This window comes from Pelophylax lessonae (genome assembly GCF_965119305.1).
Source record: "Pelophylax lessonae genome assembly, chromosome: 13".
In the NCBI taxonomy this organism is placed as follows: domain Eukaryota; kingdom Metazoa; phylum Chordata; class Amphibia; order Anura; family Ranidae; genus Pelophylax; species Pelophylax lessonae.
The window spans coordinates 44,476,860-44,621,038 of NC_138780.1; the positions used below are offsets into that span (position 1 = coordinate 44,476,860).

At 43.7% G+C, this 144,179-nt stretch overlaps 1 protein-coding gene across 1 annotated transcript; it reads left to right on the forward strand.

Moving 5' to 3' along the window:
* Positions 1 to 21,135: 21,135 nt before the first annotated feature.
* On the forward strand, positions 21,136 to 102,283 carry LOC309569162 (uncharacterized protein; the record flags this gene model as incomplete). Its single annotated transcript, XM_082274923.1, has 7 exons — positions 21,136 to 22,551; positions 46,255 to 46,346; positions 46,559 to 46,609; positions 99,928 to 100,107; positions 100,391 to 100,418; positions 101,901 to 101,992; positions 102,205 to 102,283. 7 exons carry the CDS (start codon positions 21,136 to 21,138, stop codon positions 102,281 to 102,283), a joined length of 1,938 nt encoding a protein of 645 aa, XP_082131049.1.
* Positions 102,284 to 144,179: the final 41,896 nt, after the last annotated feature.

Consider the following 144,179-nt stretch of genomic DNA (forward strand, 5'->3'; position numbering starts at 1 on the left):
TCTCTGACCACCCCCTGTACCATGTCCGCAGTCTCTGACCACCCCCTGTACCATGTCCGCAGTCTCTGACCACCCCCTGTACCATGTCCGCAGTCTCTGACCACCCCCTGTACCGTGTCCGCAGTCTCTGACCACCCCCTGTACCGTGTCCGCAGTCTCTGACCACCCCCTGTACCGTGTCCGCAGTCTCTGACCACCCCCTGTACCGTGTCCGCAGTCTCTGACCACCCCCTGTACTGTGTCCGCAGTCTCTGACCACCCCCTGTACCGTGTCCGCAGTCTCTGACCACCCCCTGTACCGTGTCCGCAGTCTCTGACCACCCCCTGTACCGTGTCCGCAGTCTCTGACCACCCCCTGTACCATGCCCGCAGTGTCTGCCCACCCCCTTCACCATGCCCGCAGTGTCTGCCCACCCCCTTCACCATGCCTGCAGTGTCTGCCCACCCCCTTCACCATGTCCGCAGTGTCTGCCCACCCCCTTCACCATGTCCGCAGTGTCTGCCCACCTCCTGTACCATGTCCGCAGTCTCTGACCACCCCCTGTACCATGTCCGCAGTCTCTGACCACCCCCTGTACCATGCCGCAGTCTCTGACCACCCCCTTCACCATGTCCGCAGTGTCTGCCCACCTCCTGTACCATGTCCGCAGTGTTTGCCCACCTCCTGTACCATGCCCACCCACCTCCTGTACCATGTCTGCCGTGTCTGCCCACCTCCTGTACCGTCTCTGACCACCCCCTGTACCATGTCTGACCAGAGTCTGCAGACTCTGATGTAAGGGGGAACTCTGTGCTGGCTGGGTTATGGTAACCCAACCTTCATGTAAATTTGAGAAATATGTTTTTTGACTTTTGTTTAACTTTAACACATTGCTAATAGCACTAGCTATATGTTTATAGTTAAAATATTGATATTTGCACGGTTTAGCACTGAAAATTGTTATTTTAGGTACTTTTTTCAGTGTCCGTAAAAAATTGGTGCTGTCCGTAAATTTTGGACGTTCTGCCAGTAAATTTCCCTCCGGGGGGTTGGCAACACTGGGTGACACTCGCTCTGAATGTTCCATTGAGCAACCTGGGACCACTAGATTTGCAAAAACATTTTGGTCAAAAAATGTTTGTAATATGACCACTTTAATTGTGGCACTACAGCTCCCAGTCACAGCAGGAAGGAGGGCCGCATACACCCCCGTAGACTCACCACACTGCACAGAGTGGGAACCAGCAGTGTCAGTCAGCCTGCTCCATTCCATTCTTAAAAGAAGTGGAAGGGCTGTGTCACCACTAGAGGCCCCCACTGCACACCGCTCCCGTGCCTACAAGAAAATGGCAGCCCATAAACTTCCATGGGAGCCTCAACAAACATGGCTGCCGAGTACAATGTATGAACTACAATAAAATGGCGGCACCACGCGCCGGAAGCGTGGCACACTAGACCCCAGGGCTAATTGCAGGTATTTAAAACATCAATGGAGGGCTTACCAGGGACCCCCTACCATGATCAAAACATGTGCTATTTGTAGCGGGAGCAGCTGCATTGTGCTCCCAGCCCCTGCCAGCCACAGCTCCCCATACGCATCTTACACCACCAAGACAGCACGGAAGACCTTCTTAGAAATGGGGTACCAGAGGGGTCGGGAGGTCACAGGAAGGACCGACCACCTCAGAATGGGCCGCTTAAATCTTGGAATGGGGGAGCTGTGGGCCAGGGGTATGCTGCGACTCAGGCCATTATCTGGTCATGTGCGTCCTTGTGAGGTGTTACACTCATCGCCCAGCCCCCTTCCAGTGGGGCTATATCATGGCCGACTGAGCGCAGAGCTACAATCTGCACACACTCGCTGGCCAGACTGGGAGGACCGTAAGGATCTAGCATATCCAGTGCGTCATCTAGTCCGGCACTTGATTCTAGTTCTCACAGGAACAACTTGATTGTAGAAGAAAAAAAACAAAAAAAGGAAAAAAGTTCCATTCAGTGGCGGCAGGCCGATAGGGGGCGCAGGGGCGCCACCCCCCCGACAAAAAGAAGAAAAAAAAAGTCAATTTTTAGCCCACTAGGGGCGCCTGACTTAGTGGTGGGTATAGGGGGGGTGTGGTTTTGCCTCCCACGTGAGGCAGACAGAGGGGCTGATTGGCAGCCTTCTGGGGGTCTTCGGGGCACAGAGCAATGCGCCCCGACACTCCCCTTTTTAATGGACCCCTGGCTGTGATTGGTCCAGACTCCAGATTGGAACAATCACAGGAGGACATCCCGGGACGGTCCTGTGGTCACGTGACATGTGGGAGCGGTGCACCGACCTGGCGTCACGTCCTTCCCACCCGCCGGCACAGAGTGAGAGCCTGAGAGCCGCATGGAGAACGGACGGAGTTGGACTATCGTACCGCCGTGGCTGCCGCTATCATCAGCAAGCATTCCATTGAAGTTCGCAGTCAGCATCGGCAAGAACTGTCTTGAAGCTGCTTGTGAGGTGAGGAGACGCTGGTGACGTGAGCGGAGTGTGTCGGACCATTGGAGGACCAGAACGTTCCATTCGTCTGATCGTCATTCGTCTCTCGGCCCAGACTTACCCGCCTCCTAATTTCTGGACTGGAGCCTATTCCTTCCTTAACAGGTAAGCAAATTCAATCCCCAGGCCTGCCCTGAGCTAGCTTGAACTAAAAAAACCAACAGACCAGTCATGACTCATGAGACCAAGACTACACTACAACAAACCCATGCTGGTCAGGTCACTGTGCATTGATGGGACATGCTTATCAGGTCACTGTGCATTGATGGGACATGCTTATAAGGTCACTGTGCATTGATGGGACATGCTGATCAGGTCACTGTGCATTGATGGGACATGCTTATCGGGTCACTGTGCATTGATGGGACATGCTGATCAGGTCACTGTGCATTGATGGGACATGCTGATCAGGTCACTGTGCATTGATGGGACATGCTTATCAGATCACTGTGCATTGATGGGACATGCTTAACAGGTCACTGTGCATGGATGGGACATGCTGGTCAGGTCACTGTGCATTGATGGGGCATGCTGGTCAGGTCACTGTGCATTGATGGGACATGCTTATCAGGTCACTGTGCATTGATGGGACATGCTGATCAGGTCACTGTGCATTGATGAGACATGCTGATCAGGTCATTGTGCATTGATGGGACATGCTGATCAGGTCACTGTGCATTGATGACACATGCTGATCAAGTCACTGTGCATCGATGGGACATGATGATCAGGTCACTGTGCATTGATGGGACATGCTTATCAGGTCGCTGTGCATTGATGGGACATGCTGGTCAGGTCACTGTGCATTGATGGGACATGCTGATCAGGTCACTGTGCATTGATGGGACATGCTGATCAGGTAACTGTGCTTTGATGGGACATGCCTATCAGGTCACTGTGCATTGATGGGACAAACTTATCAGGTCACTGTGAATTGATGGGGCATGCTGGTCAGGTCACTGTGCATTGATGGGACATGCTGATCAGGTAACTGTGCATTGATGGGACATGCCTATCAGGTCACTGTGCATTGATGGGACATACTTATCAGGTTACTGTGAATTGATGGGACATGCTTATCAGGTCACTGTGCATTGATGGGACATGCTTATCAGGTCACTGCGCATTGATTGGACATGCTGATCAGGTCACTGTGCATTGATGGGACATGCTTATCAAGTCACTGTGCATTGATGGGGCATGCTGGTCAGGTCACTGTGCATTGATGGGACATGCTTATCAGGTCACTGTGCATTGATGGGACATGCTGGTCATGTCACTGTGCATTGATGGGACATGCTTATCATGTCACTGTGCATTGATGGGACATGCTGGTCATGTCACTGTGCATTGATGGGACATGCTTATCATGTCACTGTGCATTGATGGGACATGCTTATCATGTCACTGTGCATTGATGGGACATGCTGGTCAGGTCACTGTGCATTAACGGGACATGCTGATCAGGACACTGTGCATTGATGGGACATGCTTATCAAGTCACTCTGCATTGATGGGACATGCTGATCAGGTCACTGTGCATTGATGGGACATGCTGATCAGGTCACTGTGCTTTGATGGGACATGCTTATCAGATCACTGTGCATTGATGGGACATGCTTAACAGGTCACTGTGCATGGATGGGACATGCTGGTCAGGTCACTGTGCATTGATGGGGCATGCTGGTCAGGTCACTGTGCATTGATGGGACATGCTGATCAGGTCACTGTGCATTGATGAGACATGCTGATCAGGTCATTGTGCATTGATGGGACATGCTGATCAGGTCACTGTGCATTGATGACACATGCTGATCAAGTCACTGTGCATCGATGGGACATGATGATCAGGTCACTGTGCATTGATGGGACATGCTTATCAGGTCGCTGTGCATTGATGGGACATGCTGGTCAGGTCACTGTGCATTGATGGGATATGCTGATCAGGTCACTGTGCATTGATGGGACATGCTGATCAGGTAACTGTGCTTTGATGGGACATGCCTATCAGGTCACTGTGCATTGATGGGACATACTTATCAGGTCACTGTGAATTGATGGGGCATGCTGGTCAGGTCACTGTGCATTGATGGGACATGCTGATCAGGTAACTGTGCATTGATGGGACATGCCTATCAGGTCACTGTGCATTGATGGGACATACTTATCAGGTTACTGTGAATTGATGGGACATGCTTATCAGGTCACTGTGCATTGATGGGACATGCTTATCAGGTCACTGCGCATTGATTGGACATGCTGATCAGGTCACTGTGCATTGATGGGACATGCTTATCAAGTCACTGTGCATTGATGGGGCATGCTGGTCAGGTCACTGTGCATTGATGGGACATGCTTATCAGGTCACTGTGCATTGATGGGACATGCTGGTCATGTCACTGTGCATTGATGGGACATGCTTATCATGTCACTGTGCATTGATGGGACATGCTGGTCATGTCACTGTGCATTGATGGGACATGCTTATCATGTCACTGTGCATTGATGGGACATGCTTATCATGTCACTGTGCATTGATGGGACATGCTGGTCAGGTCACTGTGCATTGACGGGACATGCTGATCAGGACACTGTGCATTGATGGGACATGCTTATCAAGTCACTCTGCATTGATGGGACATGCTTATCATGTCACTGTGCATTGATGGGACATGCTGATCAGGCCACTGTGCATTGATGGGATATGCTGATCAGGCCACTGTGCATTGATGGGACATGATGGTCAGGTCACTGTGCATTGATGGGACATGCTGATCAGGTCACTGTGCATTGATGGGACATGCTGATCAGGTCACTGTGCATTGATGGGACATGCTGATCAGGTCACTGTGCATTGATGGGACATGCTGATCAGGTCACTGTGCATTGATGGGACATGCTGATCAGGTCACTGTGCATTGATGGGACATGCTTATCATGTCACTGTGCATTGATGGGATATGCTGGTCGGGTCACTGTGCATTGGTGGGACATGCCTATCAGGTCACTGTGCATTGATTGGGACATGCTGATCAGGTCACTGTGCATTGATGGGACATGCTGATCAGGTCACTGTGCATTGATGCTGATCAGGTCACTGTGCATTGATGGGACATGCTGGTCAGGTCACTGTGCATTGATGGGACATGCTAGTCAGGTGACTGTGCATTGATGGGACATGCTTATCAGGTGACTGTGCATTGATGGGACATGCTGATCAGATCACTGTGCATTGATGGGACATGCTGTTCAGGTCACTGTGCATTGATGGGACATGCTTATAAGTCACTGTGCATTGATTGGACATGCTGATCAAATCACTGTGCATTGATGGGACATGCTGGCCAGGTCACAGTGCATTGATGGGACATGCTGATCAGGTCACTGTGCATTGATGGGACATGCTTATCGGGTCACTGTACATTGATGGGACATGCTGATCAGGTCACTATGCATTGATGGGACATGCTGATCAAGTCACTGTGCATGGATGGGACATGCTGGTCAGGTCACTGTGCATTGATGGGGCATGCTGATCAGGTCACTGTGCATTGATGGGACATGCTTATCAGATCACTGTGCATTGATGGGACATGCTTAACAGGTCACTGTGCATGGATGGGACATGCTGGTCAGGTCACTGTGCATTGATGGGGCATGCTGGTCAGGTCACTGTCCATTGATGGGACATGCTTATCAGGTCACTGTGCATTGATGGGACATGCTGATCAGGTCATTGTGCATTGATGGGACATGCAGATCAGGTCACTGTGCATTGATGAGACATGCTGATCAGGTCATTGTGCATTGATGGGACATGCTGATCAAGTCACTGTGCATCGATGGGACATGCTGATCAGGTCACTGTGCATTGATGACATATGCTGATCAAGTCACTGTGCTTCGATGGGACATGCTTATCAGGTCGCTGTGCATTGATGGGACATGCTGGTCAGGTCACTGTGCATTGATGGGACATGCTGATCAGGTCACTGTGCATTGATGGGACATGCTGATCAGGTAACTGTGCTTTGATGGGACATGCTTGTCAGGTCACTGTGAATTGATGGGACATGCTTATCAGGTCACTGTGCATTGATGGGACATGCTTATCATGTCACTGTGCATTGATTGGACATGCTGATCAGGTCACTGTGCATTGATGGGACATGCTTATCAAGTCACTGTGCATTGATGGGACATGCTTATCAGATCACTGTGCATTGATGGGACATGCTGGTCAGGTCACTGTGCATTGATGGGACATGCTGGTCAGGTCACTGTGCATTGATGGGACATGCTTATCAGGTCACTGTGCATTGATGGGACATGCTTATCAGGTCACTGTGCATTAATGGGACATGCTGATTAGGTCACTGTTTATTGATGGGACATGCTGATCAGGTCACTGTGCATTGATGGGACATGCTTATCAGGTCACTGTGCATTGATGGGACATACTTATCAGGTCACTGAGCATTGATGGGACATGCTTATCAGGTCACTGTGCATTGATGGGACATGCTTATCATGTCACTGTGCATTGATGGGACATGCAGGTCAGGTCACTGTGCATTGACGGGACATGCTGATCACGACACTGTGCATTGATGGGACATGCTTATCAAGTCACTGTGCATTGATGGGACATGCTTATCATGTCACTGTGCATTGATGGGACATGCTGATCAGGTCACTGTGCATTGATGGGACATGCTGGTCAGGTCACTGTGCATTGATGGGACATGCTGATCAGGTCACTGTGCATTGATGGGACATGCTGATCAGGTCACTGTGCATGGATGGGACATGCTGGTCAGGTCACTGTGCATTGATGGGGCATGCTGATCAGGTTACTGTGCATTGATGGGACATGCCTATCAGGTCACTGTGCATTGATGGGACATGCTGATCAGGTCACTGTGCATTGATGGGACATGCTGATCAGGTCACTGTGCATTGATGCTGATCAGGTCACTGTGCATTGATGGGACATGCTGGTCAGGTCACTGTGCATTGATGGGACATGCTAGTCAGGTCACTGTGCATTGATGGGACATGCTTATCAGGTCACTGTGCATTGATGGGACATGCTTATCAGGTCACTGTGCATTGATGGGACATGCTGATCAAGTCACTGTGCATTGATGGGACATGCTGGTCAGGTCACTGTGCATTGATGGGACATGCTGATCAGGTCACTGTGCATTGATAGGACATGCTTATGATGTCACTGTACATTGATGGGACATGCCTATCAGGTCACTGTGCATTGATGGGACATGCTTATCATGTCACTGTGCATTGATGGGACATACTTATCAGGTCACTGTGCATTGATGGGACATACTTATCAGGTCACTGGGCATTGATGGGACATGCTTATCAGGTCACTGTGCATTGATGGGACATGCTTATCAGGTCACTGTGCATTGATGGGACATACTTATCAGGTCACTGTGCATTGATGGGACATGCTTATCAGGTCACTGTGCATTGATGGGACATGCTTATCATGTCACTGTGCATTGATGGGACATGCTGGTCAGGTCACTGTGCATTGATGGGACATGCTGATCAGGTCACTGTGCATTGATGGGACATGCTGATCAGGTCACTGTGCATTAATGGGACATGCTGATCAGGTCACTGTGCATTGATGGGACATGCTTATTAAGTCACTGTGCATTGATGGGACATGCTTATTAAGTCACTGTGCATTGATGGGACATGCTGGTCAGGTCACTGTGCATTGATGGGACATGCTTATCAGGTCACTGTGCATTGATGGGACATGCTGGTCAGGTCACTGTGCATTGATGGGACATGCTGATCAGGTCACTGTGCATTGATGGGACATGCTGATCAGGTCACTGTGCATTGATGGGACATGCTTATCATGTCACTGTGCATTGATGGGATATGCTGGTCAGGTCACTGTGCATTGGTGGGACATGCCTATCAGGTCACTGTGCATTGATGGGACATGCTGATCAGGTCACTGTGCATTGATGGGACATGCTGATCAGGTCACTGTGCATTGATGCTGATCAGGTCACTGTGCATTGATGGGACATGCTGGTCAGGTCACTGTGCATTGATGGGACATGCTAGTCAGGTCACTGTGCATTGATGGGACATGCTTATCAGGTGACTGTGCATTGATGGGACATGCTGATCAGATCACTGTGCATTGATGGGACATGCTGATCAGGTCACTGTGCATTGATGGGACATGCTTATGAGTCACTGTGCATTGATTGGACATGCTGATCAAATCACTGTGCATTGATGGGACATGCTGGCCAGGTCACTGTGCATTGATGGGACATGCTGATCAGGTCACTGTGCATTGATGGGACATGCTTATCAGGTCACTGTACATTGATGGGACATGCTGATTAGTTCACTATGCATTGATGGGACATGCTGATCAAGTCACTGTCCATTGATGGGACATGCTTATCAGGTCACTGTGCATTGATGGGACATGCTGATCAGGTCATTGTGCATTGATGGGACATGCTGATCAGGTCACTGTGCATTGATGAGACATGCTGATCAGGTCATTGTGCATTGATGGGACATGCTGATCAAGTCACTGTGCATCGATGGGACATGCTGATCAGGTTACTGTGCATTGATGACACATGCTGATCAAGTCACTGTGCATCGATGGGACATGCTTATCAGGTCGCTGTGCATTGATGGGACATGCTGGTCAGGTCACTGTGCATTGATGGGACATGCTGATCAGGTCACTGTGCATTGATGGGACATGCTGATCAGGTAACTGTGCTTTGATGGGACATGCTTATCAGGTCACTGTGAATTGATGGGACATGCTTATCAGGTCACTGTGCATTGATGGGACATGCTTATCATGTCACTGTGCATTGATTGGACATGCTGATCAGGTCACTGTGCATTGATGGGACATGCTTATCAAGTCACTGTGCTTTGATGGGACATGCTGGTCAGGTCACTGTGCATTGATGGGACATGCTGGTCAGGTCACTGTGCATTGATGGGACATGCTTATCAGGTCACTGTGCATTGATGGGACATGCTTATCAAGTCACTGTGCATTGATGGGACATGCTGGTCAGGTCACTGTGCATTGATGGGACATGCTGGTCAGGTCACTGTGCATTGATGGGACATGCTTATCAGGTCACTGTGCATTGATGGGACATGCTTATCAAGTCACTGTGCATTAATGGGACATGCTGATTAGGTCACTGTTTATTGATGGGACATGCTGATCAGGTCACTGTGCATTGATGGGACATGCTTATCAGGTCACTGTGCATTGATGGGACATACTTATCAGGTCACTGAGCATTGATGGGACATGCTTATCAGGTCACTGTGCATTGATGGGACATGCAGGTCAGGTCACTGTGCATTGACGGGACATGCTGATCACGACACTGTGCATTGATGGGACATGCTTATCAAGTCACTGTGCATTGATGGGACATGCTTATCATGCCACTGTGCATTGATGGGACATGCTGATCAGGTCACTGTGCATTGATGGGACATGCTGGTCAGGTCACTGTGCATTGATGGGACATGCTGATCAGGTCACTGTGCATTGATGGGACATGCTGATCAGGTCACTGTGCATGGATGGGACATGCTGGTCAGGTCACTGTGCATTGATGGGGCATGCTGATCAGGTTACTGTGCATTGATGGGACATGCCTATCAGGTCACTGTGCATTGATGGGACATGCTGATCAGGTCACTGTGCATTGATGGGACATGCTGATCAGGTCACTGTGCATTGATGCTGATCAGGTCACTGTGCATTGATGGGACATGCTGGTCAGGTCACTGTGCATTGATGGGACATGCTAGTCAGGTCACTGTGCATTGATGGGACATGCTTATCAGGTCACTGTGCATTGATGGGACATGCTTATCAGGTCACTGTGCATTGATGGGACATGCTTATCAGGTCACTGTGCATTGATGGGACATGCTGATCAAGTCACTGTGCATTGATGGGACATGCTGATCAGGTCACTGTGCATTGATAGGACATGCTTATGATGTCACTGTACATTGATGGGACATGCCTATCAGGTCACTGTGCATTGATGGGACATGCTTATCATGTCACTGTGCATTGATGGGACATACTTATCAGGTCACTGTGCATTGATGGGACATGCTTATCAGGTCACTGTGCATTGATGGGACATGCTTATCATGTCACTGTGCATTGATGGGACATGCTTATCAGGTCACTGTGCATTGATTTGACATGCTGATCAGGTCACTGTGCATTGATGGGACATGCTTATCATGTCACTGTGCATTGATGGGACATGCTGATCAGGTCACTGTGCATTGATGGGACATGCTTATCAGGTCACTGTACATTGATCGGACATGCTTATCAGGTCACTGTGCATTGATGGGACATGCTTATCAGGTCACTGTGCATTGATGGGACATGCTTATCAGGTCACTGTGCATTGATGGGACATACTTATCAGGTCACTGTGCATTGATGGGACATGCTTATCAGGTCACTGTGCATTGATTTGACATGCTGATCAGGTCACTGTGCATTAATGGGACATGCTGATCAGGTCACTGTGCATTGATGGGACATGCTTATTAAGTCACTGTGCATTGATGGGACATGCTTATTAAGTCACTGTGCATTGATGGGACATGCTTATCAGGTCACTGTGCATTGATGGGACATGCTTATCAGGTCACTGTGCATTGATGGGACATGCTGGTCAGGTCACTGTGCATTGATGGGACATGCTGATCAGGTCACTGTGCATTGATGGGACATGCTTATCAGGTCACTGTGCATTGATGGGACATGCTGATCAGGTCACTCTGCATTGATGGGACATGCTTATCAAGTCACTGTGCATTGATAGGACATGCTTATCAGGTCACTGTGCATTGATGGGACATGCTGGTCAGGTCACTGTGCATCGATGAGGCATGCTTATCAGGTCACGGTGCATTGATGGGACATGCTGATCAGGTCACTGTGCATTGATGGGACATGCTTATCAGGTCACTTTGCATTGATGGGACATGCTGATCAGGTCACTGTGCATTGATGGGACATGCTGATCAGGTCACTGTGCATTAATGGGACATGCTGGTCAGGTCACTGTGCATTGATGGGACATGCTGATCAGGTCACTGTGCATTGATGGGACATGCTGGTCAGGTCACTGTGCATTGACGGGACATGCTTGCCAGGTCAATGTGCATTGATGGGACATGCTTATCAGGTCACTGTGCATTGATGGGACATGCTGGTCAGGTCACTGTGCATCGATGGTACATGCTTATCAGGTCACTATGCATTGATGGGGACATGCTGGTCAGGTCACTGTGCATTGATGGGACATGTTTATCAGGTCACTGTGCATTGATGGGACATGCTTATCAGGTCACTGTGCATTGATGGGATATGCTTATCAGGTCACTGTGCATTGATGGGACATTCTGATCAGGTCACTGTGCATTGATGGGACATGCTGGTCAGGTCACTGTGCATTGATGGGACATGCTTATCAGGTCACTGTACATTGATGGGACATGCTGGTCAGGTCACTGTACATTGATGCTGGTCAGGTGACTGTGCATCGATGGGACATGTTTATCAGGTCACTGTGCATTGATGGGGACGTGCTGGTCAGGTCACTGTGCATTGATGGGACATGCTGGTCAGGTCACTGCGCATTAATGGGGACATGCTGGTCAGGTCACTGTGCATTGATGTGGGACATTCTGGTCACTGTGCATTGAATAGGAACACGCTGGTCAATCTTGAACCAACCTAATGATTGTTTGTTAAGTCACGCGTTTTTTGCCGTGAAGCAATACCTAATTTTTTAGAGCACCCCAAAGATTTTGAGCACCAGCCGCCACTGGTTCCATTTAAATTTTGAAAAAAAAGCTAGGGCCAGCAAGGAGCTAGGTCCTTACTCCTGAACAGGGAGTGGGAGTATACCCCCTGGGATTGCCCATGGGCGTAGTCAAAGCCTCGTTAAATAATGTTAACCCTTTTTCCACATAGTGTCCTACTCCTAGGAAGAGCAGCATAACCCAACGGTCAATGAAGATATGAAGCTGTGTCCATCAATGAATGAATGAAAGAGAAATATTGCTTTTTTTCAAAATTGTTGCTCTTTTTTTGCTTATAGCGCAAAAAATAAAAATCGCACAGGTGATCAAATACCACCAAAAGAAATCTCTATTTGAATGAAAAAAAGGACATTAATTTTATTAGGGTAAAGCGTTGCACACAAGGAAGAGGGCCGCTCAGGTGCAAGTTCAGAACCTGGTGCAGGTCGGATCCGCAGTCCAAGCACAGAAACTTCCAAAAGATAAAGACCGCACTCAAGGTGTTTAATATGAAAACAATCGAACTCCTTTATTCTTCATAGATGAAGCAGACAGATAGTACAATGCACAAACAGACGTGTCGGGTTGACGCGTTTCACGATGTAGATCGCTTACTCATAACCAGTAGCAGCAATGTGAGCAGAGTTAAAGTGGTTAATTTCCTGAAGTCACAGGAAGCAGCTAACTGATTGGACGCTGATCCCCCTTGTGACTCGAGGCAAAGTTTATTAAGGCTCTGGCTTCCAGATTTGGCACACTGTATACGAGTGGCTAGTGTAGGGACAGGTTCCCTGTCTGACAGAGACAGTACATAGAGGTAGGGAGAGGTTCCAGAGGAGTGGGGATCGTGTGGGGACTAAATCTATCTTGCTTCAGGAAACCTCCTTTTTGAGTGTGGATCAGCCAGGCCCCATTCCGCTCCTTGTTGCAGACACGGACAGCATCTTTCAAGTCTACAGAGCACTGTTACAGTTTGTAAGTGGCTCCGCATGGTTGCACCTGCCCGCCGGGCCTAACTGTGCTGTTTGACCTTCCTTTAATGGATTGCTATTGCCTAACCTGGACTGAGGTTGATTTACTAAAACTGGAAAGTGCAAAATCTGGTGCAGCTCTGCATAGAAACCAATCAGCTTCCAGGTTTTATTGTCAAATCTTAATTGAACAAGCTGAAGTAAGAAGCTGATTGGATGCCATGCACAGCTACATCAGATTCTGAATGAACCAGTTTTAAAGAGGAAGAAGAGCTTAATACTTACTGCGCATGCGTAGCAGGTTTGCTTATGTGACAGAATACCTGCAGTCAGAAGGCGGCAGCAGACACGTTACTACACTCAGCAACGTCTTGAATTTCACAGTCATTTTAGCAATAAACTGAGTGGATATAAACATATATAGTATATTGACATTTGTGATGCTGTTTTGAATGTTACATTTTTAATGAAGCTGGATGCCAGAAGTAGGAAGGTGGCGGAGGCCATCTTGGTACACCCCACACTGGTCAGCGCTAAACCTTTAGGCTTAGAAAATGTAACATAAAAACAGCATGACAGATCTCAATATACTATACTGATTTATGTACGCTCACTTTATTCATTAAATGACTGTGAAATTCAAGACATAGATGGGTGTAGTAAGATGTCCGCTGGCGCCTTATGGCTGCAGGTGTTTTGTCAAATTAGCAAACCTGCGCATGCCTAGTAAGTATTCAGCTGATGGAACGTCACTTCTGTTAGCTAACCTGACGGGTCGCCTATTCTGACAGAACACCAATTATTGGCTTTCCTTGCCCCACACTGACAGAGTGTGAGGAGAGGAGAGACGATCAGTGGCATCTCCACACAGGGGAGACCTGTACAGATAATCAGTGCCCTGATTATCAGTGCAGCCCCAACAGTGCTCAGCAATGATGCCAGTCTGTGCCCATCAGTCAAGGAAGCAATAAAAGCTATTTCCTGCTAAAGGAAAAAAGAGAAGGAGAAAATATTGCTGTGACATGATCTACGGGGGAAGAGGGAGGTTTGGGGTTATATTGGTAATGCCTGGACATACACTTTACCCAGGGGGGGAGGGGGCAGAAACTCTTCAATTATGATCTACCATTTGATCATAGGCATGTTACAGGTATATAACAGACCCCTTTGTGCCATCCACTGCTATCTACAATGCAGGGGGAGGGGAAGAGGGGTAGACAGGGCAGTCCCTGACTGTCTCTAGGATGTCTCTTCACAAAGTTCTGCTGGCCACAGGATCAACTACTGCCACCGCAGAGCATCTAACCACAGTGGCTGCCGGCAAGTGGAGAAAAATCCAGACCTGATAGTCTGACACCACCAGTAACAACCAGTAAATAGGGCTACAGCTGGGACTGGGAAGACTGGATATTGGACATGTGTAGCACTGGAGTAGTGGCAAGCTGGATGAGCATGTTGAAGTATGAGCAGTTGATGCTGTTAGGTATGCTGGGATTTTTATTTTTCAGTCAGTGATTTAACTATTTGGGTATTGCTGCTGTGATTGCGTTCATTTTCTAAATTCCTAGTCTAAGTAAGCTGATCTATTGCCTATACTGGGGATCGGCAACCAGCAGATCGCACTGCCTTAACCTATTTCAGGACTACCTGGCACTGAGGATAACATCATACACAGTATACACCACAGCCTACAATTAGCAGCTGCCATAGATTTTCAAGCAATGTAAAAACATCCAAACACCCATGTTAGGGGTCAGGTAGAAGGGCATTTCTTTCCTGTGTTTGACATGTGATTGGAACGGATGTCAAACGCAGGCCAGCAAAATGCTACGGACTTTGAATAGTAGTCATGGCAGGTGAGAAGTTATGTTGAAGCATGTCTGGCCTCAGACAAAAGCAGAATAAATGGAGCCTTTTCTTGTCAAATGTCACTTCTGCCTTTCAAACACGTGTTTGCTTTGACTAGATGATGCAGCATTTGATAAGAACGTCCATTGACATGAGTCAGATGGACTGTGCACAGTATGAAATGATTCCAGAGGGAACTTACCTGTCTGGGGGCCACTAGTGACACCTGATATACCAGGAGAGGGGTTCACTCAGTACATACTGGAAGTCCTGTGGGAGATGGGGAGATATCAAATTCTATGTGTCCTCCATTTTGTATGTCCCTACCCCATTTTGTATGCATTAATGTCTTATAAGCTGTGTGTTTGTGTGTGTATGTGACCTTAGTTACACAAGATATGAAAAGTGCCTACGTACCATGGAAAATTTCTGCAGTTCGCGATAAGGCTGTGTCAGGTGATTCTAGTCACACGAGATATGTTTTATATGGTATTACTCCCCAAGGTGACCTTTTGTCTCCTGAAGCTGTTTAACCAATAAGAACGTAACAAGTGCCCTATACCTATGATTATATGCCTTTATCTTTACTATATAAGCCGCAACGAGCCTATAATAAACTGAGAGTTGGTTTCACCATACATCTGTGTCCGTCTGTGTTATTTCCAGAAACCATCCTCCCGGGCCTGTCAGACACAAAGCGAGCAAAAGAAGTTAATGATGGTCCGGGACTATCATTGGGATCAGGGGTCCCAGTAACTAACAGCTGGGGGCTCGTATGCCGGGATATGAAAGTCATCCCTCGCGGACAACCACGCTCATTCGGTAAGTAGAAAAATCCTTTTCTATACAGCCGATTGTAGTGTGGCTCCGGGGCGGGACACTGACTAAAATCATATCAAAGTGAACCAAGGGGGTTGGTGTGTTCCGGGAACACACGCAACAGACCCATAATTGAAATATTTCAGGGAAATATTTTTAGTCTCAGGGAGACTTAAGAAGTGTTAGAGAAATTGCTCGTTTTGTGTCTGAAAAATCTTTAAGCTTTCCTTCTCTGTCGCATAGAAGTATAAGATAATTTGTATTGTTTGTCTATAATGGTAGGAAAACTTTCTTGATAGCCACTGTACCCGGGAGGTATTGGTCAAGACTCGGAAAGGGTTTTTTTTTCTTTTTGTCCTAAAAGGGACACCCGAGTCCAAAAGTATATGGGTTTAATTTATATACATCAGTGGCTTGAAGGAGGGTTTTGAAACCATAAAGGGTTACCATGGTAACAAGTAATTATGTGAATGTGTAAATCATAGAGACATGTCTTATTGAGTGAGAGAATATTGGTATTTGTTTATTGTCTTGTTATGTAAATGGCCAGGAATATTTGGTGAGTAATATTCCTGGAAGTAAATTAAGGTAGAAGAACGGTCTACCTTAAGTTAGAGTATTAAGAATTAATATACATTGTTATGTGAAATGTATTAAAGGTTTTAGCCTAGAAGATATTAAGAGTCAGGTATATCACAGAAAAGAAAGCTTTATAATCTGTACGTATTCTCTGTCAGGGAGAGATATTTGTGATATCCTTGGGAATGGGGAAAAGTCAGTCTAAGAACATCCCCCCACCTGAACCGGGGGGAGACATGCAAAGCATGTGTCACCCGGGTATCGGGTGGATATACATATACAGACCCGTGGGTCGATAATTTAGCAATCTGGACAGAGATTAATAAAACAGACAAGAGGACAAAAAGGCCGAAAAGTAACCTGAAAGGCAAAGAAGCTCCAGGTCTCCACGCCGTGGAGAAACAGAGATTCTGCTCAAATACAGAAAAATCCCATCTGGGTCATTCGGGATGTCCACCCTCGTATGCCCCTGGTGCCCCCATTGCTAGTCTATATCCTTCACTTGCCACAGCAATCACCTGTAAGCAGAAGTCAAGTGAAACCGTCCTGGAATTTTGGACAAGGTTTAAAAATGTATGGAATCAGGAGGCCGGTTTAAGTGTCACCAAGGAACGGCACAGCCTCATGATTCAGACATTTATCAATAATTTAAAGTCCCAATACATGGTGATTGTGAAACAGCAAGTTTCAGACTGGACAAACAAAGACATGGATGGTTTCCAGAAAGCCTTAACAGAAAAGGATGCGGCGGGATGTTTTGATCTCCCCAGAGAGAAACAGCCCGTTGCTACATATTTTTAGACACCCTATCAGGGACGCTATCAAAGTGGAAGAGGCAAGGGGGGATTCAGGGGCAGAGCAGAGCATTCTCAGAATAGGCCCCCTTTTAATAATAGACCCCAGCAGAGGAATGGTTGTTTCAGCTGTGGGGATCAAAATCACTTCAAATCACTTCAAATGGGACTGCCATTCTGAGGAACGTTGTGTCGGTGATTCACCTGCAGCTGACCAGCCACAGCAACAGAAGCCTAGAGTTAAGTTTAACATTAACTAGCAGCCCCAATATCCGCAACAATGATGGTGCCCAGAAGGCGGGGACTCGGCATTTCCCCGTGTGTCTCTCAATTACCAACAACTGCCTATGATTTCACTTTGTGTAGATGGCATGAATCTTCTAGTTCTCGTGGATTGTGGAGTGATTAGCAGTTCCATATCACAAGAATTCTGGAATGGAGAGACATTAGAAGCCGAACCTTCAATGGGATCCCCACCAAGACATTTAGAAACCCCCCCCCCTTTACCAATTATAGAAGAGTCAGGAGAGTACTCAATCATTTGGCACTGTTTCAGAATAATACCTAGGTGTCCACTTAGTTTGTTAGGGAGTATGAAGTCGGGCATGCATTGGACGGACTCTTGGCCGGGGGTGCATTTGAAATAGTGTTACCTCACAGGATAACATGGCGCCCCTGTTTTTGTTGTTCTGAATGTTCATTTTCCGGGTTAGACATACATAATTGTTTGAAGCTACGACGTTGACCCTGACGTTGGTACATTTCTAGGGAGAGGCGGTTCCCACATTCCTAGGGAGGGGGTCAATTCTTGTGCGGAGCCTGATGGGACTACGTGTTCCAGCTCGTGGGACTATGGGTCCCAGCTTGTGGGACTATGCGTCCCAGCATTGCCAAACATATGCAATTATCTTTTTATGGGATTTTTGGAGTTTTGCCATTTATACATTTGTGCATAAAGCATAGGAACCTCTGGGAAGAGTAATAATAGTGAACGAATACAGTTTTTATCAGGCAAAACATAGTTCGCCGTAGTCGGCAAGATATTTTGAGGTTATTTTTTATAGAATTATAGATAATGAGAAATTACATTTTACAAATGGGTCCCTTGTGTCCCTAAATATAAAAGGGAGCTCTGGTGCAAAATTTTGAAAATTGGCTACTTGCCAAGAAAGGGTTCAAACTTAAATATTTTCATTCCTGTTATAGTTATGGAATTTATTTTGGGACAGAAAGGGTTACCGCAATTAGTGTGACCATTGGACCCTATTGGCACCGAGCCAAAAGTTTCAAATCAGATTAACTTTTTATCTGATTTCAGTTTTTGGGTAATATTTTAGGGGAGTCCTCTATTGAGGGAGGGGAACCTCTGGACAGGTTTTTGTTAGATTGGCAGAAGAAAAAAAATAAAAAAGTTTTTTTTAGTAAGATTGGCACAGAGCCAAAAAGTTTTAGTTTTATCTGACTGAAGTATGTAGTATGCAAGTGGTATCTGATGTGCCATCTCTACTGATAGCCATACCATCCGATGCTACCCACTTTACAGTGATTGGTTGAAGTAATGCGTTTTTTTACCGTCCTAGTGGACGAGGAGACACGGCCATCTTTGTTTCTTGTTTTGTTAATCAGTCCAGGTAACTGACCTGGTGTAGAAATGCCTCAGGGCTAAATAGACAGTTTTAGTTGTCTGCTCTATAGTTCTCCAGACCACGCAAGAGGGGATGGACACCTGCTCATGAGTCAGTCCCGCTACAATATGTGGATAACATATGTAGTCACTCTGTGGAGGCCAGTCAGAGCGAGTGAGTTCATTGAGAAATGTACATGTATGTGGACACAAAGTGTCACAGGAATAATGACAATGGTGTCAGGAAAGTGTTGTTTACCTTGGTTTTGTTCTCACAGAGGGGGAAAAGGAGAGTCAGTCACGTGGGTCTTGCCAGCCCACAGTGGGTCTTGCCCGCCCACAAAACCAGGATCATTGATTACAATGGATCCGACTGCTCCTATTTTATGACAAAATTTTGAGACAAGCCACAGGTCCAGAAATGTCACAAGTAATGTTGAATGCGTTTATGTATCTGAAAAATGCTATGGTTGTAGCGCCTGCACTGGGCCTCCCAAATTATGGAAAAATGTTTTGTGTTAATGCAAGGGACAATTGTAAGACCATGACAGGTGTACTTGCCCAGAGTATGGTGGTGGACTTTGCCCTATAGTTTTTGTCCAAAGATGGTCACAGTCCAGGTCTAAGGCATGCCTGAGGTGACTCCAAACATAGCATCTTGTGAGATGGTAATAGGGATGGCCACATCTTTTGCCCTAGGTAGGCCCCAGTTTTAAATGGGTTACTGGGATTAAAGGGTGTGTTACACAACAACATGATTGTATAGACATAATATATCTAGACAGCCATAGAGGGAGAAGAGGATGTTTTTGTAGATGGTTCCTGGTTGTAGAGCTGAAAGTCAGGCCAAAAGATCACACATTATTAGAGCTACAAACGCATGCTACAGAACAGGTTTAAGGAATTAGGTGATGGTTTAGAAAAAGTTGAGAGTGGCCTTTTTCTAAAAGAAGGGGAGATCTTGTATCCCCGCAGCTAGCGCCCCACTGTCTATTGCCTAGTATGATGGAATAGGACACAGGGGGTGGGAAAGAACATATGAAGTATTACTGAAGTTTTTTTTTGCATTTACAGGCCTAAATTAGTGAAAGCATATGTTGCTAGGTGCATCACCTGTATTAGGAACAACACAAACAAACACATAAGGCCAAACATGAACATCTAGAAATAGGTTTTTACATATAGGCCCAAAGCAGGGAAGAAATAAGAGTTCCTTTTAGTCAATAAGTAGATGGATTCAGCAGATGATATGGGCCAAGAACCACATGACTGCCTAGAAACTATTGAAAGTGTCACTTCACCCCGTGCAGACATGATGAAAGAGCTCATCACCAACCTTCTTCAGGCTATGTTGTTACCCTCAGAGTTAGCTATCATTCACTGTAGGGCACATACCAGAGGTATTGATGACATCTCCAAGGGCAACGCACTAGCAGACAAAATAGCAAAAGCAGCCGCACAACAGTTACCTTTAGGAGCCCTAAAACAAATGCCTGTCCTAACCCACATCCTCCCCGATGATGCCCAGTTGATCACAGATCTACAGGCCTCAGCCACTGCTGAGGAATTGGAGGACTGGTGTTATCCTGTTTTGCAAAGGAATCCTGAAACAGGATTGATTTGCAAAGAGGGGAAACCGTGTATACCCCGTAATAGTGCTCCTATTTGCATTGCCCAGAATTCAGGTACAGTGGAAAGGATAAATAGGACAATCAAAGACGAGTTAAGAAAAAGTAAATTGGAATTTTGAATCAAGTGGAACGAAAAAGTTGCTCGCACCTTTCTTTTCTTTTCACAGGTATCAACCCATCACTTGAGGGAAGGAGATGAAGTAGCATCACAAGACCAAGGCTGGATTTCGTTTTAGACCAAAAGACAAAGGTAGTCGCAGTGACCAGAATCGCTGTCCTTGTGGAGAACCAACAAGCCTGGATCCATGCTACTCGAGTGAAATTGGTGAAGGAGGCTCCACCCCCTGAAGCAAGTCCAGAACCAGAAGCAAGAGAGGTACTAACGGGGGCGGACGGCCCTGACCTCGAACAGGATAGTCAAGAAAAGGGGGATTCAGAGGCAGGCGGCCCTGACCCTGTAGAAGAATGACATTCCTGATAGCACCAGATTCTGGAAAACTGTGGTTACTTATAGGACTCGTATCATTTTCAGTCTTCTCTGTAGTATGGGTTACCACTAACTGTATTTATTATCCAGAAGACCTGGTAGGGCTACAGGCCATTTGCAGAGCTTCCAACACCCCAACACAGAGTAATGCACATAACAGACAAAAGAGAGATGAAAGCTCAAAAAGTCTTACAGATAAAATGTCATTGTTGCAATTTAAATATGCATATGCCCAGAAGTCCGGATATGAAAAATGTTGGATATGTAGTAAACTCCATCCTAGCACCGCTAGAATCCCCCTAATAGCGATACCTTTAAACTTCACCCCTTTCCTAAATGGTACACCTCCTGTTGTCCTCACCAATGTCACGAGAACACTCTCAAATGATACCCTCACTTTCCAAATTATTGGTAGGAGTCATTCCCCAGACTGGTGTTTTAGGTTGGGAAACTCCACCAAGGGAGCTGAAGTGTGCCGGCAAACTAAGATTAATTTCTCAATGACCTCGATGGACAGCTCCTTCTGGCACACCTCAGAACCAGCCCTAAACGCCACTCTAATGAACTTTCTTAACTCCAGTTCCACTTCCTCTTCCCCAATAGGACAGTTGTTGTCAAATTTAGCTTGGTCCAGTTATGATGATCAATTAATGGCACTACTTCACAAACGTCCCCTGGCTTTGGGAAACAGTACTTATATTTGTTGTGGAAAGATTTGTCACCCTTGGATCCCCATTGAACCCCAAGGGTGGTGTTACCTCGCATCCCTAGTTCCCATCATGGGTGTAGTGGGAGACAACAAAGGAGGACATCTCCTAGAAGCTAGTATGTATCCTAGGTACCCCCTCAAACACCGCAATAAAAGGGAATTATTCCTTGAGAAGGATATGGTATGGGCCTGGTTCCCCTCATGGACCGGATGGGGAATAGACATGATGAAAAGGTTGAATAATTACTCTAAAATTCTCGATGACATCCTAGATAAGAACTCAGGGGACATTACCAAATTAAATATAGAAGTGAGGGCAATTAAGAAACAACTTGAGCTCCATGACCTAGCCATAGAAAGCATGAGTGCTGCTCTTACTGGGTTATGTGAAGTTACGGAGGATTATGAATGTTGCACATGGATACACAATACATCTGTTGAGATACCCGATTATTATGATATTATTGCACAGCACCGGAAAGAAGTAGACAAGTTGCAACAGGAAGCTAGGAATATTGCTAAGACATGGAGTCCTTTTGGTAGTGGGAATTTTGAATTTGGAGGAATATCCTCATGGTTGAAAAATATCGCTATGACTGTTGTAATGGTTTTGCTTTTTTTATTATTCCTATATGCATGCTTCAAACTCGTAATGTGTATTATTGTTAGAGTTTCCCGACCAAAGGTGAAAAATGTCTCTATGCTATCCCACCAAGTCCCAGGCTACCAGACCTCCTCGACTAATAACCCTAAAGAATATACTGAGTACATTAAGAGGTATAAACAGAAAGAAAAAAAGAACCTTATTGTTTAAAGGATGATATATGATCTGGTCTTTCAAGCAGCAGGGATATAGAAAATTAATCTGCCAATCGTGGTACTATATTCCTAGGAGGTTTAGGACTCCTGATAATATCCCTAAGAATTATATATTCCAATGATATACAGGGTGACAAGGGAAAATCAATTAAGGGGTTAATGATTTTAAGAGGGGATTGTGGGAGATGGGGAGATATCAAATTCTATGTGTCCTCCATTTTGTATGTCCCTACCCCATTTTGTATGCATTAATGTCTTATAAGCTGTGTGTTTGTGTGTGTATGTGACCTTAGTTACACAAGATATGAAAAGTGCCTACGTACCATGGAAAATTTCTGCAGTTCGCGATAAGGCTGTGTCAGGTGATTCTAGTCACACGAGATATGTTTTATATGGTATTACTCCCCAAGGTGACCTTTTGTCTCCTGAAGCTGTTTAACCAATAAGAACGTAACAAGTGCCCTATACCTATGATTATATGCCTTTATCTTTACTATATAAGCCGCAACGAGCCTATAATAAACTGAGAGTTGGTTTCACCATACATCTGTGTCCGTCTGTGTTATTTCCAGAAACCATCCTCCCGGGCCTGTCAGACACAAAGCGAGCAAAAGAAGTTAATGATGGTCCGGGACTATCATTGGGATCAGGGGTCCCAGTAACTAACAAGTCCCCCAACCTTCTGATGGAACAGCAGTGCTGAAGAGTGAAAAAAAGAAAAAACAGGTAAAATGTATTTATAAAGTGTATGTAAACCCTAAAAATATCTGTCGATCCTACCGGAGTCAATTAAGCTCCTAATTTCCAATGCAATGTGCCTCTGCTGACTGTTATCAGTTACTCTATTTCCAGCTCTCTATGTGGACTACAAAAACAACCCCCACCTCCCTTATGTAATGGAGAAGAGGAGAGAGGGAGGTGTTCTGTAGTCATGTCTTAGGGTGGCAATGCTGCTTCTCCAGAGATACAATATGGTGAGCATTTTCTAAAAAGAGTCACTGGCAAATTCACAGGTAAAAATAAAAAGCCTAATAAATGAAAACGAATGCGGCCATTACATTGAAGAACTGGTATGATGCAATATATTAACATTGATGCTCAGGTGTGCCAAAGTTCGACCTGCTCTGGCAGATCTTTGATAGTGCTGAAGTATGCCCGCCCCTTTCCCATCATCTTTGAGTTCCTATTGGTGAATAGGGTTGCTTTTCATACTGATGAACCAATAAGAGTGTGGGGGAGTAAGCTTCAACACTGCTGAGAAATGTGAGATCTTCACCTGTCAGAAGGACCTGGTGCCATCCAGGAAGGTTTAAAAGGCTTTGGTAGGTATGAGCACCTCTAGGTACCGGCACTTCATGACAATGATCGTTTGCTCCCCTTTTCCCCCCTTTAACCACTTCCCTACAGGGGCAATTTTTACATTTTTCATACACGTAAAAAATCACCTTTTTTGTTAGAAAATGACTTTGAACCTCCATACATTTATTTTCTGAAAGCAGAATCCCCTATCTTCCCCCTCAAGCATCCTTCATGCACTTCTCCCTTACTCTCCTAACATCTCCAACCACCCCATCCCCCATCATTTCCTTTTCTTACATTCCCCCTTACCCTCTGAGTCCTATTGAATCTTCTTCCATTATGACTTCAATTATAGGGAGTTTGGAATGTCCCCAATACACTCCAGGCCCCACCTAGGCAACCACAAGAGCCTTGGATCAGGTTGCCACCCTGCCATCCTTTATCCAGAGGTGGCATGCTCCACCATCAGCAGTCCCAGATGGGTCCGATCTGTCAAACCCTAACATGACTTAGCTGTGTGCCCATCGTTTTCTATACCCGCTGGTAGGAGCCAACTACATGCAGCACAGCATCAATTATAAACCTATTCAAGATTCTGAACTTTTCCAGGGATCCCCACCTTTCCTCTGTTCATGTGTTTATAAGTTCATATGTCTGTAAGTATTCCTTACCAACAACTCTTCATCTACAGTGCCTTGGAAAACTATTCATACCCCTTGACATTTTACACATTTTGTCATGTTACAACCAAAAACATAAATTATTTTATTGGGATTTTATGTGATAGACCAACACAAAGTGACACATAATTGTGAAATGGAAGGAAAATGATAAATGGTTTTCATTTTTTTCATAAATATGTGAAAAGTGTGGCGTGCATTTGTATTCAGCCCCCTTTACTCGGATACCCCTAACTAAACTCTAGTGGAACCAATTGCCTTCAGAAGTCATCTAATTAGTAAATAGAGCCCACCTGTGTGTCATTTTAATCTCATTATAAATACAGCTGCTCTCTGAAGCCCTCAGAGGTTTGTTAGAGAAGCTTAGTGAATAAACAGCATCATGAAGGCCAAGAAACACACCCAACAGGTCAGGGATAAAGTTGTGGAGAAGTTAACCACTTCTGGACCGGAAGGATTTGCCCCCTTAATGACCAGGCCATTTTTTGCGATTCGGTACTGCGTTACCTTAACGGACAATTGCGTGATCGTGCGACGCTGTACCCAAATTATATGTCCTTTTTTCCCACAAATAGAGCTTTCTTTTGGTGGTATTTGATCACCTGTGCGATTTTTATTTTTTGCGCTATAAACAAAAAAAGAGCGACAATTCGGAAAAAAAACAATATTTTTCACTTTCTGCTATATAACATTCCCCAAAAAGAAATTTAAAAATCAAAATTTTATAACATTTTAGGCCAATTTGTTTTCTGCTATATATTATTGGTAAAAAAATCACAATAAGCGTATTTTGATTGGTTTGCACAAAAGTTATCGCGTCTACTAAATACGGGAAAGATTTGTCATATTTATTGTTTATTTTCTTTTTTTACTAGTAATGGTGGCGATCTGCGATTTTTAGCGGGGCTGCGACATTGCGGTAGACAGATCGGACCCCTAACTGACATTTTTGACACTTTTGGGGGACCAGTGACATTACTACAGTAATGTGTGCTAACAAATTTGCACTGTTACTGTAATAATGACACTGGCAGGGAAGGGGTTAACACTGTGGGTGATCAAAAGGTTAAATGTGAGCCTAGGGGAGTGATTCTAGCTGTATGGGGGGTGGGGATTATGGAATGATCATAGAGACATGTGATTCTATATTAAAGGATCACAGGCACTCTGTGATCATTCCAGAGAGAAGAAGTGTTTACAACAGCTGACCTTTCTTCTCTCTCAGTGGGGAGCGCTCGCCCCCTAGCTGCATGTGTATGACTGACGTAGCCCTACGTCGGTTCACGCAGGAGGACCAGCCTGCAGCAGTATATCTGTGGCGGGCAGTCCAGAAGTGGTTAAACAGGGTTAGGTTATATAAAAATATTCCAAGCTTTGAACATCTCATGGAGCTCTGTTCAATCCATCATCCGAAAATGGAAAGAGTATGGCACAACTGCAAACCTACCAAGACATGGCCGTCCACCTAAACTGACAGGATGGGCAAGGAGAGCATTCATCAGAGAAGCAGCCAAGAGGCCCCCCATGGTAACTCTGGAGGAGATTCAGAGATCCACAGTTCAGGTGAGAGAATCCTTCCCCAGGAGAACTATTAGTCGTGCTCTCCACAAATCTGTCCTTTATGGAAGAGTGGCAAGAAGAAAGCCATTGTTGAAAGAAAGCCATAAGAAGTCCCGTTTTCCATTTGCGAGAAGCCATGTGGGGGACACAGCAAACATGTGGAAGAAGGAGTAATATATATTGGGAATAAAGGAAAAAATGGGGAGGGAAAGGGGGCAATAGAAGGAGGGAAGGACAGGAAGATTGGACTTTATGTGGAAGAAGGTGTTCAGGTCAGATGAGACCAAAATTAAACTTTTTGGCCTAAAAGCTAAATGCTATGTGTGGCGGAAAACTAACACTGCAAATCTCCCTGGACACAACATCCACACCGTGAAACATGGTGGTGGCAGCATCATATTGTGGGGATGCTTTTCTTCAGCAGGGACAGTAAAGGTGGTCAGAGTTGATGGGAAGATGGATGGAGCCAAATACAGGGCAATCTATAAAGAAAACATGTTAAGAGTCTGCAAAAGACTTGAGAAGGGGCAGAGGTTTAACTTCCAACAGGACAACGACCCTAAACATACAGCCAGACCTACAATGGAATGGATTAGATCAAAGAATATGCATGTGTTAGAATGGCCTAGTCAAAGTCCAGACCTAAATACAATTGAGAGTCTGTGGCAAGACTTGAAAATTGCTGTTCACAGACGCTCTCCATCCAATCTGACAGAGCTTGAGATATTTCACAAAGAAGAATGGGCAAAAATGTCCCTCTCTAGATGTGCAAAGCTGGTAGAGATTGAATGACAATTGGGCGGTCATGCAATGCTGTACACAAATTACACACAAATAGAGCTTTCTTTTGGTGGTATTTTATCACTGCTGGGTTTTTTATTTTTTGCTAAAAAAAATATTGAAAATTAAAAAAAAAAAAAAGAGTTTCTGTCAGTAAATTTTATAAATAAATAATTTTTCTACTTCACTGATGTGCGCTGATCAGGTGGCACTGATAGGCTTCACTGATGGGCACTGATTAGACTACACTGATTAGGTGGCACTTATGAGGAGGCATTAACATGCCACACTGATGAGCACTGATAGGCAGCACTCATAGGTGGCACTGGTGGGCAATGATAGGCGGCACTGATGGGCAGGAACTGAAATGCAGCACTGACTGGCATCACTAATATGAACTAATTGGTGATACTGATGGGCACTGCTGGGGTTGTGCTAAAATCAGGGCACTGATGATCATCGTCAACAGAACAAGAGTGCTTTCCACCCGCCGTCCTTTTACTATAGAGCGGTTGGGAAGTGGTTAAAGTGACACTGATATAGTGTCTTCACTGTTAGGGCTCTTTTACACGAGCGCTCCGATCAGATCCGTCTGTCACTTTTTTAGGCGGATCTGATCGGATCCTCCATGCATCCCTATGGGGCAGCGGATGTCAGTGGTGACATGTCCGCTGACACCCGCTGCCATCCGCATCCGATCCTGTCCGTGAAATCCGGATGGATGGAAACCCTATTTTCCATCTGTCCAGGGGATCGGATCGGATCGGATCGGATGAGAGCGGACAGGCAGTCTGCTCTCATCTGATTCCCCCATAGAGATGCATGGGGCTCTGACTACTCCCTCTCCGCACACATTGCAGGGAGGGAGCTGTCACCTTCCTGCTCAGTGGGGATCTGTGTTTACGATCTCCCGCTGAGCAGCACGGATCCGCCTACGGAGGCGGACTGTGTGAAAGAGCCCTTATTCTTACATTGTGTTGTCTTTGTAAGAGGATTCACATATAGCACTGGGATTATTATTTTTATACTCCTCAGGGTGGCGCTGTACCGCTACAGTTTATTTACCATGGTTTCCTATGGGACACATTCCCATCTATGATTTTTTCAGGGACTTTTTAAAAATACAAAACGGTGCTTTTTTTTTGCGTTTTTGGTTCAATAGACTTCAATGGAGAAGCTGCAGAAAAGCATGTAGTGCGTCTTGCTGCGACTTGTGTTTTTTAATCTGCTCAACAACAAATTACCCCCAAAAAAAGCAATGAGAATGCAAAAATGCAAATCGCGGTAAAATCAAGTGTGCAAAAACGTACAACAAAAATCACTGCAGAAACTGATCAAACGCAAACTACATAGGGGTAAACCGAGCCACACCTATGCGTTTTTTGGTGCTTTTTGCAAAAATGCACTACAGTTCATTTAACATGGTTTCCTATGGGACACGTTCACATCTATGCTTTTTCCAGCCACTGTGTTTTTGGAAAGTGTCAGGGAATTTTTTAGCCACTTTGCCGCTGCTCACTAGAGCTCTATTGCGGCAAAGTGGCTCTTGTAGGTCTGACGACGTAGACCTACGTCGCCAGACACTCCCCCATCTCGGCGGCGCGTGCGCCCCGCCGGAGGCTCGCTCCCGCTGTATTCAGTCACAGTGGGAGTCGGGCCGGGGGAGGAGCAGCGGTGATCGCTGCTGCTCTTCCCCGATCGACGGGGAATCGAGTCTGGAGATCCGCCCGCTTGTGTAAACAGAGCGGGCGGATCTCCTAAGTGACAGGCAGGGTCAGATTGCAGGATTCAGCATAGCTGAACCTGCCATCTGTCCCTGTGTCACATAGTCCCCTCCCCCCACACACGTCAGTAAGCACCAGGCATACATTAACCCCTCCCGCTCCAATAAAATTAACCCCTTCCCTGCCAGTGTCATTTTTACAGTAACAGTGCATATATATAGCACTGATTACTGCATTAATGTCACTGGTACCCCCAAAAATGTCAAAAATGTCAGTCAAGGGTCCGATCTGTCCGCCGCAATGTCGCAGTCCTGCAAAAAAAATCGCAGATCGCCGCCATTACTCGTTAAAAAAAAAAAAAACACCAAAAACGACGGAAATCTTTCCCTTAGTAAACGCAATAACTTTTGCGCAAACCAATCAAAATACGCTTATTGCGATTTTTTTTTACCAAAAATATGTAGCAGAAAACAAATTGGCCTAAAATGATAAAAAATTTTGATTTTTACATTTTTTTGGGGGGAATTTCATATAAATAATGTGAAAAATATTGTTATTTTTTCAAAATTGTCACTCTTTTTTTGTTTATAGCGCAAAAAGTAAAAATCGCACAGGTGATCAAATACCACCAAAAGAAAGCTCTGTTGGTGTTGAAAAAAAATGACTTAAATTTCGTTTGGGTATGGCGTTGCATGACCGCGCAATTGTCAGTTAAAGTCGCACAGTGCCGAATCGCAAAAAGTGGCAGCAAAATCCTCCGGTGGTAAAGTGGTTAAATGTAAAACTGCGCTTTTTTGGTTCAATAGACTTCAATGGAGAAGCTGCAGAAAAGCATGTAGAGAGTTTTTCAACATGCAAATTTATTGTGATTTGCATTTTTTTTTTTAATCTGCCCAACAACAAATTGGCCAAAAAAAAAATGCAAAAAATGTAAAACACAAATCATGGTAAAATCACATGTGCAAAAATGTAAAACACACCGCAAAATTCACTGCAGAAACCAATCAAAAGCAAACTGCATAGATGGTAAACAAGCCTAACAGTTGCTTGCCCTCAGTCACTAAGGGGTTAACTAACTGTATACGTGTCATAGTGGCAGCTTGCAGCAAAAGCCATAAAAGGGGTGGAGCTTAGAAAGCCATGCAAGGGGCGGAGCTTAGAAAACAACAAAAGGGCGGAGCTTAGTCGGCAGTTAAATGGGTGGAGCTTAACCGGCAGTTAAAAGGGCGGAGCTTAGTTGGCAGTTAAAAGGGGCGGAGCCTATTAGACTATATAAGAAGGCAGCGCCAGGTCTCAGTGTGGGAGTTAGGAGTTGGATTTGAGAAGTAAACATCTTTGTTTCTTCTCTGTGATTATTCGTGTTGTCCATAGTGTGATTTAGAGATTTACTAGATTTCTGCGATCTGGTAATTTTCTCTACAATTACAGGATATCGAATTTAGCTTGCCAGGAATATTTACATCTTTTTCCAGGCAAAATGGTGAGATTAGATCGCACCGCCTACCAGCGTGTAGGAGAAAGCGGCCAACATCAACGCCGCAATACCAAAAAACATCAGGAGCAATATTGCCAGGAATCTTTACATCTCCTTCCAGGCAAAATGGTGAAATTCGATCACACCACCTACCAGCGTGTAGGAGAAAGCGGCCCATATCAACGCCGCAATAACAAAAAACATCAAGAAAAACAATGCCAGGCTCAGCCTTCTAGGAAGTAAGTATCTGATATTTCCGATCAATAACCAGTAGGGGGATCAATACAAACTGACAGCATATAAAACAGAATTTATTTATAAGTGATCAGCTAATCATTAGATTTTGTATTTCTCAGTAATGTGAAATACAGATCATACTATTGTCCATTTCATAGTCTGTTATATAACCGACCCGACGAGTCTGTAGCTAAAAATAGACCAACTGTCAAATAGATCAACTGCCTAGCTAACGGACACAATCTGATCAATGAGTTGGCTTTAATAACTGTGCAGACTAATAATGACAGATGTATAGTTTCTCTAGATTTTAGGACCTGCGTCACCTGGGGCTTTTATTCACTTCAGGCACATTTTACATTCTCATCATAGGAGTGCGCAGCCTATTGCTTTAGCGTGTGCACTCCATAGCCCAAACACACATGCGTGTGTATATATATATATATAGATTAATGATTGCAGAGTATTTTCTCTGTCATTGATCTTATTTTTTTGTACAACCCAATTTGCCGCTTATGATTATAGTATGAATTTAGTTACTAAATAGTAAGTTATGAACACAAATCAGAGATTTAATTTTGTCCCAAACAGCTCAGCAGGAAAAATAGATGAACTGGGGCTTTTTTTTCACAGTTGATCTATATTTACAAAGACCTTGACAATTGTCCATAATCACCTGTTTAGTGAATAAACCCCATTTGTGACAATCTAAAGAAGTGGTCACTAAACTGTGGCCTGAGGGCCAGATGTGGCCCTTTGCTTGCCTTTATCCGGCCCTCGGGGCACTTGTCCCACTGATAGAACACTATTCTCATACCTGCCAACTGTTCCGTTTTTCCCGGGACAATCCCGGCAAATAGGAGCCTGTCCTGGGTATTTTACATTGTCCCTGTTAATCTGGGACTATGTAAATCATTTAAATTTTTTTTTTTTTTTTTTTTATTTTGTGCCACACAGTGTCGCTCTCACCCCAGCTAGGAGTTGTAGTTGTGGCAGCAGGTTGTCTCTCTCTCTGTGCCCGCTCACTCTTCCCGCCTGTCGCAAATTTAACGTGTCACCGAAGGCAGGGTGTCAGCATGGTGCACTTTCCAAAATCCGCCAGCAGGGGGAGGCAGAGCACCTTCCGACAAGCTGGAGGCCTCACACTCCATTAATTACTACTATCAATAATGGTTTTTTTATAGATATAATTTATACACCTGTTAATTGATACATATATATAGTTTTCTAGCTCTAGATAAATGTGTGTACATATCCGTGTATGTGTATGTGTGTGTATATATATATATATATATATATATATATATATATATTGCTCAAAAAAATTAAAACAGACCTCAATCCTCAATGGGAAAAATCTCATGCTGGATATCTATACTGGTATGGACTTGGTATGTGTTAGGATAATATGGACTGGGTAATGTGTTAGGATCTATACTGGTATGGACTATACTGGTATGGACTCTGTAATGTGTTAGGATGGTATGGACTGGGTAATGTGTTAGGATCTATACTGGTATGGACTATACTGGTATGGACTCTGTAATGTGTTAGGATGGTATGGACTGGGTAATGTGTTAGGATCTATAGTGGTGTGAACTGGGTAATGTGTTAGGATCTATACTGGTGTGAACTGGGTAATGTGTTAGGATCTATACTGGTATGGACTGGGTAATGTGTTAGGATGATATGGACTGGGTAATGTGTTAGGATCTATCAATCTTTTGCTAAAAAAAAAAAATATATTGAACATTTAAAAAAAAAAAAGAGTTTCTGTCAGTAAATTTTATAAATAAATAATTTTTCTACTTCACTGATGTGCGCTGATCAGGTGGCACTGATAGGCTTCACTGATGGGCACTGATTAGACTACACTGATTAGGTGGCACTTATGAGGAGGCACTAACATGCCACACTGATGAGCACTGATAGGCGGCACTCATAGGTGGCACTGGTGGGCAATGATAGGCGGCACTGATGGGCAGGAACTGAAATGCAGCACTGACTGGCATCACTAATAGGCACTGATTGGTGATACTGATGGGCACTGCTGGGGCTGTGCTATAATCAGGGCACTGATGATCAGTGCCCCGATTACCTGTACAGGTCTCCCCTGCGAGGAGATGCCGCTGATCGGCTGTCATCGCCACGCGCAATGTCAGTGTGAGCCAAGGAGAGCCGATAAACGGCACTTCCTTGTTTACATGTAAACAGCTGTGATTGGACACAGCCGATCACATGGGTAAAGAGCCGCATCATCGGCTCTTTACTGAGATCAGGGGTTGCTCCATGTCCTAGGAACACGTTGTGACCAAGATCGCCACGCTGCATACCCCCGTGGGCACACAAGAGAGGCGGTTCCGAGGCGCCATCATATGACATCGTCCCAGAACAAGAGTGCTTTCCACCCGCCGTCCTTTTACTATAGAGCAGGAGGGAAGTGGTTAAAGTGACACTGATATAGTGTCTTCACTGTTATTCTTACATTGTGTTGTCTTTGTAAGAGGATTCACATATAGCACTGGGATTATTATTTTTATACTCCTCAGGGTGGCGCTGTACCGCTACAGTTTATTTACCATGGTTTCCTATGGGACACATTCCCATCTATGCTTTTTTCAGGGACTTTTTAAAAATACAAAACGGTGCTTTTTTTTTGTGTTTTTGGTTCAATAGACTTCAATGGAGAAGCTGCAGAAAAGCATGTAGTGCGTCTTGCTGCGACTTGTGTTTTTTAATCTGCTCAACAACAAATTACCCCCCAAAAAAGCAATGAGAATGCAAAAATGCAAATCGCTGTAAAATCAAGTGTGCAAAAACGTACAACAAAAATCACTGCAGAAACTGATCAAAAGCAAACTACATAGGGGTAAACCGAGCCACACCTATGCGTTTTCTGGTGCTTTTTGCAAAAATGCACTACAGTTCATTTAACATGGTTTCCTATGGGACACGTTCACATCTATGCTTTTTCCAGCCGCTGTGTTTTTGGAAAGTGTCAGGGACTTTCTTAGCCACTTTGCCGCTGCTCACTAGAGCTCTACTGCGGCAAAGTGGCTCTTGTAGGTCTGGTGACGTAGACCTACGTCGCTAGACACTACCCCTTCTCGGCGACGCGCGTGCGCCGCCGGAGGCTCGCTCCCGCTGTATTCAGTCACAGCGGGAGTCGGGCCAGGGGAGGAGCGGCGGTGATCACCGCTGCTCTTCCCCGATCGTCGGGGAATTGAGTCTGGAGATCCGCCCGCTTGTGTAAACAGAGCGGGCGGATCTCCTAAGTGACAGGCAGGGTCAGATTGCAGGGTTCAGCATAGCTGAACCTGCGATCTGTCCCTGTGTCACATAGTCCGCTCCCCCCACACATGTGAGTAAGCACCAGGCATACATCAACCCCTCCCTCTCCAATAAAATGAACCCCTTCCCTGCCAGTGTAATTTTTACAGTAACAGTGCATACATATATAGCACTGATTACTGTAGTAATGTCACTGGTACCCCCAAAAGTGTCAAAAATGTCAGTCAAGGGTCCGATCTGTCCGCCGCAATGTCGCAGTCCCGCAAAAAAAATCGCAGATCGCCGCCATTACTCGTTAAAAAAAACCCACCAAAAACGACAGAAATCTTTCCCTTAGTAAACACAATAACTTTTGCGCAAACCAATCAAAATACACTTATTGCGATTTTTTTATGAAAAATATGTAGCAGAAAACAAATTGGCCTAAAATGATAAAAAATTTTGATTTTTACATTTTTTGGGGGGAAATTTTATATAAAAAATGTGAAAAATAATGTTATTTTTTCAAAATTGTCACTCTTTTTTGTTTATAGCGCAAAAAGTAAAAATCGCACAGGTGATCAAATACCACCAAAAGAAAGCTCTGTTTGTGGGGAAAAAAAGGACTTAAATTTTGTTTGGGTACGGCGTTGTCTGACCACGCAATTGTCAGTTAAATTCGCACAGTGCCGAATCGCAAAAAGTGGCCTGGACGTAAGACAGCAAAATCCTCCGGTGGTAAAGTGGTTAAATGTAAAACTTTTTTGGTTCAATAGACTTCAATGGTGAAGCTGCAGAAAAGCATGTAGAGAGTTTTTCAACATGCAAATTTATTGCGATTTGAATTTTTTTTTAATCTGCCCAACAACAAATTGGCCAAAAAAAATGCAAAAAATGTAAAACACAAATCATGGTAAAATCACATGTGCAAAAATGCAAAACACACCACAAAAATCACTGCAGAAACCGATCAAAAGCAAACTGCATAGATGGTAAATGAGCCTAACAGTTGCTTGCCCTCAGTCACTAAGGGGTTAACTAACTGTATACGTGTCATAGTGGCAGCTTGCAGCAAAAGCCATAAAATGGGCGGAGCTTAGAAAGCCATGCAAGGGGCGGAGCTTAGAAAACAACGGAAGGGGTGGAGCTTAGCCGACAGTTAAAGGGGTGGGGCTTAACCGGCAGTTAAAGGGGTGGAGCTTAGTTGGCAGTTAAAAGGGGCGGAGCCTATTAGACTATATAAGAAGGCAGCGCCAGGGCTTAGTGTGGGAGTTAGGAGTTGGATTTGAGAAGTAAACATCTTTGTTTCTTCTCTGTGATTATTCGTGTTGTCCATAGTGTGATTTAGAGATTTACTAGATTTTTGCGATCTGGTAATTTTCTCTACAATTACAGGATATCGAATTTAGCTTGCCAGGAATATTTACATCTTTTTCCAGGCAAAATGGTGAGATTAGATCGCACCGCCTACCAGCGTGTAGGAGAAAGCGGCCAACATCAACGCCGCAATACCAAAAAACATCAGGAGCAATATTGCCAGGAATCTTTACATCTCCTTCCAGGCAAAATGGTGAAATTCGATCACACCACCTACCAGCGTGTAGGAGAAAGCGGCCAACATCAACGCCGCAATAACAAAAAACATCAAGAAAAACAATGCCAGGCTCAGCCTTCTAGGAAGTAAGTATCTGATATTTCCGATCAATAACCAGTAGGGGGATCAATACAAACTGACAGCATATAAAACAGAATTTATTTATAAGTGATCAGCTAATCATTAGATTTTGTATTTCTCAGTAATGTGAAATACAGATCATACTATTGTCCATTTCATAGTCTGTTATATAACCGACCCGACGAGTCTGTAGCTAAAAATAGACCAACTGTCAAATAGATCAACTGCCTAGCTAACGGACACAATCTGATCAATGAGTTGGCTTTAATAATTGTGCAGACTAATAATGACAGATGTATAGTTTCTCTAGATTTTAGGACCTGCGTCACCTGGGGCTTTTATTCACTTCAGGCACATTTTACATTCTCATCATAGGAGTGCGCAGCCTATTGCTTTAGCGTGTGCACTCCATAGCCCAAACACACATGCGTGTATGTATATATATATATATTAATGATTGCAGAGTGTTTTCTGTGTCATTGGTCTTATTTTTGTACAACCCAATTTGCCGCTTATGATTATAGTATGAATTTAGTTACTAAATAGTAAGTTATGAACACAAATCAGAGATTTAATTTTGGCCCAAACAGCTCAGCAGGAAAAATAGATGAACTGGGCTTTTTTTTCACAGTTGATCTATATTTACAAAGACCTTGACAATTGTCCATAATCACCTGTTTAGTGAATAAACCCCATTTGTGACAATCTAAAGAAGTGGTCACTAAACTGCGGCCTGAGGGCCAGATGCGGCCCTTTGCTTGCCTTTATCCGGCCCTCAGGGCACTTCTCCCACTGATAGAACACTATTCTCATACCTGCCAACTGTTCCGTTTTTCCCGGGACAATCCCGGCAAATAGGAGCCTGTCCTGGGTATTTTACATTGTCTCTGTTAATCAGGGACTATGTAAATCATTAAAAAAAAAATTAATTTTGTGCCACACAGTGTCGCTCTCACCCCAGCTAGGAGTTGTAGTTCTGGCAGCAGGTTGTCTCTCTCTCTCTGCCCGCTCGCTCTTCCCGCCTGTCGCAAATTTAACGTGTCACCGAAGGCAGGGTGTCAGCATGGTGCACTTTCCAAAATCCGCCAGCAGGGGGAGGCAGAGCACCTTCCGACAAGCTGGAGGCCTCACACTCCATTAATTACTACTATCAATAATGTTTTTTTTTATAGATATAATTTATACACCTGTTAATTGATAAATATATATAGTTTTCTAGCTCTAGAGATAAATGTGTGTACATATCCGTGTATGTGTATGTGTGTGCATACATATATATATATATATATATATATATATATATATATATATATATTGCTCCAAAAAATTAAAACAGACCTCAATGGGAAAAATCTCATGCTGGATATCTATACTGGTATGGACTTGGTATGTGTTAGGATAATATGGACTGGGTAATGTGTTAGGATCTATACTGGTATGGACTGTAGGGCTGAAACAACTAATCGACTAAATCGATAATAATCGATAATTACAATCGTTGTCAACGATTGTCATTATCGATTAGTTGCTCCGTCGATTAGTTGTGCTGCATTCTTGACATTCCCCGACAGTCAGCGAGCTCCGTCTGCTCTGTGAAGCAGCAGTGTGCCCTCTGTCTCTCTCACAGCTCGGCACTTCCGTGACCTCCCTCCTCCCTCCTCCTTTCCTCTCTGCCTTCTTGCTGAGTCAGTGAGGGAGTGAGTCATATCGAGCTGAGGGAGAAGCAGCAAAACGTGAGTGCCGAGCTTAGTACTAGTTGCAGTGTCCATTCCATGCAATGCAGCCCGCCAAAAAACAGAATAAAAGATTATCCAGATAAAAGAGTTAATATTCCTTATAAAGTGCAATATTATAATAGAAAAATAAGTGATTATAAACATCCATATAACACATATAGGTTGTCTTTCTTTGCTCCCTATTTCATATCTATGGCTGACATGGACGTTTTTATTCACGTATTTTTCTATTGTAATATTGCACCTTATAAGGAATATTAACTCTTTTATCTAGATAAGCATTTATTATATTATTTACAGTATATAGCAGCTTAATTAAAAAAAAAAAAAAGTTTTGGTATAAGTGCCGGTTCACACTTGTGCGGTTTGCGAGATTGCATGTAATTCGGAGCGCACTGCTCCTAAATTACATGCGATCTCATGTGCGGATGCGAGTTCAGCCATACATGAGGCTTTTTTTGAGCCGCCTCAGAATCGGATCGCACAGTGGTAAGTGGTTCACATTTGTGCGATCCGATTCTGTGCGAACTTGCAGATCGCACTGCAATATGCAATCGCAACTGGGGGTGTTGTTAACTTTTAATTTGCACCCCCTGCGTATCGCATATGGCAGTGTGAACTGCCAGATGTGCGGATGCGATGGCACTAGTGCCGGTTCACATTTGTGCGATGCGGGAACGCTGCGAATATGCAGCGTGTTCCCGCATCGCATCCGCACATCTGGCAGTTCACACTGCCATATGCGATACGCAGGGGGTGCAAATTAAAAGTTAACGACACCCCCAGTTGCGATTGCATATTGCAGTGCGATCTGCAAGTTCGCACAGAATCAGATCGCACAAGTGTGAACCACTTACCACTGTGCGATCCGATTCTGAGGCGGCTCAAAAAAAGCCTCATGTGCGAGTTTGCTGTGGTTGCGCTGCGAATTCAGCCATACAAAGTGTATGGATGAACTTGCATCCGCACATGAGATCGCATGTAATTTAGGAGCAGTGCGCTCCGAATTACATGCGATCTCGCAAACCGCACAAGTGTGAACCGGCACTAACACTCTGTTTGTTCATTATTATTTTAAATAAATGAAAAAAAAAAGGCACATTGAGTTTTTTTATGATTTTAATCCGATTAATCGATTAATCGAAAAAATAATCGGCAACTAATCGATTATTAAAATAATCGTTAGTTGCAGCCCTAATGGACTGGTTAATGTGTTAGGATCTATACTGGTATGGACTGGGTAATGTGTTAGGATCTATACTGGTATGGACTGGGTAATGTGTTAGGATCTATACTGCTATGGACTGGGTAATGTGTTAGGATCTATACTGGTATGGACTGGGTAATGTGTTAGGATCTATACTGGTATGGACTGGGTAATGTGTTAGAATCTATACTGGTATGGACTGGGTAATGTGTTAGGATCTATACTGGTATGGACTGGGTAATGTGTTAGGATCTATACTGGTATGGACTGGGTAATGTGTTAGAATCTATACTGGTATGGACTGGGTAATGTGTTAGGATCTATACTGGTATGGACTGGGTAATGTGTTAGGAAGGAAAGGATGCCACATGGTTTTATGTAAATGAAAATTATCCCCCTACAGAGGGCTGAATTCAAAGACAGGTGAATAAAGTGTGAAATGTGCTCAGGTGTGACCATAGAAAAAATGGAATATGTAAATCTAAATAAAGTGTTAGGTGTAAATAAGTACAATAAAACCTAATTATACCAGATAGTATAATCGTACTTATTTACACCTTGCACTTTATTTATATTTCCATATTACATTTTTTCTATGGTCACACCTGAGCACATTTCACATTTTAGAATTGCAGGGAATTGTGATGAGAATTTTAAACTTTAGGCAGAAGTGCAGCTGAATGGGAGAATTATTCCAACTCTGCTACTTTGGCCTTAAGTTTTCAATTCCCTTTTCAATTTCCTGTAATTTTCTCTTTATGAAGTAGACCCTATAATTTGATAAGTAGGCGGAGATTAATTATGCGGAGTGGGCGGACCTTCAGGGAAGTGGGTGTGGTAAGTAATTGATAGCTGTGCTGCAAAGTGTCCCTGGGAATTTTTTTCAAATGTTGGCAACTATGTATTCTGCCAACTGACAACAATGGGAAACCATTTCTCCCACTGGCACCAACAATGGGGCGCTATTCCTCCCCCTAATACCAAACATGGCGATGTTTATTCTCACTGATGCCAGGAAATATTCCAATCCCACTGGACACAGTCTGACCCCACTAATGTCTGAAGGATGATAAACTGGCCCTTTGTTTAGAAAGTTTGGAGACCCCTGATCTACAGACTAGGCAGGTAACAAAGGTCAGATGTTGCAGTGATAATACCGGCGCTGTATCTGCAGGAATTTGAATACAGGTTGGAACAACTTGGAAGGGAAAACTGGGGGTAAAGGATCGGGGATTCATACCCCATCATCATTTTCTTACCACTCTTTGCAGAAGTTCCATAAAACTGGCTTTCCAACCAATCAGGGAGCTTGGCGTATGGTCCCATTAGCTCCCGCCAGCTGTCCTGATTGGTTTTAAACCCTGTACCACTCTCCCTTGTGGCACATTGCCAGTCAGAAAGCAGATCTTTCCGATCTCTCTGCCAGCATATTATGTGCCTGCCTGCAGATTCAGAATAAAAGAGAAGTACTGCCTTCCACACTTCTCATATAAGCAGTTGCTCAGTGGGAGATCTTTCCCATCTTCCCGCTGCCACAGAGCAATAATGGTAATGCACAGGGGGTGTGCCCAGGCACATCTGGCACACCCCATGCGCACTCCTATGATTTTCATACATGTCTGTGGGAATGCAGGACCATCTTAAAGCAGGTCACCTGCAGATCCAATGCACCTGCTAATAATTTCTGAACGATCAGAGAAGTATCTCAAACTGATATCCATCTGATACCACTGAAAGAAGCCCAGAGCCCTACAACACAGGTCCTTACTTTGTCTCCAGCTGGTTCTCAGGGGTGGGAATCGTCATTCTTACTAAAAAAACATATTAACTTTTTTTTCCCCCTTTCAAACATGGGACCAATCTCCTGACCAGGGTCTCATGTTGGGGGAGGATTTTAGGATTAGGGATGTGATCCTCCTATTGAATGTGATCCATATTTTGATTTGTTATCTCTTGAAACTGAATAAATATTATTGAAAGACAATAATACACGACTTAAAGCTTTAAATAGTCCATGCTAACAAATATCTTCTTTGTTTTCAGCATCAGAAATGAGCCTGCCAAGGCCGCTACGCCTGCCAAGGCCACTAAGCCGGCCAAGGCCACTAAGCCGGCCACTGCACCGAAGACACCGACCGGCCAGCCACAACAACAGCAGCTGAGGAAAGAGTTGGTTTCCAGCTTTTCCGAAGCTACGGGAATGTACCCAAGATGGGCCAAACTGTAAGTTTTTTTCTTAACATTTTTTGGGGTTCTTTGATATTTACAATGGAAAGAATAGTCATAAAAACTAAAAAGTCCTCAAACCCAGATAACCTTGTGACTGGGTCAGTAAATAATATGAGGCTTCCTTCATAAAGCTTTATCACCAGGATTAGTATACGTCTTTTCAAAATGGAAGTTCATTTCAGATAAGGCCAAAGAGGTTTGAACATTACAGTCATATGGCTGAAAAAAGAGTTCAGATGTTAAAGCTTTGTGAAATGTCAATAAAAATGTAAATATAAAGGCAAGCCATTGCCAGAAGCGACATGTTAAAAAGCATTATATAAAAGATTTACAACCTTCATAAAGAAAATGAAAAATCTACGCAGTTCCTTATCACTGAATGAAGGTTTCCTGTCAGCTTTATCCCACAATGCAAAGTCTTAAGGCACTTATAGAAAATAAGGATGATTGGATCTTAATTAGAACATATATATTTAAAATATTGATGTTTCTGAAGCCAGTCTGAATTATGCAGGAAACATCATATGAAGACAATGTTTTCATTAACCACTTTACCACCGGAGGATTTTGCTGTCTTACGTCCAGGCCACTTTTTGCGATTCGGCGCTGTGCGACTTTAACGGACAATTGCGCGGTCGTGCGACGCTGTACCTAAACGAATTTGACATCCTTTTTTCCCACAAACAGAGCTTTCTTTTGGTGGTATTTGATCACCTGTGCGATTTTTTGATCACGCGCTATAAACAAAAAAAGTGCGACAATTTTGCAAAAATAACAATATTTTTCACATTTTTTTATATGAAATTCCCAAAAAAAAAAAAAATGTAAAAATCAAAATTTTTTAACATTTTCAGCCAATTTGTTTTATGTTACATATGTTTGGTAAAAAAAAATCGCAAAAAGCGTATTTTGATTGGTTTGCGCAAATGTTATCGCGTTTACTAACAAAGGGAAAGATTTTTGTCATTTTTGTTTTTTTTAACACGTAATTGCGGCGGATTTTTTTTGCAGTACTGCGACATTGCGGCGGACAGATCAGACCCTTGACTGACATTTTTGACACTTTTGGGGTTACCAGTGACATTTCTACAGTAATCAGTGCTATACATATGCACTGTTACTGTAAAATGACACTGGTAGTGAAGGGGTTAACTTTTTTTGAGAGAGAGGGGTGGTGTGTGTCCCTAGGGGCGTGATTCTAACTGTGATTGGCTGTGGCTTGAGCTGTAGGAACAGTGATCAACGGTCCTACATAGCAGAACCGTATTATCACTGTTTCTACACAGGGGAGAATGACAGGCGGCTTGTTTACACTAGCCGACTGCCTTTCTCCCTCTCCACCGACGATCGCCGAGTGACCGGCGGACATCGGGTCCGCCGGTCACAAGCGCGGGGGGGTCCGTGACCGCGCGGGAGCGGGAGCGTGCCTCCGGCGGCACGCGCTCGCTCCCCAGAGCCTCACAGGCTAGTGACGTACCTATACGTCACTTTGCCTGTGAGGGGCTGACCGCCGCAGTATATGTACTTGCTGTGGTCGGCAAGTGGTTAAAAAAAAACAATGTCTCCTAAGTTCAGAGTCGTCTTATAGTCTACTCCTGACCTGCAGGGTCCTGATTGGTTCTCTGGATTCCCCCGTCATGCACATCAATATAGCCACCATTTTGGAGTTTGGCCTCAGTTCTACAACATACAGTGGGTACGGAAAGTATTCAGACCCCCTTAAATTTTTCACTCTTTGTTATATTGCAGCCATTTGCTAAAATCATTTAAGTTCATTCTTCTTCCTCATGAATGTACACATAGCACCCCATACTGACAGAAAAACACAGAATTGTTGACATTGTTACAGATTTATTAAAAAAGAAAAACTGAAATATCACATGGTCCTAAGTATTCAGACCCTTTGCTGTGACACTCATATATTTAACTCAGGTGCTTTCCATTTCTTCTGATCATCCTTGAGATGGTTCTACACCTTCATTTGAGTCCAGCTGTGTTTGATTATACTGATTGGACTTGATTAGGAAAGCCACACACCTGTCTATATAAGACCTTCCAGATCACAATGCATGTCAGAGCAAATGAGAATCATGAGGTCAAAGGAACTGCCTGAAGAGCTCAGAGACAGAATTGTGGCAAGGCACAGATCTGGCCAAGGTTACAAAAAGATTTCTGCTGCACTTAAGGTTCCTAAGAGCACAGTGGCCTCCATAATCCTCAAATGGAAGACGTTTGGGACGACCAGAACCCTTCCTAGAGCTGGCCATCCGGCCAAACTGAGCTATCGGGGGAGAAGAGCCTTGGTGAGAGAGGTAAAGAAGAACCCAAAGATCACTATGGCTGAGCTCCAGAGATGCAGTCAGGAGATGGGAGAAAGTTGTAGAAAGTCAACCATCACTGCAGCCCTCCACCAGTCGGGGCTTTATGGCAGAGTGGCCCGACGGAAGCCTCTCCTCAGTGTAAGACACATGAAAGCCTGCATGGAGTTTGCTAAAAAACACCTGAAGGACTCCAAGATGGTGAGAAATAAGATTCTCTGGTCTGATGAGACCAAAATAGAACTTTTTGGCCTTAATTCTAAGCGGTATGTGTGGAGAAAACCAGGCACTGCTCATCACCTGTCCAATACAGTCCCAACAGTGAAGCATGGTGGTGGCAGCATCATGCTGTGGGGGTGTTTTTCAGCTGCAGGGACAGGACGACTGGTTGTAATCGAGGGAAAGATGAATGCGGCCAAGTACAGGGATATCCTGGACAAAAACCTTCTCCAGAGTGCTCTGGACCTCAGACTGGGCCGAAGGTTTACCTTCCAACAAGACAATGACCCCAAGCACACAGCTAAAATAACGAAGGAGTGGCTTCACAACAACTCCGTGACTGTTCTTGAATGGCCCAGCCAGAGCCCTGACTTAAACCCAATTGAGCATCTCTGGAGAGACCTAAAAATGTCTGTCCACCAACGTTTACCATCCAACCTGACAGAACTGGAGAGGATCTGCAAGGAGGAATGGCAGAGGATCCCCAAATCCAGGTGTGAAAGACTTGTTTCATCTTTCCCAAAAAGACTCCTGGCTGTATTAGAGCAAAAGGGGGCTTCTACTAAATACTGAGCAAAGGGTCTGAATACTTAGGACCATGTGATATTTCAGTTTTTCTTTTTTAATAAATCTGCAACAATGTCAACAATTCTGTGTTTTTCTGTCAGTATGGGGTGCTATGTGTACATTCATGAGGAAGAAGAATGAACTTAAATGATTTTAGCAAATGGCTGCAATATAACAAAGAGTGAAAAATTTAAGGGGGTCTGAATACTTTCCGTACCCACTGTATTCTGCCCCGTGTCATTTAGCCTTACTAGAGCAGAATTGAGAAGATGTAGCCTGGTTGAAGAAATTGGTCTGATCACTTTAGGGAAAGTCCATTACTATAATCTCTGTTGTAGCATGGACTTCTCTTTACAGCTGAATCCACCCAGAACTACATTTCTCTTTTGGTCTCTTATGGTTTAGATGGAACCTTTTATAAAATGTCAATGTCAATTCTTTGTGGATTTAACAGGGCTTCTGGCAATGAAAGGGAACCCATCAGATGGGAGGAATTTCACATTCCAGTACATATATTTGGAATGTGTTGGGTTTTTGAAACAATATAAATGACTTTCTTCTTTACGTGTCCTATTGTTATATTCTCTGCATCTTTTCTTACCAATATTTTTTTCTCTAGGTGTCTCAGCCAAAACAACGGTGACTACAATCAAGCCATGATCATCTTCCAGAAGATGAAGGCTAAAGATGAAATCCCCAGCAATTTCTTTTTCAACGGGGGAAAAGTGGAGTCTAACCATGACGAAATCCGGGACAAGTTCATTGAAGCCACCGGAATGTTTGAGGAATACGCAGACAAGTAAGTTTCTGTTAAATCCTTTGGAACTCTCAGTTTCTGGGGAATGGTTTTTACATACATTTTTGTTTTCCATTCTTTAACATCTAGGTCTGACAAGTTCTTATATGAGACTGTCAGTCCCATTTAGCTTCAACAATATGAACATGTGGAAACCCAGCAAATGGTTTACCTGTATTACTTATTTAAATGTGTCCATATGTCATTTATTTTTTACTTTCATCAAAATCAAATATTCTCTATTATGTCTTCTACAACCCGTCCTAACCTCCATTTTTCTTTACAGGTGTCTTCGGGAGAACAACTGGGACTGGGTCCAATCTTTGAATGATTTCAACTCCCTGAATTCAGGAGGCCAAATTCCACCACAATGCTTTTACAGGCATGAGGGACAGAACATCTTCCCAACAAAGAAAAACTTGATGGTCTTTGAATTTGCCAGCCTGAGCAACATGCGCCCTCAGTGGGCGGAAAAGTAAGTCTGGGTTTCTATTTCTATTTTATTGTTTTTTATTCTATTAAAGCCGGCCATACACTAGAAGATTTTCATCAGGAGCCAGCAGAAATGATCTCCATGTGTGGCCCCCCTCCCCCCTCCTGCCTGACATTCTTTGATTGAAAATGTTTGGACCAAAAACGACTGCATGCAGCTGCTGTTTGGGTATTCTGAAGGCCGTCACCAGCGGCAGTCAAAATACACAAGGAGCAGCAGGATGGATAGAGGAAGCTATTCAATTCTATTATTATTATTATTATTCCGCAGAATTACTCTAGTGATCTCCAAGTTTGCATTTTATGTTGAGGGGCTTTTGTTCACTTCAGGTGAATTCTGCATTCACAAACAAGTCAATAGGAATGCAAAAACAGTATGAAGCAGGTGAAATGCAGGTCAGAAGGAGTCCAAATGCAGGTCATATACACCTGTGAATTCATTCTGAATCATCTCCGAAATCTCTTCAACTAATATCAAACTGATGTCACAGCCACAAGCCCAAAATCCATCTACACAAGCACTTTGACACCAGATTTTCCTTTTCTATCGGCCTACTTTTTCTTGGTGGTACAAAACCTTTATTGTACTTGTCCATAGTGGAATTTTCACCTGCTCAGAGCAGAGTGTAGTCCTTTACTGCTCTTCTGTATGAAGTCTAGGCTGTTTATAATATCATCGCCCCTTACCAATGAGATATTCCATTCGCTGGATCTCTGACAAAATGGAGGTGACCCAGGAAGTCAGAGGGAAATTCTGTGCTTACCATTCTTCCCACTACATATACATGCTGCTTAGAAAATAAATGCCGAGTTTTGTGTATTAACCTTAAATATATGTATATATATGTCCTGTCATTGTATTGTCTGTTACTAATCTCACTGACACTTTTTTTTTCAGGTGCCTTTCTGATATGAAGTGGAGTTGGGAGGACGCAGAGGCCATCTTTACAAAGATGAAGGTAAGACTATCAGTATATAACTAAGGGGGGCATTTATAAAGTACAGCCATGGGGTTGTGAGAAATAAAAACTGGGGGACAGCCTGGTTATTTGACCGGAGGAACACAAATGACCAGCTCTCCTCCAATCATAGAGCAGCTCAATGAACTATCACAGAGTACAAACTGTGACCCCACATTGAAAGTTATCTATAAAATGTGGAGCACGGTGTGCATAGCCCTATGGAGTATAATGGGGAGCAGACAGCGACATCTGCCCTCTGCTATAAATAGGACCCTAAATTTACTTCTCTCCACAATAGCTTCTTTCCCAGTTTTTTAATCGTATTTCATTTTGATGTTTTGCAGATGGAAAACCAGATTCCGGAGGACTTCTTCTACAGCACCAATGGCTTTTATGACTTGGACGGCCCAAATGCAGCTGAAGCCTTTATTAAAAAGTTCTCAATGGGATCTGGACTTACAGAGGATTGGGCCAGAAAGTAAGTTTCCATTATTACTTCTCTTTCTATTCTGTTTCTTTTCTTTGGGGTTCAGAATCACATCAGCTATAAATGGATGGAGCTGCCTGGTCTGAACATCCTATAAAGTCTATTGCCAGATTTAGTTGTCTGTTCATTATGTTTATATGGTTTACTTCTTTATCTTTCAGATTCCTGGAGAATGCCCAGTGGAATTACATTCAGGCAAGACGTGACTTCGCGTATATGAAGGTAAGAACATTCGACTAGAACTAGATTTGATTTTTCCACAATACTTTTGCAATTTCATATGAGTTCCAGAACGCATAGAATCGCATGACAAGTGAAATTACACAACTTTCTATGGTGGCCATTCACAAATATGGAGTCCAAATGCAATGCATTATTAATAAGGGTCCTGTGTGTGTGGTGCGATTTACATCTCTATAGAGTCTAATGGAAACTGCATGGAAAACGCATAGGTGTTCACTGACTAAGCAATTCCAGTGCCCTTTCTAGCAGGCTATAATGTCTTTATGAGCTAATTTTCATAGAGAGAGATAAAGAGAGAATCGTAACTGTATCCAAATCGCATTGTAATCTCTCGTGAATTTGAAAGAAGTCACATTGGAAATTATCCTTGATATCACACTAAACATTGCACCGCATAAGTGTGAATCTAGGCTAAGGGTTTATTCACACAAGCAGTGTTGCCCAACACAGTTTAAATGCAAGCACAAGGAAAATAGTCTTGTTTTCTATTGTTTCAGATTACCCTAATACCCTCCATTGGTTTGCACTGAAAAAAAAAAGGACATAGTAAAAGAATACATTACAAAAAAAGAGAAAGGGTAATAAAATGCACTGGAACACCTGCAAAAAATGCATTATAGTGCAACTTAACCACTTAACGAGCAGCCACGTAGACCTACGTCAGCTGACTTTAGGTGGTTCTAGCTAGAGGCATCACCCCGGTACGTTTTTTTAGAGCCGGTGGTCGGCTTCCGGCGGTAACAACCGATGTGGCCAGGACAGGAGCCGCTCGATCATTACCCCAGTGAGCGGGAGGGGACACCCCCCCCTCCTGCGGCTCTGCTCGGGTCTCCCGTCCCACCGGGAGACCCATGCAACTGCCGGCTGGAATCCCAGTCAAAGCCGAATGCGGCTTCGATCGGGTCTCCGATGACGTAACCCGAAAGGCGGCGTTCATGACGTCACATCCGGGTTACTCGGCTTCTAAAGGCGCCGGATTTAAAAAGTGAATGTATTCAAAAATGCAGTTTTTGGCGCTTTGAATACATGGAAGTGTATTGGAGGGGTCTGGGGTCTTTTAGACCCCGATCTCTCCATAAAGAGTACCTGTCACTGCCTATTGCTGTCACAAGGGATGTTTACATTACTTGTGACAGCAATAAAAGTGATCCGATTTTTTTTTTTTTTTAAAAACCTGTGGTAAAATGTAAAAAAAAAATAAAATAAATAGGAAAAAAATATATATATTTTTAGCCGCCCCCGTCGCCGTGAGCATATACGGAAGTCGCGTTGCAAATGAAATTGCTGTTTAAACCACACATGTGAGGTATCGCCACGATCACCAGAACGAGAGCAATAATTTAGAAAGAAGAGCTACACTCTAACTCTAAACTGGTAACTGTTAAAAATTCTCAAAAACGTCGCCTATGGAGATTTTTATTGACTGTAGTTTGTCGCCATTCCGCAGGTGTGTGCAATTTTTAAACCATAACATGTTGGGTATCTATTTACTCGGCGTGACATCATCTTTCACAATATATAAAAAGAAATGGGCTAACTTTACTGTTTAAGAAAAAATGAAGGATGGCGCTCAAGTGTATTAATAACTGGTGATTACCCCAAAAGAGACATAGATAAATGGTCCAATAAAAGTTTATTCTGTGAATCCAAAGATAAAGAAGCAATATGTATATAAAAGAAGTAATTCCTCCTACCAGTCCATGAAGCCTCTGTGTGTCACTGCTGCCTCAGCACGATTTCCTGATGTCAATCCCAAGGAAGGGAGAAAGCTGACAGATGGAAATGGAATGTGGCGCTCACAGCGGGCGTCAGCGTAGTACAGCGTGGGCTCCGGTCCAGGAAGCGGCCGCACACCGGACCGTGTGAGCCCCCACCTCCGCTGGGCCCCGCTCCTCTTTTCCACTGACTTATGCCACATTCCATTTCCATCTGTCAGCTTTCTCCCTTCCTTGGGATTGACATCAGGAAATCGTGCTGAGGCAGCAGTGACACACAGAGGCTTCATGGACTGGTAGGAGGAATTACTTCTTTTATATACATATTGCTTCTTTATCTTTGGATTCACAGAATAAACTTTTATTGGACCATTTATCTATGTCTCTTTTGGGGTAATCACCAGTTATTAATACACTTGAGCGCCATCCTTCATTCATTCATTCATTTTTTCTTCATCACGTTTACAAGCTATCCAATATATAGGATTGGGCGAACAGTGTTCTCATGGACATTCGTGTTCCACATACTCGTATGTATTCTCCAGGAGACTACCTTTGGGAGTAGCGCCAGAACTTCTCTTTTGAGCTATAACTTTACTGTTTAGTTTTTTCAAATGCAGTGAAATGTAATTTTTTGGAATTTTCCCCAAAAAATGGCATTTGAAAGACCGCCGCGCAAATACAGCGTGACAAAAAATATTGCAATGACCGCCATTTTATTCTCCAGAGTCTTTGCTAAAAAAATTAAAAAAAAAAATATATATATATATAATGTTTGGGGGTTCTAAGTAGTTTTCTAGCAAAAAAATACTGATTTTAACTTGTGAACAAAATGTGTCAAAAATGGGCTTGGGGCTAAAGTGGTTACAAACACATGCCAGCATGCACGGCAACCATAACTTACACACTTTCTTTTTTATATTTTGCAGGCACAAAAGGACATTCCAGCAGATGCCTTCATTCCTTAGTTCCATAGGAGCATTCAAGATTTGGACCCTGTTCTACAGAGACTTTTAATGGAAACAGCCAAGAGTGTTACCCTGTTCTACAGAGACTTTTAATGGAAACAGCCAAGAGTGTTACCCTGTTCTACAGAGACTTTTAATGGAAACAGCCAAGAGTGTTACCCTGTTCTACAGAGACTTTTAATGGAAACAGCCAAGGGTATTACCCTGTTCTACAGACTTTTAATGGAAACAGCCAAGAGTATTACCCTGTTCTACAGACTTTTAATGGAAACAGCCAAGCGTCGTACCCTGTTCTACAGAGACTTTTAATGGAAACAGTCAAGCGTCTTACCCTGTTCTACAGAGACTTTTGATAGAAATCAGCAAAGCATATTGGACGTTGTTCTAAGAAGAAACCACCAAGCTCGGCAATCCAAATATATAAACCAACATATCTGGCTAAATCGAACATTTATGGAAGACTGCCCCAGCCAGATTTTGCTTATTCCATGCCTGCTGCCCATTTAGACAATGCTGATTCCCTGCCTGCTACCCAGCTGGATTCCGGTACGAAGGTTAAGCCCCCGTCTGCTGATGGGTCTGACACTTCCAAGTTTCCATTACGGTCACATTCCTTACATGGGTTGCCTGTCTAGCCTAAGATTCTTCCAATATTTGCATTATTCAAGTCCCTTTTGGAGCGTATTTCTCCTGTTGTTTCAAAGCCTGGTGGTCCAGACATTTCAACTGTAACCAGTAGCTGTATTTGCCATAACAACCCCAATAATAGCGCTATTCTGGGTAGTGGTCGAGTACCAAATGGGCTTTGTCACGACCCAGATGAAATTGCTGTGCATTTGCCATAACAGCCTAGAAAGTAGCAATCTTTTGGGGGGTGGTCGAGTACCATATGTACCTTGTCACATTCCAGATGCTCTTGCTGAAACTTCAAGTGGACTTGGGGACCTTTGCTGGGTAACCAGAGCCTTGGAAAGACCTAGGTGGCAGTTGAAATGCCGAACAATTTTTTGGGGACCAGGCAAGCTACTTGGTTATAACAAGACACCCTGATGTCAGGGCACCGATACTGTCAAATGACTCCAGTGCTAAGTCTTCAGATAACCCATGGCATCTGAGCTTTGGGGTATCTACTGTGTTGAGGCACTGAAATTTTGCAATTTTGTATCTCTTAGGAAATCCAGATAACAGGACACCCAACCAGTTGCCAGACCCCAGCAGTTGAGCATCTAGCCTCATAACTGATTCTGAAGGCAGGGCATCTTGCTGGTTACCAGACTTCAGAAGAAGGGAATCTGGTACGTCTTTCGAGTATGAAAGATTCTTTCTTTCAACTTATTTAGCAAGTGGATATCTCATATGGACTTGTTTAATAAAGTCTGGTTGGAGCATCAGGAGGCCACTCTTTAGAGGTGGGAACTGTCAGGCAGAGCTGCCATCGGGAGGGGGGGGTGGAATGGGGGGGTTGACCAATACACAAATGAGGGGCCTGGGGCGTCTCCAGGGGCCCAACTGCCGAGCAGGGCCGGGAGGAGCCTGGTTGCCCTGCTGTCTTTCTCTATGTTCATTCCCAAAAGAGTCGGCAGCTGCTGCTCTGTTGCTTTTCTTATATCTGGCTCTTTACTGTCACCTGTGGCTGTTTCCTGCATGTGCAGTCCTCATGTGAGTACTGCTTGTATGTGTTATGGATTGTGATTGGCTGTAGCTCTTCTCTGAGTCCCAGGGACATGTGTCAACTTTGTGAAAACGAGCTGGGACTAGGAAGACCTAATTTATATGTATGATCTGTGTGTATAAGTGAGGGGATGGGTTGTTTCTGTACTGGGGGGGGGGGGGGGGTGGGGGCTAGATTGCTGTATGTGTGCTGTGTGTGTGGTGTGTGTGGTGTGTGTGGTGTGTGTGGTGTGTGTGTGTGTGCTGTGTGTGTGTGTGTGTGTGTATATTTAGATAGATAGATTAGTATAGTGTATGGACTGGCCAGAGAGGGATTCCTTTGACGCAGCTGGCCAGCTTAAAGATGTATTGCAATGCATGTGAACCAAAAAAAGTTTGCAAGAAATGTATAAAAATGTTTTTTTTTAAAGAAATCACCAAACTTATGTATTCTGTTCTACAGAGAATGTATGTTATCTAATGAAAAATCTGCTTTATTCAATAAAAATTTTTTGGAAAAAAAAAAAAAATAAGTTTCTATTTCTGTACAAAACTGATTGTACCATTTGATGTTGCAACTCTTTCATTTTGCTGTATGACTTTGATTCTTTATTCTATAAAATTATTTTGGAAAAAAAAAAAAATCTGTTTGACCATGTGAGAGACAGTCTGATTATTTTACTTGTCAAACACCCATGACCTCCTCCAATAACAGGGACACCCTGTGAACTACAATGTAACTTTCCACATGTAGCCACACACCGAGTGTTGACCTGTGGATGTCCGAGCTGGACACGGCTATATGGGAATAGCTGAGGCCGTTGTCAGCCTTTCATTAGTTTAAAGAGGCTGACCGCCCGCTGCTGTTCATATTATTAGGTTATTAACCCTTTCCCAGCCAGTGTCATTAGTAAAGTGACAGTGCATATTTTTTAGCACTGATCACCGTAATAATGTCACTGGTCCCCAAAAGGTGTCAAAAGTGTCAGAAAGTGTTCAAATTGTCTGCCACAATATCGCAGTGCCGCAATAAGTCGCTGAGCGCCGCGATTACCAGTAAATAAATAAAAATATCCCATTTTGTAGACACTATAACTTGCGCAAAGCAATCAATATACACTTATTGGGATTTTTTTTTTACCAAGGATATGTAGCTCAATACATTGGCATGAATTAGTAAAGAATTTTGATTTTTTACATTTATTTATTTATTGGATGTTTTATAGCAGAAAAAAAAAATATGTTTTTTTTTCAAAATTTTCGGTTTTATAGAGGAAAAAAAAAAACGCAGTGGTGATCAAATATCTCTGTGATCTGTGGGTGTCTGGGGCAATGCAGAGGCTCCCACAGACTATTCCTTTAGCCCCAGGTCTGTATAAAAGGTAAAAACCTTTGGTTATGGGACTGCAGGAAATAATCAATGGACTACGAGTGCAGCAATGTCACCACACTTGTACTCCATTGAATAAATGGTGGCATATGGAACTTGTAGTCTTTCCTAACACAGACCTGAGTGAATGGATGATATGACTTAGGACAGAGGGGGGCATATAGAGGGTAGGGGTCTGGAGAATGGCCCCATGATTTATGTTACACTACAGGTATCAGTGTAACATTGGTATGGTCAGAAAGGTGGAAATAGCTTTTAAGAGAAGCTACAGGTGATATTATCTAAACTATAGCAAAGAAGGATGGCGCACTGTGGTGTGCATATTAAAAATGCTGTATAGATTACTGACAAGAGAGTGTCAAGATGAACCATGGAAGTTTAATAAAGTCAAGTTATAAAAAACAAATATAATATAAATAGTCAGCCAAACCGGTCCTGGAGTATCCGGGTCTCCCTGGGGTGCTGTGGTAATCCCAAGTTGTAAAGGCATATAAAAGGGGGGAGAAGGGCAGGACTTTAAATGAAACGCAACGGTGGGAATGGCCGTGCGCCTCCATCCCTAATATCAATTGAGAAAATACAAAAAGGTTGGGACTTTGAATGAGAGACATGACTTGGTAAAAAATGATATCACATTTATTGATACATATAAGGGTAATCATGATGTAATACGCGTATAGGCTGAGATGATATGATATTAAATAAATAGTAAAGTACATAGTTATACACCCCAACAAAGGCAATCTCAAAAGAACCAGCATAACAATGAGACAGTAGTAACAGAGTAATAAAATGACATCATAACATCCATAGACTGACGCGTTTCGTGGACTACATTCGCCACTTCTTCAGAGTCGGTGTATGATCATATCTATAAAAGTAAATAAGTATATGCGTATAGGTACATTGTATTAGATGGTAATTTGGAAATTGGGGGAGAAGGGGAGAAAGGGGGGATAGGAAACAGAGTCCCCATGATCCCAAAACTCACACGGTAGTTCCAACAGTAACTGGTATTGGAGGTGGGGGCATCGACCCAGATGTCTCCCCCGGGAGCTGAGGGCACGTGGGGCCCACGGGTGAGGCGAAGGTGTCACATACAGAAAAGGATATGAGTACGTTTTGTTGAAATGTTGCAGGGTAAGCAGAGTATATCTAAATAGAGTAAATAATAATAATGATAATGGTAAATAGTTGTATTGTATACAGAAGACGTAGTATTACTCAACTGATATGTATGGTGAGGGGAAAGTGACAAGGTGATGTGGGCATAAGGGATGAGTTGGGTGGAGTGGGGGGGTGTGATAAGGAAGTGAACTGTTGAGGAATAATAAGTTGATCGTAAATATGGTAAGAGTATTACTGAGTAGCCAGAGTGTGTCTATATAGAATGAGTAAAAATATTGGCAGTCGTAAGTAAGTATGTACTATATAGAGGTCGTAATGCTACTTAAATAGTATGTATAGTAATTATATACCTGCATGATTATATACTATGTAGAGGTCATGATGCTACTTAATGATATGTATGGTAAGGGAAATTGACAAGGTAATGTGAACCTGAGAAATTAATGAATGAATTGAAGTGGGGGTGAATATATGGTAAAGTGGGCTAATTAAGCAAAAAGAGGGTGATGTGAAAGTGGACTGGTGAGGGTTGTGAGTGAGATGAAGGGAATTAGATGAAGTCGGATGCAACTGACTAACAACTGTGCCTGAATTATAGGAAGTGTAGTGGTGACTGAGTGGAAGAAGGGGGTAATGGGGGAAAGGAAAATATATAGAAAATATAAAAGATATTGAAGGTAAGTTGAAGTAACCTGTAGAAGAATGAATCCAGAAGAAGGAAGAGAACGTGACACAATAACGCCAAAACCCGCCGGCCATCAAACGCCCAGCGTCACGAGGTGCATAGACATGGAGCCGCAGAGCGGAGGCAGACGCCATGCCGCCCTGCTGGCCTCCTCTTATGCACCAGATGGAACAGCATCCGTCGGCGTGCGGCGCCAAAATGACATCACACGTCGGCGCAGAGCGTGACGCCGATGTGCGTCGGGACCGCCCACCCGATCCGCCATGCTCCAGAGAGCCTGGGGGGAAGGGGAGGGCACCTGTCACACATCGCAGCTCCCGAGGAAAGCAAGGGGGGAAAAGCCATCACCGCCAGCCAGCAAAGTGGGAGCAAGCTGGAAAGCAAATTGTATAGCCACATATCAGCCAATAAAAGTCAAAAGAAGGAAGAGAACGTGACACAATAACGCCAAAACCCACTGGCCATCAAGCGCCCAGCGTCACGAGGTGCATAGAAATGTAGCCGCAGAGCAGAGGCAGACGCCACGAAACGCGTCAGTCTATGGATGTTATGATGTCATTTTATTACTCTGTTACTACTGTCTCATTGTTATGCTGGTTCTTTTGAGATTGCCTTTGTTGGGGTGTATAACTATGTACTTTACTATTTATTTAATACCATATCATCTCAGCCTATATGTGTATTACATCATGATTACCCTTATATGTATCAATAAATGTGATATCATTTTTTACCAAGTCATGTCTCTCATTCAAAGTCCCAACCTTTTTGGATTGTCTCTATTGATATTAGGGATGGAGGCGCACGGCCATTCCCACCGTGCGTTTCATTTAAAGTCCTGCCCTTCTCCCCCCTTTTATATCCGAATCAGGGATGGAGAGACATGACAGGTTGATACATTTTTGTTTCACTGTGCATTGACTGCACATATTGGCTTACATTTTTTTGAGCCTAATGTGCTGTGTCAATATAGATTCCCCCCGTATGAGTTGGGGGTTTCTTTGCACTTTAGTTACATGTATAAACCCGCGCTATATATCTATATTTTTTTTTTTTTATACATACTCCACATACTGGATACATAATTGACTTTTATTGGCTGATATGTGGCTATACAATTTGCTTTCCAGCTTGCTCCCACTTTGCTGGCTGGCGGCGATGGCTTTTCCCCCCTTGCTTTCCTCGGGAGCTGCGATGTGTGACAGGTGCCCTCCCCTTCCCCCCAGGCTCTCTTGAGCACGGCGGATCGGGTGGGCGGTCCCGACGCACATCGGCGTCACGCTCTGCGCCGACGTGTGACGTCATTTTGGAGCCGCACACCGACGGCTGCTGTTCCATCTGGTGCATAAGAGGAAGCCAGCAGGGCGGCATGGCGTCTGCCTCCGCTCTGCGGCTCCATGTCTTTGCACCTCGTAACGCTGGGCGCTTGATGGCCGGCGGGTTTTGGCGTTATTGTGTCACGTTCTCTTCCTTCTTCTGGATTCATTCTTCTACAGGTTACTTCAACTTACCTTCAATATCTTTTATATTTTCTATATATTTTCCTTTCCCCCATTACCCCCTTCTTCCACTCAGTCACCACTACACTTCCTATAATTCAGGCACAGTTGTTAGTCGGTTGCATCCGACTTCATCTAATTCCCTTCATCTCACTCACAACCCTCACCAGTCCACTTTCACATCACCCTCTTTTTGCTTAATTAGCCCACTTTACCATATATTCACCCCCACTTCAATTCATTCATTAATTTCTCAGGTTCACATTACCTTGTCAATTTCCCTTACCATACATATCATTAAGTAGCATCATGACCTCTACATAGTATATAATCATGCAGGTATATAATTACTATACATACTATTTAAGTAGCATTACGACCTCTATATAGTACATACTTACTTACGACTGCCAATATTTTTACTCATTCTATATAGACACACTCTGGCTACTCAGTAATACTCTTACCATATTTACGATCAACTTATTATTCCTCAACAGTTCACTTCCTTATCACACCCCCCCACTCCACCCAACTCATCCCTTATGCCCACATCACCTTGTCACTTTCCCTTCACCATACATATCAGTTCAGTAATACTACGTCTTCTGTATACAATACAACTATTTACCATTATCATTATTATTATTTACTCTATTTAGATATACTCTGCTTACCCTGCAACATTTCAACAAAACTTACTCATATCCTTTTCTGTATGTGACACCTTCGCCTCACCCGTGGGCCCCACGTGCCCTCAGCTCCCGGGGGAGACATCTGGGTCGATGCCCCCACCTCCAGGACCAGTTACTGTTGGAACTACCGTGTAAGTTTTGGGATCATGGGGACTCTGTTTCCTATCCCCCCATTCTCCCCTTCTCCCCCAATTTCCAAATTACCATCTAATACAATGTACCTATACACATATACTTATTTACTTTTATAGATATGATCATACACCGACTCTGAAGAAGTGGCGAATGTAGTCCACGAAACGCGTCAGTCTATGGATGTTATGATGTCATTTTATTACTCTGTTACTACTGTCTCATTGTTATGCTGGTTCTTTTGAGATTGCCTTTGTTGGGGTGTATAACTATGTACTTTACTATTTATTTAATACCATATCATCTCAGCCTATACGTGTATTACATCATGATTACCCTTATATGTATCAATAAATGTGATATCATTTTTTACCAAGTCCTGTCTCTCATTCAAAGTCCCAACCTTCAAGTTGTAAAGGCAGGGCAATCCGATCACAATGGATAGTACCAAGCAGGGAGAGGTAATCCAGTGTGCCAAAGGACATCGCTGCGGTAGTAGGAGACAGGATGGGTACTGTGTGCGGCCGCTACACAGACCCAGAGCCGGATCTTCCGCAATCGCCGCATCCTATGCAATCGCCAAAAGTGGCAAGCAGGTGACGTCACCGGAAGTGACGGCCGGAAGCTCAGTAGGACGCCGGGCTGGATGTTGGCGGTGACACGCAAGCTTCTGGTTGCCGCAACTACATGTTTCGCGCGCATGCGCTTTGTCAAGTTGCTTCAACTGGCAACCAGAAGACATATAAAGCCGGAATAGTGGGCGGAATTGAAACAAGCGGCCAATAGAGACCAAAAAAAGAAAAATTGGGGGAGGAGAAAACAAGAAAAAAACGATGAAAAAACAGGAATCCCAAAGCAACCCTGGAGATATGGGATATACTCCATTGGTTAATGAATTAAATAAATAACAATATTAAAAGATTAAAAAAGAATACGGCATAGATCTATAAATGTATATTATACATAATTACAAAGTACATCATCATTCAGTCTCTTGTGGTATAAAACTACAATTATTGATAAAAAATGTTTAAATATATTAAGAGATCTATAAGAAATACATAAATGAAAAATAATAATAATGGATAAGACGGGCTATCCATAGCAAATGCCTGTGCATATCTCACCCGAATATACACGCATACCCATAGATGTCCTCTCATTTGTGTACCAAGATAAATAGACCAAGGATCAATACCTAAAGTCCATAAAAAAATTAAAAACTATCAAATTTCATATAGGAAATACATATAAAAATTTGACACATGTAAATATTTGAATAAAAAATGGAAAGAGAAGATTTTTATTGGTCACATTCCTAACATCATAGCCATCTGGATTTATGACCTTTCAGGAATCTGTTCAAGGGATTAGCGCCTGGACCATTTTTTGTTTTAGGTGATATTATCTGAAGATCCTAACCAGACACATATACAGAGCTCTACATTTTATAGGCCAGTGTGGAGCAGCAGATGGGTTTGGAGCAGCTCCTCCACACTGGGCTTAAGGGAGTTACTTAGGCCAGCCAAACATGGATTAATATTCAGCTGCTTCAGCAGGGATCGGCTGATATTCGATCCATGTATGGACACTGTGCTCTATCTACTAATCCACTTCTGTACATCCGCCCTGTCCAGAGATGTATAGTAACGAAGTAGAACTACTTAAGTACTGTACTTAAGTACCGAAATGCAGTATCTGTACTTTCCTAGAGTAGAATTTTTTTCTCCTACTTCTACTTTTACTTCACTACATTTTTTCGATGATTTCGATACTTCTACTCAAGTATTTTTTTTTTTGTGCTGCATAGTTACTCGTTACTTTTAAAAAAATTACCACTGCCAGAACAGTAGATGGCAGGTTGCATAAAGCTCAAAAAAATGTGTATAATGTCATTTGTAAATCAGCGCATACGAAAATAAAGGCTGTGTATAATAAAAGCTGCTATACCAAATCTTTCCAATAAAAAGAAAATATGAAACAAACAAATAAATGGTGCTACAGCGCTTAAAGTGCATCAAGAAACTACTAACAAACACAGGTTAATCATTTGAATAAATCATTTGAAATAATAAAAAACAATATGATGTTCAAACTTTTGACTTCTTTCTTTAATAACTACATAACACAGTACTTGTACTTCTACTTTCAGTACTTGAGTAGAAATTTTTTTTTCAAAACTACTGGTACTTTTTACTTTTAGTACTTAAGTAGCAAATTTTTTGAAAAAACTACTTGCAATACTTAAGTAAAAAAAATGTTGAATACTTTAGTACTTCTACTTAAGTAACTTTTTCTGCGAGCACTTCCACTTCTACTCAAGTCACTTTTTGATCGAGCACTTGTACTTTTACTCAAGTAGAAATTTCGAGTACTTTATACAAGTCTGGCCCTGTCAGATTTCCCCCACTCGATCAGCTCTGCAGGCTATAGCCTACAACACTGATTAGGGTACTATGATGGTGGGGAAGTCTCCCTGTCATTAGAAAACAAAAGCTCAGAAGGGAGCAAATAGCTGAAGTGTGTGGAAGGGGGAATCCAGGCTGTTTTTTGCCAATTGAACCCATGGTTGAATGGAAAAACTGACTTATCTATGGGCTGCCTTACACTGACACCATCCTTATGGCCACTTAAAACATGAGGGGAATCTCGTTACCATTTTTCTTAAAAACATAAAACCCTTAAAGATGAACGAAAGCCTTACATTGAGTCTTGCACAGTTGTACAAAATCCTCTCCTATACTTAAAGGATAAGTCCACCCTAACACTGAAATCCCTGTATCTATAGACCTCCACTATCTAACACTAACCTATCTAGCCCTGTAATGAAGAAATCAGTATAAATACCTTTTTTTGAAGCCGATCCAACCCGATCCTACTCTGAGCTGTCAGTCGTGGCTTCACTGTGCAGGCGGGTGCAGAGGACACAGCCGACAACGGAAACCCCAAAGTCTATGGGTGAGGTCACTTCCCATTCATTTCATAGCCGCTGTCAGCTGTGTCGTCCGCAGAGCTTCCGCCGCTGGAGACCGGATTGGATCCGCTTTAAATAAGATCTGTATACTGATTTCTTCTTTATAGGGCTAGATAGGGTAGTGTTAGATTGTGGAGGTCTATAGATGCAGGGATTTTACTTTTAGGGTGGACTCATCCTTTAAAGTATAACAAAAGACAAAACTTTTTCTAGCTTTGGAAAGAGTGGAGAGGGATTAGAACATCTTTCAGGTTTTTATTGATGTCCCAGTTAGGCAGATTCACCCTCTCTTTGTCCTGATTACTGTTGTCACCAAACGTGAAAGTAAAAGAAAAACACAAATTTTGGGTTGTCCCCAGAACAGGAATGGAGGGGAAATATTCCAATGAAGATAGCAGTTCTGGTGACAACCAGGGAGTCCTTTACTTTGGAGGGATATTCTCCCACTTCATGTTTTGACTATAGGACAATAAATGATGGGAAATTTCCCAATGGGACACAGACAGCAAAAATAAACCTTACAGGGGTATAAATTATTCTCTACATACTCTACTATACTCTAAATACTCTATCCAAAATGAGCAGAGGAAAAAACTTGCCATTAGTTCTACTTTAAATATCTTTCTCTGATTTCACTGCACACTGTGAGCTTCTCACACTGTGCATTAGAAGCTGCAGGAGGTCAGATAGAGCCGGTCTCATTTCCTAGCTGTGCAATGTAAAGCATTGTCTAGTCCTTTGCTCCTTAGCCTGACTGTCCCTGGCAGTCCTTTTCATTCCTTGAATTTCAGTTCCTTAAATTTTGGAGGCTCAGCATCATATGTAGGCATTACCCAAGGTGGTCGGCATGAAAATCCCAACTGCCTAGGAAGGCCCACTTCTCTAGACTAACAATCTCCCCATTAAAATATTTTTACATTTCCATAACTCCTCCAAAGAGTCAACCCACTGCTTGCATCAGAGCTGAGAGGTCCTGAGAGAAGTACTGAGGGACGGTGCTGGGAAGTTTTCAGGAAGTTATGTACAATATCCTGCCAGATCCAATCAAACTAATCTCAGCCTCAAAGTAGTTTAAAGTCTGATGTCCCTGCCATAGCTATACGTGGGTATCCATACACTATGGCCAAGCTGTATAGAAACCCATCAATATACCAGAATGTTTCTGAGCCATTACCAACCCATGTCCCTTTACACATTGTCTGACTACTCACAGAGAAAGTAGATGCTGGACTCGGGTCTGCGAAGCTCCTTGATCAAATATTCTACATTTTCCTGTATGGGAAAAAGAAAAACATTGGATTTAAAAAGCCGGTTCCCCTAACACACATCATGCACAGGTTTAGTTTAAAAGGAAGCTCCACTTTTCTGGAAAAAATAGCAAATAAAAAAATAATATAGAATATACAATTGCTGCACAAGTCCTATGGTAATTGCAGGTTATTGTAAATGACGTTTCCTTTCTAATCTACAGCGCTGTCATTTTCTCTAACATGCAATGTAATATGGCGACAGAACACCCCCCCCCCCTCCCAAAATATAATTTACTGCTTGTATGATTGGCTCACTGATTTTCCCAGAAGTCTGCACACTAAGATAAAATCCTTTTTGGTGAGATACTCCCAAAGGTTAATCACTTCTAAAGGGGTGCAGACGCTGCCACTTTCCTCATTGGAACCCTTCAAGTGCTGCAGCTGATGAGAATTATAAAATCTCTCCCGTTCACATTCACTCATGGACACAGACAAACAAACAGCCTTTTCTTCAGAATAACAATTAGTAGGAATCTACTATAAAGTTCATTAAAATCTGTGCAAAGTACACAGATCACCCAGAGGGGAATGTTTTATTCTCAATAAAAGTGGAGTTACTCTTTACAGCCTACATCCAAGATAGGCAGCCCCCCGACCTCTTTGTAGCACCCCCTTCATTCCTTTGTTAAATAAAGGAATATTTATTGGATGAATTAACACAAAGCTAACAGAAAAGGGAATAAACGTTCAGCATGTAATGCAGTGTAAGTAACTCAATATTTCACATTTTAAAAAACATTTTCTATGCACATCTTTATTGAAGCCGTCTTTGCAGCAGTCACACATGACATCCTGGGGTCCATTAGAATGCAGAAAACCCGGATTGAATAAGAGGGGGAAGTTTTAAACTGCAATTTGTGCTTGACTGTATGCAGTACAATGGGGGGGGGGGGGGTCAGAAGTATTTGAAAGGTGGAAGTTATAAAGACTAAACTTCTACTATAAAGTGAACCTGTCATCGCTGATGTTTAGCGTGTTAGTTCCTTGGCTCTCTTACTGCAATTTCAGAGTCCCTTACATTACATAGGTTTTCATGACGGGGACAGGAGGAAAAAGATAGAGGGGTTATGTTACTGACAGAGTACAGCTCCCTATGCTGAAAAAAAAAATGTTAAGGTCAATTAAGTTATAATTGTTGCTGGGCCAATATTGAGTCAGTGCCCACCGCTCCCCCACCGTACGGAAACCCAAGACATTGCAGTCAAAGAAGAAAAAGGCATGGCCTGACCACCAAGCTAGCGTAAACCAGGGGACTCCAAACTTTCTAAATAAAGGGCCCTTTTTTGTTCCTTCAGACTTTAGGTGGGCCGGACTGTGGACTCTGGGAATAGAAAATCCATCAGGCTTGATGGTCAGTGGGAGTAAAATAATTGCATCGCACCCCAGTGGTTATTAGGAGGAATAGCGCCCCATTGTTGGTGTTAGTGGAAGGAATAAATATCTAATCGGCAGTAGTAGGAGAAATAGTGTCCCGTCGGTGTCAGTGGGAGGAATAGCATCCCCATCATTTGACATCAGTAGGAGAAATAGCGCCCAATCACTGGCATCAGTGGGAGGAATAGCACCCAATCACTGGCATCAGTGGGAGGAATAGCACCCAATCACTGGCATCAGTGGGAGGAATAGCACCCAATCACTGGCATCAGTGGGAGGAATAGCACACCATTCTTTTGGTGTTAGTGGGAAGAATGGTGCCCCATGATTAGTATCAGTGGCAGGAAAGGTGCCCCATCATTGGTATCAGTGTGAAGAAAAGCTCCCAATCATTGGTATCAGTGGCAGAAAAGGTGCCCCATCATTGGTATCAGTGTGAAGAAAAGCTCCCAATCATTGGTATCAGTGGCAGAAAAGCTCCCAATCATTGGTATCAGTGGGAAGAATAGCACCCCATCATTGACATCAGTGGCAGGAATGGTGCCCCATCATTGGTATTAGAAATAAAGAAGGGTTGGGACTTTATATGAGAGACACAATAAGGCTGGTAGGGTAAAATATAACACCTTCATTGGTACATACATATATATATACACAAGCATGACATGTAAAATATATACAAAAAACAAGATAGTAGAGAAACTTGTAAGTGGTCCCCAGTCCAGATTCAGAAGAAACATCATGGCAAAGTACCAAAGGTAGTGGTTAACTGTAATCATAACATCAGCAGACTCGACGCCAGATGTGGTGCGCCTACTCTGTGCGCCCTCAGCTCCCGGGGGAGACATCCAGGGTCATGCAATTACCTCCAGTGCCCGGTATTGCCTGAGTTGCAATGTAAGTCTAGGGAATTTGGGGGCTCTGTTGCCCCCCCTTCCCCCCTCCCAGCTTCTTCTAATCATCATTGCTGAAATTTTTTTCATACTCATATATATATTTTTTATAGACACATTTCATACATCTTCTTATGATTAAGTGGCATTTCTATTCCATGAAACGCATCTGCTGATGTTATGATTACAGTCAACCACTACCTTTGGTACTTTGCCATGATGTTTCTTATGAACCTGGACTGGGGACCACTTACAAGCTTCTCTACTATCTTGGTTTTTCTATATATTTTACATGTCATGCTTGTATATATGTATGTACCAATAAAGGTGTTATATTTTACCCTACCAGCCTTATCCTGTCTCTCATATAAAGTCCAAACCCTTCTTTATTTCTACTTGAATAGTGATGAAGGTGCACGATACATCCCACCGTGCGCCTCATTTAAAGTCCCACACCTCCCCCCCTCTTTACATCATTGGTATTAATGGGAGGAATGGTGCCTCATTATTGATATCAGTGGGAGAAATGGTGCCCCATCATTGGTATCAGTAGGAGGAATGGTGCTCCATCATTGGTATAAGTGAAGCAAAGGAGACCCGTCATTGGTATTGGTGGCAGGAATGGTGCCCCATCATTGGTATTAGTGGGAGGAAAGGTGCCTCATTATTGATATCAGTGGCAGGAATGGTGCCCCTCCACTGCCATCGGTAGGATAAATGGTACCCCATCATTGGTATCAGTGGGAGGAATGGTGCCCCTTCATTGGTATAAGTGAAGCAATGGAGACCCGTCATTGGTATTAGTGGGAGGAATGGTGCACCATCATTGATGTCAGTGGGAGGAATGGTGCCCATCATTAATGTCAGTGGGAGGAATGGTGCCCATCATTAATGTCAGTGGGAGGAATGGTGCCCATCATTAATGTCAGAGGGAGGAATGTTTCCCCATCATTGGTGTCAGTGGGAGGAATGGTGTCTTATCACTGGAATCAGAGGGAGGAATAGTGCCCCATCACTGGTATCAGTGGGAAGAATGGAGCCCCATCATTGGTATCAGTGGGAGGGGAGGAATAGTGCATCATCACTGATGTCAGTGGGAAGAATAGTGTCCCATCACTGGTATCAGTGGGAAGAATAGTGTCCCATCACTGGTATCATTGGGAGGAATAGCACCTCATTTTTTGGCGTTAGTGGGAAGAATAATGTCCCAAGAGCCAAATGAAGACAAGCAAAGGGCCGCAGTTTGGAGACCATTGGCATAGACAATGGTGGTCGCAGTGTAAAGGAGGAGCTGAAGGCACCGATAGGGAAAGATTTGCAGGACATCCACCCAAACAATGATATCCCATTCACACTCTACTTTGCTGTTGCTTTTTATATTGACCCCAGCCTTCAACTTCACACATGTGCTCCTACCTGGAAGTAATAGAAAGCATAACCTGCTGGTCTGTGCTGAGGGTCAGACACAAGAAGAACTGCTGCAGGAAAGAAAGACAAATTCTTCCACTTTAATTGCAAAATGATTTTGTTGTATTGTTATTATAACTCATTAAAAAGTCACAGAGGTGTCTTTGGGGCCATTTACCCCAGTGGTCTCCAAACTGCAGCCCGCGGGCTGAATGCATCCCTTTGTTTGCATTTATCTGTCCCTCTGGGAACCATTTCTCCTAATAACACCAACAATGGAGGACTGTTCCTCTCAATGACACCAAAGATGGGGCACTATTTCTCCAATACTAATGATAGTTTATTATTCCTGGGTCTTTCTGACAAAAGGTGATATGTCTCTTTTTTTTTTTTTCACTCCCATTGACCACCAAGTCAGAGGCATTGTTTATTCCCACTTTCGCTGGGGCATTTTCTACTCCTGAGGGACCACAGTCCGGTCTGCCTAATATCTGAAGGACAATAAACTGGTCCTTTGTTTAGAAAGTTTGGAGACCCCTGATCTAGACAAAAGGAGGATAAAATAGATGGTGAAGGAGAGACATGCTGTGGACTGTTAGAGGTAATGCAGCCTCTTGTGGTAGGCTGCTAAAATTGTGACCTCTAGTGGAGAGATGGAGGAAGTTCAGGTAAGAGAGAAAATAAAGCACCAGGGAGTGACCCAGAGGAGCTTTGTGTGTGTAAAGAAGCAATAACTGTGCAGAGAGGTATTCCTCTAGCATATAGGCATACAAATACCCAGTAAAGATAATAAAAGTCTAATGATGTACAGTATCTCATAGAACTAAGTACATCTCTCATATTTTTGTAAATGTTTTATTATAGCCTTTTATGTGACAACACTGAAGAAATAACACTTTGCTACAATGTAAAGTAGTGAATGTACAGCTTGTATAACAGTGTACATTTGCTGTCCCCTCAAAATAACTCAACACACAGCCATTAGTGTCTAAACCACTGGCAACAAAAGTGAGTACAACCCTAAGAGAAAATGTCCAAAATGGGCCCAAAGTGCCAATATTGTGTGTGGCCACCATTATTTTCTAGCACTGTCTTAACCCTCTTGGGTATGAAGTTCACCAGAGCTTCACAGGTTGCCACTGGAGTCCTCTTCCATTCCTCCATGAAGACATCACAGAGCTGGTGGATGTTAGAGACCTTGCACTCCTCCACCTTCCGTTTGAGGATGCCCCACAGATACTCAATAGGCTTTAGGTCTGGAGACATGCTTGGCCAGTCCATCACCTTTACCCTCAGCTTCTTTAGCAAGGCAGTGGTCATCTTGGAGGTGTGTTTGGGGTCGTTATCATGTTGGAATACTGCCCTGCGGCCCTGTCTCTGAAGTGAGGGGATCATGCTCTGCTTCAGTATGTCACAGCACATGTTGGCATTCATGGTTCCCTCAATGAACTGTAGCTCCCCAGTGCCGGAAGCACTCATGCAGCCCCAGACCATGACACTCCCATCACCATGCTTGACTGTAGGCAAGACACACTTGTCTTTGTACTCCTCACCTGGTTGCAGCCGCACACGCTTGACACCATCTGAACCAAATACGTTTATCTTGGTCTCATCAGACCACAGGACATGGTTCCAGTAATCCATGTCCTTAGTCTGCTTGTCTTCAGCAAACTGTTTGCAGGCTTTCTTGTGCATCATCTTTAGAAGAGTTTTCCTTCTGGGATGACAGCCATGCAGACCAATTTGATGCAGTGTGTGGCGTATGGTCTTAGCACTGACAGGCTGATCCCCCACCCCTTCAACCTCTGCAGCAATGCTGGCAGCACTCATACGTCTATTTCCAAAGGACAACCTCTGGATATGACGCTGAGCTAATGGCTATATGAGCCCAATTTGGACATTTTCACTTAGGGGTGTACTCACTTTAGTTGCCAGCGGTTTAGACATAAAAATGGCTGTGTGTTGAGATATTTTGAGGGGACAGCACATATACACTGTTATACAAGCTGTACACTCACTACTTTACATTGTAGCAAAGTGTCATTTCTTCAGTGTTGTCACATGAAAAGATATAATAAAATATTTACAAAAATGTGAGGGGTGTACTCAGTTTTGTGAGATACTGTAAATCCAATATTACATAGAAGATGTGAATGCATTGCTGTTCCTGTACAGAGTATTTGATCTGGCTATAATATGGGAGGACATTTGGAGGACTGTCACTTGGGAGTTGTTTTATCAAGGTGTGAGAATGGGAAAAAAGCACAAGCAATGTCTCCAGCTGTTTCATTCTAACCTACAGAGTGCTAGCAACCATTCTGCCATCTGTTTTAGGGATACTTCATTTACAATAGAGCAATAGATGTTTTCTATAGTGTACCAGTCAGCCACACCACCCTTTCTTAAAGTAGAACTGAAGGTAAAACTTTTATCTTTATTTTGGATAGAGTGGAAAAAGATTAGAACACCCGCCAGGTTTTTATTGCTGTCTGTGTCCCCATTAGGGAGATTTACCCTCTTCATTTGTCCTGGTGACCATTATAAAGAAAAAAAAGAGAAAAAAAATATTCTGAATTCTAAGTGGTGTCACCAGAATAGAAATAAAGAGAACATCTTCCAATGGGGACACTAGTTCTGGTGACAACTAGGGATTCCCTCACTTTGGAGGGATTTCCGCTCACTCGCTGTTTTGGCTATGGGACAGGAAGTAAAGGGAGATCTCACTGGGACACAAAAAGCAAAACATGACAGAGGTTTAAACCCTCCCCTACTCTATACAAAATGAAAAAAAAAAAGAAGCCTTTAATAACAGGATACTTACCGGCCCAGGGATCCAGCGCTGTCCTCACCCAGGCTGGTTCTTTGTGTTCCTGGCACCGGCATGTTTAGTGTGGGAAGCCGGCCGTCACTCCTTGCGGCTTCACAATTGGCTTCTCAATGTACATGAGCAAAATGTGCTGCACAAATGATCCCTCAGCCTCCTAGGACCCGTGACATGTCCCCAAAGGTTGTGGGAGGGAACTTACAGTAGAATGGTCTCGTTTTTTTAAGTACGCACTCCCCCCAAAAATAAAAAGTTTCAAAAGAAGAAGAGCGGAGGAGAAGTGGAACTTCCCCAATAGGGTGTAATTCTGCTTTAATGATCTGAGAACCCTGCTAATGATACAGGAGAGCTATTCCCAATCACACCCACTGGAAGGGACTTCTTGTCTCTCACATGCAGAAAACCCGATGTAGCCGAGTGTCAGAACAAAGACTTCTCACATTCCACAATTAACCACTTCAGCTCCAGGAGGTTAAACCCCCTTCCTGACCAGGCCCCCGTGTTTTGCGATACGGCACTGCAATGCTTTACCTGATAATTGTGCAGCCGTGTGAAGCTGTACCCAAATGAATAAATATTTGATCACTGCTGTGAAAAAGTAAAACTAATGCAGCCATCAGATCTAAGGACAGGTAATACTCAGCTTCCTTTCCACTGCTCTGGGATGATGCCGTCTCATCTCTGGAACACGGGTCTGGGAATGATATGTCCAGCTCTCACCGGCTCCCCCTCCTCTGTGTACCACCATTCTGTATCGGTGGGTTTCCTGAAGAACAATCTCCGGTTAGTATGAAGCAATATTCGATCACCAAAATCACAACGCAATGGACACCGGATAACATGGAAAGGAGGTCAATGATGTCTGACCAGCACAGATGTACAATAGGACAGTCCTGAATAAAATGTATGTGATCCCCTGGACCTCCAATCTTATCCTGACAATTCACCTCACCATAGACTCACGATGATGTGTACACAGATGTTAAAAACGCCACGTTCAGATCTGCATAGTGCTTTTTTTGTACAGATGTGAACACAGCTCAATGATAGCTGATGTGTCCATACACTCAGAAGGGTTTAGCAGAAAGTATGCAAAAAGTATGCAGGGTTTTAAAAGTATGCAAAATCTCAAGGCAATCCAGTCTGACATTGGGTTCCCTGTCACATCAGAGACCTCAGTCACTGTCCCCAAACTTCTGTCTATCAGACTTTAGAGGGGGCCGGACTAGGGCCAATGGGAGTAGAAAATGTCCTGGCATCCAGTGTGGGTAAGCAAAGCCCCATTGTTGGTGTCAGTGGGAGGACTAGTGCCCCATCGTTGGTGTCCGTGGGACAAATTTTTGCCCATCGTTAGCATTAGTGGGACAAATTCTGCCCCATCATTAGTGTCAGTGGGAGGAATTGTGCCCTTTCGTTGGTGTCAGTGGGAGGAGCAATGCCCCATCATTGGTGTCAGTGGGAGGAATTGTGCCCTTTCATTGATGTCAGTGGGAGGAGCTGTGCCCCATTGTTAGTGTCAGTGGGAGGAATAGTGGCTCATTGTTGGTGACAATGGAAGGAATTTTTTCCCCACCATTGGCAGTCACAGACGCCCTGCAGACCAACGGGGCCACATCCAGGGAGGCTTTACGGATATACTGCAACCCCTGTATCAACTGGTCCGTCAATTCCGCCAGCTCCGGGGGATGTTGACTCCCTTCCAAATCCTGGCGCAGGATTCTAGCCCATTCCGTTAAAGTCGGAGAGACCAAGGCAATGGCGAACACCGGCCTCAATATTGAACCTGTCACAGTGAAAAGATGGCGGACCAGGGCCTCAGCCTTCCTGTCTGCAGGATCTTTAAAGGACAGAGTGTCCTCCACTGGTAACAAGGTGGCTGTAACGGAACCGCGACCCACACTGTGTTTGTGGGCCTCCGTCAGTATACCGCTTCCTCCCAGTCTTAAACATAGATATCAAATATCCTAGCCGCCACCATACAAAGCTAGCCAACAACTTAACTTGTACAAGTTCTGGAACCTTCTCTTTATTAAACAGTTTCACACTCAATATATACAGCACAAGGAAACATCCCCCTCCTGATCAATCTACTACCCCAGGTCAGGTGGGCCTGATTACATTATCATATGCAGATAGCCTTGTATACAGAATTATAATTACCCTGAACTCATTATCTAAAGGACAGCCAACACAAACAGTATTCTACTTTTCTACCAGTAACTAATAGATGACAATGATTCAATCAACCTGAGCCAATTAACTAGCAGACTGCCGTCCTCGAGCTCCTGAAATACAATACACATTATTATGAGTGTAAACACAGAACCCATTGTAGATAACAGGTGAGTAAATCAGCTTATTCAACAATGTCTGGAAGACAAGTGGTTGAGTTGATATTAGCATTTGCCTTGATTCTTACTGTCTTGGGGAGACATGGACTTGAATCCAAAGTAACATTACTGCAAATGCCCCACATATAGTGTCTGTCTTTCATTCCCAGTGATGGTGAGTAACGTCACAATGGCCTTCTTCAGCCTGGAAACCTGTGAATCTACCACCAGCAGAACCGTCAGTTTCTTCAAGAGGGAATCCTCAAAGGGGTACCTCTGAGCAAAACGCTTATGTATCCCAACCTTTAATTTTGGGGAACTCCACTCACTAGTGACAATCTCATCAAAATAGGGGGGAAACAGAAATGCCTTAATTGCCTTGGACAGTCTGCAGGTACCTAACTGCACCGGCGCAGCTGACGTAGCGCCGGCTGTGTCTTCCATCTTTAAAGTTTCCCGCACTGATACTATCAGTGCCTCCAGAAGTGACTTTTCTTGTGCGGAAGACGTGGAAGAGGACTCATCCTCACTATCAGAGCCATCCATTGCGTGGATGCAGACCCCATGGGGTTGCTGGCGTCCACGGCGGCCACATCAGCCTTTAGAACAGTGGTTCTTAACCTTGTTGGAGGTACTGAACCCCACCAGTTTCATATGCGCATTCACCGAACCCTTCTTAATTGAAAAAATAAAATATGATTTTTTCAAATTCAAAATATAGGTATATATTTAGATATATATTTATACATAGGTGCACAAAATGAACAAAACCATAAAAAAAAAAAAAAAAAAAAAAAAAAAAAAAAAAAAAAAAAAAGGCTCCATAGCTCAGGGGTTAGAGCACTGGTCTTGTAAACCAGGGGTCGCGAGTTCAAATCTCGCTGGGGCCTCCCTGCAAGTGTTGGCGACTGTATCTCAAAAAACAAAACCATTAAGAACAAAGAACAAAACCATTAAAACATGGGGTGTCAGGAGGGCACACCATGGGGTGTCAGGAGAGAACACACTGAGGGGGGAGGTGTTGGGAGGGCATACTATGGGGTATCAGGAGGGCACACACTGGGGGGAACACACTGGGGGTAGGTGTTGGGAGGGAATTCCATGGGGTATCAGGAGGACATAGCATGGGGAGTCAAGAGGGAACACACTTTGGGGAGGTGTTTGGAGGGCATACCATGGGGTGTTAGGAGGGCCCACATTGGGGGGAGGTGTTGGGAGAGCATTCCATGGGGTATCAGGAGGGCACACACCAGGGGGTATTCACAATGCTTTATTGAGCTAAATGAAAAGGACATGCATTTCCATCTGTCAGCTAACAGCACCTCTATGCTAAGCTGCAGTAACTCAGCAGACGTAGCATAGAGGTCCTTGTAAACAAATCCACCATGTACAGCTAGCTGAGCCTACCTCCAGGAACATTCACTCGGCTCCCTCTGCTCACACTTCTCTCTTCTAGGCGGGCGCGATCTCCGTGGTCAGGTACATCCCCATCCCGCCCACTCACGCAGCAAGCAGCCTGCAGGAGATAGGCTGGAAACCTGTTGGGGGAGGTACAGGGGGCGGAGTGTCAAGTGTCTATGTGTAATGGCTGTGAGTTGTCCCGACCGCAGCTCTGATTTCCCGGGGTGCACTCGGCCTCACAATCAGTAATATTTTCTCGGGGGGGGGCAATTGCCCCTTTGTCCCCCCGCCGAACCCCGGAGACTGACTCACCGAACCCTTGGGGTTCGATCGAACCCAGGTTAAGAACCACTGCTTTAGAATCTGAGGACACAGAGGGGGCAGGTGACGGTGGAGGGTGCTTCTTTCCCTGTCTGTTCTACAGGGTCAAATCCACCTTTGATACCAGCGACTGCAGGACCGCCATCATGGCCGCCAGGGCGGACGTAGATTTGGAGGGTCCCGCAGCCTCTGAGAGTGGGTCCGGTGGTGACACTAGCTCTGAATGTTCCATTGAGCAACCTGGGACCACTAGATTTGCAAAAACATTTTGGTCAAAAAATGTTTGTAATATGACCACTTTAATTGTGGCACTACAGCTCCCAGTCACAGCAGGAAGGAGGGCCGCATACACCCCCGTAGACTCACCACACTGCACAGAGTGAGAACCAGCAGTGTCAGTCAGCCTGCTCCATGCCATTCTTAAAAGAAGTGGAACGGCTGTGTCACCACTAGAGGCCCCCACTGCACACTGCTCCCGTGCCTACAAGAAAATGGCAGCCCATAAACTTCCATGGGAGCCTCAACAAACATGGCTGCCGAGTACAATGTATGAACTACAATAAAATGGCGGCACCACGCGCCGGAAGCGTGGCACACTAGACCCCAGGGCTAATTGCAGGTATTTAAAACCTCAATGGAGGGCTTACCAGGGATCCCCTACCATGATCAAAACATGTGCTATTTGTAGCGGGAGCAGCTGCATTGTGCTCCCAGCCCCTGCCAGCCACAGCTCCCCATACGCATCTTACACCACCAAGACAGCCTGGGGGGGTAGCACGGAAGACCTTCTTAGAAATGGGGTACCAGAGGGGTCGGGAGGTCACAGGAAGGACCGACCACCTCAGAATGGGCCGCTTAAATCTTGGAATGGGGGAGCTGTGGGCCAGGGGTATGCTGCGACTCAGGCCATGATCTGGTCATGTGCGTCCTTGTGAGGTGTTACACTCATCGCCCAGCCCCCTTCCAGTGGGGCTATATCATGGCCGACTGAGCGCAGAGCTACAATCTGCACACACTCGCTGGCCAGACTGGGAGGACCGTAAGGATCTAGCATATCCAGTGCGTCATCTAGTCCGGCACTTGATTCTAGTTCTCACAGGAACAACTTGATTGTAGAAGGAAAAAAACAAAAAAAAGAAAAAAGTTCCATTCAGTGGCGGCAGGCCGATAGGGGGCGCAGGGGCGCCACCCCCCCCCCGACAAAAAGAAGAAAAAAAAAAGTCAATTTTTAGCCCACTAGGGGCGCCTGACTTAGTGGTGGGTATAGGGGGGGGGTGTGGTTTTGCCTCCCCCGTCAGGCAGACAGAGGGGCTGATTGGCAGCCTTCTGGGGGTCTTCGGGGCACAGAGCAATGCGCCCGACACTCCCCTTTTTAATGGACCCCTGGCTGTGATTGGTCCAGACTCCAGCTTGGACCAATCACAGGAGGACATCCCGGGATGGTCCTGTGGTCACGTGACATGTGGGGGGCGGTGCACCGCCCTGGCGTCACGTCCTTCCCACCCGCCGGCACAGAGTGAGAGCCTGAGAGCCGCATGGAGAACGGACAGAGTTGGACTATCGTACCGCCGCGGCTGCCGCTATCATCAGCAAGCATTCCATTGAAGTTCGCAGTCAGCATCGGCAAGAACTGTCTTGAAGCTGCTTGTGAGGTGAGGAGACGCTGGTGACGTGAGCGGAGTGTGTCGGACCATTGGAGGACCAGAACGTTCCGTTCGTCTGATCGTCATTCGTCTCTCGGCCCAGACTTACCCGCCTCCTAATTTCTGGACTGGAGCCTCTTCCTTCCTTAACAGGTAAGCAAATTCAATCCCCAGGCCTGCCCTGAGCTAGCTTGAACTAAAAAAAACAACAGACCAGTCATGACTCATGAGAGACCAAGACTACACTACAACAAACCAATGCTGGTCAGGTCACTGTGCATTGATGGGACATGCTTATCAGGTCACTGTGCATTGATGGGACATGCTTATAAGGTCACTGTGCATTGATGGGACATGCTGATCAGGTCACTGTGCATTGATGGGACATGCTTATCGGGTCACTGTGCATTGATGGGACATGCTGATCAGGTCACTGTGCATTGATGGGACATGCTGATCAGGTCACTGTGCATTGATGGGACATGCTGATCAGGTCACTGTGCATTGATGGGACATGCTGATCAGGTCACTATGCATTGATGGGACATGCTGATCAAGTCACTGTGCATGGATGGGAGATGCTGGTCAGGTCACTGTGCATTGATGGGGCATGCTGATCAGGTTACTGTGCATTGATGGGACATGCTTATCAGATCACTGTGCATTGATGGGACATGCTGATCAGGTCATTGTGCATTGATGAGACATGCTGATCAGGTCACTGTGCATTGATGAGACATGCTGATCAGGTCATTGTGCATTGATGAGACATGCTGATCAGGTCATTGTGCATTGATGGGACATGCTGATCAGGTCACTGTGCATTGATGACACATGCTGATCAAGTCACTGTGCATCAATGGGACATGATGATCAGGTCACTGTGCATTGATGGGACATGCTTATCAGGTCACTGTGAATTGATGGGACATGCTTATCAGGCCACTTTGCATTGATGGGACATGCTTATCATGTCACTGTGCATTGATTGGACATGCTGATCAGGTCACTGTGCATTGATGGGACATGCTTATCAAGTCACTGTGCATTGATGGGGCATGCTGGTCAGGTCACTGTGCATTGATGGGACATGCTGATCAGGTAACTGTGCATTGATGGGACATGCCTATCAGGTCACTGTGCATTGATGGGACATACTTATCAGGTCACTGTGAATTGATGGGACATGCTTATCAGGCCACTGTGCATTGATGGGACATGCTTATCATGTCACTGTGCATTGATTGGACATGCTGATCAGGTCACTGTGCATTGATGGGACATGCTTATCAGATCACTGTGCATTGATGGGACATGCTGGTCAGGTCACTGTGCATTGATGGGACATGCTGGTCAGGTCACTGTGCATTGATGGGACATGCTTATCAGGTCACTGTGCATTGATGGGACATGCTTATCAGGTCACTGTGCATTAATGGGACATGCTGATTAGGTCACTGTTTATTGATGGGACATGCTGATCAGGTCACTGTGCATTGATGGGACATGCTTATCAGGTCACTGTGCATTGATGGGACATACTTATCAGGTCACTGAGCATTGATGGGACATGCTTATCAGGTCACTGTGCATTGATGGGACATGCTTATCATGTCACTGTGCATTGATGGGACATGCTGGTCAGGTCACTGTGCATTGACGGGACATGCTGATCAGGACACTGTGCATTGATGGGACATGCTTATCAAGTCACTGTGCATTGATGGGACATGCTTATCATGTCACTGTGCATTGATGGGACATGTTGATCAGGTCACTGTGCATTGATGGGACATGCTGGTCAGGTCACTGTGCATTGATGGGACATGCTGATCAGGTCACTGTGCATTGATGGGACATGCTTATCAGGTCACTGTGCATTGATGGGACATGCTGGTCAGGTCACTGTGCATTGATGGGACATGCTTATCAGGTCACTGTGCATTGATGGGACATGCTTATCAGATCACTGTGCATTGATGGGACATGCTTAACAGGTCACTGTGCATGGATGGGACATGCTGGTCAGGTCACTGTGCATTGATGGGACATGCTGATCAGGTCACTGTGCATTGATGGGGCATGCTGGTCAGGTCACTGTGCATTGATGGGACATGCTTATCAGGTCACTGTGCATTGATGGGACATGCTAATCAGGTCACTGTGCATTGATGAGACATGCTGATCAGGTCATTGTGCATTGATGGGACATGCTGATCAGGTCACTGTGCATTGATGACACATGCTGATCAAGTCACTGTGCATCGATGGGACATGATGATCAGGTCACTGTGCATTGATGGGACATGCTGGTCAGGTCACTTTGCATTGATGGGACATGCTGATCAGGTCACTGTGCATTGATGGGACATGCTGATCAGGTCACTGTGCATTGATGGGACATGCTTATCAGGTCACTGTGCATTGATGGGACATGCTGGTCAGGTCACTGTGCATTGATGGGACATGCTTATCAGGTCACTGTGCATTGATGGGACATGCTTATCAGATCACTGTGCATTGATGGGACATGCTTAACAGGTCACTGTGCATGGATGGGACATGCTGGTCAGGTCACTGTGCATTGATGGGACATGCTGATCAGGTCACTGTGCATTGATGGGGCATGCTGGTCAGGTCACTGTGCATTGATGGGACATGCTTATCAGGTCACTGTGCATTGATGGGACATGCTAATCAGGTCACTGTGCATTGATGAGACATGCTGATCAGGTCATTGTGCATTGATGGGACATGCTGATCAGGTCACTGTGCATTGATGACACATGCTGATCAAGTCACTGTGCATCGATGGGACATGATGATCAGGTCACTGTGCATTGATGGGACATGCTGGTCAGGTCACTTTGCATTGATGGGACATGCTGATCAAGTCACTGTGCATTGATGGGACATGCTGATCAGGTAACTGTGCATTGATGGGACATGCCTATCAGGTCACTGTGCATTGATGGGACATACTTATCAGGTCACTGTGAATTGATGGGACATGCTTATCAGGTCACTGTGCATTGATGGGACATGCTAATCAGGTCACTGTGCATTGATGGGACATGCTGGTCAGGTCACTGTGCATTGATGGGACATGCTGATTAGGTCACTGTTTATTGATGGGACATGCTGATCAGGTCACTGTGCATTGATGGGACATGCTTACCAGGTCACTGTGCATTGTTGGAACATACTTATCAGGTCACTGAGCATTGATGGGACATGCTTATCACGTCACTGTGTATTGACTGGACATGCTTATCATGTCACTGTGCATTGATGGGACATGCTGGTCAGGACACTGTGCATTGATGGGACATGCTTATCAGGTCACCGTGCATTAATGGGACATGCTGATTAGGTCACTGTTTATTGATGGGACATGCTGATCAGGTCACTGTGCATTGATGGGACATGCTTACCAGGTCACTGTGCATTGATGGGACATACTTATCAGGTCACTGAGCATTGATGGGACATGCTTATCAGGTCACTGTGTATTGATGGGACATGCTTATCATGTCACTGTGCATTGATGGGACATGCTGGTCAGGACACTGTGCATTGATGGGACATGCTTAACAGGTCACTGTGCATTGATGGGACATGCTTATCAGGTCACTGTGCATTGATGGGACATGCTTAACAGGTCACTGTGCATGGATGGGACATGCTGGTCAGGTCACTGTGCATTGATGGGGCATGCTGGTCAGGTCACTGTGCATTGATGGGACATGCTTATCAGGTCACTGTGCATTGATGGGACATGCTTATCAGGTCACTGTGCATTGATGAGACATGCTGATCAGGTCATTGTGCATTGATGGGACATGCTGATCAGGTCATTGTGCATTGATGGGACATGCTGATCAGGTCACTGTGCATTGATGACACATGCTGATCAAGTCACTGTGCATCGATGGGACATGATTATCAGGTCACTGTGCATTGATGGGACATGCTTATTAGGTCACTTTGCATTGATGAGACATGCTGATCCGGTCACTGTGAATTGATGGGACATGCTTATCAGGTCTATGTGCATTGATGGGACATGCTTATCATGTCACTGTGCATTGATTGGACATGCTAATCAGGTCACTGTGCATTGATGGGACATGCTGGTCAGGTCACTGTGCATTGATGGGACATGCTTATCAGATCACTGTGCATTGATGGGACATGCTGGTCAGGTCACTGTGCATTGATGGGACATGCTGTCAGGTCACTGTGCATTGATGGGACATGCTTATCAGGTCACCGTGCATTAATGGGACATGCTGATTAGGTCACTGTTTATTGATGGGACATGCTGATCAGGTCACTGTGCATTGATGGGACATGCTTATCAGGTCACTGTGCATTGATGGGACATAGTTATCAGGTCACTGAGCATTGATGGGACATGCTTATCAGGTCACTGTGTATTGATGGGACATGCTTATCATGTCACTGTGCATTGATGGGACATGCTGGTCAGGTCACTCTGCATTGACGGGACATGCTGATCAGGACACTGTGCATTGATGGGACATGCTTATCAAGTCACTGTGCATTGATGGGACATGCTTATGTGTCACTGTGCATTGATGGGACATGCTGATCAGGTCACTGTGCATTGATGGGACATGCTGGTCAGGTCACTGTGCATTGATGGGACATGCTGATCAGGTCACTGTGCATTGATGGGACATGCTGATCAGGTCACTGTGCATTGATGGGACATGCTGATTGATGGGACATGCCGGTCAGGTCACTGTGCATTAATGGGGACATGCTGGTCAGGTCACTGTGCATTGATGTGGGACATTCTGGTCACTGTGCATTGAATAGGAACACGCTGGTCAATCTTGAACCAACCTAATGATTGTTTGTTAAGTCACGCGTTTTTTGCCGTGAAGCAATACCTAAATTTTTAGAGCACCCCAAAGATTTTGAGCACCAGCCGCCACTGGTTCCATTTAAATTTTTAAAAAAAAGCTAAGGCCAGCAAGGAGCTAGGTCCTTACTCCTGAACAGGGAGTGGGAGTATACCCCCTGGGACTGCCCATGGGCGTAGTCAAAGCCTCGTTAAATAATGTTAACCCTTTTTCCACATAGTGTCCTACTCCTAGGAAGAGCAGCATAACCCAACGGTCAATGAAGATATGAAGCTGTGTCCATCAATGAATGAATGAAAGAGAAATATTGCTTTTTTTCAAAATCGTTGCTCTTTTTTTGCTTATAGCGCAAAAAATAAAAATCGCACAGGTGATCAAATACCACCAAAAGAAAGCTCTATTTGAATGAAAAAAAGGACATCAATTTTATTAGGGTAAAGCGTTGCACACAAGGAAGAGGGCCGCTAAGGTGCAAGTTCAGAACCTGGTGCAGGTCGGATCCGCCGTCCAAGCACAGAAACTTCCAAAAGATAAAGACCGCACTCAAGGTGTTTAAGATGAAAACAATCGAACTCCTTTATTCTTCATAGATGAAGCAGACAGACAGTACAATGCACAAACAGACGTGTCGGGTTGACGCGTTTCACGATGTAGATCGCTTACTCATAACCAGTAGCAGCAATGTGAGCAGAGTTAAAGTGGTTAATTTCCTGAAGTCACAGGAAGCAGCTAACTGATTGGACGCTGATCCCCCTTGTGACTCGAGGCAAAGTTTATTAAGGCTCTGGCTTCCAGATTTGGCACACTGTATATGAGTGGCTAGTGTAGGGACAGGTTCCCTGTCTGACAGAGACAGTACATAGAGGTAGGGAGAGGTTCCAGAGGAGTGGGGATCGTGTGGGGACTAAATCTATCTTGCTTCAGGAAACCTCCTTTTTGAGTGTGGATCAGCCAGGCCCCATTCCGCTCCTTGTTGCAGACACGGACAGCACCTTTCAAGTCTACAGAGCACTGTTACAGTTTGTAAGTGGCTCCGCATGGTTGCACCTGCCCGCCGGGCCTAGCTGTGCTGTTTGACCTTCCTTTAATGGATTGCTATTGCCTAACCTGGACTGAGGTTGATTTACTAAAACTGGAAAGTGCAAAATCTGGTGCAGCTCTGCATAGAAACCAATCAGCTTCCAGGTTTTATTGTCAAATCTTAATTGAACAAGCTGAAGTAAGAAGCTGATTGGATGCCATGCACAGCTACATCAGATTCTGAATGAACCAGTTTTAAAGAGGAAGAAGAGCTTAATACTTACTGCGCATGCGTAGCAGGTTTGCTTATGTGACAGAATACCTGCAGTCAGAAGGCGGCAGCAGACACGTTACTACACTCAGCAACGTCTTGAATTTCACAGTCATTTTAGCAATAAACTGAGTGGATATAAACATATATAGTATATTGACATTTGTGATGCTGTTTTGAATGTTACATTTTTAATGAAGCTGGATGCCAGAAGTAGGAAGGTGGCGGAGGCCATCTTGGTACACCCCACACTAGTCAGCGCTAAACCTTTAGGCATTGAAAATGTAACATAAAAACAGCATGACAGATCTCAATATACTATACTGATTTATGTACGCTCACTTTATTCATTAAATGACTGTGAAATTCAAGACATAGATGGGTGTAGTAAGATGTCCGCTGGCGCCTTATGGCTGCAGGTGTTTTGTCAAATTAGCAAACCTGCGCATGCCTAGTAAGTATTCAGCTGATGGAACGTCACTTCTGTTAGCTAATCTGACGGGTCGCCTATTCTGACAGAACACCAATTATTGGCTTTCCTTGCCCCACACTGACAGAGTGTGAGGAGAGGAGAGACGATCAGTGGCATCTCCACACAGGGGAGACTTGTACAGATAATCAGTGCCCTGATTATCAGTGCAGCCCCAACAGTGCTCAGCAATGATGCCAGTCTGTGCCCATCAGTCAAGGAAGCAATAAAAGCTATTTCCTGCTAAAGGAAAAAAGAGAAGGAGAAAATATTGCTGTGACATGATCTACGGGGGAAGAGGGAGGTTTGGGGTTATATTGGTAATGCCTGGACATACACTTTACCCGGGGGGGGGGGGGCAGAAACTCTTCAATTATGATCTACCATTTGATCATAGGCATGTTACAGGTATATAACAGACCCCTTTGTGCCATCCACTGCTATCTACAATGCAGGGGGAGGGGAAGAGGGGTAGACAGGGCAGTCCCAGACTGTCTCTAGGATGTCTCTTCACAAAGTTCTGCTGGCCACAGGATCAACTACTGTCACCGCAGAGCATCTAACAACAGTGGCTGCCGGCAAGTGGAGAAAAATCCAGACCTGATAGTCTGACACCACCAGTAACAACCAGTAAATAGGGCTACAGCTGGGACTGGGAAGACTGGATATTGGACATGTGTAGCACTGGAGTAGTGGCAAGCTGGATGAGCATGTTGAAGTATGAGCAGTTGATGCTGTTAGGTATGCTGGGATTTTTATTTTTCAGTCAGTGATTTAACTATTTGGGTATTGCTGCTGTGATTGTGTTCATTTTCTAAATTTCTAGTCTAAGTAAGCTGATCTATTGCCTATACTGGGGATCGGCAACCAGCAGATCGCACTGCCTTAACCTATTTCAGGACTACCTGGCACTGAGGATAACATCATACACAGTATACACCACAGCCTACAATTAGCAGCTGCCATAGATTTTCAAGCAATGTAAAAACATCCAAACACCCATGTTAGGGGTCACGTAGAAGGGCATTTCTTTCCTGTGTTTGACATGTGATTGGAACGGATGTCAAACGCAGGCCAGCAAAATGCTACTGACTTTGAGTAGTAGTCATGGCAGGTGAGAAGTTATGTTGAAGCGTGTCTGGCCTCAGACAAAAGCAGAATAAATGGAGCCTTTTCTTGTCAAATGTCACTTCTGCCTTTCAAACGCGTGTTTGCGTTTGACTAGATGATGCAGCATTTGATAAGAACGTCCATTGACATGAGTCAGATGGACTATGCAAAGTATGAAATGATTCCAGAGGGAACTTACCTGTCTGGGGGGCCACTAGTGACACCTGATATACCAGGAGAGGGGTTCACTCAGTAAATACTGGAAGTCCCCCAACCTTCTGATGGAACAGCAACGCTGAAGAGTGAAAAAAAAAAAGAAAAAACAGGTAAAACGTATTTATAAAGTGTATGTAAACCCTAAAAATATCTGTCGATCCTACCGGAGTCAATTAAGCTCCTAATGTCCAATGCAATGTGCCTCTGCTGACTGTTATCAGTTACTCTATTTCCAGCTCTCTATGTGGACTACAAAACAACCCCCACCTCCCTTATGTAACGGGGAAGAGGAGAGAGGGAGGTGTTCTGTAGTCATGTCTTAGGGTGGCAATGCTGCTTCTCCAGAGATACAATATGGTGAGCATTTTCTAAAAAGAGTCACTGGCAAATTCACAGGTAAAAATAAAAAGCCTAATAAATTAAAACGAATGCAGCCATTACATTGAAGAACTGGTATGATGCAATATATTAACATTGATGCTCAGGTGTGCCAAAGTTCGACCTGCTCTGGCAGATCTTTGATAGTGCTGAAGTATGCCCGCCCCTTTCCCACCATTTTTGAGTTCCTATTGGTGAATAGGGTTGCCTATCATACTGATGAACCAATAGGAGTGTGGGGGAGTAAGCTTCAACACTGCTGAGAAATGTGAGATCTTCACCTGTCAGAAGGACCTGGTGCCATCCAGGAAGGTTAAAAGGCTTTGGTAGGTATGAGCACCTCTAGGTACCGGCACTTCATGACAATGATCGTTTGCTCCCCTTTTCCCCCCTTTAACCACTTCCCTACAGGGGCAATTTTTACATTTTTCATACACGTAAAAAAATCACCTTTTTTGTCAGAAAATGACTTTGAACCTCCATACATATATTTTCTGAAAGCAGAATCCCCTATCTTCCCCTCAAGCATTCTTCATACACTTCTCCCTTACTCTCCTAACATCTCCAACCACCCCATCCCCCATCATTTCCCTTTCTTACATTCCCCCTTACCCTCTGAATCCTATTGAATCTTCTTCCATTATGACTTCTATTATAGGGAGTTTGGAATGTCCCCAATACACTCCAGGCCCCACCTAGGCAACCACAAGAGCCTTGGATCAGGTTGCCACCCTGCCATCCTTTATCCAGAGGTGGCATGCTGCACCATCAGCAGTCCCAGATGGGTCCGATCTGTCCAACCCTAACATGACTTAGCTGTGTGCCCATCGCTTTCTATACCCGCTGGTAGGAGCCAACTACATGCAGCACAGCATCAATTATAAACTTATTCAAGATTCTGAACTTTTCCAGGGATCCCCACCTTTCCTCTGTTCATGTGTTTATAAGTTCATATGTCTGTAAGTATTCCTTACCAACAACTCTTCATCTACAGTGCCTTGAAAAACTATTCATACCCCTTGACATTTTACACATTTTGTCATGTTACAACCAAAAACGTAAATTATTTTATTGGGATTTTATGTGATAGACCAACACAAAGTGACACATAATTGTGAAATGGAAGGAAAATGATAAATGGTTTTCAAATTTTTCATAAATATGTGAAAAGTGTGGCGTGCATTTGTATTCAGCCCCCTTTACTCGGATACCCCTAACTAAACTCTAGTGGAACCAACTGCCTTCAGAAGTCATCTAATTAGTAAATAGAGTCCACCTGTGTGTCATTTTAATCTCAGTATAAATACAGCTGTTCTGTGAAGCCCTCAGAGGATTGTTAGAGAAGCTTAGTGAACAAACAGCATCATGAAGGCCAAGAAACACCCCCAACAGGTCAGGGATAAAGTTGTGGAGAAGTTAATCACTTCTGGACCAGAAGGATTTGCCCCCTTAATGACCAGGTTTTTTTTGGGGATTCGGCACTGCGTTACTGTAACGGAATATTACGCGGTTGTGCGACGCTGTACCCAGATGAAATGTTCTTTTTTTCCCACAAATAGAGCTTTCTTTTGGTGGTATTTGATCACTTGTGCAATTTTTATTTTTGGCGCTATAAACAAAAAAGAGCGACAATTCTGAAAAAACAAAAAACAATATTTTTCACTTTCTGCTATATAACATTCCCCCCAAAATGTAAAAATCTAATTTTTTTCAAAAATCTTAGGCCAATTTGTTTTCTGGTCTAAGGTGTATTTTTATTGGTTTGCGAAAAATTATCGCATCTACTAACTACGGGAAAGATTTTTGTCATTTTTATTGTTTTTTTTTACTAGTAATGGCGGCGATCTGCGATTTTTAGCGCGACTGCGACATTGCGGCAGACAGATCTGACCCCTAACTGACATTTTTGACTCTTTTGGGTGGACCAGTGACATTACTACAGTAATCAGTGCAATTTGCACTGTTACTGAAATAACAATGGCAGCGAAGGGGTTAACACTGTGGGTGATCAAAAGGTTAAATGTGAGCCTAGGGGAGTGATTCTAGCTGTATGGGGGGTGGGGATTATGGAATGACCATAGAGACATGTGATTCTATATTGAAGGATCACAGGCACTCTGTGACCATTCCAGAGAGAAGAAGGGTTTACAACAGCTGACCGTTCTTCTCTCTCAGTGGGGAGCGCTCGCCCCCTAGCTGCATGTGTATGACTGACATAGCCCTACGTCGGTTCACGCAGGAGGGACAGCCTGCAGCAGTATATCTGCGGCGGGCAGTCCAGAAGCGGTTAAACAGGGTTGGGTTATAGAAAAATATCCCAAGCTTTGAACATCTCATGGAGCTCTGTTCAATCCATCATCCGAAAATGGAAAGAGTATGGCACAACTGCAAACCTACCAAGACATGGCCGTCCACCTAAACTGACAGGATGGGCAAGGAGAGCATTCATCAGAGAAGCAGCCAAGAGGCCCCCCATGGAAACTCTGGAGGAGATTCAGAGATCCACAGTTCAGGTGAGAAAATCCTTCCCCAGGAGAAGTATTAGTCGTGATCTCCACAAATCCGGCCTTTATGGAAGAGTGGCAAGAAGAAAGCCAGTGTTGAAAGAAAGCCATAAGAAGTCCCGTTTTCCATTTGTGAGAAGCCATGTGGGGGACACAGCAAACATGTGGAAGAAGGTGTAATATATATTGGGAATAAAGGGAAAAATGGGGAGGGAAAGGGGGCAATAGAAGGAGGGAAGGACAGGGAGATGGGACTTTATGTGGAAGAAGGTGTTCAGGTCAGATGAGATCAAAATTAAACTTTTTGGCCTAAAAGCTAAATGCTATGTGTGGTGGAAAACTAACACTGCAAATCTCCCTGGACACACCATCCACACCGTGAAACATGGTGGTGGTCGCATCATATTGTGGGGATGCTTTTCTTCAGCAGGGACAGTAAAGGTGGTCAGAGTTGATGGGAAGATGGATGGAGCCAAATACAGGGCAATCTATAAAGAAAACATGTTAAGAGTCTGCAAAAGACTTGAGAAGGGGCAGAGGTTTAACTTCCAGCAGGACAACGACCCTAAACATACAGCCAGACCTACAATGGAATGGATTAGATCACAGAATATGCATGTGTTAGAATGGCCCAGTCAAAGTCCAGACCTAAATACAATTGAGAGTCTGTGGCAAGACTTGAAAATTGCTGTTCACAGACGCTCTCCATCCAATCTGACAGAGCTTGAGATATTTTACAAAGAAGAATGGGCAAAAATGTCCCTCTCTAGATGTGCAAAGCTGGTAGAGGTTGAATGACAATTGGGCGGTCATGCAATGCTGTACACAAATTACACACAAATAGAGCTCTCTTTTGGTGGTATTTTATCACTGCTGGGTTTTTTTATTTTTTGCTAAAAAAAAATATTGAAAATTAAAAAAAAAAAAGAGTTTCTGTCAGTAAATGTTATAAATAAATAATTTTTCTACTTCACTGATGTGCGCTGATCAGGTGGCACTGATAGGCTTCACTGATGGGCACTGATTAGACTACACTGATTAGGTGGCACTTATGAGGAGGCATTAACATGCCACACTGATGAGCACTGATAGGCGGCACTCATAGGTGGCACTGGTGGGCAATGATAGGCGGCACTGATGGGCAGGAACTGAAATGCAGCACTGACTGGCATCACTTATAGGCACTGATTGGTGATACTGATGGGCACTGCTGGGGTTGTGCTAAAATCAGGGCACTGATGATCATCGTCTCAGAACAAGAGTGCTTTCCACCCGCCGTCCTTTTACTATAGAGCGGTTGGGAAGTGGTTAAAGTGACACTGATATAGTGTCTTCACTGTTAGGGCTCTTTTACACGAGCGCTCCGATCAGATCCGTCTGTCACTTTTTTAGGCGGATCTGATCGGATCCTCCATGCATCCCTATGGGGCAGCGGATGTCAGTGGTGACATGTCCGCTGACACCCGCTGCCATCCGCATCCGATCCTGTCCGTGAAATCCGGATGGATGGAAACCCTATTTTCCATCTGTCCAGGGGATCGGATCGGATCGGATGAGAGCGGACAGGCAGTCTGCTCTCATCTGATTCCCCCATAGAGATGCATGGGGCTCTGACTACTCCCTCTCCGCACACATTGCAGGGAGGGAGCTGTCACCTTCCTGCTCAGTGGGGATCTGTGTTTACGATCTCCCGCTGAGCAGCACGGATCCGCCTACGGAGGCGGACTGTGTGAAAGAGCCCTTATTCTTACATTGTGTTGTCTTTGTAAGAGGATTCACATATAGCACTGGGATTATTATTTTTATACTCCTCAGGGTGGCGCTGTACCGCTACAGTTTATTTACCATGGTTTCCTATGGGACACATTCCCATCTATGATTTTTTCAGAGACTTTTTAAAAATACAAAACGGTGCTTTTTTTTTGCGTTTTTGGTTCAATAGACTTCAATGGAGAAGCTGCAGAAAAGCATGTCGTGCGTCTTGCTGCGACTTGTGTTTTTTAATCTGCTCAACAACAAATTACCCCCAAAAAAAGCAATGAGAATGCAAAAATGCAAATCGCGGTAAAATCAAGTGTGCAAAAACGTACAACAAAAATCACTGCAGAAACTGATCAAACGCAAACTACATAGGGGTAAACCGAGCCACACCTATGCGTTTTTTGGTGCTTTTTGCAAAAATGCACTACAGTTCATTTAACATGGTTTCCTATGGGACACGTTCACATCTATGCTTTTTCCAGCCACTGTGTTTTTGGAAAGTGTCAGGGAATTTTTTAGCCACTTTGCCGCTGCTCACTAGAGCTCTACTGCGGCAAAGTGGCTCTTGTAGGTCTGACGACGTAGACCTACGTCGCCAGACACTCCCCCATCTCGGCGGCGCGTGCGCCCCGCCGGAGGCTCGCTCCCGCTGTATTCAGTCACAGTGGGAGTCGGGCCGGGGGAGGAGCAGCGGTGATCGCTGCTGCTCTTCCCCGATCGACGGGGAATCGAGTCTGGAGATCCGCCCGCTTGTGTAAACAGAGCGGGCGGATCTCCTAAGTGACAGGCAGGGTCAGATTGCAGGGTTCAGCATAGCTGAACCTGCCATCTGTCCCTGTGTCACATAGTCCCCTCCCCCCACACACGTCAGTAAGCACCAGGCATACATTAACCCCTCCCTCTCCAATAAAATTAACCCCTTCCCTGCCAGTGTCATTTTTACAGTAACAGTGCATATATATATAGCACTGATTACTGCATTAATGTCACTGGTACCCCCAAAAGTGTCAAAAATGTCAGTCAAGGGTCCGATCTGTCCGCCGCAATGTCGCAGTCCTGCAAAAAAAAATCGCAGATCGCCGCCATTACTCGTTAAAAAAAAAAAAAAACACCAAAAACGACGGAAATCTTTCCCTTAGTAAACGCAATAACTTTTGCGCAAACCAATCAAAATACGCTTATTGTGATTTTTTTTTACCAAAAATATGTAGCAGAAAACAAATTGGCCTAAAATGATAAAAAATTTTGATTTTTACATTTTTTTGGGGGGAATTTCATATAAATAATGTGAAAAATATTGTTATTTTTTCAAAATTGTCACTCTTTTTTTGTTTATAGCGCAAAAAGTAAAAATCGCACAGGTGATCAAATACCACCAAAAGAAAGCGCTGTTGGTGGGAAAAAAAAATGACTTAAATTTCGTTTGGGTATGGCGTTGCATGACCGCGCAATTGTCAGTTAAAGTTGCACAGTGCCGAATCGCAAAAAGTGGCAGCAAAATCCTCCGGTGGTAAAGTGGTTAAATGTAAAACTGCGCTTTTTTGGTTCAATAGACTTCAATGGAGAAGCTGCAGAAAAGCATGTAGAAAGTTTTTCAACATGCAAATTTATTGTGATTTGCATTTTTTTTTTTAATCTGCCCAACAACAAATTGGCCAAAAATAAAATGCAAAAAATGTAAAACACAAATCATGGTAAAATCACATGTGCAAAAATGCAAAACACACCGCAAAATTCACTGCAGAAACCAATCAAAAGCAAACTGCATAGATGGTAAACAAGCCTAACAGTTGCTTGCCCTCAGTCACTAAGGGGTTAACTAACTGTATACGTGTCATAGTGGCAGCTTGCAGCAAAAGCCATAAAAGGGGTGGAGCTTAGAAAGCCATGCAAGGGGCGGAGCTTAGAAAACAACAAAAGGGCGGAGCTTAGTCGGCAGTTAAATGGGTGGAGCTTAACCGGCAGTTAAAAGGGCGGAGCTTAGTTGGCAGTTAAAAGGGGCGGAGCCTATTAGACTATATAAGAAGGCAGCGCCAGGTCTCAGTGTGGGAGTTAGGAGTTGGATTTGAGAAGTAAACATCTTTGTTTCTTCTCTGTGATTATTCGTGTTGTCCATAGTGTGATTTAGAGATTTACTAGATTTCTGTGATCTGGTAATTTTCTCTACAATTACAGGATATCGAATTTAGCTTGCCAGGAATATTTACATCTTTTTCCAGGCAAAATGGTGAGATTAGATCGCACCGCCTACCAGCGTGTAGGAGAAAGCGGCCAACATCAACGCCGCAATAACAAAAAACATCAGGAGCAATATTGCCAGGAATCTTTACATCTCCTTCCAGGCAAAATGGTGAAATTCGATCACACCACCTACCAGCGTGTAGGAGAAAGCGGCCCACATCAACGCCGCAATAACAAAAAACATCAAGAAAAACAATGCCAGGCTCAGCCTTCTAGGAAGTAAGTATCTGATATTTCCGATCAATAACCAGTAGGGGGATCAATACAAACTGACAGCATATAAAACAGAATTTATTTATAAGTGATCAGCTAATCATTAGATTTTGTATTTCTCAGTAATGTGAAATACAGATCATACTATTGTCCATTTCATAGTCTATTATATAACCGACCCGACGAGTCTGTAGCTAAAAATAGACCAACTGTCAAATAGATCAACTGCCTAGCTAACGGACACAATCTGATCAATGAGTTGGCTTTAATAATTGTGCAGACTAATAATGACAGATGTATAGTTTCTCTAGATTTTAGGACCTGCGTCACCTGGGGCTTTTATTCACTTCAGGCACATTTTACATTCTCATCATAGGAGTGCGCAGCCTATTGCTTTAGCGTGTGCACTCCATAGCCCAAACACACATGTCTGTGTATGTATATATATATATAATTATGATTGCAGAGTATTTTCTCTGTCATTGGTCTTATTTTTTGTGCAACCCAATTTGCTGCTTATGATTATAGTATGAATTTAGTTACTAAATAGTAAGTTATGAACACAAATCAGAGATTTAATTTTGTCCCAAACAGCTCAGCAGGAAAAATAGATGAACTGGGGCTTTTTTTTCACAGTTGATCTATATTTACAAAGACCTTGACAATTGTCCATAATCACCTGTTTAGTGAATAAACCCCATTTGTGACAATCTAAAGAAGTGGTCACTAAACTGTGGCCTGAGGGCCAGATGTGGCCCTTTGCTTGCCTTTATCCGGCCCTCGGGGCACTTGTCCCACTGATAGAACACTATTCTCATACCTGCCAACTGTTCCGTTTTTCCCGGGACAATCCCGGCAAATAGGAGCCTGTCCTGGGTATTTTACATTGTCCCTGTTAATCAGGGACTATGTAAATCATTTAAAATTTTTTTTTTTTTTTTTTTTTTTATTTTGTGCCACACAGTGTCGCTCTCACCCCAGCTAGGAGTTGTAGTTCTGGCAGCAGGTTGTCTCTCTCTCTGTGCCCGCTCACTCTTCCCGCCTGTCGCAAATTTAACGTGTCACCGAAGGCAGGGTGTCAGCATGGTGCACTTTCCAAAATCCGCCAGCAGGGGGAGGCAGAGCACCTTCCGACAAGCTGGAGGCCTCACACTCCATTAATTACTACTATCAATAATGTTTTTTTTATAGATATAATTTATACACCTGTTAATTGATACATATATATAGTTTTCTAGCTCTAGATAAATGTGTGTACATATCCGTGTATGTGTATGTGTGTGTATTTATATATATATGTATTGCTCAAAAAAATTAAAACAGACCTCAATCCTCAATGGGAAAAATCTCATGCTGGATATCTATACTGGTATGGACTTGGTATGTGTTAGGATAATATGGACTGGGTAATGTGTTAGGATCTATACTGGTATGGACTATACTGGTATGGACTCTGTAATGTGTTAGGATGGTATGGACTGGGTAATGTGTTAGGATCTATAGTGGTGTGAACTGGGTAATGTGTTAGGATCTATAGTGGTGTGAACTGGGTAATGTGTTAGGATCTATACTGGTATGGACTGGGTAATGTGTTAGGATCTATACTGGTATGGACTGGGTAATGTGTTAGGATGATATGGACTGGGTAATGTGTTAGGATCTATCAATCTTTTGCTAAAAAAAAAAAAAAATATATTGAACATTTAAAAAAAAAAAGAGTTTCTGTCAGTAAATTTTATAAATAAATAATTTTTCTACTTCACTGATGTGTGCTGATCAGGTGGCACTGATAGGCTTCACTGATGGGCACTGATTAGACTACACTGATTAGGTGGCACTTATGAGGAGGCACTAACATGCCACACTGATGAGCACTGATAGGCGGGACTCATAGGTGGCACTGGTGGGCAATGATAGGCGGCAATGATGGGCAGGAACTGAAATGCAGCACTGACTGGCATCACTAATAGGCACTGATTGGTGATACTGATGGGCACTGCTGGGGCTGTGCTATAATCAGGGCACTGATTATCAGTGCACCGATTACCTGTACAGGTCTCCCCTGCGAGGAGATGCCGCTGATCGGCTGTCATCGCCACACGCAATGTCAGTGTGAGCCAAGGAGAGCCGATAAACGGCACTTCCTTGTTTACATGTAAACAGCTGTGATTGGACACAGCCGATCACATGGGTAAAGAGCCGCATCATCGGCTCTTTACTGAGATCAGGGGTTGCTCCATGTCCTAGGAACACGGCGTGACCAAGATCGCCACGCTGCATACCCCCGTGGGCACGCAAGAGAGGCGGTTCCGAGGCGCCATCATATGACATCGTCCCAGAACAAGAGTGCTTTCCACCCGCCGTCCTTTTACTATAGAGCAGGAGGGAAGTGGTTAAAGTGACACTGATATAGTGTCTTCACTGTTATTCTTACATTGTGTTGTCTTTTTAAGAGGATTCACATATAGCACTGGGATTATTATTTTTATACTCCTCAGGGTGGAACTGTACCGCTACAGTTTATTTACCATGGTTTCCTATGGGACACATTCCCATCTATGCTTTTTTCAGGGACTTTTTAAAAATACAAAACGGTGCTTTTTTTTTGTGTTTTTGGTTCAATAGACTTCAATGGAGAAGCTGCAGAAAAGCATGTAGTCCGTCTTGCTGCGACTTGTGTTTTTTAATCTGCTCAACAACAAATTACCCCCCAAAAAAGCAATGAGAATGCAAAAATGCAAATCGTGGTAAAATCAAGTGTGCAAAAACGTACAACAAAAATCACTGCAGAAACTGATCAAAAGCAAACTACATAGGGGTAAACCGAGCCACACCTATGCGTTTTCTGGTGCTTTTTGCAAAAATGCACTACAGTTCATTTAACATGGTTTCCTATGGGACACGTTCACATCTATGCTTTTTCCAGCCGCTGTGTTTTTGGAAAGTGTCAGGGACTTTCTTAGCCACTTTGCCGCTGCTCACTAGAGCTCTACTGCGGCAAAGTGGCTCTTGTAGGTCTGGTGACGTAGACCTACGTCGCTAGACACTACCCCTTCTCGGCGGCGCGCGTGCGCCGCCGGAGGCTCGCTCCCGCTGTATTCAGTCACAGCGGGAGTCGGGCCAGGGGAGGAGGATCACCGCTGCTCTTCCCCGATCGTCGGGGAATCGAGTCTGGAGATCCGCCCGCTTGTGTAAACGGATCTCCTAAGTGACAGGCAGGGTCAGATTGCAGGGTTCAGCATAGCTGAACCTGCGATCTGTCCCTGTGTCACATAGTCCCCTCCCCCCACACATGTCAGTAAGCACCAGGCATACATCAACCCCTCCCTCTCCAATAAAATTAACCCCTTCCCTGCCAGTGTCATTTTTACAGTAACAGTGCATATATATATAGCACTGATTACTGCATTAATGTCACTGGTACCCCCAAAAGTGTCAAAAATGTCAGTCAAGGGTCCGATCTGTCTGCCGCAATGTCGCAGTCCCGCAAAAAAAAACGCAGATCGCCGCCATTACTCGTTAAAAAAAACCCACCAAAAACGACAGAAATCTTTCCCTTATTAAACACAATAACTTTTGCGCAAACCAATCAAAATACACTTATTGCGATTTTTTTATGAAAAATATGTAGCAGAAAACTGGCCTAAAATGATAAAAAATTTAGATTTTTACATTTTTTGGGGGGGAAATTTTATATAAAAAATGTGAAAAATATTGTTATTTTTTCAAAATTGTCGCTCTTTTTTTGTTTATAGCGCAAAAAGTAAAAATTGCACAGGTGATCAAATACCACCAAAAGAAAGCTCTGTTTGTGGGGAAAAAAAGGACTTAAATTTTGTTTGGGTACGGCGTTGTCTGACCACGCAATTGTCAGTTAAATTCGCACAGTGCCGAATCGCAAAAAGTGGCCTGGACGTAAGACAACAAAATCCTCCGGTGGTAAAGTGGTTAAATTTAAAACTTTTTTGGTTCAATAGACTTCAATGGTGAAGCTGCAGAAAAGCATGTAGAGAGTTTTTCAACATGCAAATTTATTGCGATTTGAATTTTTTTTTAATCTGCCCAACAACAAATTGGCCAAAAAAAAATGCAAAAAATGTAAAACACAAATCATGGTAAAATCACATGTGCAAAAATGCAAAACACACCACAAAAATCACTGCAGAAACAGATCAAAAGCAAACTGCATAGATGGTAAATGAGCCTAACAGTTGCTTGCCCTCAGTCACTAAGGGGTTAACTAACTGTATACGTGTCATAGTGGCAGCTTGCAGCAAAAGCCATAAAATGGGCGGAGCTTAGAAAGCCATGCAAGGGGCGGAGCTTAGAAAACAACGGAAGGGGTGAAGCTTAGCCGACAGTTAAAGGGGTGGGGCTTAACCGGCAGTTAAAGGGGTGGAGCTTAGTTGGCAGTTAAAAGGGGCGGAGCCTATTAGACTATATAAGAAGGCAGCGCCAGGGCTTAGTGTGGGAGTTAGGAGTTGGATTTGAGAAGTAAACATCTTTGTTTCTTCTCTGTGATTATTCGTGTTGTCCATAGTGTGATTTAGAGATTTACTAGATTTTTGCGATCTGGTAATTTTCTCTACAATTACAGGATATCGAATTTAGCTTGCCAGGAATATTTACATCTTTTTCCAGGCAAAATGGTGAGATTAGATCGCACCGCCTACCAGCGTGTAGGAGAAAGCGGCCAACATCAACGCCGCAATACCAAAAAACATCAGGAGCAATATTGCCAGGAATCTTTACATCTCCTTCCAGGCAAAATGGTGAGATTAGATCACACCGCCTACCAGCGTGTAGGAGAAAGCGGCCCACATCAACGCCGCAATAACAAAAAACATCAAGAAAAACAATGCCAGGCTCAGCCTTCTAGGAAGTAAGTATCTGATATTTCCGATCAATAACCAGTAGGGGGATCAATACAAACTGACAGCATATAAAACAGAATTTATTTATAAGTGATCAGCTAATCATTAGATTTTGTATTTCTCAGTAATGTGAAATACAGATCATACTATTGTCCATTTCATAGTCTGTTATATAACCGACCCGACGAGTCTGTAGCTAAAAATAGACCAACTGTCAAATAGATCAACTGCCTAGCTAACGGACACAATCTGATCAATGAGTTGGCTTTAATAATTGTGCAGACTAATAATGACAGATGTATAGTTTCTCTAGATTTTAGGACCTGTGTCACCTGGGGCTTTTATTCACTTCAGGCACATTTTACATTCTCATCATAGGAGTGCGCAGCCTATTGCTTTAGCGTGTGCACTCCATAGCCCAAACACACATGCGTGTATGTATATATATATATATATATTAATGATTGCAGAGTATTTTCTGTGTCATTGGTCTTATTTTTGTACAACCCAATTTGCCGCTTATGATTATAGTATGAATTTAGTTACTAAATAGTAAGTTATGAACACAAATCAGAGATTTAATTTTGGCCCAAACAGCTCAGCAGGAAAAATAGATGAACTGGGCTTTTTTTTCACAGTTGATCTATATTTACAAAGACCTTGACAATTGTCCATAATCACCTGTTTAGTGAATAAACCCCATTTGTGACAATCTAAAGAAGTGGTCACTAAACTATGGCCTGGGGGCCAGATGCGGCCCTTTGCTTGCCTTTATCCGGCCCTCAGGGCACTTCTCCCACTGATAGAACACTATTCTCATACCTGCCAACTGTTCCGTTTTTCCCGGGACAATCCCGGCAAATAGGAGCCTGTCCTGGGTATTTTACATTGTCTCTGTTAATCAGGGACTATGTAAATCATTAAAAAAAAAATTAATTTTGTGCCACACAGTGTCGCTCTCACCCCAGCTAGGAGTTGTAGTTCTGGCAGCAGGTTGTCTCTCTCTCTGTGCCCGCTCGCTCTTCCCGCCTGTCGCAAATTTAACGTGTCACCGAAGGCAGGGTGTCAGCATGGTGCACTTTCCAAAATCCGCCAGCAGGGGGAGGCAGAGCACCTTCCGACAAGCTGGAGGCCTCACACTCCATTAATTACTACTATCAATAATGTTTTTTTTTATAGATATAATTTATACACCTGTTAATTGATAAATATATATAGTTTTCTAGCTCTAGAGATAAATGTGTGTACATATCCGTGTATGTGTATGTGTGTGCATATATATATATATATATATATATATATATATATATATTGCTCAAAAAAATTAAAACAGACCTCAATGGGAAAAATCTCATGCTGGATATCTATACTGGTATGGACTTGGTATGTGTTAGGATAATATGGACTGGGTAATGTGTTAGGATCTATACTGGTATGGACTGTAGGGCTGAAACAACTAATCGACTAAATCGATAATAATCGATAATTACAATCGTTGTCAACGATTGTCATTATCGATTAGTTGCTCCGTCGATTAGTTGTGCTGCATTCTTGACATTCCCCGACAGTCAGCGAGCTCCGTCTGCTCTGTGAAGCAGCAGTGTGCCCTCTGTCTCTCTCACAGCTCTGCACTTCTGTGACCTCCCTCCTCCCTCCTCCTTTCCTCTCTGCCTTCTTGCTGAGTCAGTGAGGGAGTGAGTCATATCGAGCTGAGGGAGAAGCAGCAAAACGTGAGTGCCGAGCTTAGTACTAGTTACAGTGTCCATTCCATTCAATGCAGCCCGCCAAAAACAGAATAAAAGATTATCCAGATAAAAGAGTTAATATTCCTTATAAAGTGCAATATTATAATAGAAAAATAAGTGATTATAAACATCCATATAACACATATAGGTTGTCTTTCTTTGCTTCCTATTTCATATCTATGGCTGACATGGACGTTTTTATTCACGTATTTTTCTATTGTAATATTGCACCTTATAAGGAATATTAACTCTTTTATCTAGATAAGCATTTATTATATTATTTACAGTATATAGCAGCTTAATTAAAAAAAAAAAAAAGTTTTGGTATAAGTGCCGGTTCACACTTGTGCGGTTTGCGAGATTGCATGTAATTCGGAGCGCACTGCTCCTAAATTACATGCGATCTCATGTGCGGATGCGAGTTCAGCCATACATGAGGCTTTTTTTGAGCCGCCTCAGAATCGGATCGCACAGTGGTAAGTGGTTCACATTTGTGCAATCCGATTCTGTGCGAACTTGCAGATCGCACTGCAATATGCAATCGCAACTGGGGGTGTCGTTAACTTTTAATTTGCACCCCCTGCGTATCGCATATGGCAGTGTGAACTGCCAGATGTGCGGATGCGATGGCCTTAGTGCCGGTTCACATTTGTGCGATGCGGGAACGCTGCGAATATGCAGCGTGTTCCCGCATCGCATCCGCACATCTGGCAGTTCACACTGCCATATGCGATACGCAGGGGGTGCAAATTAAAAGTTAACGACACCCCCAGTTGCGATTGCATATTGCAGTGCGATCTGCAAGTTTGCACAGAATCAGATCGCACAAGTGTGAACCACTTACCACTGTGCGATCCGATTCTGAGGCGGCTCAAAAAAAGCCTCATGTGCGAGTTTGCTGTGGTTGTGCTGCGAATTCAGCCATACAAAGTGTATGGATGAACTTGCATCCGCACATGAGATCGCATGTAATTTAGGAGCAGTGCGCTCCGAATTACATGCGATCTCGCAAACCGCACGAGTGTGAACCGGCACTAACACTCTGTTTGTTCATTATTATTTTAAATAAATGAAAAAAAAAAGGCATATTGAGTTTTTTTATGATTTTAATCCGATTAATCGATTAATCGAAAAAATAATCGGCAACTAATCGATTATTAAAATAATCGTTAGTTGCAGCCCTAATGGACTGGTTAATGTGTTAGGATCTATACTGGTATGGACTGGGTAATGTGTTAGGATCTATACTGGTATGGACTGGGTAATGTGTTAGGATCTATACTGGTATGGACTGGGTAATGTGTTAGGAAGGAAAGGACGCCACATTGTTTTATGTAAATGAAAATTATCCCCCTACAGAGGGCTGAATTCAAAGACAGGTGAATAAAGTGTGAAATGTGCTCAGGTGTGACCATACAAAAAATGGAATATGTAAATCTAAATAAAGTGTTAGGTGTAAATAAGTACAATAAAACCTAATTATACCAGATAGTATAATCGTACTTATTTACACCTTGCACTTTATTTATATTTCCATATTACATTTTTTCTATGGTCACACCTGAGCACATTTCACATTTTAGAATTGCAGGGAATTGTGATGAGAATTTTAAACTTTAGGCAGAAGTGCAGCTGAATGGGAGAATTATTCCAACTCTGCTACTTTGGCCTTAAGTTTTCAATTTCCTGTAATTTTCTCTTTATGAAGTAGACCCTATAATCTGATAAGTAGGCGGAGATTAATTATGCGGAGTGGGCGGAGCTTCAGGGAAGTGGGTGTGGTAAGTAATTGATAGCTGTGCTGCAAAGTGTCCCTGTAATTTTTTTTCAAATGTTGGCAACTATGTATTCTGCCAACTGACAACAATGGGAAACCATTTCTCCCACTGACACCAACAATGGGGCGCTATTCCTCCCCCTAATACCAAACATGGCGATGTTTATTCTCACTGATGCCAGGAAATATTCCAATCCCATTGGACACAGTCTGGCCCCACTAATGTCTGAAGGATGATAAACTGGCCCTTTGTTTAGAAAGTTTGGAGACCCCTGATCTACAGACTAGGCAGGTAACAAAGGTCAGATGTTGCAGTGATAATACCGGCGCTGTATCTGCAGGAATTTGAATACAGGTTGGAACAACTTGGAAGGGAAAACTGGGGGTAAAGGATCGGGGATTCATACCACATCATCATTTTCTTACCACCCTTTGCAGAAGTTCCATAAAACTGGCTTTCCAACCAATCAGGGAGCTTGGCGTATGGTCCCATTAGCTCCCGCCAGCTGTCCTGATTGGTTTTAAACCCTGTACCACTCTCCCTTGTGGCACATTGCCAGTCAGAAAGGAGATCTTTCCTATCTCCCTGCCAGCATATTATGTGCCTGCCTGCAGATTCAGAATAAAAGAGAAGTACTGCCTTCCACACTTCTCATATAAGCAGTTGCTCAGTGGGAGATCTTTCCCATCTTCCCGCTGCCACAGAGCAATAATGGTAATGCACAGGGGGTGTGCCCAGGCACATCTGGCACACCCCATGCGCACTCCTATGATTTTCATACATGTCTGTGGGAATGCAGGACCATCTTAAAGCAGGTCACCTGCAGATCCAATGCACCTGTTAATAATTTCTGAATGATCAGAGAAGTATCTCAAACTGATATCCATCTGATACCACTGAAAGAAGCCCAGAGCCCTACAACACAGGTCCTTACTTTGTCTCCAGCTGGTTCTCAGGGGTGGGAATCGTCATTCTTACTAAAAAAACATATTAACTTTTTTTTCCCCCTTTCAAACATTGGACCAATCTCCTGACCAGGGTATCATGTTGGGGGAGGATTTTAGGATTAGGGATGTGATCCTCCTATTGAATGTGATCCATATTTTGATTTGTTATCTCTTGAAACTGAATAAATATTATTGAAAGACAATAATACACGACTTAAAGCTTTAAATAGTCCATGCTAACAAATATCTTCTTTGTTTTCAGCATCAGAAATGAGCCTGCCAAGGCCGCTACGCCTGCCAAGGCCACTAAGCCGGCCAAGGCCACTAAGCCGGCCACTGCACCGAAGACACCGACCGGCCAGCCACAACAACAGCAGCTGAGGAAAGAGTCGGTTTCCAGCTTTTCCGAAGCTACGGGAATGTACCCAAGATGGGCCAAACTGTAAGTTTTTTTCTTAACATTTTTTGGGGTTCTTTGATATTTACAATGGAAAGAATAGTCATAAAAACTAAAAAGTCCTCAAACCCAGATAACCTTGTGACTGGGTCAGTAAATAATATGAGGCTTCCTTCATAAAGCTTTATCACCAGGATTAGTATACGTCTTTTCAAAATGGAAGTTCATTTCAGATAAGGCCAAAGAGGTTTGAACATTACAGTCATATGGCTGAAAAAAGAGTTCAGATGTTAAAGCTTTGTGAAATGTCAATAAAAATGTAAATATAAAGGCAAGCCATTGCCAGAAGCGACATGTTAAAAAGCATTATATAAAAGATTTACAACCTTCATAAAGACAATGACAAATCTACGCAGTTCCTTATCACTGAATGAAGGTTTCCTGTCAGCTTTATCCCACAATGCAAAGTCTTAAGGCACTTATAGAAAATAAGGATGATTGGATCTTAATTAGAACATATATATTTAAAATATTGATGTTTCTGAAGCCAGTCTGAATTATGCAGGAAACATCATATGAAGACAATGTTTTCATTAACCAATTTACCACCGGAGGATTTTGCTGTCTTACGTCCAGGCCACTTTTTGCGATTCGGCGCTGTGCGACTTTAACGGACAATTCCGCGGTCGTGCGACGCTGTACCTAAACGAATTTGACGTCCTTTTTTCCCACAAACAGAGCTTTCTTTTAGTGGTATTTGATCAGCTGTGCGATTTTTTGATCACGCGCTATAAACAAAAAAAGTGCGACAATTTTGCAAAAATAACAATATTTTTCACATTTTTTTATATGAAATTCCCAAAAAAAAAAAATGTAAAAATCAAAATTTTTTAACATTTTCAGCCAATTTGTTTTATGTTACATATGTTTGGTAAAAAAAAATCGCAAAAAGCGTATTTTGATTGGTTTGCGCAAATGTTATCGCGTTTACTAACGAAGGGAAAGATTTTTGTCATTTTTGTTTTTTTTAACACGTAATGGCGGCGGATTTTTTTTGCGGTACTGCGACATTGCGGCGGACAGATCAGACCCTTGACTGACATTTTTGACACTTTTGGGGTTACCAGTGACATTTCTACAGTAATCAGTGCTATACATATGCACTGTTACTGTAAAATGACACTGGTAGTGAAGGGGTTAACTTTTTTTGAGAGAGAGGGGTGGTGTGTGTCCCTAGGGGCGTGATTCTAACTGTGATTGGCTGTGGCTTGAGCTGTAGGAACAGTGATCAACGGTCCTACATAGCAGAACCGTATTATCACTGTTTCTACACAGGGGAGAATGACAGGCGGCTTGTTTACACTAGCCGACTGCCTTTCTCCCTCTCCACCGACGATCGCCGAGTGACCGGCGGACATCGGGTCCGCCGGTCACAAGCGCGGGGGGGTCCGTGACCGCGCGGGAGCGGGAGCGTGCCTCCGGCGGCGCGCGCTCGCTCCCCAGAGCCTCACAGGCTAGTGACGTACCTATACGACACTTTGCCTGTGAGGGGCTGACCGCCGCAGTATATGTACTTGCTGTGGTCGGCAAGTGGTTAAAAAAAAACAATGTCTCCTAAGTTCAGAGTCGTCTTATAGTCTACTCCTGACCTGCAGGGTCCTGATTGGTTCTCTGGATTCCCCCGTCATGCACATCAATATAGCCACCATTTTGGAGTTTGGCCTCAGTTCTACAACATATTCTGTCCCGTGTCATTTAGCCTTACTAGAGCAGAATTGAGAAGATGGAGCCTGGTTGAAGAAATTGGTCTGATCACTTTAGGGAAAGTCCATTACTATAATCTCTGTTGTAGCATGGACTTCTCTTTACAGCTGAATCCGCCCAGAACTACATTTCTCTTTTGGTCTCTTATGGTTTAGATGGAACCTTTTATAAAATGTCAATGTCAATTCTTTGTGTATTTAACAGGGCTTCTGGCAATGAAAGGGAACCCATCAGATGGGAGGAATTTCACATTCCAGTACATATATTTGGAATGTGTTGGGTTTTTGAAACAATATAAATGACTTTCTTCTTTACGTGTCCTATTGTTATATTCTCTGCACCTTTTCTTACCAATATTTTTTTTCTAGGTGTCTCAGCCAAAACAACGGTGACTACAATCAAGCCATGATCATCTTCCAGAAGATGAAGGCTAAAGATGAAATCCCCAGCAATTTCTTTTTCAACGGGGGAAAAGTGGAGTCTAACCATGACGAAATCCGGGACAAGTTCATTGAAGCCACTGGAATGTTTGAGGAATACGCAGACAAGTAAGTTTCTGTTAAATCCATTTGAACTCTCAGTTTCTGGGGAAATGTTTTCACATACATTTTTGTTTTCCATTCTTTAACATCTAGGTCTGACAAGTTCTTATATGAGACTGTCAGTCCCATTTAGCTTCAACAATATGAACATGTGGAAACCCAGCAAATGGTTTACCTGTATTACTTATTTAAATGGGTCCATATGTCATTTATTTTTTACTTTCATCAAAATCAAATATTCTCTATTATGTCTTCTACAACCCGTCCTAACCTCCATTTGTCTTTACAGGTGTCTTCTAGAGAATAACTGGGACTGGGTCCAATCTTTGAATGACTTCAACTCCCTGAATTCAGGAGGCCAAATTCCCCCACAATGCTTTTACAGGCATGAGGGACAGAACATCTTCCCAACAAAGAAAAACTTGATGGTCTTTGAATTTGCCAGCCTGAGCAACATGCGCCCTCAGTGGGCGGAAAAGTAAGTCTGGGTTTCTATTTCTATTTTATTGTTTTTTATGCTATTAAAGCCGGCCATACACTAGAAGATTGTCATCAGGAGCCAGCAGAAATGAGCTCCATGTGTGGCCCCCCTCCCCCCTCCTGCCTGACATTCTTTGATTGAAAATGTTTGGACCAAAAACGACTGCATGCAGCTGCTGTTTGGGTATTCTGAAGGCCGTCACCAGCGGCAGTCAAAATACACAAGGAGCAGCAGGATGGATAGAGGAAGCTATTCAATTCTATTATTATTATTATTATTCCGCAGAATTACTCTAGTGATCTCCAAGTTTGCATTTTATGTTGAGGGACTTTTGTTCACTTCAGGTGAATTCTGCATTCACAAACAAGTCAATAGGAATGCAAAAACAGTATGAAGCAGGTGAAATGCAGGTCAGAAGGAGTCCAAATGCAGGTCATATACACCTGTGAATTCATTCTGAATCATCTCGGAAATCTCTTCAACTAATATCAAACTGATGTCACAGCCACAAGCCCAAAATCCATCTACACAAGCACTTTGACACCAGATTTTCCTTTTCTATCGGCCTACTTTTTCTTGGTGGTACAAAACCTTTATTGTACTTGTCCATAGTGGAATTTTCACCTGCTCAGAGCAGAGTGTAGTCCTTTACTGCTCTTCTGTATGAAGTCTAGGCTGTTTATAATATCATCGCCCCTTACCAATGAGATAATCCATTCGCTGGATCTCTGACAAAATGGAGGTGACCCAGGAAGTCAGAGGGAAATTCTGTGCTTACCATTCTTCCCACTACATATACATGCTGCTTAGAAAATAAATGCCGAGTTTTGTGTATTAACCTTAAATATATATATATATGTCCTGTCATTGTATTGTCTGTTACTAATCTCACTGACACTTTTTTTTTCAGGTGCCTTTCTGATATGAAGTGGAGTTGGGAGGACGCAGAGGCCATCTTTACAAAGATGAAGGTAAGACTATCAGTATATAACTAAGGGGGGCATTTATAAAGTACAGCCATGGGGTTGTGAGAAATAAAAACTGGGGGACAGCCTGGTTATTTGACCGGACGAACACAAATGACCAGCTCTCCTCCAATCATAGAGCAGCTCAATGAACTATCACAGAGTACAAACTGTGACCCCACATTGAAAGTTATCTATAAAATGTGGAGCACGGTGTGCATAGCCCTATGGAGTATAATGGGGAGCAGACAGCGACATCTGCCCTCTGCTATAAATAGGACCCTAAATTTACTTCTCTCCACAATAGCTTCTTTCTCAGTTTTTTAATCGTATTTCATTTTGATGTTTTGCAGATGGAAAACCAGATTCCAGAGGACTTCTTCTACAGCACCAATGGCTTTTATGACTTGGACGGCCCAAATGCAGCTGAAGCCTTTATTAAAAAGTTCTCAATGGGATCTGGACTTACAGAGGATTGGGCCAGAAAGTAAGTTTTCATTATTACTTCTCTTTCTATTCTGTTTCTTTTCTTTGGGGTTCAGAATCACATCAGCTGTAAATGGATGGAGCTGCCTGGTCTGAACATCCTATAAAGTCTATTGCCAGATTTAGTTGTCTGTTCATTATGTTTATATGGTTTACTTCTTTATCTTTCAGATTCCTGGAGAATGCTCAGTGGAATTATATTCAGGCAAGACGTGACTTCGCGTATATGAAGGTAAGAACATTTGACTAGAACTAGATTTGATTTTTCCACAATACTTTATCACCCAGTAAGCCCCGGACTGTTGCAATTTCATATGAGTTCCAGAACGCATAGAATCGCATGACAAGTGAAATTACACGACTTTCTATGGTGGCCATTCACATATATGGAGTCCAAATGCAATGCATTATTAATAAGGGTCCTGTGTGTGTGGTGCGATTTATATCTCTATAGAGTCTAATGGAAACTGCATGGAAAACACATAGGTGTTCACTGACTAAGCAATTCTAGTGCCCTTTCTAGCAGGCTATAATGTCTTTATGAGCTAATTTTCATAGAGAGAGATAAAGAGAGAATCGTAACTGTATCCAAATCACATTGTAATCTCTCGTGAATTTGCATGAAGTCACATTGGAAATTATCCTTGATATCACACTAAACATTGAACTGTATAAGTGTGAATCTAGGCTAAGAGTTTATTCACACAAGCAGTGTTGCCCAACACAGTTTAAATGCAAGCACAAGGAAAATAGTCTTGTTTTCTATTGTTTCAGATTACCCTAATACCCTCCATTGGTTTGCACTGAAAAAAAAAGGACATAGTAAAAGAGAAAAGGTAATAAAATGCACTGGAACACCTGCAAAAAATGCATTATAGTGCAACTTAACCACTTAACGAGCAGCCACGTAGACCTACGTCAGCTGACTTTAGGTGGTTCTAGCTAGAGGCATCACCCCGGTACGGTTCTTTAGAGCCGGTGGTCGGCTTCCGGCGGTAACAACCGATGTGGCCAGGACAGGAGCCGCTCGATCATTACCCCAGTGAGCGGGAGGGGACACCCCCCCCCCTCCTGCGGCTCTGCTCGGGTCTCCCGTCCCACCGGGAGACCCATGCAACTGCTGGCTGGATGGATTTCCAGTCAAAGCCGAATGCGGCTTCGATCGGGTCTCCGATGACGTAACCCGAAAGGCGGCGTTCATGACGTCACATCCGGGTTACTCGGCTTTTAAAGGCGCCGGATTTAAAAAGTGAATGTATTCAAAAATGCAGTTTTTGGCGTTTTGAATACATGGAAGTGTATTGGAGGGGTCTGGGGTCTTTTAGACCCCGATCTCTCCATAAAGAGTACCTGTCACTGCCTATTGCTGTCACAAGGGATGTTTACATTACTTGTGACAGCAATAAAAGTGATCAGATTTTTATTTATTTTTTTAAAAACCTGTGCTAAAATTAAAAAAAAAATAAAATAAATAGGAAAAAAATATATATATTTTTAGCCGCCCCCGTCGCCGTGAGCATATACGGAAGTCGCGTTGCAAATGAAATTGCTGTTTAAACCACACATGTGAGGTATCGCCATGATCACCAGAACGAGACCAATAATTTAGAAAGAAGAGCTACACTCTAACTCTAAACTGGTAACTGTTAAAAATTCTCAAAAACGTCGCCTATGGAGATTTTTATTGACTGTAGTTTGTCGCCATTCCGCAGGTGTGCGCAATTTTTAAACCATAACATGTAGGGGAATCTATTTACTCGGCGTGACATCATCTTTCACAATATATAAAAAGAAATGGGCTAACTTTACTGTTTAAGAAAAAATGAAGGATGGCGCTCAAGTATATTAATAACTGGTGATTACCCCAAAAGAGACATAGATAAATGGTCCAATAAAAGTTTATTCTGTGAATCCAAAGATAAAGAAGCAATATGTATATAAAAGAAGTAATTCCTTCTACCAGTCCATGAAGCCTCTGTGTGTCACTGCTGCCTCAGCACGATTTCCTGATGTCAATCCCAAGGAAGGGAGAAAGCTGACAGATGGAAATGGAATGTGGCGCTCACAGCGGGCGTCAGCGTAGTACAGCGTGGGCTCCGGTCCAGGAAGCGGCCGCACACCGGACCGTGTGAGCCCCCACCTCCGCTGGGACCCGCTCCTCTTTTCCACTGACTTATGCCACATTCCATTTCCATCTGTCAGCTTTCTCCCTTCCTTGGGATTGACATCAGGAAATCGTGCTGAGGCAGCAGTGACACACAGAGGCTTCATGGACTGGTAGGAGGAATTACTTCTTTTATATACATATTGCTTCTTTATCTTTGGATTCACAGAATAAACTTTTATTGGACCATTTATCTATGTCTCTTTTTGGGTAATCACCAGTTATTAATACACTTGAGCGCCATCCTTCATTCATTCATTTTTTCTTCATCACGTTTACAAGCTATCCAATATATAGGATTGGGCGAACAGTGTTCTCATGGACATTCGTGTTCCACATACTCATATGTATTCTCCAGGAGACTACCTTTGGGAGTAGCGCCAGAACTTCTCTTTTGAGCTATAACTTTACTGTTTAGTTTTTTCAAATGCAGTGAAATGTCATTTTTTGAAATTTTTCCCCAAAAAATGGCATTTGAAAGACCGCCGCGCAAATACAGCGTGACAAAAAATATTGCAATGACCGCCATTTTATTCTCCAGAGTCTTTGCTAAAAAAAAAAAAAAAAAAAAAAAAAAATATATATATATATATATATATATATATATATATATATATATATATATATAATGTTTGGGGGTTCTAAGTAGTTTTCTAGCAAAAAAATACTGATTTTAACTTGTGAACAAAATGTGTCAAAAATGGGCTTGGGGCTAAAGTGGTTACAAACACATGCCAGCATGCACGGCAACCATAACTTACACACTTTCTTTTTTATATTTTGCAGGCACAAAAGGACATTCCAGCAGATGCCTTCATTCCTTAGTTCCATAGGAGCATTCAAGATTTGGACCCTGTTCTACAGAGACTTTTAATGAAAACAGCCAAGAGTGTTATCCTGTTCTACAGAGACTTTTAATGGAAACAGCCAAGAGTGTTACCCTGTTCTACAGAGACTTTTAATGGAAACAGCCACGAGTGTTACCCTGTTCTAGAGAGACTTTTAATGGAAACAGCCAAGAGTATTACCCTGTTCTACAGACTTTTAATGGAAACAGCCAAGCGTCGTACCCTGTTCTACAGAGACTTTTAATGGAAACAGTCAAGCGTCCTATCCTGTTCTACAGAGACTTTTGATAGAAATCAGCAAAGCATATTGGACGTTGTTCTAAGAAGAAACCACCAAGCTCGGCAATCCAAATATATAAACCAACATATCTGGCTAAATCGAACATTTATGGAAGACTGCCCCAGCCAGATTTTGCTTATTCCATGCCTGCTGCCCATTTAGACAATGCTGATTCCCTGCCTGCTACCCAGCTGGATTCCGGTATGAAGGTTAAGCCCCCGTCTGCTGATGGGTCTGACACTTCCAAGTTTCCATTACGGTCACATACCTTACATGGGTTGCCTGTCTAGCCTAAGATTCTTCCAATATTTGCATTATTCAAGTCCCTTTTGGAGCGTATTTCTCCTGTTGTTTCAAAGCCTGGTGGTCCAGACATTTCAACTGTAACCAGTAGCTGTATTTGCCATAACAACCCCAATAATAGCGCTATTCTGGGTAGTGGTCGAGTACCAAATGGGCTTTGTCACGACCCAGATGAAATTGCTGTGCATTTGCCATAACAGCCTAGAAAGTAGCAATCTTTTGGGGGGTGGTCGAGTACCATATGTACCTTGTCACATTCCAGATGCTCTTGCTGAAACTTCAAGTGGACTTGGGGACCTTTGCTGGGTAACCAGAGCCTTGGAAAGACCTAGGTGGCAGTTGAAATGCCAAACAATTTTTTGGGGACCAGGCAAGCTACTTGGTTATAACAAGACACCCTGATGTCAGGGCACCGATACTGTCAAATGACTCCAGTGCTAAGTCTTCAGATAACCCATGGCATCTGAGCTTTGGGGTATCTACTGTGTTGAGGCACTGAAATTTTGCAATTTTGTATCTCTTAGGAAATCCAGATGACAGGACACCCAACCAGTTGCCAGACCCCAGCAGTTGAGCATCCAGCCTCATAACTGATTCTGAAGGCAGGGCATCTTGCTGGTTACCAGACTTCAGAAGAAGGGAATCTGGTACGTCTTTCGAGTATGGAAGATTATCTCTTTCAACTTATTTAGCAAGTGGATATCTCATATGGACTTGTTTAATAAAGTCTGGTTGGAGCATCAGGAGGCCACTCTTTAGAGGTGGGAACTGTCAGGCAGAGCTGCCATCTGGAGGGGGGGAGGTGACCAATACACAAATGAGGGGCCTGGGGCGTCTCCAGGGGCCCAACTGCCGAGCAGGGCCGGGAGGAGCCTGGTTGCCCTGCTGTCTTTCTCTATGTTCATTCCCAAAAGAGTCGGCAGATACTGCTCTGTTGCTTTTCTTATATCTGGCTCTTTACTGTCACCTGTGGCTGTTTCCTGCATGTGCAGTCCTCATGTGAGTGCTGCTTGTATGTGTTATGGATTGTGATTGGCTGTAGCTCTTCTCTGAGTCCCAGGGATATGTGTCAATTTTGTGAAAACGAGCTGGGACTAGGAAGACCTAATTTATATGTATGATCCGTGTGTATAAGTGAGGGGATGGGTTGTTTCTGTACTGGGGGGGGGAGGGGGGGCTAGATTGCTGTATGTGTGCTGTGTGTGTGGTGTGTGTGCTGTGTGTGTGTGTGTGTGTGTGTGTGTGCTGTGTGTGTGTGTGTGTGTGTGTGTGTGTGTGTATATTTAGATAGATAGATTAGTATAGTGTAGAGACTGGCCAGAGAGGGATTCCTTTGACGCAGCTGGCCAGCTTAAAGATGTATTGCAATGCATGTGAACCAAAAAAAAGTTTGCAAGAAATGTATAAAAATGTTTTTTTTTAAAGAAATCACCAAACTTATGTATTCTGTTCTACAGAGAATGTATGTTATCTAATGAAAAATCTGCTTTATTCAATAAAATTTTTTTGGAAAAAAAAAAAATACGTTTCTATTTCTGTACAAAACTGATTGTACCATTTGATGTTGCAACTCTTTCATTTTGCTGTATGACTTTGATTCTTTATTCAATAAAATTATTTTAGAAAAAAAAAAAAAAAATCAGTTTGACCATGTGAGGGACAGTCTGATTATTTTACTTATCAAACACCCATGACCAGCTCTCCTCCAATAACAGGGACACCCTGTGAACTACGATGCAACTTTCCACATGTAGCCACACACCGAGTGTTGGCCTGTGGATGTCCGAGCTGGACACGGCTATATGGGAATAGCTGAGGCCGTTGTCAGCCTTTCATTAGTTTAAAGAGGCTGACCGGCCGCTGCTGTTCATATTATTAGGTTATTAACCCTTTCCCAGCCAGTGTCATTAGTACAGTGACAGTGCATATCTTTTTAGCACTGATCACCGTAATAATGTCACTGGTCCCCAAAAGGTGTCAAAAGTATCAGAAAGTGTTCAAATTGTCTGAGCGCCGCGATTACCAGTAAATAAATAAAAATATCCCATTTTGTAGACACTATAACTTGCGCAAAGCAATCAATATACACTTATTGGGATTTTTTTTACCAAGGATATGTAGCTCAATACATTGACATGAATTAGTAAAGAATTTTGATTTTTTACATTTATTTATTTATTGGATGTTTTATAGCAGAAAAAAAAAAAATATGTTTTTTTTTCAAAATTTTTGGTTTTATAGAGGAAAAAAAAAAACGCAGTGGTGACCAAATATCTCTGTGATCTGTGGGTGTCTGGGGCAATGCAGAGGCTCCCACAGACTATTCCTTTAGCCCCAGGTCTGTATAAAAGGTAAAAACCTTTGGTTATGGGACTGCAGGAAATAATCAATGGACTACGAGTGCAGCAATGTCACCACACTTGTACTCCATTGAATAAATGGTGGCATATGGAACTTGTAGTCTTTCCTAACACAGACCTGAGTGAATGGATGATATGACTTAGGACAGAGGGGGGCATATAGAGGGTAGGGGTCTGGAGAATGGCCCCATGATTTATGTTACACTACAGGTATCAGTGTAACATTGGTATGGTCAGAAAGGTGGAAATAGCTTTTAAGAGAAGCTACAGGTGATATTATCTAAACTATAGCAAAGAAGGATGGCGCACTGTGTCGTGCATATTAAAAATGCTGTATAGATTACTGACAAGAGAGTGTCAAGATGAACCATGGAAGTTTAATAAAGTCAAGTTATAAAAAACAAATATAATATAAATAGTCAGCCAAACCGGTCCTGGAGTATCTGGGTCTCCCTGGGGTGCTGTGGTAATCCCAAGTTGTAAAGGCATATAAAAGGGGGGAGAAGGGCGGGACTTTAAATGAAACGCACGGTGGGAATGGCCGTGCGCCTCCATCCCTAATATCAGTTGAGACAATACAAAAAGGTTGGGACTTTGAATGAGAGACATGACTTGGTAAAAAATGATATCACATTTATTGATACATATAAGGGTAATCATGATGTAATACACGTATAGGCTGAGATGATATGGTATTAAATAAATAGTAAAGTACATAGTTATACACCCCAACAAAGGCAATCTCAAAAGAACCAGCATAACAATGAGACAGTAGTAACAGAGTAATAAAATGACATCATAACATCCATAGACTGACGCGTTTCGTGGACTACATTCGCCACTTCTTCAGAGTCGGTGTATGATCATATCTATAAAAGTAAATACGTATATGCGTATAGGTACATTGTATTAGATGGTAATTTGGAAATTGGGGGAGAAGGGGAGAAAGGGGGGATAGGAAACAGAGTCCCCATGATCCCAAAACTTACACGGTAGTTCCAACAGTAACTGGTCCTGGAGGTGGGGGCATCGACCCAGATGTCTCCCCCGGGAGCTGAGGGCACGTGGGGCCCACGGGTGAGGCGAAGGTGTCACATACAGAAAAGGATATGAGTAAGTTTTGTTGAAATGTTGCAGGGTAAGCAGAGTATATATAAATAGAGTAAATAATAATAATGATAATGGTAAATAGTTGTATTGTATACAGAAGACGTAGTATTACTCAACTGATATGTATGGTGAGGGGAAAGTGACAAGGTGATGTGGGCATAAGGGATGAGTTGGGTGGAGTGGGGGGGGTGTGATAAGGAAGTGAACTGTTGAGGAATAATAAGTTGATCGTAAATATGGTAAGAGTATTACTGAGTAGCCAGAGTGTGTCTATATAGAATGAGTAAAAATATTGGCAGTCGTAAGTAAGTATGTACTATATAGAGGTCGTAATGCTACTTAAATAGTATGTATAGTAATTATATACCTGCATGATTATATACTATGTAGAGGTCATGATGCTACTTAATGATATGTATGGTAAGGGAAATTGACAAGGTAATGTGAACCTGAGAAATTAATGAATGAATTGAAGTGGGGGTGAATATATGGTAAAGTGGGCTAATTAAGCAAAAAGAGGGTGATGTGAAAGTGGACTGGTGAGGGTTGTGAGTGAGATGAAGGGAATTAGATGAAGTCGGATGCAACTGACTAACAACTGTGCCTGAATTATAGGAAGTGTAGTGGTGACTGAGTGGAAGAAGGGGGTAATGGGGGAAAGGAAAATATATAGAAAATATAAAAGATATTGAAGGTAAGTTAAAGTAACCTGCAGAAGAATGAATCCAGAAGAAGGAAGAGAACGTGACACAATAACGCCAAAACCCGCCGGCCATCAAGCGCCCAGCGTCACGAGGTGCAAAGACATGGAGCCGCAGAGCGGAGGCAGACGCCATGCCGCCCTGCTGGCTTCCTCTTATGCACCAGATGGAACAGCAGCCGTCGGCGTGCGGCACCAAAATGACGTCACACGTCGGCGCAGAGCGTGACGCCGATGTGCGTCGGGACCGCCCACCCGATCCGCCGTGCTCAAGAGAGCCTGGGGGGAAGGGGAGGGCACCTGTCACACATCGCAGCTCCCGAGGAAAGCAAGGGGGGAAAAGCCATCACCGCCAGCCAGCAAAGTGGGAGCAAGCTGGAAAGCAAATTGTATAGCCACATATCAGCCAATAAAAGTCAAAAGAAGGAAGAGAACGTGACACAATAACGCCAAAACCCACTGGCCATCAAGAGCCCAGCGTCACAAGGTGCATAGACATGTAGCCGCAGAGCGGAGGCAGACGCCACGAAACGCGTCAGTCTATGGATGTTATGATGTCATTTTATTACTCTGTTACTACTGTCTCATTGTTATGCTGGTTCTTTTGAGATTGCCTTTGTTGGGGTGTATAACTATGTACTTTACTATTTATTTAATACCATATCATCTCAGCCTATACGTGTATTACATCATGATTACCCTTATATGTATCAATAAATGTGATATCATTTTTTACCAAGTCCTGTCTCTCATTCAAAGTCCCAACCTTCAAGTTGTAAAGGCAGGGCAATCCGATCACAATGGATAGTACCAAGCAGGGAGAGGTAATCCAGTGTGCCAAAGGACATCGCTGCGGTAGTGGGAGACAGGATGGGTACTGTGTGCGGCCGCTACACAGACCCAGAGCCGGATCCTCCGCAATCGCCGCATCCTATGCAATCGCCGAAAGTGGCAAGCAGGTGACGTCACCGGAAGTGACGGCCGGAAGCTCAGTAGGACGCTGGGCTGGATGTTGGCGGTGACACGCAAGCTTCTGGTTGCCGCAACTACATGTTTCGCGCGCATGCGCTTTGTCAAGTTGCGTCAACTGGCAACCAGAAGACATATAAAGCCGGAATAGTGGGCGGAATTGAAACAAGCGGCCAATAGCGACCAAAAAAAGAAAAATTGGGGGAGGAGAAAACAAGAAAAAAACGATGAAAAAACGGGAATCCCAAAACAACCCTGGAGATATGGGATATACTCCATTGGTTAATGAATTAAATAAATAACAATATTAAAAGATTAAAAAATAATACGGCATAGATCTATAAATGTATATTATACTTAATTACAAAGTACATCATCATTCAGTCTCTTGTGGTATAAAACTACAATTATTGATAAAAAATGTTTAAATATATTAAGAGATCTATAAGAAATACATAAATGAAAAATAATAATAATGGATAAGAAGGGCTATCCATAGCAAATGCCTGTGCATATCTCACCCGAATATACACGCATACCCATAGATGTCCTCTCATTTGTGTACCAAGATAAATAGACCAAGGATCAATACCTAAAGTCCATAAAAAAATTAAAAACTATCAAATTTTATATAGGAAATACATATAAAAATTTGACACATGTAAAAATTTGAATGAAAAATGGAAAGAGAAGATTTTTATTGGTCACATTCCTAACATCATAGCCATCTGGATTTATGACCTTTCAGGAATCTGTTCAAAGGATTAGCGCCTGGACCATTTTTTGTTTGAGGTGATATTATCTGAAGATCCTAACCAGACAGATATACAGAGCTCTACATTTTAAAGGCCAGTGTGGAGCAGCAGATGGGTTTGGAGCAGCTCCTCCACGCTGGGCTTAAGGGAGTTACTTAGGCCAGCCAAACATGGATCAATATTCAGCTGCTTCAGCAGGGATCGGCTGATATTCAAACCATGTATGGACACTGTGCTCTATCTACTAATCCACTTCTGTACATCCGCCCTGTCAGATTTCCCCCACTCGATCAGCTCTGCAGGCTATAGCCTACAACACTGATTAGGGTACTATGATGGTGGGGAAGTCTCCCTGTCATTAGAAAACAAAAGCTCAGAAGGGAGCAAATAGCTGAAGTGTGTGGAAGGGGGAATCCAGGCTGTTTTTTTGCCCATTGAACCCATGGTTGAATGGAAAAACTGACTTATCTATGGGCTGTCTTACACTGACACCATCCTTTGGGCCACTTAAAACATGAGGGGAATCTCGTTACCATTTTTCTTAAAAACATAAAACCCTTAAAGATGAACGAAAGCCTTACATTGAGTCTTGCACAGTTGTACAAAATCCTCTCCTATACTTAAAGGATAAGTCCACCCTAACACTGAAATCCCTGTATCTATAGACCTCCACTATCTAACACTAACCTATCTAGCCCTGTAAAGAAGAAATCAGTATAAATACCTTTTTTTGAAGCCGATCCAACCCGATCCCACTCTGAGCTGTCAGTCGTGGCTTCACTGTGCAGGCGGGTGCAGAGGACACAGCCAACAACGGAAACCCCAAAGTCTATGGGTGAGGTCACTTCCCATTCATTTCATAGCCGCTGTCAGCTGTGTCGTCCGCAGAGCTTCCGCCGCTGGAGACTGCATTAGATCGGCTTTAAATAAGATCTGTGTACTGATTTCTTCTTTATAGGGCTAGATAGGGTAGTGTTAGATTGTGGAGGTCTATAGATGCATGGATTTTACTTTTAGGGGGATTCATCCTTTAAAGTATAACAAAAGACAAAACTTTTTTTAGTTTTGGAAAGAGTGGAGAGGGATTAGAACATCTTTCAGGTTTTTATTGATGTCCCAGTTAGGCAGATTCACCCTCTCTTTGTCCTGATTACTGTTGTCACCAAACGTGAAAGTAAAAGAAAAACACAAATTTTGGGTTGTCCCCAGAACAGGAATAGAGGGGAAATATTCCAATGAAGAAAGCAGTTCTGGTGACAACCAGGGAGTCCTTTACTTTGGAGGGATTTTCTCCCACTTCATGTTTTGGCTATAGGACAATAAATGATGGGAAATTTCCCAATGGGACACAGACAGCAAAAATAAACCTTACAGGGGTATAAATTATTCTCTACATACTCTACTATACTCTAAATACTCTATCCCAAATGAGCGGAGGAAAAAACTTGCCATTAGTTCTACTTTAAATATCTTTCTCTGATTTCACTGCACACTGTGAGCTTCTCACACTGTGCATTAGAAGCTGCCGTAGGTCAGATAGAGCCGGTCTCATTTCCTAGCTGTGGAATGTAAAGCATTGTCTAGTCCTTTCCTCCTTAGCCTGACTGTCCCTGGCTGTCCTTTTCATTCCTTGAATTTCAGTTCCTTAAATTATGGAGGCTCAGCATCACATGTGGGCATTACCCAAGGTGGTCGGCATGAAAATCCCAACTGCCTAGGAAGGCCCACTTCTCTAGACTAACAATCTCCCCATTAAAATATTTTTATATTTCCATAACTCCTCCAAAGAGTCAACCCACTGCTTGCATCAGAGCTGAGAGGTCCTGAGAGAAGTACTGAGGGACGGTGCTGGGAAGTTTTCAGGAAGTTATGTACAATATCCTGCCAGATCCAATCAAACTAATCTCAGCCTCAAAGTAGTTTAAAGTCCGATGTCCCTGCCATAGCTATACGTGGGTATCCATACACTATGGCCAAGCTATATAGAAACCCATCAATATACCAGAATGTTTCTGAGCCATTACCAACCCATGTCCCTTTACACATTGTCTGACTACTCACAGAGAAAGTAGATGCTGGACTCGGGTCTGCGAAGCTCCTTGATCAAATATTCTACATTTTCCTGTATGGGAAAAAGAAAAACATTGGATTTAAAAAGCCGGTTCCCCTAACACTCATCATGCACAGGTTTAGTTTAAAAGGAAGCTCCACTTTTCTGGAAAAAATAGCAAATAAAAAAATAATATAGCATATACAATCGCTGCACAAGTCATATTGTAATTGCAGGTTATTGTAAATGACGTTTCCTTTCTAATCTACAGCGCTGTCATTTTCTCTAACATGCAATGTAATATGGCGACAGAACGCCCCCCCCCCCTCCCTCCCAAAATATAATTTACTGCTTGTATGATTGGCTCACTGATTTTCCCAGAAGTCTGCACACTCAGATAAAATCCTTTTTGGTGAGATACTCCCAAAGGTTAATCACTTCTAAAGGGGTGCAGATGCTGCCACTTTCCTCATCGGAATCCTTCAAGTGCTGCAGCTGATGAGAATTATAAAATCTCTCCCGTTCACATTCACTCATGGACACAGACAAACAAACAGCCTTTTCTTCAGAATAACAATTAGTAGGAATCTACTATAAAGTTCATTAAAATCTGTGCAAAGTACACAGATCACCCAGAGGGGAATGTTTTATTCTCAATAAAAGTGGAGTTACTCTTTACAGCCTACATCCAAGATAGGCAGCCCCCCGACCTCTTTGTAGCACCCCCTTCATTCCTTTGTTAAATAAAGGAATATTTATTGGATGAATTCACACAAAGCTAACAGAAAAGGGAATAAACGTTCAGCATGTAATGCAGTGGAAGTAACTCAATATTTCACATTTTAAAAAACATTTTCTATGCACATCTTTATTGAAGCCGTCTTTGCAGCAGTCACACATGACATCCTGGGGTCCATTAGAATGCAGAAAACCCTGACTGAATAAGAGGGGGAAGTTTTAAACTGCAATTTGTGCTCAATTGTTCGCAGTACAATGGGGGGTCAGAAGTATTTAAAAGGTGGAAGTTATAAAGACTAAACTTCTACTATAAAGTGAACCTGTCATCGCTGATGTTTAGCGTGTTAGTTCCTTGGCTGACTTACTGCAATTTCAGAGTCCCTTACATTACATAGGTTTTCATGACGGGGACAGGAGGAAAAAGATAGAGGGGTTATGTTACTGACAGAGTACAGCTCCCTATGCTGAAAAAAAAATGTTAAGATCAATTAAGTTATAATTGTTGCTGGGCCAATATTGAGTCAGTGCCCACCGCTCCCCCACCCTACGGCAACCCAAGACATTGCAGTCAAAGAAGAAAAAGTCATGGCCTGACCACCAAGGTAGCGTAAACCAGGGGACTCCAAACTTTCTAAATAAAGGGCCCTTTTTTGTTCCTTCAGACTTTAGGTGGGCCGGACTGTGGACTCTGGGAATAGAAAATCCATCAGGCTTGATGGTCAGTGGGAGTAAAATAATTGCAACGCACCCCAGTGGTTATTAGGAGGAATAGCGCCCCATTGTTGGTGTTAGTGGAAGGAATAAATATCTAATCGGCAGTAGTAGGAGAAATAGTGTCCCGTCTGTGTCAGTGGGAGGAATAGCATCCCCATCATTTGACATCAGTAGGAGAAATAGCGCCCAATCACTGGCATCAGTGGGAGGAATAGCACCCAATCACTGGCATCAGTGGGAGGAATAGCACCCAATCACTGGCATCAGTGGGAGGAATAGCACACCATTCTTTTGGTGTTAGTGGGAAGAATAGTGCCCCATGATTAGTATCAGTGGCAGGAAAGGTGCCCCATCATTGGTATCAGTGTGAAGAAAAGCTCCCAATCATTGGTATCAGTGGCAGAAAAGGTGCCCCATCATTGGTATCAGTGGGAAGAATAGCACCCCATCATTGACATCAGTGGCAGGAATGGTGCCCCATCATTGGTATTAGAAATAAAGAAGGGTTGGGACTTTATATGAGAGACACAATAAGGCTGGTAGGGTAAAATATAACACCTTCATTGGTACATACATATATATATACACAAGCATGACATGTAAAATATGTACAAAAAACAAGATAGTAGAGAAACTTGTAAGTGGTCCCCAGTCCAGATTCAGAAGAAACATCATGGCAAAGTACCAAAGGTAGTGGTTAACTGTAATCATAACATCAGCAGACTCGACACCAGATGTGGTGCGCCTACTCAGTGCGCCCTCAGCTCCCGGGAGAGACATCCAGGGTCATGCAATTACCTCCAGTGCCCGGTATTGCCTGAGTTGCAATGTAAGTCTAGGGAATTTGGGGGCTCTGTTGTCCCCCCTTCCCCCCTCCCAGCTTCTTCTAATCATCATTGCTGAAATTTTTTTCATACTCATATATATATATATATTTTTATAGACATATTTCATACATCTTCTTATGATTAAGTGGCATTTCTATTCCATGAAACGCATCTGCTGATGTTATGATTACAGTCAACCACTACCTTTGGTACTTTGCCATGATGTTTCTTATGAACCTGGACTGGGGACCACTTACAAGCTTCTCTACTATCTTGGTTTTTCTATATATTTTACATGTCATGCTTGTATATATATGTATGTACCAATAAAGGTGTTATATTTTACCCTACCAGCCTTATCCTGTCTCTCATATAAAGTCCCAACCCTTCTTTATTTCTACTTGAATAGTGATGAAGGTGCACAATACATCCCACCGTGCGCCTCATTTAAAGTCCCACACCTCCCCCCCTCTTTACATCATTGGTATTAATGGGAGGAATGGTGCCTCATTATTGATATCAGTGGGAGAAATGGTGCCCCATCATTGGTATCAGTAGGAGGAATGGTGCCCCTTCATTGGTATAAGTGAAGCAAAGGAGACCCGTCATTGGTATTGGTGGCAGGAATGGTGCCCCATCATTGGTATTAGTGGGAGGAAAGGTGCCTCATTATTGATATCAGTGGCAGGAATGGTGCCCCATCATTGGTATCAGTGGGAGGAAAGGTGCCTCATTATTGATATCAGTGGGAGGAATGGTGCCCCTCCACTGCCATCGGTAGGATAAATGGTACCCCATCATTGTTATTAGTGGGAGGAATGGTGCCCCTTCATTGGTATAAGTGAAGCAATGGAGACCCGTCATTGGTATTAGTGGGAGGAATGGTGCCCATCATTGATGTCAGTGGGAGGAATGGTGCCCATCATTAATGTCAGAGGGAGGAATGGTGCCCCATCATTGATGTCAGTGGGAGGAATGTTTCCCCATCATTGGTGTCAGTGGGAGGAATGGTGTCTTATCACTGGTATCAGTGGGAAGAATGGTGCCCCATCATTGGTATCAGTGGGAGGAATAGTGCATCATCACTGATGTCAGTGGGAAGAATAGTGTCCCATCACTGGTATCAGTGGGAGGAATAGCACCTCATTTTTTGGCGTTAGTGGGAAGAATAATGTCCCAAGAGCCAAATGAAGACAAGCAAAGGGCCGCAGTTTGGAGACCATTGGCATAGACAATGGTGGTCGCAGTGTAAAGGAGGAGCTGAAGGCACGGATAGGGAAAGATTTGCAGGACATCCACCCAAACAATGATAACCCATTCACACTCTACTTTGCTGTTGCTTTTTATATTGACCCCAGCCTTCAACTTCACACATGTGCTCCTACCTGGAAGTAATAGAAAGCATGACCTGGTGGTCTGTGCTGAGGGTCAGACACAAGAAGAACTGCTGCAGGAAAGAAAGACAAATTCTTCCACTTTAATTGCAAAATGATTTTGTTGTATTGTTATTATAACTCATTAAAAAGTCACAGAGATGTCTTTGGGGCCATTTACCCCAGTGGTCTCCAAACTGCAGCCCGCGGGCTGAATGCATCCCTTTGTTTGCATTTATCTGGCCCTCTGGGAACCATTTCTCCTAATAACACCAACAATGGAGGACTGTTCCTCTCAATGACACCAAAGATGGGGCACTATTTCTCCAATACTAATGATAGTTTATTATTCCTGGGTCTTTCTGACAAAAGGTGATATGTCTCTTTTTTTTTTTTTCACTCCCATTGACCACCAAGTCAGAGGCATTGTTTATTCCCACTTTCGCTGGGGCATTTTCTACTCCTGAGGGACCACAGTCCGGTCTGCCTAATATCTGAAGGACAATAAACTGGTCCTTTGTTTAGAAAGTTTGGAGACCCCTGATCTAGACAAAAGGAGGATAAAATAGATGGTGAAGGAGAGACATGCTGTGGACTGTTAGAGGTAATGCGGCCTCTTGTGGTAGACTGCTAAAATTGTGACCTCTAGTGGAGAGATGGAGGAAGTTCAGGTAAGAGAGAAAATAAAGCACCAGGGGGTGACCCAGAGGAGTTTTGTGTGTGTAAAGAAGCAATAACTGTGCAGAGAGGTATTCCTCTAGCATATAGGCATACAAATACCCAGTAAAGATAACAAAATTCTAATGATGTACAGTATCTCATAGAACTAAGTACATCTCTCATATTTTTGTAAATGTTTTATTATAGCCTTTTATGTGACAACACTGAGGAAATTACACTTTGCTACAATGTAAAGTAGTGAGTGTACAGCTTGTATAACAGTGTACATTTGCTGTCCCCTCAAAATAACTCAACACACAGCCATTAGTGTCTAAACCACTGGCAACAAAAGTGAGTACACCTCTAAGAGAAAATGTCCAAAATGGGCCCAAAGTGCCAATATTGTGTGTGGCCACCATTATTTTCTAGCACTGTCTTAACCCTCTTGGGTATGAAGTTCACCAGAGCTTCACAGGTTGCCACTGGAGTCCTCTTCCATTCCTCCATGAAGACATCACAGAGCTGGTGGATGTTAGAGACCTTGCACTCCTCCACCTTCCTTTTGAGGATGCCCCACAGATGCTCAATAGGGTTTAGGTCTGGAGACATGCTTGGCCAGTCCATCACCTTTACCCTCAGCTTCTTTAGCAAGGTAGTGGTCATCTTGGAGGTGTGTTTGGGGTCGTTATCATGTTGGAATACTGTCCTGCGGCCCTGTCTCTGAAGTGAGGGGATCATGCTCTGCTTCAGTATGTCACAGTACATGTTGGCATTCATGGTACCCTCAATGAACTGTAGCTCCCCAGTGCCGGCAGCACTCATGCAGCCCCAGACCATGACACTCCCATCACCATGCTTGACTGTAGGCAAGACACACTTGTCTTTGTATTCCTAACCTGGTTGCCACCACACACGCTTGACACCATCTGAACCAAAAAAGTTTATCTTGGTCTCATCAGACCACAGGACATGGTTCCAGTAATCCATGTCCTTAGTCTGCTTGTCTTCAGTGAACTGTTTGCAGGCTTTCTTGTGCATCATCTTTAGAAGAGGCTTCCTTCTGGCATGACAGCCATGCAGACCAATTTGATGCAGTGTGTGGCGTATGGTCTGAGCACTGACAGGCTGATCCCCCACCCCTTCAACCTCTGCAGCAATGCTGGCAGCACTCAAACATCTATTTCCCAAGGACAACCTCTGGATATGACGCTGAGCAAATGGCTATATGAGCCCAATTTGGACATTTTCACTTAGGGGTGTACTCACTTTTGTTGCCAGTGGTTTGGACATTAATGGCTGTGTGTTGAGTTATTTTGAGGGGACAGCAAATTTACACTGTTATACAAGCTGTACACTCACTACTTTACATTGTAGCAAAGTGTCATTTCTTCAGTGTTGTCACATGAAAAGTTATAATAAAATATTTACAAAAATGTGAGGGGTGTACTCAGTTTTGTGAGATACTGTAAATCCAATATTACATAGAAGATGTGAACAGGGGCGGACTGAGAACCCTCAGGGCCCCTGGGCAAAATAAATCAAGGGCCCCCTTCCAGGCCCCACCCATATCCCGCCTCCAGCCACACCCATGCCCCACCTCCAGCCACACCCACGCCCCACCTCCAGCCACACCCACACCCTACACAATCTATAGACACAAAGAACAAAAGTGCAATCATTTATTAACAACTGCAATATAAATAACGAATGCAAAAACCAAACTGTGCAAAATAAATAACAAATGCACAAACCAAGACAAGTGCATTAACAATAATAAACAGGCAAACCAAGAAAAGTGCATTACCAATAATAAAACAGACAAACCAGGACAAGTGCATTACAAAATCATAAATAGACAAAACCAGAGCAATACAAATCATACACAGACAAAACCAGAGCATTAAAAATCATAAATAGACATTACATATAAAAATAACTACAATGCAAACAAAATCAGTGCATTACAAATAATAAAACAAAACAGAAGTGCCATCCAATTTTAGCTGCAAAAATATATAGCATTGGCCAGTCTGCAGTTTAAAAGAGAAGCAGAGAGCGGAGTTCAGAAGATGTCTTGCCAAAACGGTCTATGATTTTCTCTTTGTCTCTCTTTATCCTTAAAGAAACATCTCTCTCTATGGCAATAAGCATCAATGTCTCCAGATTTTGCTGTGTAAGCGTTGATCTAAGTCTTGATTTCAGAATTTTTAACTTAGAAAAACACCGTTCACAGGAGCATTGCGTGGTGCTTAGAGTTATCAAGTACTTGTATGCCATATAAAGATTTTCATAGGCCGAAGAGCATAATCTGTACTGAAACAGCAGCTTAAATGCACAGGATGTGCACTTTTTACAGCATTTATTTTTCACTGAAAGCTTACAAGCTGATGGCTCAGAGTCAGAGAAGTCAGGCTCTTCCTCTCCAGCAGAGCTCAATGTTTCAGTATCACTGTCAAACAGTCCTCTGGAGAGATTTTTATAACTTGATGCAAATGAAATCAATTCTTCACGAAGAACAAGGCCATTGATTTCAGGAACCGCTGCAGAAATTTCATCAACGTGTATTTTTTCAGGAGAAGCCAGTATTTCCTCAAACCGGTTTGGGTCAAAACATGCAACCTGCATGTAAAGTTTGCCATGAGTGGCAAACCTGGTTCTCATACTTTCCAAAACTCTATCACAGATGACATTGTAGCATGAAACTTCAAAGCTCTGTTGTTGATTTGCCAGAACTACACATCTTGTTGACCTAAGTTCTGTAAACGATTTACTGATGGCAATGTCCTCTGCAGCTAGTTTTTCATTCACGTGATCAATGAAACTTGTTGCAGATCCATAGACTCCTGAAAAGTCTCTTGACATTTTTGCCAATTGGTTTGTAGCATCCTCAACCATTCGCCATGCCTGCATAATGTCAAGGGCTGGTGACTGCAAGTAATCTGACACAGGAGTAGTAATGTCAAAAATTCTTAGAAATATAAAAGCTGTCAGGATGGTTTCAAATTTGCACAAGTTTTCATTTAGTTTTAGTGCCTCATGACGCACAGAATTTCTGAAATCAGATGAACCACTTACATGTTTCAGAACAAGGATGAGGTCAGAATATAGTTCCTGAGAGTGGTTTTGATATGTTCCACAAAGTTTCCGAAGGGCTCTGGCTTTGCTTGACCACCTCGTAGTGCCAATTGTATCCAGTCTTTTAAGTTTAGAACTTCCAGTCTTGGCTTTCAGCTGGTCTTCCCAAATTTTAATCCTTTTGTAGGACTCCGAGAAGAAGGTGGACAAGTTGCCAAGAAGTCCAAACAGACTCACTGCTGGAACGCATACACTGCTTGCATCACATATAACTAGATTTAGGACATGAGCATAGCACCACGTATGAATGTGACTGGGACGCACTTGTTTCATCAACGCTTGCAATCCTGTATATGTGCCACTCATGTTAGCAGCTCCATCAAAGGAATCTCCAATGCACTGCTCCAGATTCAGTCCAATGTCAGACAAAGAATCTCTTAGCAAATCATGTAAACCCTTGCTGCTCGAGTCCTCAACATTAAGAAGGCGTACCAATCGCTCTTTTGCTGTATCCTCCGCAACATATCGAACAACAATGGCACACTGATCATGTGCAGAGACATCTTGGGTAGAATCCATTTGTACCGAAAACATCCCTGCATTGTTAACTTCCTTAACAATGTCTTCTTTGATCATGTCTCCAATGATTGTGAACAATTTTGTTATGGAGGACTTGCTCAGAAAAGTTACAAATTTTCCTCGCCCTTTTTGAGATGGGTCACGTTTTTTGGCCGCTTCTGTAACTTTTACCAAATGGTCTTTTAGGACTGGGCTATATTCCGCAAGAAGTTTCACAGCTTCCAAGAAATTTCCTCGATTTTCAAGATGGTCATCATCAAATACATCAGCTGCAGACTCTGAATGGCTGCTTCTGTACGGCAATGCTTGGATTCCAATAAAAAAAACAATATCAATGATGTTGCTTAGAACAGCACGGCGCTGAAGTACCTGGTTGTGCCTCATAGAAAGCTGGTCAACAGAAAGTTTGTGCTGAATCGATTTGCCTTTAATATTGACCATATAGGCTTCACTAGCAAGTTTATGGCACTGGGACTGCTCATGCTCTGTGAGTCTTGTTGTTATATGTCTCCAGTCATTACAACCCTGTATCCAATGAGTATGGTGATATTTTTCAGCAGAGTACATAAGGCAAATTGAACAGTGCAGGGTCTTCTTTTTGTCATTATATGTAACCCATTTTCTATTAATATTTGATCCTTGTATACCCTTTCTGAAGTAAACAAGGGTTCCATTGAAAGGGATGTCCTGAGTAGGCTGATTGGGGTGAAATTCCCAGAACATTTCCATGGAGATTCCAGCCTTTCTCAAATCATGAGCATGAAGAAAGAAATCCTCTGGGGAACATGATTTTTCCCTAAGAGTAGACAGTGAACTTTCCTTCCTTGGAATTTTCATAGGAGGTTCTCTCTCTTTGGTCTCCTCTTCAACTACAAAACATACATTTGATGTTTCAGGAATTTCAGTTTCAGAAACAGAAGTTCCAGCCACTACTGGCATTCCACCCGCTACATCTTGCTGTGCATCAGCTTTCTTTTGAAAAAATGTGTGGATTTTGCTTGTTGAGGCTTCAATTTTCTTCTGTTCCTCTTTCTTTTCCTTTCTCTTCATTGCACCACTTTTGTGTTTATAACCGTCTGATGAAGACATTGTAGTGCTGAAAACGACGACAACCTGTGTATGGAATGTTTCACAGGGATTAGACATGAGTCTCATCAATCATTTGTTGGTTTATGTGAACAACCAAACACATCTAAAAAGAAGTGTTTAACAGTTAAACTCAATGACTTGAGTCTTTGGTTTTTATTGTAATCTAGATTACAAGAATGTATTCCTTAGTGCATGAACGGTTTCGCAACACACACTTTGACAATGTAAATGCAGAGTACACTGCACCACTCAACACTGAGAAAAAGATTAGTGCTCATTCCTGGGGAAGAGAGCTTTACAAGACCCATCACATAAAGTACACTATGTGTACCAAGAGCAGAAATGCAAGTGTCATCCAAATTTGTTGGCAGACGCTCTCGTCCAGTCAGAACCAACAAAATAGAAATACTCAAAAGTGTACCAATACCATGAGCAGAGGGAAAAGCTACATGCACCTGTGTCAAACCACAGTGCAGTGAGTCTCTCTTGAAAAAAAGAAGTAAGGCCTTTCACACGGGCGTTCCGATCAGATCCGCCTGTCAGTTTTTTTAGGCGGATCTGATCGGATGTCCCATTCAGCCCTATGGAGCAGCGTCCCTTTTTCACATAGAGCTGCAATGTAAAACATTGCGTTCCAGAGAAACTGCAAAGTTTCTGTTGCAGCAATAAGTCAGCCTCTACTGCCTGTCTACCAGACAGCCACTAGAGGGCTTCCTGGATTGAAACAGACCTTTGGTCCGGTATCTGATGCTAAACAAACTCACGCACCATATGATGACCTCCAGTGTTAGATTTTTCCCCATATGAAAGCATTAATTCAATGCTTTCCTATAGAGAGATACAATGCGTGTGTGGCATTTGACAAGCATTAGCGCCTGCTCGTTGTGGGACGTCGGAGGGTGTGGAGCATCATCCCAGTGCAGAGGGATATTGGCGCAGGAATTCGTCGAGTAAATAAAGGGTCTTTATTTACCGGCAAGGGAGGGGGGAGGCAGAGGGACCGATCGTGCCAGGAATACAGCTTTGGATTGCTGCCGCTATAGTATCCCATTAAATTCAAATTCAAAATAACCGATCAATAAAAAGCCCCTAAGTCAACTTTCAATCCGGCTATCATGGCCTTCTAGTTTGAATTCTTAAGGGGATGCTCCTCTGAGCTCCCCTGCACAATCTCTGTAGTGATGCCGGGGCCGGGAATGATGTCATATTCCAGCTCCTGGTATTACTAAACACAGCGAGGGAGCAGTGAGGAGCTGCAGGAGGATTACTGCTCCCTTGCGCGCTGCCTCCCACGCGACCCCAGTCAGGCGGGTGGCCCCCTCTCATGCTACCTCGTGCTGGCAGCCAGTTGACGCGGGCTAGCAGCCTTCGCTAAAGGGCTGCTAGGACAAACTTTCTAATCGCCATGTCGAGCCCTGCTCTAATGTAATAGAAAAATATATTAAAAAGTGTATAAACGCAAGGAAGAACAGAGAAGCTTCCCTAAGGAGATTCTTTTCCCTGAAATTCCCTGATCCCACAACAATGGACAAACAGCAGGAAGTGAAGTAGACTGATCTACAGGGACCTGGAGAGGGGTATCCAACAGAGTCCCTCTCAGTGTGCATCAGAGAGTGTGTTAGAATGAATCCCCTCCAGGCACCATTAGAGACTAGAATAGAGTCTAATATGCTTGGAGGCAATCTCAGCGTCGATTAGAGAGTCTCTGTTAGAAAGAGTCTCTTCCAGGCCCCAATTGAGGGCTAATGGGCCATGGAGGGGGTCTTTCTAGCAGAGGCTATCTCAATGTCAGTGGCGGCTGGGGCTCGAAATTTTAGGGGAGGCGCAAACAGAAAAAAATCTAATAGGCATTGCTTTGCGGTAAAAAACGTGGCAAAAAATTGCATGACTTTGAGGTCACAAAAGTGTGAAAGGGGCCTTCAGTAATCAAAGTATAGTGTGCCCCCATCAATGCAGAGTTACTACAGCGTGCCCTCATCAATGCATAGTAACTAAAGCGTGCCCCCTTTCAATGCAGAGTTACCACAGCGTGCCCCCTTTCAATGCAGAGTTACCACAGCATGCCCCCTTTCAATGCAGAGTTACCACAGCATGCCCCCTTTCAATGCAGAGTTACCACAGCATGCCCCCTTTCAATGCAGAGCTACCACAGCATGCCCCCTTTCAATGCAGAGTTACCACAGCATGCCCCCTTTCAATGCAGAACTACCACAGCATGCCCCCTTTCAATGCAGAGTTACCACAACATGCCCCCTTTCAATGCAGAGTTACCACAACATGCCCCCTTTCAATGCAGAGTTACCACAACATGCCCCCTTTCAATGCAGAGTTACCACAACATGCCCCCTTTCAATGCAGTTACCACAGCAGGCCCCCTTTCAATGCAGTTACCACAGCATGCCCCCTTTCAATGCAGAGTTACCACAACATGCCCCCTTTCAATGCAGAGTTACCACAGCATGCCCCCATTCAATGCAGAGTTACTACAGCGTGCCCCCATTCAATGCAGAGAGTTACTACAGCGTGCCCCCTTCAATGCAGAGAGACTTACCTGCAGCGGCGGCTTCTCCTCAGCCCCCCGGCGTCTCGAGTCCTCCTGCCTCCTCCTTGGTCAATGGTATGCGTTAGCCTTTCGGGCCAATCAGGAACCGGCTTTCGGACCAGCTTCCTGATTGGCCAGGAGGAGGATCCGTGTGATAATAGCGAATTTTCATTCGCGATTGTCACACAATGGGTGGGCGTGGGGAGCACTGCTCTGCGCCCGGGTCCACCCTCTTCTGAAGCCTTTTAGAGCCTCTGGCTCTAATCAGGTGACTAAAAAATAAAATAAAAATCCCATTGAACTCCATGTGTCCGGCGCCCCCAACACACCGGCCGCCACTGCTCAGAGTCCTTTAGAGTGTTACAAAGAATCCCCACCAGGCCCCATTGGAGACTACAATGGAGTCAGTCTAATAGGCTTGGAGGGGGGTCTAACAGAGGCCATGTCTATTAGAGAGTGTGTTAGAATCCCCTCCAGGCCCCATTAGTGACTACAATGGAGGGGACTCTTTCTAATGGGCCATCAAGGGTGGCCTTTCTGGCAGAGGACATCTCAGTGTCCTTTAGAGAGTGTGTTAGAAACAGTCCCCTCCAGGTCACATTATATGAAGTCTAATGGGTCCTGGTGGGGGGGGCTCTTCCTATTCACAATAAAACACAACACAACTCTCTGATACCTAGGCCAAGTTGGCTCTTACCTTAATTATGGTTTCTGGCTGGCAGGCTGTGGTCTTGCTGGCTACTGCTGGCAGGCTGTGGTCTTGCTGGCTGCCTCTGGACCACGTCCGAAGTGCCCGACCGCTCAGTCCGCTTCTGGCTGAAGTTCAGCTTTAAAGCAACCCTGTTGGTGATGGGGGGGGGGAATAAAATTTTAGCAGCAACAGCCCTTGGAAAAAAGCAGCTTTATACTTACTTTTCCGATGCCAAGTATGCTGTGGAACATGTGCAAATATGTGGCAGCCAAATGTGGTGACTATATGGTATGCAAATTCCTTACACAGACAAAGCCGCTCAAAGTGAGATGAAAACCAGGTGCGAGTCGGATCCGTGGTCCAAGTAGCAATCCAAAACACAAGATGACGACCGCACTCAGGCATAGATGAAAGCATAGAAGTGTTTTATTCTGCACCACAAGTAACAAATATGATTAGTACATCACGCATAGTGCATGTTCGCACAGAATCGGATTGCACTAGCGTGAACCACTATGCGATCCGATTCTGCTGTGGATAAAAAAAAAGGGTCAGGTGCGTGTTTAGTGTGGCTGCAGTACGAATTCAGCCATACAAAGTGTATGGCTGAAATTTGCACCGCACATGAGATCATATTTAATTTAGGAGCAGTGCGCTCCGAATTACATGCGATCTCTGTGATCGCACTATTGTGAACTGGGGCTAACACTATGATGAGTCCTCTTCCTTATCTTGTCCTCTGAGACCACCAACAGGAATTCCATCCACTGGGAAGGAAGCCATCTAACCCACGGAGATTCCAAAGCGCTTTTTGATCTTTAGTTGACATAAGCCAACAAAGATCAACTCCATCTGGTTAGTTTGCATATTTTCCCACAGTTTGGCAGTGTTCGGAGGGTGCCACCACTACTGCTTGTATACCATATAATCACCACATTTGGCTGCCACATATTTGCACAATGGGACTAATATTTTGGACTATTCACTGTTTATAGCTGATGGTGACTGATTTTGTTTTGTATATACATTTGCATTATCCCAGACAATTTTAATTAAAAAAAAAAATATATATATATATATATATATATATATAGAGATGTAATAAAAAATAATATATTTTTACAAATATTGTGTGGGATAATGCAAATGTACACACTATTCCTCAGAGGAGAGACCATTGAGTGGAGCTGGATAATCCAGCCTGGATTAGTTGCTGATGCCTTGGCCTTGCAATTTTAAAAGGCGTTCCCTCTTCCTCAGATCCCCTGTTTCTGTATGATTATGATGTGAGTAGTTCTTGTAACATGGCCTCTATGTGAAATCCAGCTCAACTCAACGGTCTCTCCTGTGAGGAATAATGTGTACATACATGTACATACATTTGCATTACCACACACAATTTTAATAAAAATATATGAAAAAATACGATTTATATATTTTTATTAAAATTGTGTGTGGTAATGCAAATGTATGTACATGTATGTACACATTATTCCTCACAGGAGAGACCGTTGAGTTGAGCTGGATTTCACATAGAGGCCATGTTACAAGAACTACTCACATCATAATCATACAGAAACAGGGGATCTGAGGAAGAGGGAACGCCTTTTAAAATTGCAAGGCCAAGGCATCAGCAACTAATCCAGGCTGGATTATCCAGCTCCACTCAATGGTCTCTCCTGTGGCTGTGAGGAATAATGTGTACATTTGCATTATCCCACACAATATTTGTAAAAATATATGAATCATATATTTTTATTAAAATTGTGTGGGATAATGCAAATGTACACATTATTCCTCACAGCCACAGGAGAGACCATTGAGTGGAGCTGGATTTCAGAGGCCACAAGAAGAACTACTCACAATCCAGGGATCGAGGAAGGTATTGAGATGAAGAAGTTGTTGAGGAGAGAAGACACAACTCACGGCCAATCGCAGGCAATGGCATCCAGTCCACTCTGAAGTTCACTCGACCGTTACTCTTTGTTTTCATTACCCTGTGGAGGCGGGGCACATCGACGTCACTTCCCCTCACACACAGGACACCATCACTATTGCATCCAGTGCTAGGGCCCGCCCTCCATGGAATCCAGCGCTAGGGCCCGCCCTCCGCCTCCTCGTCTCACTGTCACTAACAGGAACAGCCGCCGGGCCCCTCCCCACACTCAGTCAGCGCCGCCGGGCCCCTCCTCTCCTCCCAGGCTCCGAGTCCCACTACCTATCGCCGACGCTGACGCCGATGCTGGGTCACTGGGTGACTTAAAATCGTATATTGTGCGGCGGGCCCCCTTGCCAGGCGGGCCCCCCCTTCCTGACTTCCCGGCCGGGCCCTCGGACCACGTCCGAAGTGCCCGACCGCTCAGTCCGCCCCTGGATGTGAATGCATTGTTGTTCCTGTACAGAGTATTTGATCTGGCTATAATATGGGAGGACATTTGGAGGACTGTCACTTGGGAGTTGTTTTATCAAGGTGTGAGAATGGGGAAAAAAGCACAAGCAATGTCTCCAGCTGTTTCATTCTAACCTACAGAGTGCCAGCAACCATTCTGCCATCTGTTTTAGGGATACTTCATTTACAATAGAGCAATAGATGTTTTCTATAGTGTACCAGTCAGCCACACCACCCTTTCTTAAAGTAGAACTGAAGGTAAAACTTTTATCTTTATTTTGGATAGAGTGGAAATAGATTAGAACACCCGCCAGGTTTTTATTGCTGTCTGTGTCCCCATTAGGGAGATTTACCCTCTTCATTTGTCCTGGTGACCATTATAAAGAAAAAAAAAAACTTAAAAAAAAAAGGTGTCACCATAATAGAAATAAAGAGGACATCTTCCAATGGGGACACTAGTTCTGGTGACAACTAGGGATTCCCTGACTTTGGAGGGATTTCCGCTCACTCGCTGTTTTGGCTATGGGACAGGAAGTAAAGGGAAATCTCACTGGGACACAAAAAGTAAAAACATGACAGAGGTTTAAACCCTCCCCTACGCTATCCAAAATGATAAAAAAAGAAGCTTTTAATAACAGGATACTTACCGGCCCAGGGATCCAGCGCTGTCCTCACCCAGGCTGGTTCTTTGTGTTCCTATCATCGGCATGTTTAGTGTGGGAAGCCGGCCGTCACTCCTTGCGGCTTCACAATTGGCTTCTCAATGTGCATGAGCAAAATGTGCTGCACAAATGATCCCTCAGCCTCCTAAGACCCGTGACATGTCCCAAAAGGTTGTGGGAGGGAACTTACAGTAGAATGGTCTCGTTTTTTTAAGTACGCACTCCCCCCAAAAATAAAAAGTTTCAAAAGAAGAAGAGCGGAGGAGAACATAAAGTGGAACTTCCCCAATAGGGTGTAATTCTGCTTTAATGATCTGAGAACCCTGCTAATGATACAGGAGAGCTATTCCCAATCACACCCACTGGAAGGGACTTCTTGTCTCTCACATGCAGAAAACCCGATGTATCCGAGTGTCAGAACAAAGACTTCTCACATTCCACAATTAACCACTTCAGCTCCAGGAGGTTAAACCCCCTTCCTGACCAGGCCCCCGTGTTTTGCGATACGGCACTGCAATGCTTTACCTGATAATTGTGCGGCCGTGTGAAGCTGTACCCAAATGAATAAATATTTGATCACTGCTGTGAAAAAGTAAAACTAATGCAGCCATCAGATACGGGTAATACAGGACGGGTAATACTCAGCTTCCTATACAGACATCGGCCTCACCTTTCCACTGCTCTGGGATGATGCTGTCTCATCTCTGGAACACGGGTCTGGGAATGATATGTCCAGCTCTCACCGACACTCTCACCGGCTCCCCCTCCTCTGTGTACCACCATTCTGTATCGGTGGGTTTCCTGAAGAACAATCTCCGGTTAGTATGAAGCAATATTCGATCACCGAAATCACACCGCTATGGACGCCAGATAACATGGAAAGGAGGTCAATGATGTCTGACCAGCACAGATGTACAATAGGACAGTCCTGAATAAAATGTATGTGATCACCTGGACCTCCAATCTTATCCTGACAATTCACCTCACCATCGACTCACGATGATGTGTACACAGATGTTAAAAACGCCACGTTCAGATCTGCATAGTGCTTTTTTTGTACAGATGTGAACACAGCTCAATGATAGCTGATGTGTCCATACACACAGAAGGGTTTAGCAGAAAGTATGCAAAAAGTATGCAGGGTTTTAAAAGTATGCAAAATCTCAAGGCAATCCAGTCTGACATTGGGTCCCCTGTCACATCAGAGACCTCAGTCACTGTCCCCAAACTTCTGTCTATCAGACTTTAGAGGGGGCCGGACTAGGGCCAATGGGAGTAGAAAATGTCCTGGCATCCAGTGTGGGTAAGCAAAGCCCCATTGTTGGTGTCAGTGGGAGGACTAGTGCCCCATCGTTGGTGTCCGTGGGACAAATTTTTGCCCATCGTTAGCATTAGTGGGACAAATTCTGCCCCATCATTAGTGTCAGTGGGAGGAATTGTGCCCTTTCATTGATGTCAGTGGGAGGAGCTGTGCCCCATTGTTAGTGTCAGTGGGAGGAACAGTGGCTCATTGTTGGTGACAATGGAAGGAATTTTTTCCCCACCATTGGCAGTCACAGACGCCCTGCAGACCAACGGGGCCACATCCAGGGAGGCTTTACGGATATACTGCAACCCCTGTATCAACTGGTCCGTCAATTCCGCCAGCTCCGGGGGATGTTGACTCCCTTCCAAATCCTGGCGCAGGATTCTAGCCCATTCCGTTAAAGTCGGAGAGACCAAGGCAATGGCGAACACCGGCCTCAATATTGAACCTGTCACAGTGAAAAGATGGCGGACCAGGGCCTCAGCCTTCCTGTCTGCAGGATCTTTAAAGAACAGAGTGTCCTCCACTGGTAACAAGGTGGCTGTAACGGAACCGCGACCCACACTGTGTTTGTGGGCCTCCGTCAGTATACCGCTTCCTCCCATTCTTAAACATAGATATCAAATATCCTAGCCGCCACCATACAAAGCTAGCCAACAACTTAGCTTGTACAAGTTCTGGAACCTTCTCTTTATTAAACAGTTTCACACTCAATATATACAGCACAAGGAAACATCCCCCTCCTGATCAATCTACTACCCCAGGTCAGGTGGGCCTGATTACATTATCATATGCAGATAGCCTTGTATACAGAATTATAATTACCCTGAACTCATTATCTAAAGGACAGCCAACACAAACAGTATTCTACTTTTCTACCAGTAACTAATAGATGACAATGATTCAATCAACCTGAGCCAATTAACTAGCAGACTGCCGTCCTCGAGCTCCTGAAATACAATACACATTATTATGAGTGTAAACACAGAACCCGTTGTAGATAACAGGTGAGTAAATCAGCTTATTCAACAATGTCTGGAAGACAAGTGGTTGAGTTGATATTAGCATTTGCCTTGAGTCTTACTGTCTTGGGGAGACATGGACTTGAATCCAAAGTAACATTACTGCAAATGCCCCACATATAGTGTCTGTCTTTCATTCCCAGTGATGGTGAGTAACGTCACAATGGCCTTCTTCAGCCTGGAAACCTGTGAATCTACCACCAGCAGAACCGTCAGTTTCTTCAAGAGGGAATCCTCAAAGGGGTACCTCTGAGCAAAACGCTTATGTATCCCAACCTTTAATTTTGGGGAACTCCACTCACTAGTGACAATCTCATCAAAATAGGGGGGAAACAGAAATGCCTTAATCGCCTTGGACGGTCTGCGGGTACCTAACTGCACTGGCGCAGCTGATGTAGAGCCGGCTGTGTCTTCCATATTTAAAGTTTCCCGCACTGATACTATCAGTGCCTCCAGAAGTGACTTTTCTTGTGCGGAAGACGTGGAAGAGGACTCATCCTCACTATCAGAGCCATCCATTGCGTGGATGCAGACCCCATGGGGTTGCTGGCGTCCATGGCGGCCACATCAGCCTTTAGAACAGTGGTTCTTAACCTTGTTGGAGGTACTGAAACCCACCAGTTTCATATGCGCATTCACCGAACCCTTCTTAATTGAAAAAATAAAATATGATATTTTCAAATTCAAAACATAGGTATATATTTAGATATATATTTATACATAGGTGCACAAAATGAACAAAACCATTAAAAAAATAAAACCATAAAAAAAAAAAAGGCTCCATAGCTCAGGGGTTAGAGCACTGGTCTTGTAAACCAGGGGTCGCGAGTTCAAATCTCGCTGGGGCCTCCCTGCAAGTGTTGGCGACTGTATCTCAAAAAACAAAACCATTAAGAACAAAGAACAAAACCATTAAAACATGGGGTGTCAGGAGGGCACACCATGGGGTGTCAGGAGAGAACACACTGAGGGGGGAGGTGTTGGGAGGGCATACTATGGGGTATCAGGAGGGCACACACTGGTGGGAGGTGTTGGGAGAGCATTCCATGGGGTATCAGGAGGGCACACACCAGTGGGTATTCACAATGCTTTATTGAGCTAAATGAAAAGGACATGCATTTCCATCTGTCAGCTAAAAGCACCTCTATGCTAAGCTGCAGTAACTCAGCAGACGTAGCATAGAGGTCCTTGTAAACGAATCCACCATGTACAGCTAGCTGAGCCTACCTCCAGGAACATTCACTCGGCTCCCTCTGCTCAGCTGCTCACACTTCCCTCTTCCAGGCGGGCGCGATCTCCGTGGTCAGGTACATCCCCATCCCGCCCACTCACGCAGCAAGCAGCCTGCAGGAGATAGGCTGGAAACCTGCTGGGGGAGGTACAGGGGGCGGAGTGTCAAGTGTCTATGTGTAATGGCTGTGAGTTGTCCCGACCGCAGCTCTGATTTCCCGGGGTGCGCTCGGCCTCACAATCAGTAATATTTTTTCCGGGGGAGCAATTGCCCCTTTGTCCCCCCCCCCCCCCCGGGACCCCGGAGACTGACTCACCGAACCCCTGGGGTTCGATCGAACCCAGGTTAAGAACCACTGCTTTAGAATCTGAGGACACAGAGGGGGCAGGTGACGGTGGAGGGTGCTTCTTTCCCTGTCTGTTCTACAGGGTCAAATCCACCTTTGATACCAGCGACTGCAGGAACGCCATCATGGCCGCCAGGGCGGACGTAGATTTGGAGGGTCCCGCAGCCTCTGAGAGTGGGTCCGGTGGTGACACTCGCTCTGAATGTTCCATTGAGCAACCTGGGACCACTAGATTTGCAAAAAACATTTTGGTCAAAAAATGTTTGTAATATGACCACTTTAATTGTGGCACTACAGCTCCCAGTCACAGCAGGAAGGAGGGCCGCATACACCCCCGTAGACTCACCACACTGCACAGAGTGAGAACCAGCAGTGTCAGTCAGCCTGCTCCATTCCATTCTTAAAAGAAGTGGAACGGCTGTGTCACCACTAGAGGCCCCCACTGCACACCGCTCCCATGCCTACAAGAAAATGGCAGCCCATAAACTTCCATGGGAGCCTCAACAAACATGGCTGCCGAGTACAATGTATGAACTACAATAAAATGGCGGCACCACGCGCCGGAAGCGTGGCACACTAGACCCCAGGGCTAATTGCAGGTATTTAAAACATCAATGGAGGGCTTACCAGGGACCCCCTACCATGATCAAAACATGTGCTATTTGTAGCGGGAGCAGCTGCATTGTGCTCCCAGCCCCTGCCAGCCACAGCTCCCCATACGCATCTTACACCACCAAGACAGCCTGTGGGGGTAGCACGGAAGACCTTCTTAGAAATGGGGTACCAGAGGGGTCGGGAGGTCACAGGAAGGACCGACAACCTCAGAATGGGCCGCTTAAATCTTGGAATGGGGGAGCTGTGGGCCAGGGGTATGCTGCGACTCAGGCCATGATCTGGTCATGTGCGTCCTTGTGAGGTGTTACACTCATCGCCCAGCCCCCTTCCAGTGGGGCTATATCATGGCCGACTGAGCGCAGAGCTACAATCTGCACACACTCGCTGGCCAGACTGGGAGGACCGTAAGGATCTAGCATATCCAGTGCGTCATCTAGTCCGGCACTTGATTCTAGTTCTCACAGGAACAACTTGATTGTAGAAGGAAAAAAACAAAAAAAGAAAAAAAGTTCCATTCAGTGGCGGCAGGCCGATAGGGGGCGCAGGGGCGCCACCCCCCCGACAAAAACAAGAAAAAAAAGTCAATTTTTAGCCCACTAGGGGCGCCTGACTTAGTGGTGGGTATAGGGGGGGTGGGTTTTTGCCTCCTACGTGAGGCAGACAGAGGGGCTGATTGGCAGCCTTCTGGGGGTCTTCGGGGGACACAGCAATGCGCCCCGACACTCCCCTTTTTAATGGACCCCTGGCTGTGATTGGTCCAGACTCCAGCTTGGACCAATCACAGGAGGACATCCCGGGACGGTCCTGTGGCCACGTGACATGTGGGGGCGGTGCACCGCCCTGGCGTCACGTCCTTCCCGCCCGCCGGCACAGAGTGAGAGCCTGAGAGCTGCATGGAGAACGGACGGAGTTGGACTATCGTACCGCCGCGGCTGCCGCTATCATCAGCAAGCACTCCATTGAAGTTCGCAGTCAGCATCGGCAAGAACTGTCTTGAAGCTGCTTGTGAGGTGAGGAGACGCTGGTGACGTGAGCGGAGTGTGCCGGACCATTGGAGGACCAGAACGTTCCGTTCGTCTGATCGTCATTCGTCTCTCGGCCCAGACTTACCCGCCTCCTAATTTCTGGACTGGAGCCTCTTCCTTCCTTAACAGGTAAGCAAATTCAATCCCCAGGCCTGCCCTGAGCTAGCTTGAACTAAAAAAACCAACAGACCAGTCATGACTCATGAGAGACCAAGACTACACTACAACAAACCCATGCTGGTCAGGTCACTGTGCATTGATGGGACATGCTTATCAGGTCACTGTGCACTGATGGGACATGCTTATAAGGTCACTGTGCATTGATGGGACATGCTGATCAGGTCACTGTGCATTGATGGGACATGCTTATCGGGTCACTGTGCATTGATGGGACATGCTGATCAGGTCACTGTGCATTGATGGGACATGCTGATCAGGTCACTATGCATTGATGGGACATGCTGATCAGGTCACTGTGCATTGATGGGACATGCTGATCAGGTAACTGTGCATTGATGGGACATGCTGATCAGGTCACTGTGCATTGATGGGACATGCAGGTCAGGTCACTGTGCATTGATGGGACATGCAGGTCAGGTCACTGTGCATTGATGGGACATGCTGATCAGGTCACTGTGCATTGATGGGACATGCTTATCAGGTCACTGTGCATTGATGGGACATGCTTATCAGGTCACTGTGCATTAATGGGACATGCTGGTCAGGTCACTGTGCACTGATGGGACATGCTGGTCAGGTCACTGTGCATTGATGGGACATGCTGGTCAGGTCACTGTGCATTGATGGGACATGCTGATCAGGTCACTGTGCATTGATGGGACATGCTGATCAGGTCACTGTGCATTGATGGGACATGCTTATCAGGTCACTGTGCATTGATGGGACATGCTGGTCAGGTCACTGTGCATTTATGGGACATGCTGATCAGGTCACTGTGCATTGATGAGACATGCTGATCAGGTCACTGTGCATTTATGGGACATGCTGATCAGGTCACTGTGCATTGATGGGACATACTGGTCAGGTCACTGTGCATTGATTAGACATGCTGATCAGGTTACTGTGCATTGATGGGACATGCTTATCAGGTCACTGTGCATTGATGGGACATGCTGGTCAGGTCACTGTGCATTGATGGGTCATGCTGGTCAGGTCACTGTGCATTGATGGGACATGCTTATCGGGTCACTGTGCATTGATGGGACATGCTGGTCAGGTCACTGTGCATTGATGGGACATGCTGATCGGGTCACTGTGCATTGATGGGACATGCTGATCAGGTCACTGTGCATTGATGGGACATGCTTATCAGATCACTGTGCATTGATGGGACATGCTGATCAGGTTACTGTTCATTGATGGGACATGCTTATCAGGTCACTGTGCATTGATGGGACATGCTGATCAGGTTACTGAGCATTGATGGGACATGCTTAACAGGTCACTGTGCATTGATGGGACATGCTGATCAGGTCACTGTGCATTGATGGGACATGCTGGTCAGGTCACTGTGCATTGATGGGACATGCTGATCAGGTCACTGTGCATTGATGAGACATGCTGATCAGGTCATTGTGCATTGATGGGACATGCTTATTAGGGATGATCGAACTTTTGAAAAGTTCGGTTCGGCCAGAACATCCAAACTTCCCGAAAGTTCGGCCCGGATTTCAGAACCCCATTGAAATCAATGGGACCCGAACTGCGGTAATCAAAAAACACAATTTTTAAGCCCAAAAACCCAATAAATGCCCCTAAAAAGTGCCTAGGGTTCTGGGTCATGCCCCATTAACTATTAATCACACAAAAAAAAGTTCTTAAAAATTGTCATTTTTGATAAAAAAGCCAATTATTGAAAAAAAAAAAAGAGAGATTTTTTTATTTTGACTTTGGATTTAGTATCTGGGGGGTCTAAAAAGTGTACATGTGAAGTTTCAGCTCTGTAGCATGTCCAGAACCATGAAAAAAAAAAAGATAATTTTTCAGTAGAACAGGGATGTGGGACCCTCCTTTAACACCTATATGATCTTTTTTTCTGGTTCTGGACATGCTACAGAGCTGAAACTTCACAGGTACACCTTTTAGACCCCCCAAGACACAAAATCACACAAAAAAAAAGTTCTTAAAAATTGTAATTTTTGATAAAAAAGCCAATTATTGAAAAATTAAAAAAAATAAAAAAAGATTTTTTGATTTTTACTTTGGATTTAGTATCTGGGGGGTCTAAAAAGTGTACATGTGAAGTTTCAGCTCTGTAGCATGTCCAGAACCATAAAAAAAAAGATCGTTTGTATTAGAAAACTTTCAGCACAGGAGGTTGGCTTCGCTGCTGTAACACCTTGCCGGTTTAATAGCAAGCATTTTTTTTGGGTTCTTTGCAGTCAGGAAAAACATCTGAACTTGTGTTCAGAAGCCATATTGGTGATCTGAAAGTTTTCTAATACAAACGATCTTTTTTTTTTTATGGTTCTGGACATGCTACAGAGCTGAAACTTCACATGTACACCTTTTAGACCCCCCAGATCTAAAAATCAAAAAATCTCTTCTTTTTTTTCAATAATTGGCTTTTTTTATCAAAAATGACAATTTTTAAGAACTTTTTTTGTGTGATTTTGTGTCTGGGGGGTCTAAAATGTGTACCTGTGAAGTTTCAGCTCTGTAGCATGTCCAGAACCAGAAAAAAAAGGATTGTATGTATTAGAAAACTTTCAGCTCAGGGGGTTAGCTTCTCTCCTCGGTTTTCACACCTTGCCGGTTTCAAAGCAGGCATTTTTTTTGGGTTCTTTGCAGTCAGGAAAAACATCTGAACTTGTGTATAGTGGTACTGTGCACAAGTTCAGATGTTTTGCCTGCCTCCAAAACCCCCCAAAAAATGCCAGCAAAAACAAACCTGGGCATTTGACGCTATCGCTTTTTTGGCATTTTTTTGGCTTCTTTTGAGGCAGGCAAAACATCTGAACTTGTGTATAGTGGTATATATACACACATAATTATATGTATATAGACACCTAGCCATATATAGTTGTGATAGTAGCAGAAATATATTACTGTAAATGATTTCATTAGCGCAAGCATATATTTCTGCTACTATCACACCTATATATGTCTAGGGGTATATATGTCTAGGGGTATATATACAGACATATATGTGTATATATACCCCCTATACACATGTTCAGATGTCATGTCTGACATCAAACATGTCCTCAAAAAAGCACTGGCAGTGGCAGCTCCTGCAGCATAAAAAATGCTTGGCTGGTGAGAAGCCATATTCCTGTGCCGAAGCAATTCAGAGAAATGATCATTTCTCTATAGCGGTCACCCTGCTATGGAAGGGTTTTGTCACCCTGCCATAGCAGTCACTGCCAGTTAACCCTACACTACACTACGGTCCCCTTACACTTAACACTTTCCCTACAGAAACTAAATTTTTGAAGCTAACTTAAGTGTAAAGGAGCACTCTAACTACACTAGATATCCCTTTCCTCACACTAATAAATAGCTAAATGACACTTTTAAAGTAAAATTAACAGAACTGCTTCCACTCTCTTCCATGTCCAGTATAACAATGCTAGGAATATGGCGGGGGCGATTTTATATACTGGGGGGCGTATTCACTAATGATTGGTCTCGGGACCCCCTAGTCACTCCAATCACATTCCTAGCATTCTCCTGCCCCCTCAATTGGCTTTTGCTAATGGTTCTGGTCCAATCACGGGCTTTTAAAGCCCATTTCCTGAAGCATTGCATTTTGGTCGGTTCTGGTTGCCGAATTCCAAACTTTTTGGGCAAAAAGTTCTAAATTCGGCCGAACCTCGAACACCCAATGTTTGGGCCGAACCGATGGTCGACCCGAACCGTTCGATCATCCCTAATGCTTATCAGGTCACTGTGCATTGATGAGACATGCTGATCAAGTCACTGTGCATTGATGGGACATGCTGATCAGGTCACTGTGCATTGATGGGACATGCTTATCAGGTCACTGTGCATTGATGGGACATGCTGGTCAGGTCACTGTGCATTGATGGGACATACTGATCAGGTCACTGTGCATTGATGGGACTTGCTGATCAGGTAACTGTGCATTGATGGGACATGCCTATCAGGTCACTGTGCATTGATGGGATATACTTATCAGGTCACTGTGAATTGATGGGACATGCTTATCATGTCACTGTGCATTGATGGGGCATGCTAATCAGGTCACTGTGCATTGATGGGACATGCTTATCAGATCACTGTGCATTGATGGGACATGCTGGTCAGGTCACTGTGCATTGATGGGACATGCTGGTCAGGTCACTGTGCATTGATGGGACATGCTTATCAGGTCACTGTGCATTGATGGGACATGCTTATCAGGTCACTGTGCATTGATGGGACATGCTGATCAGGTCACTGTTTATTGATGGGACATGCTGATCAGGTCACTGTGCATTGATGGGACATGTGTTGCACATATGCTGAAAGTATGGTCAATAATTTCAATGTGCAAAGGGATCGGACCGGGTGAAACCAGAATTATTTTTATTGAAAAAGTTTCTGCAATGATAAGGACATGAGTTTTGACTTTTTATTCTGAGGGACAGGAACTGCTATTCTGTCCATAGATACTATAGTATTACATAACTATATATATAATAATATCAACATTCTGATATACAGGAATAACATCCTCATAGAAAATAATAACCAATTAAACAATGCTGAAATGTTGTTACTCCTTCTGCATCACAGTGGTCTCATAATACAATCTAATATAAGATATAACAACATAACACTATAATAATCCCATTCCTGGTACACTGTAGTCATGTGCTACAGTGTGACCTACTAACATTTGTCCAGTATGTTATTCAATCACACAGTAGTGACAGGAGCCTTTACTGATCACAGGGATATAAATTAAATCGACTTTGCCCTGTTTATAACCATAAATATACTCCTTCTTACCTGCAAATACAAGGACATGAGTGAGATATGATTCTGAGGGACACAGCACTTCTATTCTGTTCCCCAGGAATGAAAGATCTAACTTTTAGTTCCTCCCATGCCTTGCTTGCAGTTGTGCTTTGTGCTGCCATCTACTGGTGGTTTCATAGAAATGCCATAAAACGGAAATGTGTTTTTTTTTTTTTTTTTTGGAGTACCTGACATCCCTTATAGGGATGATCGAACTTTTGAAAAGTTCGGTTCGGGCAGAACATCCGAACTTCCCGAAAGTTCGGCCCGGTTTTCAGAACCCCATTGAAATCAATGGGACACGAACTTTGGTAATCAAAAAACACAATTTTTAAGCCCTAAAACCCAATAAATGCCCCTAAAAAGTGCCTAGGGTTCTGGGTCATGCCCCATTAACTATTAATCACACAAAAAAAGTTCTTAAAAATTGTCATTTTTGATAAAAAAGCCAATTATTGAAAAAAAAAAAAAAAAGAGAGAGAGATTTTTTGATTTTGACTTTGGATTTAGTATCTGGGGGTCTAAAAAGTGTACATGTGAAGTTTCAGCTCTGTAGCATGTCCAGAACCATGAAAAAAAAAGATAATTTTTCAGTAGAACAGGGATGTGGGACCTTCCTTTAACCGCTTGCCGACCGCCGCACGACTATATACTGCGGCGGTCAGCGCCTCACAGGCAGAGTGACGTATCGGTACGTCACTAGCCTGGGAGGGTCTGGGGAGCGAGCGCGCGCCGCCGGCGGCGCGCTCCCGCGCGGTCACGGGCCCCCCCGCACGTGTGACCGGCGGACCCGATGTCCGCCGGCCACTCTGCGATCGGCGGGGGAGAGGGAGAAAGTCAGGCAGCTTGTGTAAACAAGCTGCCTGTCATTCTCCTCGGTGTAAAGACACTGATCACACGGATCTACTATGTACATCCGTTGATCAGTGTCCTTACAGCTCAAGCCACAGCCAATCACAGTAGAAAGCACGCCCCTAGGGACACACACAGCCCCTCCCTCCCAAATAAAGTTAACCCCTTCACTACCAGTGTATTTTTACAGTAACAGTGCATATGTATAACACTGATTACTGTAGAAATGTCACTGGTAACCCCAAAAGTGTCAAAAATGTCAGTCAAGGGTCCGATCTGTCCGCCCCAATGTCGCAGTACCGTAAAAAAAATCGCAGATCGCCGCCATTACGCGTTAAAAAAAAACAACAAAAATGACAAAAATCTTTCCCTTTGTTAGTAAACGCGATAACTTTTGCGCAAACCAATCAAAATACGCTTTTTGCGATTTTTTTTTACCAAACATAGGTAGCATAAAACAAATTGGCCGAAAATGTTAAAAAATTTTGATTTTTACATTTTTTTGGGGGGGAATTTCATATAAAGAAATGTGAAAAATATTGCTATTGTTGCAAAATTGACACTCTTTTTTTGTTTATAGCGCATGATCAAAAAATCGCACAGGTGATCAAATACCACCAAAAGAAAGCTGTTTGTGGGAAAAAAAGGACGCCAAATTCGTTTAGGTACAGCGTTGCACGACTGCGCAATTGTCCGTTAAAGTCACGCAGTGCCGAATCGCAAAATACCCCCTGGTCGTTTAGCAGCCAAATCCTCCGGGGCTTAAGTGGTTAACACCTATATGATCTTTTTTTCTGGTTCTGGACATGCTACAGAGCTGAAACTTCTCAGGTACACCTTTTAGACCCCCCAGACACAAAATCACACAAAAAAAGGTTCTTAAAAATTGTCATTTTTGATAAAAAAGCCAATTATTGAAAAAATAAAAAAAATAAAAAGAGAGATTTTTTGATTTTTACTTTGGATTTCAGATCTGGTGGGTCTAAAAAGTGTACATGTGAAGTTTCAGCTCTGTAGCATGTCCAGAACCATAAAAAAAGATTGTTTGTATTAGAAAACTTTCAGCACAGGAGTATGGCTTCGCTGCTGTAACACCTTGTCGGTTTAATAGAAGGCATTTTTTTAGGTTCTTTGCAGTCAGGAAAAACATCTGAACTTGTGTATAGTGGTACTGTGCACAAGTTCTGATGTTTTGCCTGCCTCCAAAAACCCCCAAAAAATGCCAGCAAAAACACACCTGGGCATTTTTCTTTTGACGCTAGCGTTTTTTTTGGCATTTTTTAGGGGTTCTTTTGAGGCAGGCAAAACATCTGAACTATGTATATACACACATACATATATTTATGTACACACCTAGACATATATAGGTGTGATAGTAGCAGAAATATATGCTTGCGCTAATGAAATCATTTACAGTAATATATTTCTGCTACTATCACACCTATATATGGCTAGGTGTCTATATACATATAATTATGTGTGTATATATACCACTATACACAAGTTCAGATGTTTTGCCTGCCCAGGTGTGTTTTTGCTGGCATTTTTTTGGGGTTTTTGGAGGCAGGCAAAACATCAGAACTTGTGCACAGTACCACTATACACAAGTTCAGATGTTTTTCCTGACTGCAAGGAACCCAAAAAAAAATGCCTCCTGTGCTGAAAGTTTTCTAATACAAACAATCTTTTTTTTTTATGGTTCTGAACATGCTACAGAGCTGAAACTTCACATGTACACTTTTTAGACCCCCCAGATCTGAAATCCAAAGTAAAAATCAAAAAATCTCTCTTTTTTTTAAATTTTTTCAATAATTGGCTTTTTTATCAAAAATGACAATTTTTAAGAACCTTTTTTTGTGTGATTTTGTGTCGGGGGGGGGGGGGTCTAAAAGGTGTACCTGTGAAGTTTCAGCTCTGTAGCATGTCCAGAACCAGAAAAAAAAAGGATTGTATGTATTAGAAAACTTTCAGCTCAGGGGGTTAGCTTCTCTCCTCGGTTTTCACACCTTGCCGGTTTCAAAGCAGGCATTTTTTTGGGTTCTTTGCAGTCAGGAAAAACATCTGAACTTGTGTATAGTGGTACTGTGCACAAGTTCAGATGTTTTGCCTGCCTCCAAAACCCCCCAAAAAATGCCAGCAAAAACACACCTGGGCATTTTTTTTTTGACGCTAGCGTTTTTTTGGCATTTTTTTGTTTTTTTTTTGAGGCAGGCAAAACATCTGAACTTGTGTATAGTGGTATATATACACACATAATTATATGTATATAGACACCTAGCCATATATAGGTGTGATAGTAGCAGAAATATATTACTGTAAATGATTTCATTAGCGCAAGCATATATTTCTGCTACTATCACACCTATATATGTCTAGGTGTGTATATAAATATATGGATGTGTGTATATACACCACTATACACAAGTTCAGATGTTTTGCCTGCCTCCAAAACCCCCCAAAAAATGCCAGCAAAAACACACCTGGGCATTTTTTTTAGACGCTAGCGTTTTTTTGGCATTTTTTTGGGTTCTTTTGAGGCAGGCAAAACATCTGAACTTGTGTATAGTGGTATATATACACACATAATTATATGTATATAGACACCTAGCCATATATAGGTGTGATAGTAGCAGACATATATTACTGTAAATGATTTCATTAGCGCAAGCATATATTTATTTCTGCTACTATCACACCTATATATGTCTAGGGGTATATATACAGACATATATGTGTATATATACCCCCTATACACATGTTCAGATGTCATGTCTGACATCAAACATGTCCTCAAAAAAGCACTGGCAGTGGCAGCCCCTGCAGCATAAAAAATGCTTGGCTGGTGAGAAGCCATATTCCTGTGCCGAAGCAACTCAGAGAAATGATTATTTCTCTATGTCATGGTCTTACCTTCTTGCTGTTCTCCTTCGTTTGACATGTGCTGGCGGCCATCTTGGTTTCTGGGTTTCTTGTAGCCTCCCACCCTGCGGCTCCTCCTTCCCACTGGGAGGAGCTGGATGCCTAGCTCATATATATAGGAGGTCTGTGGCTTCAGTTCCCTGCTTGGTCCTCCTGTGTTCACATGCTTCTAAGACTGCTGCTGCTCCTGGTTCCTGTTCCTGGCTTCGTCTGACTACCCTGCTGGTTCCTGATCCTGGCTTCGTCTGACTACCCTGCTGGTTCCTGATCCTGGCTTCGTCTGACTACCCTGCTGGTTCCTGACCCCTGGCTTCGCAAAAGACTCTGCTTCAGTTTCGCCATCCGTTTGGACTTTTGCTTTACAGCTTGTTTTTCAATAAAGCTTTCTTATTTTCACTTATCTGTTGTTGTACGTCTGGTTCATGGTTCCGTGACACTCTATAGCGGTCACCCTGCTATGGAAGGATTTTGTCACCCTGCCATAGCAGTCACTGCCAGTTAACCCTACACTACACTACGGTCCCCTTACACTTAACAATTTCCCTACAGAAACTAAATTTTTGAAGCTATCTTAAGTGTAAAGAAGCACTCTAACTACACTAGATATCCCTTTCCTCACACTAATAAATAGCTAAATGACACTTTTAAAGTAAAATTAACAGAACTGCTTCCACTCTCTTCCATGTCCAGTATAACAATGCTAGGAATATGGCGGGGGCGATCTTATATACTGGGGTAGCGTATTCACTAATGATTGGTCTAGGGACCCCCTAGTCACTCCAATCACATTCCTAGCATTCTCCTGCCCCCTCAATTGGCTTTTGCTAATGGTTCTGGTCCAATCACGGGCTTTTAAAGCCCATTTCCTGAAGCATTGCATTTTGGTCGGTTCTGGTTGCCGAATTCCGAACTTTTTGGGCAAAAAGTTCTAAATTCGGCCGAACCTCGAACACCCAATGTTTGGGC